The 117543-nt window shown below is 48.9% G+C and overlaps 8 protein-coding genes across 13 annotated transcripts; 4 read left to right on the top strand and 4 right to left on the bottom strand.

Moving 5' to 3' along the window:
• The first annotated feature begins 14058 nt into the window (after nt 1–14058).
• On the top strand, nt 14059–40881 carry COPG2 (coat protein complex I subunit gamma 2). Of its 3 annotated transcripts, none has more exons than XM_076343710.1 (24): nt 14059–14142; nt 15590–15642; nt 16988–17068; nt 18187–18258; nt 20715–20794; nt 21634–21709; nt 22136–22228; nt 23377–23463; nt 24546–24703; nt 25401–25534; nt 26736–26803; nt 27394–27582; nt 28471–28566; nt 28960–29203; nt 29825–29900; nt 31038–31141; nt 35117–35242; nt 35966–36028; nt 36149–36288; nt 36649–36820; nt 37814–37911; nt 38680–38818; nt 39221–39319; nt 40358–40881. In XM_076343710.1, the coding sequence occupies exons 1-24, from the start codon at nt 14106–14108 to the stop codon at nt 40486–40488; spliced, it is 2616 nt and encodes an 871-aa protein (XP_076199825.1). In that variant the 5' UTR covers nt 14059–14105; the 3' UTR covers nt 40489–40881. The 3 variants fall into 3 exon arrangements, with proteins under 3 accessions (XP_076199825.1, XP_076199913.1, XP_076200004.1); XM_076343798.1 differs by lacking the exon at nt 15590–15642 and adding an exon at nt 15692–15779 and having other exon boundaries at nt 14063–14142; XM_076343889.1 differs by lacking the exon at nt 15590–15642 and having other exon boundaries at nt 14074–14142.
• A 94-nt stretch (nt 40882–40975) lies between these two features.
• On the bottom strand, nt 40976–50812 carry MEST (mesoderm specific transcript). 3 transcript variants are annotated; one of them, XM_076344027.1, is made up of 13 exons: nt 50745–50812; nt 49038–49192; nt 48334–48413; nt 47995–48144; nt 47796–47873; nt 47239–47375; nt 46824–46882; nt 46514–46554; nt 46058–46128; nt 45390–45491; nt 43540–43616; nt 42914–42977; nt 40976–42432 (listed from the first exon to the last, which is right to left on the bottom strand). In XM_076344027.1, exons 2-13 carry the CDS (start codon nt 49189–49191, stop codon nt 42315–42317), a joined length of 1131 nt encoding a protein of 376 aa, XP_076200142.1. In that variant the 5' UTR covers nt 49192; nt 50745–50812; the 3' UTR covers nt 40976–42314. The 3 variants fall into 3 exon arrangements, with proteins under 3 accessions (XP_076200142.1, XP_076200230.1, XP_076200323.1); XM_076344115.1 differs by having other exon boundaries at nt 40976–42428; XM_076344208.1 differs by lacking the exon at nt 47995–48144.
• A 237-nt stretch (nt 50813–51049) lies between these two features.
• On the top strand, nt 51050–64484 carry CEP41 (centrosomal protein 41). The gene is made up of 11 exons (XM_076343579.1): nt 51050–51130; nt 51717–51780; nt 52886–52933; nt 57163–57224; nt 58316–58385; nt 58857–58998; nt 60005–60156; nt 60472–60539; nt 61365–61479; nt 61673–61888; nt 62356–64484. Exons 1-11 carry the CDS (start codon nt 51098–51100, stop codon nt 62502–62504), a joined length of 1119 nt encoding a protein of 372 aa, XP_076199694.1. The 5' UTR covers nt 51050–51097; the 3' UTR covers nt 62505–64484.
• A 1885-nt stretch (nt 64485–66369) lies between these two features.
• On the bottom strand, nt 66370–69794 carry LOC143155639 (carboxypeptidase A1-like). The gene is made up of 11 exons (XM_076328610.1): nt 69607–69794; nt 69310–69391; nt 68932–69066; nt 68741–68845; nt 68498–68599; nt 68320–68421; nt 68067–68177; nt 67745–67835; nt 67148–67347; nt 66784–66868; nt 66370–66636 (listed from the first exon to the last, which is right to left on the bottom strand). The coding sequence occupies exons 1-11, from the start codon at nt 69729–69731 to the stop codon at nt 66449–66451; spliced, it is 1326 nt and encodes a 441-aa protein (XP_076184725.1). The 5' UTR covers nt 69732–69794; the 3' UTR covers nt 66370–66448.
• A 726-nt stretch (nt 69795–70520) lies between these two features.
• On the bottom strand, nt 70521–74953 carry LOC143155640 (carboxypeptidase A1-like). Its single transcript, XM_076328611.1, has 11 exons — nt 74856–74953; nt 74063–74144; nt 73168–73302; nt 72915–73013; nt 72298–72399; nt 72118–72219; nt 71872–71982; nt 71547–71637; nt 71198–71397; nt 70794–70878; nt 70521–70708 (listed from the first exon to the last, which is right to left on the bottom strand). The coding sequence occupies exons 1-11, from the start codon at nt 74918–74920 to the stop codon at nt 70521–70523; spliced, it is 1260 nt and encodes a 419-aa protein (XP_076184726.1). The 5' UTR covers nt 74921–74953.
• Nucleotides 74954–78534: 3581 nt separating this feature from the next.
• On the bottom strand, nt 78535–92165 carry LOC143155600 (carboxypeptidase A2-like). Its single transcript, XM_076328570.1, is given in 13 exon segments — nt 78535–78873; nt 79121–79205; nt 80215–80414; nt 80809–80899; nt 81263–81373; nt 82113–82214; nt 82384–82485; nt 83095–83193; nt 83984–84118; nt 84988–85069; nt 87524–87612; nt 90977–91037; nt 92077–92165. Coding segments are annotated over 13 exon segments (1434 nt in total). The 3' UTR covers nt 78535–78685.
• Nucleotides 92166–94018: 1853 nt separating this feature from the next.
• On the top strand, nt 94019–109642 carry TMEM209 (transmembrane protein 209). 2 transcript variants are annotated; one of them, XM_076343404.1, is made up of 16 exons: nt 94019–94153; nt 95168–95220; nt 95966–96105; nt 96221–96279; nt 97076–97207; nt 99025–99263; nt 99655–99859; nt 100514–100689; nt 101396–101467; nt 102576–102672; nt 103609–103734; nt 104192–104289; nt 106278–106392; nt 106467–106564; nt 107561–107634; nt 108012–109642. In XM_076343404.1, the coding sequence occupies exons 2-16, from the start codon at nt 95176–95178 to the stop codon at nt 108064–108066; spliced, it is 1731 nt and encodes a 576-aa protein (XP_076199519.1). In that variant the 5' UTR covers nt 94019–94153; nt 95168–95175; the 3' UTR covers nt 108067–109642. The 2 variants fall into 2 exon arrangements, with proteins under 2 accessions (XP_076199519.1, XP_076199582.1); XM_076343467.1 differs by lacking the exon at nt 95168–95220.
• On the top strand, nt 108080–117319 carry LOC143155599 (uncharacterized). The gene is made up of 21 exons (XM_076328569.1): nt 108080–108209; nt 111232–111462; nt 111794–111940; nt 112040–112161; nt 112270–112378; nt 112473–112589; nt 112768–112835; nt 112922–113044; nt 113203–113388; nt 113494–113596; nt 113688–113829; nt 113911–114094; nt 114213–114312; nt 114398–114516; nt 114656–114693; nt 114914–115026; nt 115120–115268; nt 115493–115587; nt 115881–115959; nt 116247–116355; nt 116714–117319. Exons 1-21 carry the CDS (start codon nt 108080–108082, stop codon nt 116785–116787), a joined length of 2538 nt encoding a protein of 845 aa, XP_076184684.1. The 3' UTR covers nt 116788–117319.
• The last annotated feature ends 224 nt before the right edge of the window (nt 117320–117543 follow it).

Below are 117543 nucleotides of genomic sequence, written 5' to 3'. Positions count from 1 at the left end.
GCAACCGAAACAATGCCTTACACAACAAAATACACTCTATATATATAAAAAGATCTGCTTTTGTTTTTCTTTGGGGGTTTAGCCAGGAATTATTTAATTTCTTATCTGCTCTGACATATTTGTTCCTGCACTGAGTGCATATAACCCACTCAGGATGTGAGTTCATCGTAAAATGCGCTTATCTCACAGGAATATTTGGGAGTTTGGTTCATCTCTGCTAATTGCATATGCTAAGTACAAAAGGTTGCTACAAACCATTTGTAAAGCTCAAGTTTGTAAACTGGAATGATTTCCCATCAAGTTAACATCCCTGCTCTAATTTTATCTTATCTGCTATTAATCAGTCCAGGCAAGAAGCAGTCGCTGCCCCAGACTCCATCCCAAAGCGGTGCTGCCCACTGTGCTCAGAGGCACCCAGAAAAATCAAAATACAGCCCTGAAAAAAAAAAAGAGATGGAGGTTTTTCCTTATCAAGGAAGAAATTACAGTGCTAACATTTTGTCTTGTGGGAGCTACAGAAATATTGAGCCTCCCTAATGAAAGAAGCAGCTGGTTTTCTGGTGCTGTGATAATAATGATCCCTGCTGGGAGTACACTGCAAATGCTGAACGCGGGCGCAGGGTTTCGAGATGCAAAAGTAAGCGTGACCCACACCTGCAGGGACTAAATGGGGTGGACCTGACACTGCTTCCCGCCCAGGAGACTATAAATGCAGAAGACCTTATCCTACGGGTGTTGCAGATTAGTTTTAAAAGCTAAACATGTTGAACAGTAATAATTATAATATAATAACAATAATGATAATAATAGCAATATGAGGATGAAGAAGACGAAGACGAAGGTGGCAAAGAAGGCAAAGAAGACAAAGATGAAGAAGACAAAGAAGACAACAAAGAAGACAAAGATGAAGAAGATAAAGAAGACAAGACAAAGAAGACAAAGATGAAGACAAAGAGAAGACGAAGAAGATTAAGATGAAGAAGACAAAGAAGGAGAAGGAGAAGGAGAAGGAGAAGGAGAAGGAGAAGGAGAAGGAGAAGGAGGAGAAGGAGAAGAAGGAAAAGGAGAAGGAGAAGGAGGAGAAGGAGAAGGAGAAGGAGAAGGAGAAGGAGAAGGAGAAGGAGAAGGAGAAGGAGAAGGAGAAGGAGAAGGAGAAGAATATCCAGTGCTTAGCATTGCAGGCAAGGCCATTTTTGGGTAAAAGCTAAAATACACTGCACTTATGCTTGCCATAGCTTTTACACCTTGATGCACATTGAAAACTTCATATTTTGGATGTAAGTTGGTAGAATTGGTGGAAACGAGGTGGTTTTGCTGCCCAGAGGAACACCCCAATGAAAGGTATGAGCCCCTGTTGCGTTTGCAGCATCTGTTCGGAGAGGATCCTGCCTTTCTGAAAGCTGCTCCTGAGCTTGACAAGAGAAATTGCTCCATGCTGGAGTTTCTGGAAGTGTGATGTGGCTGCCTCAGAATCCAGCTGGTGCCAGGCGAGAGGCAGGGTGGGGTGTGCACAGCTCAGGAGCTAGCAGGGGATCTCCACTGGGATTTTTGGGGAAATTCATTTCCTTTTCCATTTGGAGTGATGGGGGTGGAGGGGGAAGCACTGATGAAACCACAAAAGGGGTTCTCTGCCTCGGAGTTGCTTTCCGGAATTTCAGTTCTCGGTTTGTGAGGTCATTGGTGAAAAGCATTGCAGCCTTTTCTCAAAGAGAACTAGTACATTTTTGTCACAAGCCTTCATTTTATGCTATTAAATCAGATCCTAGGAGGCAAGAGTTACTTATACTGGAACAAATAAACACAATCGCAGCCACTGACGAAACACGAGGCTGTAAAATTTCCAGCTGGAGGCTTGGACGCAACTCCCTTTGCCCGCAAATAACATCCCCAGAGGATTTCTCTTAAAGGAAAATTAATTCTGCACTTTTTTTTTTTTTTTTTTATTCTCTGATAATGAAAAGGAGGATGGAAGATTTGTACGGCTCTTTCTACCATCACTTTCTAGGAGCACATAAATGTCTATCGCATGGGGCTTGTTTCCTTTTTCCTTTCCCCAGGGTGAAAAAAAATGTGTATAATGTCATTTGTCTGCTGCTAGACAGCGTAACAAATTATGGGCAGGTTGTGTCACATTGTGGGGAAAATCCTTTCTGTACATTCATCTTTAAAGCTGATATTTGTAAAATTAAGCTTGCCCCCGTTTGCTATTGACAGCTGTAAATTATGGTAAGTTGGAAATCTTGACTTTAAAAGCCTTGTGCAGAGCAAATGGTGCTGCATCACTGGAAAGGTTTGAAAGAAACCACATTTCCCCCCTTGTAATGAATTTAGGGAAATTCCCATTGACCTTTACAAGCAGTCAAAGGAAATACCTTGTTATAGTGGACTAAAAGCTGGGGGAAAAAACATGTCTGTGAGCAGGTTGGTTTTCATTTCGCAAATCTTCTCCTGTCTGCAGGTTGCCGAGACCATGAAAGCTTTGGCTTGGCTAACGTCGAGTTTGGGGGAAAAGCCCAGCGTGGGGAGCACGGCAGCAACACCCCATTGTTGCCGGGGGCTCGAGGAAGGCGGCCGCCGCTCCTGGGAAAGCACCCGCAGCTTGTCCTTGCTCGGAGGATGGTTGCTTTCCTCTCTTCATAGTGAGAAGATAAATAGTTGCAACAAACATCCTATGCTAATGGGCTGGGTGCATTGCCTACCCGAAGCGGTGCCTTTCCTAAAGGCCTCCTGGGGGTTGCAGAGATGTTGAGAAGAAACAAAATTAGGGCTCCGAGATTGGTATTTATAGGTGGTTCTCTCTAAATCATGTTTTTGGAGATGTAGTGGTATGCAAGTAAGGAGGATAGAGTAGACAATGAGTTGACTTGTTACCCCAGATAGTTATTAAAAGTTTTCATAGAACATATTCTTATCCTTCCTCCATGCCACGGTTCAGAAGAGGATTAAGAAGATGCTGCTGCTCCTGAAAGTCATCTGAGGTGTAACCACGACCTCATCAGACTTGCTTTCAGTGCATAACAACTTCAATAACGTATATGCATGGCCACAAGGACATAAAGTATTGGTTAAGTGGGTTTCCAGGATGCTAAACCCGAGCAGCCAGGCAGAGTCACGGGCTTCTGCATAGATCCAGAGAAGCAAATATGAGATAAAAAGTTGCCACCAGAGTCAACGGCAAAAGAAAGCATAAAGGTGGAGGGGTTAAAGCAAGGAATTTCTTCTGAAAGAGCAAACTTGTTCCTGGTTAGACATGCTTCATCTCTGAGATGTGAGATTATGCAGAAAGCTAATTAAGAAAAGGTTTGATAAGACAGACAGACTGCGGAGACCAGGCACAGGGCTGGGTCAGTCAAGCATAGTGACCAGCCCTGTTTTACACCCAACTGGCCCCTTGTATACCCTTTTCTGGCCATTCCTCCTTTTTTCCTCCCTGATCCTCTTCCCCCACGCACTCCTTCACCGGTTTGCCGTTTCACCAACCCCCCCAATACTCAGGACCTGAGGGTTCGCATCCGCATCAGTCACAATGTCCCGGATCACCTGCAGTATCTTGACAGCCCGTCAACTGGCATGATTGATGAGGTTTGTTTCTCATCTTTGGCCCCATTATGTTTGTCTGCTGGGTTTGTGTCTCTGTGTATCTTGTTTACAGCTTCCCCCTTTTCTTATGAAAACCTTCAGTATTGTCAAGATACCAAAAACCCCCACTTTGTTTGCATAAAGCACAGGAAAAGGTGCAACTGAGAAGCATGTCCTTTCTGCAGGAGAAAAGTCTCCCTGTGGCCGCCGCTGTGATTTTGGGATGGGGCAAAGGATCCAAGAGCAGGGGACCACAAGAGAGGTGGGAGATGGTGAACACAGCGAGGGAAGGGCTTGCACAGCATCTCAAGCACATCTGTGGAGCTTTAACACCTGCTGAGAAGTGCTGCCACTAAAGTTAGCCAAAAAGGATGAAATTAAGACCCCCCCCCTCGCCCCCAATAATGAAGTATTCAGAGTGAGGACCTTGGCTTGAAGTAGCAAAGTCACATTAGTGAATTAAATTCAGAGATGAAGTGATGAACTAGTGCAGAGCACCAGGTTTTGGACAAGGAATGACATGGATTTCTGAAAAGAGTAGCAGAAAAGAAGAGTAGTTTGGGAAAAGCCCTAGACTGGACTTATTTTTCATGAATCTGTACTTTCTGGAATGAGATGTCTTGTTTGAAGCCAAGGGCCATTTACAATGCATGGATAAAAATGAAAATGGTAACATTCATTATAAATTAATACAATTTTTAAAAGAGCAGGCATTTCTTCTGGGGTTAATTCCACGCAGATGTGATAATAGTGTAAGTAGGCAAGATAGATTAAAACCTGAGCCATGGGGTAATCACTCTAGAAAAATTATATTGGAACAGTTTATATGGTAAGAACAAGTTATTTGTCATGGTGAAGAACTCAGCCTTGCAAACTATCCATATTCTTAAATTTTTTTAGCTTTCAATAAGATGCAAGGACATGGGGTTGTTTTCAAAAGATGAATGCTCATGCACATATATCATGGCTGTGATATATATCATATTTTACTAGACACAAAAAATAAACTAAAATATTGTATTTTGGAGCACCTCGTCTTTGTTGATATCTATAACATTTCAAGTTCTTTATCTACATTACCTGAATTGAGGGTTAAAACCACATCCTTCCAGATCAGAGAGTTGCTCTACACCAGTCCTACACACTGGGATGGGGGAGAGAATCAGAAGGGTAAAAGGGAGAGAACTCATGGGTTGAGATAAAGACAGTTTAGGAGGTAAAGCAAAAGCCGTGCACGCAAGCAAAGCAAAACAAGGAATTCATTCACTGCTTCCCATCGGCAGGCAGGTGTTCAGCCATCTCCAGGAAAGCAGGGCTCCATCACGCATAACGGTGACTTGGGAAGACAAACGCCATCACTCCGAATGTCCCCCCCTTCCTTCTTCTTCCCCCAGCTTTATATGCTGAGCATGACGTCATATGGTGTGGAATATGCCTTTGGTCAGTTGGGGTCAGCTGTCCCGGCCGTGTCCCCTCCCAGCTTCTTGTGCACCCCCAGCCTGCTCGCTGGTGGGGTGGGGTGAGGAGCAGAAAAGGCCCTGACTGTGTGTCAGCACTGCTCAGCAGTAACAGAAACATCCCTGTGTTATCCACACTGTTTCCAGCACGAATCCCGAACATCGCCCCATACTAGCTACTGTGAAGAAAATTAACTCTACCCCAGCCAAAACCAGCACACCTCGTTTCAGAGACCAAGGAGACATGCTTGTCGTTCATGTTTATGCTGCTCGGAAGAGTAAAACAAACTTCTATTGCAACACTCTGGTCCAAGCAGACACCACTTGAATTTTTGCCTACAGAAGACTGTACACAATTACATGAAAACAAGCATGGTATCAGGGGATTTGGGCAAATTAATCATACTTGAATAGTAATTCAAACTTTTGACTGAAAGAATGCAGCTTGTTCTGAATTTGTCTTTGCTGGATTGTACAGAAAAGCAGAATCAGAAATATTAAGTGTAATCCCTCTGCATTAATTATGCAATTGAAAAACAAGCCTGTTCCCTGTGAACTAGCGGACAGTACTGGTCATCCCATTTTGCAGTTGATGTCAACTCAAGGAAATGTAGAGAACAGCAATTTTGAATGCTCAGAGATAAGGAAAAACTCTCTGCAGACGTTGGAGAGGACTGTGAGAAAGCATCTATTTCTCAGGAACAGTACAGGGGTCTCATGGCACGCCAAACTGAAAGGAGAAAGTAGTAAACCCAGAAGCTCAGAAAGGGAAAGCCACATAACACAACAGACTGTTGGACAGCAGAAGTCCTTACAGACAAAAATTTACCCACAAAACCAGCTGGTCACTTTACTCTATTGCCTGCGGATAGAATTAAAGAGAAACATTTCATCCAAAAGAGTAGACCTACTCTAAAGGTTTAAACCAGTCTCTAATTTTCCAGAGACCAAAATGAGGGCTGCTCTTGGAACAGATTACCCACAATGACCTTTTACAGGGCTCATCTTCTTCCTTATGGCCACTACCAGGGACCTGATAGCAGATGGGACACTTTGAGGCTGATCCATCTGACATTTCCTGGGATACCGAATCAGATAAATACGTATCTGCCACCATGACGCAGCTCTGACAGTCCTAGCTGCCCGGCTGATGGCAAACCAGCTACCACTGGGGCTTTCAAACAGATTCACGGCTGTTCTTCCTCCACTCTGCTGATTTGCTCACTGGATTACGAAATTAAACTCTTCGGTGCTGCTGTGTTAGCAAAGCCAGGGCAGCTGTGGCGCATTGTGCTCGGCTTCTCTGGCTGCCTTCCAGCTGGCTCCTCTTGCCGCCACTTCCGTGACACCATGATACTGCTCTCCTGGAAAGGACACTTTCTACTGCTCTGCTCCAAAGGACACAAGAACGCGTCTTGGCCTTCCATCTGAAACCTCCTGGAGGGGTCCAGAAACTCCCTTTTTTATTCTGTACCGAGGAGCAGCACTCTAGAAAGCAGGAAGCCACGAACAGCAAGCCTACTGACAACTTAAGTTGCGTTTTTAATTCAGTATTTGAGGGGAAAGAATGTGGTTTATTGTGTAAATCAAGCTCATCAGGAGCATTTTGCTGTGCCGGAAGGTTTTGATAGTAAACTTGGCTTTAATGGTAATATAACTGTTGCCTGCTAGATGGTTTCTAGATAGCCAGATGGGTGGTATAAAAACCAAATAGATCTTTGGAAAAGAGAACCAGCAAAATTGCATTTATTTATTTTTAAGAACAAATCAAGAAAACTCATGTTAAGCAGCAGCCTGGTGGCTGTCTCACCTGCTGTCTCACAGCAGGTGAGTTTGGCAAGTGTCTTACAGCACACAGAGACCACATGAAGAAGGCATCAGAGCCACCGGCGAGACACTTATAAACGGGAAAATAAAGCTGAGGGGACTGATGGATAATATGCAGCATTACAAAAGACAAATGCAGTGGGGGTGAGAAATGTATTTTTGATGTAAGAAGACAGTGAAGGTGGCGGAAGGGGACCTTGACTTGAGTACGCTGGAGGACAAGGGAGATGGCTTTTCTAGTGGTATTTTCAATGAGTACTCCTGGAAGGCTGTGACGGTACAGCAGTCTAAGCAGAAGAGGGTAAAGGACTAAAAGAGAATTTAGTCATGGGGTTGGAAAGAAAAAGGGGGATGTTGGCTATAGAGAGAGGTCAGAAGCAGCAAGATCTGAACGCAGAATGTGGGGTGAGGTTGGGCAGAGATCAAGGTCTTCTCATGACGGATACAATATCGTTTGTTGGTGGCAACGGTGAAGGGAGGGGGAGAAGGTTTGGGAACCAGGATGCGGGAAAGCAAGATGCTGGACAGCATATTTTTGTGTGAACCAATCAAAATATGAGTCTCAAGGAGTAATAGTTGATCATATTAGCAATGAATGCTAAATTCTCAGGACATGAGGTCTCTAAGGGACAGGTTTCTAAAGCACTGAAGTGTCTAAAGATGTAAAGAGTTGCCGAAATACAGTTCCCAAAAGTGTCTCTGCTCCAGATTTGAAGTTATTCAGTACAGAGAGCAACGCCCCCCTAGTAAAATAGCCCGACGGTGTGTAGAAGTTGCGGTCGTGTCTTCCTATGGGTGAAACTTTCCTTTTTGTAAGTTCACTGTGCTAATATCTGACCCTCTCACATCCACTTTGAATATTCACAAGGCCAGACAGGATATCGGTGAGAACGGGTTGGACAGTATGAACAAAACCAAAGGCCATATTCATCCTTAGGTGGTTGACGTTAACGAGTAAAATCCCACAGTTCTGCCAGCACAATCTATGCGGAAAATTCTGCAAAAACACAAAGACAGAAGTTGCTTTGTGGAAGCACTTACACATAACTACTGTTCCTTTACGCACTGTAGCAGGGCAAGAGGATGCTGAGGCAATGTTATGCAGCATTATTGTATTGCCTTCTTGCCCATCAGGGTAACATTTTGCTGACGCACTTATCAGAATTTGGGTTTTTTAAGGCCAACACAGAAAATACTACCCAGAGTAACCTTGCAGGGTCACTTGTATCTTAAGCTTCGATAATTTGTTCCGAGCAGCTCCCATATGCCTTCACAAAGAGACATACAGTTTCTGAGGCCGTGGTTTAATGATAAGTAAACCTTCAAAACTTTTGAACTGAATGAAACCCTACTAAAACTATAATATCGCAAAGCACTGACCCAATATAAATTCTGCCTGTTGATTGAAGTTGGTTCAAAAAATTATGCTGGATTCCTCATGTATCAGCTGGCCCTATGCCAGATCAGGTATTGTTTGCTCATCCCAGCCAGCAAAAGGAATAAGAGCATAATGCTAGTGTTAGCTAAATAAATACTAGTTTACACTTAATTCGAATTATATTTGTATTGCTGATAATGGAGCGGTGAACAGCTCCAGTGTTACTAATTGCTGAATCACGGCGTAAGGAAAATAAAAAAAATAAAATATTGAGAACATTTGGGCTAGGATTTGAAATACTGTGAATTTATTTTAAATAAAAGCTATTAAATGGGAGTATTCCTCAGACTGATTTCTTCCTTTGCTGCACCTGCCTGTAATTCAATTCAAGGTTCTGCACAACACTTACGATCCTTCATTTAGCATGCATACATAAATGCTTTTTTTCCCTGGTCCTGTTCCAGATCATTTTTCACTTTCTGTCACAGGGTACTTTGTTACCTGAATTTTTCAGAGCAAGGGGTGCACAGCAGCCTTTAAGCCCTTTGCAGACATCTCAGACCCGGTCAGCAAACAACCTGGGATTTTCTGAGTGAACCTGTCCCAAAACAGTTGTCTCAGGTAAATTACCCTCTGAAACTACATTCTTCTTTCTATTGCAAATGAAGCCCAAACAGGATGCCTAACTCTGAGACACCCAGCATTCAGGAAGATTAATTCTGCCCTGCTGTCAAAGGGAGTACATCCACATCTTTTGACCTCTAGCTGCACTTACAAACGCTTCAGTGTCACATTAGTAATAACACTCTGTCTTTGCCAATTTTAATTAATGTTGTGAGCGGTTGTCCTGGCACCGAATGTGCGGACGTCACAGAGGCGGGTAAGGAAGGGAATGCTGGCGGTCCCACGGCCACCGGAGCGGTGCTTCCAGCATGGCTTACCTGCAGCCGTGATTCTCTCCTGTGACCAGAAAGGAAACGCGTCCCCGGCTTTCTCAGCTGGAACTTGCCTTGAACTTGCGCCAAGCTGGAGAACAGCTGCAACGTGGAAGAAAAAAAGTTTCGTGAAATGCCGGCTCCACATTCCTCATACAGATCAAACGTTTGACGATGGATGCTGTTTAGTGAAGTTTCAGAATCTTCTAAACAGCCTAAGGGGCTTAAATTCTTAAAAGCCACTGGGTTTTTGAATGCAGCAAACATCTCCCATTTGGCAAAGCAAGTGTGAAGTGTACTGCAGCTCTCGGTGGGAAAGAAGTTTCTCAGTCGCTCAAGTAGTTATATAAAATGGCGTTTGAGATTCTTAGCCATACTGTTTATTTTGCAGCACTGTCAATCATTTTTCGCAGTTTACAAATGTAACGCGAGACAGTTCTCTGGACTGGAGATGTCCAGGACAGCCAAAAATACTAAAGACAACGTATGGGGAGGGAAAAACAGCTACTTGAAGTAACTCTGTGACATTCACAACATTTTTCAGATTGTTTTCTTCTCATGCATTTCACAATTCTAGAGAAAAAGACACTGAATTAATTCATCCATCGCTCCAGCCTATTTTTTAATTGGAAACCAACTATCTTTATCTTAACTTATTCTCTGGCAATTCTTTAGGAAAAAGTAGTTATGTCAGAAGTTGGCCCTGTTCCCATTTGAGCAGTTGAGTAGGACATTCCAGAAATGGCCACTCTGTTCTTTGTGTCTTGCCCAAAATTACTCTGTACTATTAAACCCTCTGGCTCAAAATTGGCTACAGCTCAGTGGCCCATGAAAGAACCATGGTTAAGTATAAATACCTGCACATTACCATACAAGAGTCTTTATAATGTCCTTGATTGTGAAAAGTCCCATGTAAAGGTAAGGAGACAGCATTATAAGCAGGAGAAGTCGGGAAACTGTGATGAAATTAAGATCTCTTTCATGACCGCGTTACTAAAATACCAAGAAAAGTCCAACTTCGAAAAGAAAGTCATGGAATCATGACCTGATGTTTTATCATCTCGGTCTGCTCTATCACCTAAAGCGGCTGCAGAGATCAGTGCTGCTGTATTTAGCAGATTACAGGCTTTGATTACCATGTTTGCTAATGAATTGCCTTGTTTTCATTTTATCCCTGGAGGTGGCAAGCAGGGAAAGATTTTCCTTATGGCATGAGAAACAGCACGCCAACATTCCCAACCTGGTAAGTGAAGGCAGCACCGTTTCCTCTGCTAGCAAACATGTTGGCTACACCGGTGGATTAACATCCCAGCTCTGCGAGGCTGTTACTGCTGTTTCACTTGGAAGCAGCAGCATCTTAAATGTCACCGCTGATACTAATTCGTCACCTTTTAGGACACAGCACTCAGTGCAGGGGCAATTTGTCCAGTCCCAGGCAGCTACGGGGCTGACACACGCCAAGCACTGAACTTTAATTTTACAGATCTTCTCTGTGGATGAAAGACCGCATGTTTCAGGGCATGGTCCTTCCCCAGTGTGACTGAACGAGGGGTGGGTTATATTTTCACATTGCTCCTTCTCATTAAAGTTGCTGTTGCCATTGAGTCTGCGTAAGAAGAAAAATACCACTAAAAACTGGAAAAAAATGCCCTGGGATTAGATCCTTCAAAAGCAAATGGACTGGCAGAGCAGTCCTTGGGGCATTTTTTCTCTAGCTCAGGTGACACCTACACTGACGTCTGGAGGCCCTAGGATCAAACCTCACTGATCTGCCACCCGTGGGAGGCCGTTTCACCAGCATAACGGAGGGTGTAATGCATGCTCCTTCAAGATAAAATATTACTTACTCCAGCAGGCAGGCTGAAGCAGACGCAGGACCTAAGCCCTTATGTGGCATCCTCTGAAGAACAGCTGTCACAGATAAATATAATCTGGTTCAAACATGACCTAGACAACTCCACAAGAGAGTCACTAATGCCTATTAAACACAACAGTCCAGCTATGGAAATCACTAAACCTGGTGACCACTGGAGTCCTGGACTGAGGGTTATTCTTCTTACATTGTGTGTGCTTCTGCTGGAGACAGGGGTCTCTCTAGGTTATCCCCTCAGCAAAAAGTGGGCCCAGACAACTCAAGGTTGGTGCAGGAGGGCAGTCCTCCTACTTCGGTAATTGTAAAATGGATATATGGAGCTGGTTCTTCTAATTCAGCCCTCTCTTTTGTCCTGGTACAGGAGAGAGACCTTACACTATTAAACAGCAATGCATTTCAGAAACATCTCAATAGCTGCAGAAGATGCATGGCAGTTACAGTCAGTTCTTCACTGTTCAATCAAGATAAGACAACACTGATCGTAACAAACAATCCCTTCCCTGAGCTGAATTGTAACCACATGTTTTATGCCGAAAAGCAACTTGGAACAGTAAAATACTCCACAGCTAATCAATACACAAGGAATGAGCTTAATTTTTAAACAGTCAGGAAGGTCTGTTGAGGGCTGGAGAGTCACAGATCTAAGGAAGGGAGTAACGTTCAGTGCGCTGAGATGTTGATTTTGGACTTTGGGACGATGACTCTGTGGTTTTGAGTGCAGCAGATCACGTCAATGATTTAACAGAAATCAAATCGTATCCACTGTGTCCACCTCCCACAATCAACAAACTGATCCCTTAGCGCTGCTACACAGTGGAGTCAACTAGAGCATGTAGTTAGAAGTGGGAAGAGGACGTGGGTTTCGGGGTGCTCCACACTGAAACGATTAAACGTAACAAGAAACATACCCACGGACTGTGGGTTCAGTTCTGGCTGGCTGTAGGGTCAAAGTTTGAGAGCCTTCAGTGGTGCTGCCAAGACAAGCCATTCCTGCCTCATTTTTGCTGTTTGCCTTCACCTTCGCATCATCGCCTTGGCTGGGGAGCTCAGCTGCCTGTTACCAGCCATATGCAGATAATGTGGAAAAAACACATCCAGGGTAAAAAAAAAAAACAACAAAACTGACCCTGTTACTTAAGGGGTTATGGTCACAACAGAGCCTAATGCCTCCATCTCCTGTAGTACGGGCAGCACATCGTGCTATCATGTTCTTCCATTTCTTGACTGTAAAATGGAGATAACGAGTCTAAATAGACCTGGGCATCACTGCTCGGAGCAGTGCTGAGCCTGGGGTTTCACTCATGTCTTCTGGGTCTGCTTGCTTGTTTGATAGTGTCTCTTGGGCAGGGAGAGTGACAAAAGCAAGTGACGTGGTCAATGGAAGGGGACAGCACGCCGTGGCTAGCTGGGGCTTGCAAACACATTTCGGGGGGGGGACTGCGTGGTCTGGGGGGAGAGAATCAGCCCTGTGAGTGAACGCCGTATTAGGAGAGCACTGCGGGTTTCACTACAGTGAAACATGGGCAGGGTTTGGCAAAAGCTGTCTTCAGTCTCTCATGTCTAAGTGAAGGAGCCATCTAGTGTAACTATGGCCACCTCAGACTTAATTTTAAACTAGATTATAGAGGAAGCTTAGAGGTCTGGGAAGAGGCATCCTGTGGCTGTGACCCCATCTCCAAACGGGATGCTCTGTCCATGTGCAATGTCTCCCTCTCTCTCCCTCTCTCACCTTCTACTCAATACAGAAGAAATCTGGATGACCAGCTCAGACTAGATGCCTAAGTTTTAGGCAGATTAAGTTAGGTGAGATGAATTCCAGCCTCAGTGTTGTGGAATTACACAAAGACCTTAGTTTTTCTTTAAACCTGAGCTTTGGTCTCTGTGCCAGCAAAGAGAAACTACATAACTCAAACAACAAATCAGAAAACAACAAAGAACAACTAAAAACGTGTTATTTACTTACATATCTCAGCTGGCTTCACATGATAGTTTTGGAAAACACACTTGTATGCATTAGGATGGCTGTGTTATTGCCTTCCCTACAGCTTAGCCCCTTTGGCCTCCATTGCTTCCCTCCTTTAGCAGTTATTCTATTTACTTTTACTTTCTCACAGAAACACCCCGCTCGTCCACACACCCGAGACTGCCCCGACATGAAACGGCCATGCCGGGGCCACCTCGCTGAGGAACCACTTGTGCTTCCTTACAGACCCAGCACCGGCCCAGCCATGAGGTGAGATGGCGACCTGCCCGCCGGAGCCCTGGTCCCTCTCTGTCCTTCTCCAGACCCACCGTGTAATCCCTGTGCCCGGTAGCGACGGCTTCCAGCACGGGTGGTGGCTGCCGAGTGGCTCGGCGGCACCCACCACCCAATAAACCCCTGTGGTGCCACATGGGTCGGCCATCGCTGTGGGGAATGGCGCCGCAATGGGGGATCCGTATCATCTCTGGGGGTTTTCGGGGATCCTGGCACGCTGAAGGAGGCTGTTTGCTCCCCATCTTTCAGAAAGACCTGGTTGAGGTGTAAAGAACTTGCAACAGCTCCTTTTTAGCTTTATTATTTTTAGAAGGGGCAGGGAAGAGGGAAGCACTGGCCTCCTCAGGGCATAGCAGCGAGGCGCTGCCATTGCTACCGAAACGCCTCAGCGTTTGGGCAAAGGCACCTCGCCTCCCCCTTCTGAGGGGAGCCAGTGGCTGAAATGTGTGTTTATTTTTTTGCCAAGGGGCTCAGATGGTGGGTTTGTCTGTCAGTCAGTCAGTCAGTCGGTCAGTCAGTCAGTCAGTCAATCGAGGCTAAGCACCCCCTCAGAAAATGGCGGCGCGGCTCCTTTAAGACACGCCCTCACTCCGGCCCGACTCAGCCCCGCCCCCTCAGCAGCGGGAGAGGGGGCGTGGCTTGGAGAGACGGAAGGCGCCCTGCGGCCCTCTGAGCTTATGGGGTTGAGTGACAGCGCGCGACCCAATCAGCTGGCAGAGTGTGAAGCGGGGAGGCGGGCCTTCCGGCGGGATCTCCCGCGGCGGTGCAGCTCGAAGGGAGGGAGGCGGCCGGCGGCGACATGATTAAGAAGTTTGACAAGAAGGACGAGGAGTCCGGTACGGGGCTGGCGGCGGCGGAGAGGGAGCCGGGGGCGGGCTCAGGGGCGGGCATGGCGGCGCGACCCTGAGGGGAGCGATCGTTAGGCGCCCAGTGCGCGCCGCGGCCTGTAACGGCCGCTGAGGTGGGAGGGGAGGTCGGGGGGGGGGGGTTAACGGCCGCTGATGGAGGAGGCTCCGCCTGCTGTCCGGTGCCCCGGCTTCCCTCGGAGCCTCCCCCGGCCCTTCAGGATGGGCCGCGGGCTGCAGGGCCCGCTCCGGGCCCCTGAGGCCGCGCTCGGAGGGAGCCGCTTCCCTGCAACCCTCCGGGCTGCAGCTGGCGGTCTCTTCCCGCCCTTGCCGCGGGGAGGAGGAGCAGTGCCTGCAGGGCTTGGTCGGGATCTGCCTGGTAGCGGGGCAGCAACCCTCCCCACACGCAGACCTTGTGGTTTGGACTGTGTCAGGAGCGGTGTGTTCAGGTACCTGGCAGGCGGGAAAAAACCCATCACGTGGGGCACAGGTGTGGCAAATGAAGCCATCGCCTGCACGTTCTCGCCCACAAAATTGTCTGGAAATTCAGTTCAGGTTGCCTGTAGTAACTGATACCGTCTTGAATTTGCTGCTGCTGCTGCTGCTGCTCAGAGGTCTTCTGAGCCGCAAGGTGTGCCCAGCCGGGTTGAGTTCCGTTTCATTCTGTTTCCCTCTGCTTGGGATGTGAGAACTGAAGAATAAATGAACTGAAAATGAAAAATTACTGCTGGAGGAAAAGGGTCAGAAGCAGTAGTGAGGGTTTGGAGGGATTTACGTGTTTGTAACAGTGGCTCTGAGAGGTGGTTTCACTGTGAATGTGGATTAGAAGGCTGGTCTCCTCTGTACGCTGCTGACAGAGAAATGTCATCTCCAAGAAATTAATTACTTTCAACGGCTGGATCTGGGCTGTTAAAAGGCTGAGAAGTTACAGTATGGAGATAGTCTAGTGTTAACGATTTTGTGATGTGCAGCAGCCAGACTGTTTCTGGAGTTTGCAGAGTAGCCCGTTTTAGTGGCACATTGATCAATAAACTTCTATTTCAGATCCTGATAGCAGCTCTGTCCTGATGCCTTCAGTACTTTCTGTGTCTGAAGGAATAAAAATAGGGGGACTAGGAAAAAAAAAAAGAGTAAATAGTTTTATGTAAAGGGAATATTAAGGCAAATTTACTAGTAAACACCTTTCTTCTTTCTCATCTTCCAGCTATGTTGAAAGTGGCCCCCCCCCCCCCCTTTTTTCCCCCCTGTAACTCTGAATACACAACTTAAGAAAGTGGATTCAAAACTGTTGATGGAGAACATCAGTTAGTCCAAGAGGAATGTCACTGTAGCATTGAGGTGTTTTTGTAAAGTTTAGGGGCTGTTCCTGCATATTCGGTTCCGTTGTTTTTTGTGAAGAATGCATTTCCTTAACTGAGAGGTCTCTTTTGTTCCTCAGGTAGTGGCTCTAATCCTTTCCAGCACTTGGAGAAGAGTGCTGTGCTGCAGGAGGTATGAATAATCATAGTATAATACTGTTTAACTCTTTTTTTTTGTTCAGGAAGCGTTAGCACCTTAAGGAAGTTTTACAGTGCAACCCTTGGGAAATATGAATGGCTAAATTCATACAGTTAGTTTAAAATCACAGGGTATGTAAATTAAGTGCACATGGTTACTCTATGAGGGGTTTATGTATGGTAATTAGATTACATGTGGCTTCTGCCTTCCGTGTGGACATGCAGGATCTCAGCGTGCTCTTTCTGAAGAGGTGGTCTGCCTGTTTTCCTGTGCTCCTTCAACGTACTGTGTAACGAGTCTTCCTGCTTCTCTTTGTGTACTCCAAGAGTGATTGCAAGTGGTGAGGTGAACGTGTGGTGAAATAATGGAGAATTTTGAAGGGTACAAAGAGCTTTAGGTCAGAACTTAATAGTTTCAATTTTGTGTTCTTACAGACCAGTGCTGAGTAGTGTTTGGGCTACAGATGCTATGGAAGGAATTGAGTTGTTATTGCTTTTATTTTAAAGTAGTTTTGCTAGTCCCAGATGGCAAACCGACTGTTGTGGTTTAATCTCAGTCGGCAACTGAGCACCACGCAGCCGCTCGCTCACTCCCCCCCGGTGGGATGGGGGAGAGAATCGGAAGGGTAAAAGTGAGAAAACTCGTGGGCTGAGATGAAGACAGTTTAGGAGGTAAAGCAAAAGCCACGCACGCAAGCAAAGCAAAACAAGGAATTCATTCACTGCTTCCCATGGGCAGGCAGGTGTTCAGCCGTCTCCAGGACAGCAGGGCTCCATCACACCTAACGGTCACTTGGGAAGACAAACACCATCACTCCAAACATCCCCCCCTTCCTTCTTCTTCCCCCAGCTTTATAGGCTGAGCATGATGTCATATGGTGTGGGATATCCCTTTGGCCAGTTTGGGTCAGCTGTCCTGGCTGTGCCCCCTCCCAGCTTCTTGTGCCCCTCCAGCCTGCTCAGTTGGTAGAGCACGGGAAGCTGAAAAGTCCTTGACTAGTGTAAGCACTACCTAGCAACAACTAAAACATCGGTGTGTTATCAACATTGTTCTCACCCTAAATCCAAAACACAGCACTGTACCAGCTACTAGGAAGGAAATTAACTCTGTCCCTGCCGAAACCAGGATACCGACTCATTGTCCTCTGTTCAGAGTGCCGCCCATCCGGCAAACTGAACGTGCATGAGCTGAATGACAGGAATATGCTTGTTGGGACACATTTTTAGAATGAAAAAAGTTATAAGCTACTTGGTTGAAAACAAATTGCTTTACTTTTTATGGTGAAAGAGAAATTATTGGTGGGTTACACTGTAATACAGTATTTATGCTGTGTTTGTAGGCACGTATCTTTAATGAGACCCCTATAAATCCACGAAGATGCCTGCACATCCTTACCAAGATCCTTTACTTGCTGAACCAGGTAACCGTTACAATTTCTTCCCAGCCAGAATGAATATTCCTGAGGCTAATTTCTGATAACTTTCATTGTGAAAGAAGTTTTATACCTCTTCCTGTCAGATTTGGGAGGTAGCTTTTAAGGAGATCAGAAATTGAGTGTTTATGCTGTAGTATTATGTTCTCCCTTCTGACTTTGTCACTAAGGTGAGCGAGATATGTGTCACTGAAGCTTTTAAGACTTTTTTCTGAGTGCCCAGTGGGAGCTGCTGGTTGGTCTGTGATCACCGCAGCACCGTGCAATTAAAGAGCCACTTGTGTTTGCCTAGCTAAAGCAGGAATAAGTGAGGTGAGGTAAGAACATAGACCAGGAAGTGATGAAGTGGAAGGTGTCTTTTTGTTTGGGGAGAAATTGATAGCGTGATAAGGAAGGAGATTTTCTTTAGGCATCCACATAAATCAGGTTTCCTGCATGTCAGGCAGTACTTAACATAGAGTTACTATCAGTTAGGAGGGACCTACGCTATTCGGTCTTAATTGGCACAAGTCATAGAATCATAGAATCATAGAATCATTGAGGTTGGAAAAGACCTCTAAGATCATCGAGTCCAACCGTCAACCCAACACCACCATGCCCACTAAACCATGTCCCTAAGCGCCTCATCTACACGTCTTTTAAAAACCTCCAGGGATGGGGACTCCACCACTTCCCTGGGCAGCCTGTTCCAATGTTTCACCACTCTTTCAGTAAAGAAATTTTTCCTCACGTCCAATCTAAACTGTCGTCATCTTTTAAGGAAATCCCTTTTAAGCAAGGGAGTCCTTCTGGTTGACAAGCGTGACACAAAACCAACTGCTGACACACTAATGTCAAAAGAGGGAACGCAGGCTACTTGTCAAACTGTTCCACCGCTGTACCACTGTGGATGGCGTTTACGTTGAAACCAAGTAGGTAATAGTGGTAAACTTGGCATGTACTCCCCAGGGAACACAAGGTGAGGCAGGGACTGCTGCTAACACGTGAAAAAGTCTCAAAGAAAAGATTCTTGGTGTGTGGGTAGGTATTGTAAGTGGAGGCTGAAAGGTGGAGGCAGCTGAAAAATGACAGTGTTTTTTCTCTCGCTTCTTGTACGCTATTTTCAGGGTGAACACTTAGGAACCACTGAAGCCACAGAAGCTTTTTTTGCAATGACCAGATTATTTCAATCCAATGATGTAAGTACCTAGTGTTTACCACTTGCTGTCTCCCTGGTTTTGTCTGGATTCGCAGTAATTACAAAACAGTTGGATGTTGGGATGTGGGAGGAGAGTGAGGCAAGTACTTTGCAGAACAAGCTCTGCACACAAAGTACTTGCTGAAGGCAATTTGTGGTTTGGAAACAAATGACTGAATAATAGCAGATGGTTACTTCTGCAGGTTGATTTTGGTGGTGGGTTTTTTTCTGAGTTGAATTACTGTTGTAAAGAATGTGAATAATGACAGAAAGCCTTAATATACAAATTGGTATAATCTTATGACTGTTTCTTACACTTGCAAATAATCCCCATCTGATTAACTCAAAACAGAATTTAAAAGTTGCCTGTAGATCAAATACTGCTATTCCCTAGAACAACTTGCTCTATTCATGAATCAGCGTGGAGTCAAGGGATGAGAACATCCTAAAAATGCTGGATTAAACTTTGGACTTTGCCCAATGTAAAGTCATAGAATCATAGAATCATTAAGGTTGGAAAAGACCTCTAAGATCATCGAGTCCAACCATCGACCCAACACCCCCATGCTCACTAAACCATGTCCCTCAGCACCTCATCTACACGTCTTTTAAATACCTCCAGGGATGGGGACTCAACCACTTCCCTGGGCAGCCTCTTCCAATGTTTAAGCACTCTTTCAGTAAAGACATTTTTCCTCACGTCCAATCTAAACCTCCCCTGGCACAACTTGAGGCCGTTTCCTCTCGTCCTATCGCTTGTTACTTGGGAGAAGAGACCGACCCCCACCTCGCTACAACCTCCTTTCAGGTGGTTGTAGAGAGCGATGAGGTCTCCCCTCAGCCTCCTTTTCTCCAGGCTGAACAACCCCAGTTCCCTCAGCCGCTTCTCATCAGACTTGTTCTCCAGACCCCTCACCAGCCTCGTTGCCCTTCTCTGGACACGCTCCAGCACCTCAATGTCCTTCTTGTAGTGAGGGGCCCAAAACTGAACACAGGATTTGAGGTGCGGCCTCACCAGTGCCGAGTACAGGGGCACCATCACTTCCCTACTCCTGCTGGCCACACTATTTCTGATACAGGCCAGGATGCCATTGGCCTTCTTGGCCGCCTGGGCACACTGCCGGCTCATGTTCAGCCGGCTGTCGACCAGCACCCCCAGGTCCTTTTCCGACAGGCAGCTTTCCAGCCCCTCTTCCCCAAGCCTGTAGTGCTGCATGGGGTTGTTGTGGCCCAAGTGCAGGACCCGGCACTTGGCCTTGTTGAATCTCCTACAGTTGGCCTGGGCCCATCGATCCAGCCTGTCCAGGTCCCTCTGCAGAGCCTTCCTACCCTCGAGCAGATCAACACTCCTGCCCAACTTGGTGTCGTCTGCAAACTTACTGAGGGTGCACTCGATCCCCTTGTCCAGATCACTGATAAAGATATTGAACAAGACCGGCCCCAAAACTGAGCCCTGGGGAACACCGCTCGTGACTGGCCGCCAACTGGATGTAACTCCATTCACCACAACTCTCTGGGCCCGGCCGTCCGGCCAGTTTTTGACCAAGCGCAGAGTCCACCTGTCTAAGCCGTGAGCCGCCAGCTTCTCTAGGAGAATGCTGTGGGAGACGGTGTCAAAGGCCTTGCTGAAGTCCAGGTAGACCACATCCACAGCCTTTCCCTCATCCACTAGGCGGGTCACCTGGTCGTAGAAGGAGATCAGGTTGGTCAAGCAGGACCTGCCTGTCATGAATCCATGCTGGCTGGGCCTGATCCCAGTTGGGAGTGCAACTCCCAACTTAGGGGATCAAGTCCTTCTCTGATCTCTTTTGCAGAGAGTGTAAGAACTCAGGGGTGTATGCTTCATGTGGTGGGTCTCATTGATTTCTGTTAAGAATGAACCGGCACTTCAGTTTTTTAGAGATTTGGCTGAGGAAGGTTGCACATGGAACTGTTTAAAAATGGCATGAAAATTTTGGAAGTACAGAGTGTTTGGGACCTTTCTCATCCACGTTTTAGAAAGTAGGGCTTTTTAATGTAAATATGTCATTTGCTTTCAAAGACTTAAAGCATCGGTGCTCTTCGCATGTTTCTATTTTTATTTTACAACAACAAATAGATCAGAGGAAGTCGTTTTTAAAGCTTTTAACTGATAACATTTCTTTCATAATTAACACGTGGATTATTTTCTTTCTTAGTCTTATCGTTTTACAAGATATATATCTCTTACTCTTCTCCTGGTTTATTTGATAACAGGGAATAAGGCTGTTATCCAGTTATCAAACATGGTTTTACGTGTGTGCTTATGACTTTGTATAGATGTGGGGAAGAGAGCGTTCTGTTTAAAAGTTTTTATTTAACTTTTAAAGTTAAATATAATATTTAACTTTTAAGTTTATTTAACTTCTAAAACTTCTAGGAATTGTTAATTCATACTTGCCATTGGGTTTAATGGTTTTCTGCAACATACTTTCACAGCAAACCCTTAGAAGAATGTGTTACCTTACTATCAAAGAGATGGCCAGTATTTCTGAGGACGTCATCATTGTCACAAGCAGGTAGCAGAACCTACAGAAAACAGTTTCAGAGCTCTGAAACAAGTAGCTGCATCTTAATGTGTTTGGTTTAGCTGCTATGGTTTTCTCTAATTATGCTTTATAAAGGATAGAGCAAGGGAAAACAAATTGTTCCATGATACAGAGTATGTGTCACCATATGAAATGTTAATTTCTTCCTACTGTGTTATTAGGCTTTTCTAAAAAAACAAGAGGCTTGCCTACAGTTTATCAATCAGTTGCTACTTTGTTTTCTTGTTTGTTTTGGTTTGGTTTTAAATTATTGGTGCTTGATGGTTTGGTGAAAACCTAGGCTGTGACTTCTGTTTCCCTTTGCTGTCAGAGCAGTTAGGGAAAAGCAGAGCAAAGCTCAGTTCAGTCCACCAACTGAACTATCAAATTTTTTGACTGCGGAATAGACATTACAGTTGTTGCGAGAGCAAAAATTGGATCTGGGGCATGTGCTAAGCGATTGTTTTATTTTATATTTTTTTTACAGCTGTTCAGCAAACTAAACTTCGCTGTTATCTAAACCAAAATTCCATGTGGTAGAAAGAACACCACCACTAAGAAGCAGAATGGCTGAGCTAAATAAACCAGGCCTCTGGCAAAGCAATATTATGGACTATGCATTTTGTAATGTTCTGTATTTCCACAGAATCTGATATTAATATTTTTCAAATAGCTAATTATTAAGAAGTTGTTTCTAGCCAATACTAGACCTTAGTGGTTATGTGGTAACAGCTGGAAGAACAGCTAAATTAGATGAGGTGAATGTCACAAAAGGACCAAGACATCGCGATATTAAAGAAGTGTTAACGGGGTGTCTTTGATTATTTTAGTTTGACCAAAGACATGACAGGGAAGGAAGACGTATACCGAGGCCCGGCCATCAGAGCGCTCTGCAGGATCACTGATGTAAGTACAAATCACATCGCTGTTGTGGGAGAGATGATGAGTGTATTTAAAATAGAAAAACTACTGGCTTGCAGGGTGTGTTCTTACAGTAGTACTGGAACTGCTGCTTTAGGGAGGGCTGCTCTGAAGCCCTCTGCAGATGTGAGGAACTCTGTAGAGCTGTAGCACTGTAAACATGGAGTTTGAAGGCAGGAGCTTTGGAGCTCTAGTTTCTGATCTGAGATGGCTTTGTTGTAGACTTCGATCGTGTCAATGAAACTTCGGGACTGGGCAGCCGATACTCATGTCTCCCTTGCAGAAGTATGCGTTTTCAGAATTAGTTCAAGGTTTTTTCTGAGGGCCTTTTGAATATGCTGTGTGTATATTTTTGCCTTATACTGCTTTTATGCTATGCCTCCAAAGTATCAACACTTTTCTTTTTCACAGGGTACGATGTTACAAGCTATCGAGAGATACATGAAGCAAGCCATTGTGGACAAAGTCCCCAGTGTGTCTAGTTCTGCACTGGTGTCTTCCTTAGTAAGTAAAGCAGTAGATTATTGTAAATCTGTGCACTGTGTTGTGGCTGGGAAGGCTGGTCTGCTGCATGCGTAGCTCTGCCTGGCCTTTGTTTTGGTCTTTCTTCATCTCCTTTTCCTTTGATATGACTCTTCTTCATCTCCTCACTGGAAAATAAACAAAAAATAGTAGCAACAGAGTTTCCTTTGTCTCAAGCAGACTCTGTCATCTCAAACTCCTTCCTTAATGTTCTGTCGCTTTAGAGTACATCAACTGTAATAGCTTTAAGTGCAAAGTGCTCAGTCATCTCTCTATGCAGTTAGTGTAGAACATTAACTTCTCTGGGGAGGGGCCTTGTCTGTTTTGAAAAGTCAAGCACACTGATGACCATGAAAGAGCTTACAAGTTTGTTGAGAGTAAGTAGAAACAACCTGTTCTGTGCTGTGGAAGAATTAATGATGACTGTGAAAGAGCGTATGAATTCTGTAACAGAAACTAAAAGCAGTCTGCTTTGTGTTCTGCAAAAAACCAAATCCGTGAAATTGCTGCCCTGGTAAGACTGCAAATCAAGATTATTTTTGTTCATACGTAGTAGGAGGGCTAGATGTAGAAGTTCACTTTGTTTTTCTCTCCCTTGTTTAGGAGAAAAGGCTGGAAAAGATCTTGCTAGGTCAATATTTTTATTAAAGAGGAGAATACAAGTGAAAGCATGGTAGTCTGAGACTGAGATGTAAGAAAAACAGTGGTTTATAGGTGCATAGGATAAAGAGACTGGCTGCATTGGTAAATCAAGGAGGCAGAGCAGAAGGTAAGAGGTCCAGCTGATAAGGTGGAGTAGAGCCTGTGTTAGGACCCTGAGGGTGCAAACAAAGCTGTATTAATACTGACAACCTGCTGGACTAATCGTAGGCAGGTGAATTGTCCTGGTATTGCCTTCTGTCCTGTTTGAACATAAACAGAAACTTTCCAAGTTACTTTTCTCTTTATTGAAACAAGTGCATCCATACAAACTACGTATTTGGGAGTTACTCTTTGTTACCTGTAGTATGCAACAAAGCCCTGGATTGTCTTAAAGACTTTAAACTTAAAAGCCGAAAACAAGGCTCATGGTACTTCACTGTGCTTCTCATGTTAGTTTGTCTGCAGTCTCAATTTGTGGCTTCTTCCAGCATATGATGAAGATCAGTTATGACGTAGTCAAACGGTGGATCAACGAAGCTCAAGAAGCAGCTTCTAGTGACAACGTCATGGTGCAGGTACGTTTGAGGGTGATTGCCTCAGGAAGCTCTAAACACACTACAGGGTTTTAATGGTGTTCTGTGAGTTCTTAAGGTAATCTTAGGAAAGGTAACTGGTTTTCCTTTTTCCCTTATTCTTTTAAAAACAAGAATTGTGACTTGAGGGAAACGACTCAACTGTTTCAAAAAATCATGAGTTCTTCCATGATCCCAGTGCAAGATTCTTAATTAAGAGTTGGCTCTTTAGTGCAGTCCTCTGCCCTTTCCCTGCTAACCTTCTGATAGCTGGGATGCCACTGATTGTTTCACAGTAATTGTTGCAGAAGGGCTTTGAATCTGAGTTTTCAAAAAGCTCAAGAAATTAATCTCACTACCTCTCAGCACACCAGCATCTCTTGTCTTGGCCTTCAGAAAACTTGCCAGTTGCTGCAAGACCACGGAGGTTAGCCCAAATATCAGTAAGATACCTGTCTTAGCAAAAAATCTTTGCACAAATATTCCAAACAGGTGTGGAAATGAAAGTATTCGGTATGTTCAGTCAGTGTTACAGACTGAACGATCAGAAACAAATCTGTAAAATCAGCTTTGTTCTTGCCCATTTAGCAGCTTCATTAAGCCTTACTGTGAATCAGTCTTACAGAAAAAAAAAAAAAAAACCAAAGCAACTTGGCAAGCAACTAGAAATGTTCCTTTGTGCTTTCACCATAAATGCCTCAAGGATTTTTGTAAGGTCAGCTGTGATTTAAAGGCCTTGGGATATCCTGGATGTTGAGTGTACTAGAAATGCAAATGTTACTGTGCAGTATAATTTAGTAAGCTGAAGCCTTTGAAGTTCTGACATTTAAGGGGGAGAAAGGGAGTAAACTAACTTCATGGCTCTTTTGATCTTCAGAAATATGTTGAGGCTGTCTTACGGTGGACAGGAAGGGGAAGGAAATACTGCAGATCTTTGTAACTTGTCAGGAAACTCAGATCGTTTGAGGTTAGAAGGTATTTCTGCTAGGAAACAGCAATTATTAGCCCTTTTTTATGTCTTACAGTCTGGCTTTTTCAACTGCAGTGTGTATTCAATACCTGCACATCTGTTTCTGATTTCCTAGTACCATGCTTTGGGGCTGCTCTATCACCTTAGAAAAAACGATCGCCTTGCAGTTTCCAAGATGTTGAATAAGTTCACTAAATCTGGACTGAAATCCCAGTTTGCATACTGCATGCTGATCCGAATTGCAAGCAAACTCTTGAAGGAATCTGAAGAGGGGTAAGTAAGAGGCAGCGTGTGAATTACAAAACTAATTTAGAGTTTGACGTAAACAGTAGCTAGGAAGTTGGCATTTTTAAAAGTCTGTGGAAATCTACACACAGACGGAGAGAACTGTCGTGTTAAAATGCAGGTAGAAGCAGAATGCTAGACTGAACTGAGCGGTGGTGTGTGTGGCAGTTGTCTGGTGGGGTGTGGACTTTTGTTTTGGCACTATACCACCAAAACTTAGCTGAGAGTAGGATTAAAACTGCAGAATAACCTCTGGAGAGGTTTTGTACTTTGTCTAGTTAGATACATTTCAAATGCAATAAGGATCTACCTACGTTGTGGGGATATAAATAAAAGGATCTCTCCTGATCTTGCACTAGCAGAGGATGGTATAGTTACCTGAGAAATACGCCTCCTGATTAAATTCTTTTATCAGTGGAAACTTTTGTTAGTGGTGTGCGGTACATGATTAATATTAAAGTATGTATTTCTGGAGTGCAGCATTTCTAGCTTGACGAAGGTAATGTGAAGATGAATAGAGTAACAGTAAACAGAAAGTTTAGAGCTCAAGTATGAGTTGAGAAATATGGCGGTGTAGGAAACATGAAAGCGCATTAGCTGTGCTTTCTGTCAAGTTCTCAGAAATGTGCTATTAGTGGTTTGTATGTAATTCAGCATCATGCTGTGAAATGTCTTCTGTTTGTAGCCATGAAAGTCCACTGTTTGACTTCATTGAGAGCTGTCTGCGGAATAAGCATGAAATGGTTATTTACGAAGCTGCTTCTGCAATTATCCATCTCCCAAACTGCACAGCCAGGGAGCTGGCGCCTGCTGTTTCAGGTTGGTCATAGAGTCCTTTGTAGCAGTGATGCGGCTGAAAGAGGTTGGTAAAGCACGTCAGAGACAATACAGCATAATGAAAATACTGGACTCAAAACCTGAATTTTCTGGTTGTCCCCAAGTTAGAGGGCTTTTGGATGAGAAGCAGCCTGGTCCCTTTTTCCCATTTCATCCAAAGCATTTTTGGGCCCCTCACTACAAGAAGGACGTTGAGGTGCTGGAGCGTGTCCAGAGAAGGGCAACGAGGCTGGTGAAGGGTCTGGAGCACAAGTCTGATGAGCAGCGGCTGAGGGAACTGGGGTTGCTTAGCCTGGAGAAAAGGAGGCTGAGGGGAGACCTCATCGCTCTCTACAACCACCTGAAAGGAGGTTGTAGCGAGGTGGGGTCGGTCTCTTCTCCCAGGTAACAAGCGATAGGACGAGAGGAAACGGCCTCAAGTTGCGCCAGGGGAGGTTTAGATTGGACGTGAGGAAAAATGTCTTTACTGAAAGAGTGGTTAAAGATTGGAAGAGGCTGCCCAGGGAAGTGGTGGAGTCCCCATCCCTGGAGGTATTTAAAAGACGTGTAGATGAGGCGCTGAGGGACATGGTTTAGTGGGCATGGTGGTGTTGGGTCGATGGTTGGACTCGATGATCTTAGAGGTCTTTTCCAACCTTAATGATTCTATGATTCTATGGGCACTAGGGGTGGCACGGGGCCATGCTTGCCTTTTTCCAGCTGCAGGAAGTTGGGGTGAGAGGGAGGGTAGGGGAGAATTTGATAGCACAGATGTGCCACAGACGACTACACAAACCACCTATTATTGATACAAGATGAAAAACAGGAGGTTATTTTTAACTTGCTTGTGAAGCTAGTGATAAATTATGAATAGAGCTGCATGAACATTTAGCAGCATGTAGTTGAATGTGGATACATTAGACTTTCCTCTCTACTCTCTTTCAAAGAAAGAGACCATATCTGGTTTTCTGCCGTGGTGAATTCTGACTAAACTATTTGCATTGCTCAATATCAAAGTGCTGGCATAAAGCAATTTCCCTTTCCTCATCCGGTATGGTCATGAGGGCTCTCGCCTTCTGCTCCCCGGACGTTACTGATGCCTAGAGTTGCAGTACTGGGAGCTGGTTTTTCTTAAACAGCCTCTACTCTGTAACATTTTGTTGTGAGTTACTTCTCTTGATTTGTTTTGGGTTTTTTTTTTCAGTGCTGCAGCTCTTCTGTAGTTCTCCCAAACCTGTCTTGAGATATGCAGCTGTACGGACCCTTAATAAAGTGAGTGCTTCCAAAACCTTCTAAACAAGCATAAATCTCTGCGCATCAGAGGAAGCCAGACTTCAGTGCCTAATGGTGTGTTACCTAAAGTAGAACAACTGCTCTTGTGATTGCTGTATTTGGTAGTACTCCATGTTGGAGAATTGGCTTTTCCATGCCAAATCTCCTGGTGTGACAGAAATCTTTTCGGCACTCAGCTATGTTTGCTGATTTCTGGACCACGGGGCTATAACAAGCTGTAGTTGGATAGCTTGTGAGCTTTCAGCTGTAAGGAAGCAGAGTCCTGGATATTTAATACTGCGAAAAGTGTGAATAGGATGTGTGTGAAGGAGGTAACATTGTGATTTCAAAGCTGCACACCGCAACAGCAGCAGTTTGTGACTGTCAAACCCATGAGCTACAACTTAGAGGAATTAATTTGAAATGCTGAAACAAAAGAACCAGCAGTCGTATGATGTAGGTTTTGTTGCAATCCTTATGGAACAGAGCAGTGCTTGAAAAAAATATGGGCTTTAATCCTTGCTCCGTTGAAAGCTTTGAATTGTAGGATGTTGTTGCTCCCATATAATTTGGAATTGCATTCTTTACAGGTGGCCATGAAGCATCCATCTGCAGTCACTGCCTGCAACCTGGACCTGGAAAACCTCATCACTGACTCCAACCGCAGTATTGCTACCCTCGCCATCACCACCCTGCTGAAGACAGGGAGTGAGAGCAGTGTAGACAGGCTCATGAAACAGATCTCTTCCTTCGTGTCAGAAATATCAGATGAGTTTAAGGTGTGGCATTGGAGGCCTCTGCTCTTTCCAGCTGCAGGTTTTTCTCCCATTCTTGTTTTTACGAAGCTTTTCCCATTTGTTAATCCTTCAGTGACTTAGTCTGATAGAGCAAAGCCAGCCTGAAATTCAGAAGGTGTAGTCCTCTGTTTTCCAACCTAAAAATACTGTGTCGTTTCTTCCCACCACTCCAAGAAAGGATAAATGTCGTTTAGTGGATTCCTGGCTCCTGTGCAGTATCCTGCAAAACCTTGTACTGCCTTCTGGTTGCTTCTTTGGAGAGGAAGAGGGATTTTAACTGTTTTGATTGAGTCTATATCACTTCAGTCTGATATGTAGTTAGGAAATAGTGTGAACTGTAAATTTCTACCTAGTTTGTCACGTTTAATCACTATGAACTCCGGTAATAACTTGGTTAAGGATGGTAATTCACTTGTACCTGTCCCTTTTACACCATGGAGTTGCCTTGAGGAGCATAACATGTCTCTACAAAGTCATTGTCCGCTAGCGTACAGTGGTCTTAAGTTCTTGTTTTAGTGAGAAAAGGAAATAAGTATTAGACAAGTTTAAAATTGCAAAGAGTTTTAGTGACAAAATGTAACTAGTTAAGTTGGAATTAGGTCAGGATCATCACTGGGCAGAGGAAGCGAGGGGAAGCCTTTGAATTAATGTAGTCCATCCTAAATTACAGTCCCTCTAGCAGAGCCAGGTCTTGCAGCATGCTAGCATAAGGTTGTTAACACGCTTATGCTGAGAGTCCACCACCTGATTTTTATCCTTCTTGTACATGAATTTAATTTATCAAGGTGACAACTTGAGATAGTGAGAAGCCTGTATTTTCCATAGACAAATAAATGCACGTGACTAACATCCTTCTCTGTTGTTTTGCAGGTAGTGGTAGTACAGGCTATCAGTGCTTTGTGCCAGAAATACCCTCGGAAACACAGCGTCATGATGACCTTCCTCTCCAATATGCTCAGGGATGATGTATGTTTGAAACTTTCTTTGTGTAGCTATTGGCAGGTAGCTCTGATAGATAGTACGAAGGGTCTCTTCTGTCTTACGTCAGTGGGTACAAGCAATGATGGGGCCTGACTGATTACCAAGACCTTGTTTATCTCGTAGGTCAGACCTGTCTGAAATGTGCTTATGAATTAGAGCTGGTACATCAAAAACTGATCTGAAGAGATGTTCAGATGATGTGCCTTTGTGGGTCAGGGGGGACTGGGAAGACCCTGTTAGGTTATCCAGCATGCCTTCTCTTTTCTTTTTATATACAAATGCTTGCTTTTCTCAATGGAAGGAAGTAATTGAAGCATGAGGGGAACTGAGTAGTACTGTGGTCTGAGCTCTGCCTGCCGGGTCATTTTCCTTTCCCAGGGTGGCTTTGAGTACAAGCGAGCCATTGTGGACTGTATAATCAGCATCATTGAGGAGAATCCTGAGAGTAAGGAATCGGGCTTGGCTCACCTCTGCGAGTTCATTGAAGACTGCGAACATACTGTCCTAGCTACAAAGATCCTGCACCTGCTGGGGAAAGAGGGGCCGAGGACTCCATCCCCGTCCAAGTACATCCGCTTCATATTCAACAGGGTGGTGCTGGAGAACGAGGCTGTGAGGGCTGGTAAGTTCAGCTCAAATGCTCGATGGTTTCATATCCGAGCCCTGCTTGAAATCTCAGGGCTGAAACTGGGTTTGGGTGTGGGAGGCAATGGTTACTCCACAGGCACTGCAAAGAGCTAGCTCCTACCTGCATCAGCTGTGAAGGTGGTTTTATCCTGCAAGGTGTTTAAACTCCTCATATCATCTTAGCATCAGCACTTGGTCCTCCTGCTTTGCAGAACATAAGCAATATGTTAGCTTCTAGTCCCTTCTTTGAATGTCTCCCAAAAGTTGAGAGGTAATATGTGAGGAGGGGACGCTGCTACTTCCTTAAGAAGCATAACTGTCTGCTATAGACTAGCATCTTTTTATATGGAAATCTCCCCTCCACAAGGTGAGGATTCCTCCTTGGAAGCATGTTGCAGGCTGATACTTCCTTCCTGCGAAGCCTGGAAATACTTCCATGAAAATACAGAAATAGTTTAGTCTTTCCATAACACTGAAAGGTTTATAGTGTGGAAGTGAAAACCTGTGTAAATTGGAACTTCAGGACAACAGTACACACAGTGCTTTGAATCTGGCTGTGAGAATGTGTTTGCGTATAACTTGAGCACCTCTGACATCTCCCTTTTTTCTTCTCTAGCCGCTGTAAGTGCACTAGCGAAGTTTGGTGCCCAGAACGAGAATCTTCTTCCAAGCATCTTGGTGCTTTTGCAGAGGTGAGTGGGTATGGCTGTGCTGTGCATGTCCTGAGCTTGTTGGTGACACTGGGTGGTCTGGCTCCACAGAAGAAGCAAGGTCAGACCAGGTCAGAACTTGCACTGGGGTTGTCACAGCATAGCAGTAGAGGAGTCGGGAGACGGCTGTCTTCCATCATTCCTTCCTGGCTGGAGGGACCATAGCACTGCTGGAGATAAGCAAATGAAAGATGTGATTAGTCATGAAAACATCTGATAGTGATCTGGTCCAAGAACATTCCTCAGTAGGTAATAAATCTACAGTGGTTTAGTATGCTTTCTGCATCCTTTGAAGCAAGAAAATACGTTTCCATGTTACTCATAAATAACTTTTGTGTACAGTTGAGTAGTGATCTTAGGTGTTCCCATTTCACAGGTTCCTGTCTCTTGTTAAGACCATTCAGCCTCCTTAAATTGTCTGTACCATAAATGTCACGTTCTTCATTTGTATAGCACTGTAGTGTAAACCAATGCCATGTCTGACTTCTGTGGTGAGAGGAATAATGCAAATTATGAAGTGCTTCAGGCAGAAGGCAACCTTGGTGTAGGTGCAAGTGAATTACAACTGCAAGAAGTGACTTAAGCAATGCGGGGAGGGAGGGCAGTTGCCAGGAGGGAGAGAGAATCTCTCTTTATAAACCACCTGCTATAATTGAAAAACTAGATGAATACCTGAGCACACAGCCATTTCTTCAGTCTGAAATAGAAAGCAGCTTTAACATGTTTATTCTTGTAATCTATCTATTTATTTCTGCTTTTGTTCTGTTGTGAAAGAATGCTGTAAAAAAAAAAAAGTGCAACCACACGGTGTCCATCAGAATTATTAGCCATAAAATGCAGGTGTATATTTTATAATCTAGCAAGTATGCATGGTGTTAACAATTCACATTCACATCTCCTTTAATCTTAGTTTTCTGATGTGATACTTGCATATAAACTTCAAGTTAAACTTCAGTTACCATGTTGTATGAACACTTTTTTTGCATAATTTGAAAAATCTGTTGAGGGCGCTCAGACTGTCATTGCAGTATCAAGTCCAAGCTTGTCAGTGCCATTTTTAGCTCGGCTCTCATGATGTCCTGAGCTGGCTGACTGCTGTCCTCTTCTTCCCCAAAACAGGTGCATGATGGACAGTGATGACGAAGTTCGAGACAGAGCAACGTTCTACTTGAACGTACTGCAACAGAGACAGATAGCACTGAATGCTGCCTATATTTTTAACGGTCAGTGATAGAAAGGAAAGAAGTCTGAGCTGTTATTTCACATTCCGTATTATGGGTGGGCTTTGGTGCTGTAAGGATAGTTTTCTGTAACGTAACTTGGGTCAGAATAACTAGAAAGGACAGAACTGTGTGTTTTTTCTGGTCCTAGCACTTTCCTGTGAAGTACTTGTGCTAACTGAGAATGGCAAATTTAGCAAAATATGGGAAGGATTGTCTAGGAAATGGAGCAAGAGTGTGGGTTGGGCTTTTTTTGTCATTGCCTCGTCCTTCTGATCCTTTTGATCACGGGGAAGTTTACACGGCACCGGGCCTGCTGGCGGCAGATGGTGTCCAGTTGTCTCACAGGGGGAAAAGGATCATTGCTCACGAATTGGCAGGGCTCATTGAGAGGGCTTTAAACTAGGTTCGAAGGGGGAAGGGGATAAAACCAGGCTCACTACAAATGAGCCGAGGGGTGGCGTGCCGATGCCGGGGGTGAAATCGATAGCCCAGCTCAAGTGCATCTACACCAATGCACGCAGCATGGGTGGCAAACAGGAGGAGCTGGAAGCCATTAGGCAGCGGGAGAGATATGACTTAGTCGCCATCACAGAAATGTGGTGGGGCGGCTCTCACGACTGGAGTGCTGCAATGGATGGCTACAGACTCTTCAGAAGGGACAGGCGAGGAAGGAGAGGCGGTGGGGTGGCTCTGTATGTTAGGGAGTGTTTCGATTGTCTAGAGCTCAACGATTGTGATGATACGGTTGAGTGTTTATGGGTAAGGATGAGGGGGAAGGTCAACGAGGCAGATATCCTGCTGGGAGTCTGTTATAGACCACCCAACCAGGATGAAGGGGTGGATGAAGCGTTCTATAAGCGGCTGGCAGAAGTCTCTCAATCGCTAGCCCTTGTTCTCGTGGGGGACTTCAACTTCCCGGACGTCTGCTGGAAATACAACACGGCAGAGAAGAAACAGTCTAGGAGGTTCCTGGAGTGTGTGGAAGACACCTTCCTGACACAGCTGGTAAGTGAGCCTACCAGGGGAGGTGCCTCGCTTGACCTGCTGCTTACAAACAGAGAAGGACTGGTGGGAGATGTGGTGGTCGGAGGCCGTCTTGGGCTTAGCGACCATGAAATGGTAGAATTCTCCATTCTTGGTGAAGTAAGGAGGGGGGGCAGCAAAACCGCAACCATGGACTTCTGGAGGGCGGACTTTGGCCTGTTCAGGACACTGGTTGAGAGAGTCCCTTGGGAGATGGTCCTGAAGGGCAAAGGGGTCCAGGAAGGCTGGACGATCTCCAAGAAGGAAGTCTTAAAGGCGCAGGAGCAGGCTGTCCCTGTACGCCATAAGAAGAACGGGCGGGGAAGACGACTGGCCTGGCTGAACAGGGAGCTCTTGCTGGGACTCAGGAAAAAAAAGGAGAGTTTACCGCTTGTGGAAGAAGGGGCAGGCGACTCAAGAAGAGTACAGGGATCTCGTTAGGTTGTGCAGAGAAGAAATGAGAAAGGCAAAAGTCCAGCTAGAACGCAATCTGGCCGCTGTTGTTAGAGACAACAAAAAAAGTTTTTACAAATATATTAATGACAAGAAGAGAGCCAAGGAGAATCTCCATCCCTTATTGGATGCGGGGGGGAACATTGTCACTGAGGATGAGGAAAAGGCTGAGGTACTCAATGCCTTCTCTGCCTTAGTCTTTAACAGGCAGACCAGTTATCCTCAGGGTACTCGGCCCCCCGAGCTGGAAGACAGGGACGGCGAGCAGGATGAACCCCCCATAATCCAAGAGGAAGCAGTCAATGACCTGCTACGCCACCTGGACACTCACAAGTCTATGGGGCCGGATGGGATCCACCCGAGAGTGCTGAGGGAGCTGGCGGAGGTGCTCGCCAAGCCGCTCTCCATCATTTATCAGCAGTCCTGGTTAACGGGGGAGGTCCCGGACGACTGGAGGCTTGCCAATGTGACGCCCATCTACAAGAAGGGCCGGAAGGAGGATCCGGGGAACTACAGGCCTGTCAGCCTGACCTCGGTGCCGGGGAAGATTATGGAGCGGTTCATCTTGAGGGCACTCACAAGGCATGAGCGGGACAACCAGGAGATCAGGCCTAGCCAGCACGGATTCAGGAGAGGCAGGTCCTGCTTGACCAACCTGATCTCCTTCTATGACAAGGTGACCCGCCTAGTGGACGAGGGAAAGGCTGTGGATGTGGTCTACCTGGACTTCAGCAAGGCCTTTGACACCGTCTCCCACAGCATTCTCCTAGAGAAGCTGGTGGCTCACGGCTTAGACAGGTGGACTCTGTGGTGGTAAAAAACTGGCTGGACGGCCAGGCCCAGAGAGTTGTGGTGAATGGAGTTCAATCCAGTTGGCAGCCGGTCACGAGCGGTGTTCCCCAGGGCTCAGTTTTGGGGCCGGTCTTGTTCAATATCTTTATCAGTGATCTGGATGAGGGGATCGAGTGCACCCTCAGTCAGTTTGCAGACGACACCAAGTTGGGTGTGAGTGTTGATCTGCTGGAGGGTAGGAAGGCTCTGCAGAGGGACCTGGACAGGCTGGATCGATGGGCCCAGGCCAACTGTAGGAGATTCAACAAGGCCAAGTGCCGGGTCCTGCACTTCAGCCACAACAACCCCATGCAGCGCTACAGGCTTGGGGAAGAGTGGCTGGAAAGCTGCCTGTTGGAAAAGGACCTGGGGGTGCTGGTCGACAGCCGGCTGAACATGAGCCGGCAGTGTGCCCAGGCGGCCAAGGCGGCCAATGGCATCCTGGCCTGTATCAGAAATAGTGTGGCCAGCAGGAGCAGGGAAGTGATCGTGCCCCTGTACTCGGCCCTGGTGAGGCCGCACCTCGAATACTGTGTTCAGTTTTGGGCCCCTCACTACAAGAAGGACGTCGAGGTGCTGGAGCGCGTCCAGAGAAGGGCAACGAGGCTGGTGAGGGGTCTGGAGAACAAGTCTGCTGAGGAGCGGCTGAGGGAACTGGGACTGTTTAGCCTGGAGAAGAGGAGGCTGAGGGGAGACCTCATTGCTCTCTACAACCACCTGAAAGGAGGTTGTAGTGAGGTGGGGGTCGGTCTCTTCTCCCAAGTCACAAGCGACAGGACGAGAGGAAACGGCCTCAACTTGTGCCAGGGGAGGTTTAGATTGGACGTGAGGAAAAATGTCTTTACTGAAAGAGTGGTTCAACATTGGAACAGGCTGCCCAGGGAAGTGGTGGAGTCCCCATCCCTGGAGGTATTTAAAAGACGTGTAGATGAGGTGCTGAGGGACATGGTTTAGTGAGCATGGTGGTGTTGGGTTGACGGTTGGACTTGATGATCTTAGAGGTCCTTTCCAACCTTAATGATTCTATGATTCTGTGATTCACTTTGGATGATTTTCTTAACCCTTGCTCCATCTTCTCCATTACAAAATGAGGATGACACATCTTGTTGCCAGAATTGGTTATAAAAATGCTTTACGGTCTGTAGTTGAAAGTTCATGCAAGTATTTAACATATTGAAGACTCTTTGCAAGAGGACTTATTCTTGAGTGAACTGTTTAGACTGCAGTGCCCTCTGGAATGGCAACTTTGTGTGTCATCTTCAGAGCAGTTTTTTTATTCTATCCAGTATCTTGAAGTACTTAGTGTGTGTGTTTGTGTTTACTGAGAAATGAAAGTGCTTTTACCAGCTTTTTATTAGCCAAAGTCCAAACTGTATCTATCTAGCTGTAAACTCTAGATTCCTCACAAGAGTTTTTCTCTGTGGCCTGAACCAATGGACAGGCTACAGAGAAGAGCTCTTTAAATAATCTTCCTTGTTTATATCTCAAGAGGGAGGTAACTGAGACACAGATAAGTTTTGCAGACTCTGGCATCTTACTGCTTTTGGCGCAGTGGGCAATCCAAAATGTGCACGGTTCATTTGTGAACCCTATATCGTAGTGCCTGTAGGCCTCTGACAGTTCCCGCTGTTAAAACTGAATTTTTCTGCCTGTGCTTCTACTTTGCAGGGTTGACCGTCTCTGTTCCTGGGATGGAGAAAGCCCTGCACCAATATACACTGGAGCCTTCTGATAAACCTTTTGATATGAAAACAGTTCCACTGGCTACTGCACCAATCTTTGAACAGAAAGCAGGTAACACTCGGGCTTCATTTAAATAGGCTGTAGGCAAGGCTATAAAAGCATTCAGGTTGCCGTAATGACACTTGACGTCTGTAAACTGGTTGCTGTCCTAGTAGAGTCAGGCCAAGAGCGGAGGTGGCTCAGCTGAATGCCATACAGGTTACAGTGTCACTGGCTTTGCAGAAGCAAGCCTGCCTGATCTTCACAGATAAAGGAAGACAGCGCTTCTTCGGAGGGAATATGGGTTGGCAAGACTGTCGTTACTCGGTCTGCTAATCTTGTTATCAGAGAGGAGTTTGTACCTCATAAGAATTTCTTAGTCCGTAGATGTTTGAAAAAAGTACGTTCCAGGAGCACTTATTCACTTCACTGGCTTTCTTCCGTGTTCTTGCACAACTCTTGCATTTTGACTTTGCGCAACTTTTTTAAGAAAAGGTTTGGGGTTGTTTTTTTTTTTTTTCCCCTTCTCTTCCTTCTTCCAGCTTTTTTGCTGGCTATTCTGGTCTAAAGTGTGGCGGCTTCATCATTACTCAAACATCTCTCCTCTTCTCTCCTTACAATCCAACATTGCCTATCAGAAAAGCTATTTCAGTGTGTGAGGAACCAGGCTGGCAATGGTTTGCAGCAGAATGTGTGAAACACTACAGGTTAAGGAATTTTTAGTGGAGATACAACAGCATTTAAAACTCCTGCATGGTGTAGTTGACAGCACAATGTCTTTGCTTTTTTCTTCAGAGATTGCCCTAGTGACCAGCAAGCCTGAGAAAGTTGCACCTTCACGTCAGGATATATTCCAAGGTATGAGAGAAGATCAGCGGGTCTCCAGCGCTTGAAGTGTTGGGAGGATTGCCGCAGGTCAGACGGGAGCAATGAACGAGCCTGTCACTAAGTGTCTGTCATCTTTTCCTTTCTGTGCAGAACAACTGGCAGCCATTCCAGAGTTTAAGAGCTTGGGTCCGTTATTCAAGTCTTCGGAACCAGTGCAGCTCACAGAAGCAGAAACGGAGTATTTTGTTCGTTGTATTAAACACGTGTTCACAAATCACATCGTTTTCCAGGTAAGAGAAGTTACGTGCTTTTGCCAGGGTGCAATAGGAGTTGGGCCTTAATGATGCCTGGGTGTAGCATAAACAGTGTTGTCGCTGTGCCCTGGAGAGGACAGCTTCTCTCTTAAGGGAGTTGCAAGGTAGAGTTAAGAGGGTGTGTGCTGCTTGCCTCGACGATCAAAAAAGGATGGGGGTTATGATCCCGTCTGTTAAAGAATTCTAGTGAAATTGAAGAAAAAAGCTGTTCAGTGAGAACGACAGGCTTGATCAAAGATGCGGGATGTCTGGAGTATTGTAGCTGATTTGGGGAAAAATTCTTGTTTAGAAATGTTTCTTCTATATTCAAGTCCTTTTCGATTTATTCTTCTGCAGTTTGATTGCACAAACACGTTAAATGATCAGCTGTTAGAGAGAGTCACTGTGCAGATGGAGCCGTCGGACGCTTACGACGTGATCTGTTGCATCCCAGCACCCAGCCTGGCTTACAACCAGCCGGGCATGTGTTACACCCTTGTCCAGATTCCCCAGGATGACCCCACGGCAGGTACCCATTGGGAGGGAGTAGTTCTGCGCGACAGAGCCCTCAAATGAAGTTTTTGGAGAACAGATAATAAAATGTTTAGGGTTGTGGGGTTTGGCAAGTGCATACTGAGATTCTAGTACTGTTTGTTTCTCGTGTCACACGTGCTGGTTTTTACGTAGAATCTGCGTTTGTGCAAAATAGTATACACACTTTTTACAAAATAGTATACACACTTTTTAACTAGTCAGTGATATTGGATGATTAAAAGTGGGATGTTTAAGAGGATTGGAGAGCATGTAGGTAATACAGGAGAATGAATTTATTATCTTGAGTCAAGGAAAGGAGCACCTTTGGAAACAGATGTTTGGTAGTAGTCAGGAACAGAATCGGTAAAAGGAAAATACAAGTAGGGAAAACAAAAAGATTGGTAGTTTGGGCCTCTACATATCTGGCTAATGCAATTTTTCCTCTCTTTAGAGAATTAGAAATGACTATGAAATTTAGGAATGAGAGATTTTCTTGGACATAAAATTTCTCTTTCTTGCTTTTATTATTCACGCTTAAAAGAAACTCCATTGGATTTGCAGTTGGTTTAACATGACTCAGGTCATCAGTGGGGTAGATTTCTTGGTTATCGCTTTAATAGCAGAGGAGATCAGGAGTCTGAATTCCTTGAACTGTGGTTTTGGATCATAATCCGCTTGTCAGAAACCCTTGCAGAGTTTCTCCTGGTAGCTAATGCTAACTGGATCGCACTGCAGCACTCTGCAGTGGACCTGTGCTTGTTACACTACGGCCCTGGCATACTCCTCCCCCGAGATCCTCTTTTGGCCTTCATCTTAGAATCTGGGGGGGAAAGTTCATGTGAAGTTGAAGAATGCTTTGGCTACGACCATGTCGTATCTTCTGGGGCAAAGCTAATGCACGTTCTTTCCACTCCCTCTTTGGGAAGCGAGGGCTCGAGCAGAAGAAACCGCACCACTAACCTATACGGGCTTTTCTTCTCCTCCCCAGTTGCTTGTACTTTCAGCTGCACAATGAAGTTCACTGTTCGAGACTGTGACCCAAACACAGGCGTGCCAGAAGATGATGGCTATGACGATGAATATGTGGTAAGTTCAGGACTTTGTTTGTTTGTTTGTTTGTTTGTTTGTTTGTTTGTTTGTTTTTCCCTTGTCACTAATTCTGAATACACGTGGCCATCATGTTGATGGTTTCCTTTCAGATCTGAAGCCAGTAGGAAAGAACGGCAGGCCTGCCTGAAACACCATTTCCAAAATACGGCAGCTTGTAACTTTAGACCTTTCCTCAAAACCTTGCTTCTGGCAATAGTTTAGCTTTAGTGCCCTGTGGAGGTAGGATTTGTGGGGACAGATAGGAAGAAAGGAATAACTTCCATTGCCGTTTTTCAGAACTGTGGCCCAGTCTTTCTCTCCACCCTAAACATTTGCACTTCTGTTTATTGTGTTCATGTTATCGATCACTGAAATACAAGTCGGATCTCAGGAAAGCACCTGCATTTTGGGCTTGGAGCAAGTAAAGGCTCCTTCTGGATTCTGAGAAGGTCTCTCTCCTCAGATGCCCAGTAAGGGCTAGAAGGGGCTTTGACTCACAAAGCGATTGCCCCATTTTCTGCTCTCCTTTGATCTCACTGGTGTTTCAGTGTAAGTGTTTTTAAACTTTACAGATGACCACCACAAATACTATTTTTCCTCTCTGCTTTTTAGATGCTATTATTATAGGCTTCTGAAATTTAAAACCAGGCATGCCAGAGTTGTCTTGGCAACATGCTGCTGTCTCTCTTTGTCTTTCTTTCCCTTTCTAAGATTAGGATCATTTCTGTAACTGGCAGCTGAAAATCTCCCTTGCTTTTCTGTCAGTTGGAAGATTTGGAGGTGACCGTGTCTGATCATATTCAGAAGGTTTTAAAGCCTAACTTCGCAGCTGCGTGGGAAGAAGTGGGAGATGACTTTGAGAAAGAAGAAACCTTTGCACTTAGTTCAATTAAAACCCTTGATGGTGAGATGATCTCTCCTCGTTTATTGGTGACCCACATAGTAATCCCGGTAAATCTGCCGTGCTGGAGATATATTTAGTGTGGTAGGAGGAGAATTTGGTGCCTTCCAATGTGACATTATGTCCCAGCAACAAGGCTTTGTGTTGCAATGCTGGGATTACAGTGAGTGGAAGCTTGGCAGTGCTCTCTTGCTTGAGGCTGGTTGAAGGGAGGGGTGCATTCCTAGGCTGTTAAGACAGCAGAAGGGACACGGCAAGGTGTTGGTTGGGCTGCAATGAAGATAATGAATGGAAGTGGTTAAGCCACATGGGCGCTTAGAGAATGTTCTTTAATTGCAAGCTAGTTCTCACAGAAAGCTTGGCACCAACCTGGAGGTAATTTTCTTGTTCAATCTCTGAATGCAGAAGCTGTCAATAACATCATCAAGTTTTTGGGCATGCAGCCCTGTGAGAGATCAGATAAAGTGCCAGAGAACAAAAATTCTCACACGCTCTACTTAGCTGGTAAGTATTCATTCTATTGAACTCGCTGTTTCCGTGTCCCCACAGATTTTTTTTTTAATTTTTTTTTTACTAAGTGAAGGGAAATGGATTAGGAGATTCTGCTCGTTTTGAGAGATTTTTCTCTACAGAAAGCTGAAGTGAACCAGCGAGTTAAACGGAGCTGGTGCTAATTTGGAGCCTGCGGTTGCAGGTGTACTTAGGCTAGGCTCTGCGTCTTTCAGAATGGAGATATTCTACCTATGGGAACAGCAGTGAATCTTTTGAATGAAGAACTTTCAGAGCAGAACCTAACTAAATTCCTTGCCTGAGATTATCTCAGAAGGGGGTTCCTAGGACCATCTTGTTTTCAAGTTCCTGTCACTAAAGACACATCCTGAATTGGCCTGCAGTGCCCCACAACTTCTTGTTTGGCGGCTGTGGTCCGGGCATACAGTTTTGGGCAATCCCTGGAAGTGAAGCGCTCTACAAAACTTTATTGCAGTTATTAAAGCAAAACTGCAATGAACATGACAGAAGGGTTGGCTCTCATTTCAGAGGCAGAATTGGTAACTCCAGGTCTGTCTGTGTAGTGATGTTGAAGTGGGACTGGAGATGGCTCGTCCTGCAGTCTTAATTGCCTCCAGGAGCACCACTTCCAAGCCCTCTAGTAGAAGCATAGGAGGACTATTCCTCCCTTAACGGCAGGGGCACTGAGCCAACAGACTGCCTTCACGGAAGAATTACAATATGTCTTGCCTTCTCAAACTGGAAGTGAGCTTCAGCTACCCATTTTCTGGTTTCTACCTATTTAAATCAGCCTAGTCCTCCAGCAGCACTTGCTGAGTCTGTTTAATTAGGACAGTATCTGTTATCTTCAGCCATGGCCTCAAGAGCTTAGAGGATTTGGGGGTTTTGGTATTTTTTTGTCACTTCCCCTCCTCTCTGCAACTGGCCGTAGACTGAATCTGTCTTGCACTCACCAGGTTGTTGGCTCCTGGGTTAGGACTAGATCACTGAGCCTCTCTTACATTAATCTCTCATATGTTGCTTTGTCCCCAGGTGTATACAGAGGTGGCTGCGATGTGCTGGTAAGGTCCAGGCTTGCGCTAGGAGATGGCGTGACCATGCAGGTGACGGTTAGGAGCAAGGAAGAGACGCCCGTAGATGTCATCCTGGCTTCTGTAGGCTGAGTGTTACAGCGCATCGACTGTGGTGGAAACCTCCTTTGCAAGCACCGGTTGAGTATTTACTGGATATCAAGCAGCCTGTCTGTCCTTCTGCATGTAGTTTTTATTCCTCAATTTGGTAAATATTTTGTATGATGTTACAGTAGTGGCAGTAGTGGCTGGCTGGTACTGAGCCTTTCCTGTGTCCCCTCCCTCGTTGTCACTTACACATTCCTGTCTAACTTATTGCATCTCTGGCCACTTGCAGTAGAGCAGGGAAGATAAAAGATGCAGGTGGTAAGAAAATGGAATCAGACTTTTGTCAAAACTGATTTTTATTAACAGAAAATAAACACTGGTCCAAGTGGTGGAATTCATATGAATTACTGTTAATAAAATAGAAATTTCTTGTTCTAATTCTGTCTGCTTCAGTACAGAAAAAGTAGCCCATAATGGCTGTTTACTCAGCAGAAGCCCCTTATTCCTAAAGGGATGCTATTAAATTTCAAACATAGGCCGTTAAAAACCACACAAAACCTGCAGATTCTACCAACCTGTAAATTTACAATTTGTTGATGATGGTCTCCTCTGTTCCGCACAGAAAAATCAATGTACAGAGAGAGAGATTAAACCTCACCTATCAAGGCATATTCAATTCTCTGAGCCTTATGCCAGGTAATACCAAACAACAGTGCAGCCTTTTCCTGGGCTCGAAGATGTGAAACATCTTGTATCAAAAGTTGGGAAGAGAGAGGGAAGGAGGGACCTTGCGGTGACTTCCTTGTGAGGGAAGTTCTGCATCTTTCTGCTGCTGAATTGGTGTTTCTTTAGTTATCAAGTCAGGGTGAGGAAGGAAGGAAGGAATACTATTTTAATGCTAACTTAAACACCTGTCCCAGATCCCGGTGGCTGGAATAGCTATTGCTCAGAAGAACACCTTGGCTTTTGCTAGTGCCAGTATTGCATATTCGGCTTGCTCTAGTGAAACAGGTACGAGCCTGCCCTGGTAGAACTGTGTGCTACAGCCGAGCTTCGGGGAAGCTCCTGAGATAGTCCCAGGGGTGTAGTGTCAGTGAGTGGCTCTGCTTGTTGAACTGAAAGTCGGAGAAACAAGGGATGTGGTAAAAACTTGAGGTTTAGAGCTTGCCTTTGGGTAACTGGCCATTAAAAAGAGATTACTGAAGACATAATTGCAATGCTTAAATGCCCCTTTATGCGTGCAGAGCATCATTGCCTATACTTTGGGGGATTACAGATCCAGCTCTCCTGCTGTATTTAGTGTAGGCAAACTCAGTTTCAAATTCTTCAGTCCTGACAAGCTGGCCAAGTTTATGACACTTAGCAGAGGGATATAATTTAAACTGCGTGCACACAACTCAAAAAAAAAAAAAAAACCAGACCAGCATCCATCTTGGGAATACGTGCATCGACCCTTGGCTGCTGGCGGTCCTGCCGACCTGTGGCACGCAGCATAGCCTAGCAATGAAGGCAAGTAAGGACTCTTGAACTGACATACGTGCTCTGCCCCCCCTCAGGTGCCCCTGTTCTCCCTTGAGCCCTCCTGGCCCTGAATACAGAGACAGGCCGGTCAAGAAGCAAGGTGAGCGCAGGGCTCAGGGAAGAGCCGTCAGCCTCCTGTACCTCTGCTTAGGCTGACAGTTTAGTTCATGCCTCCCCGCAGGCTAATCTTTTTCCGGTGCTCAAAGGATTTAACTGCATAAATGCAGCAGTTTGGCAGCCAAAGATTAGGGTGTTAGTGCAAAGTGTTGGACCTGGAGATAAAATCAAGGTTTCTTCCTGCCCCCAAAGCCTGACTCATAAACAGAGAGTGAGAACTGAGCTGCAGCAGCTCAGAAGGAGTTGATGAAGTTCAGATAAGCGTTCAGGAAGCCTGTCGGATCCTCCAGCTGTGGATAGTGGCTAATGTGGTCGTCCAGCACAGACACCGTGGACATGGGAAGCACCTTCCTGTTGGAAGAATGCAGGAAGGCTTAAGCACAGGAACTGCAGCAGGCTCGGCCCGTAGCCAGCCAGATGCTACCGGTGAGGAGGACAGTACCCTCTTGCACAGCTGGGATTCTGCCCATAACATGGTTTGGGGACAAAAAAGCCTGTAGCAGCTACAGTTGACCACTCTTCCAAGTGCTGGATTTACTTCAGGTTAGTTTGGAGGAGACGACTACCTCCGTCAATAAATCTTACCTCTGTCTGATGTGGTTTTAAAATGCATGATTGATTTGACTGAGAATTGTGACTCTGATGCCTAAAAAGGGGAAGCAATTTCCAAACTGCAGAAGGCTCCAACTGAATCACGTAGCTGTGCAGGTTACAGGTAGGAATTAAAAACAGCCTCCATGAAAAGGGAATTGAAGGAAAGGTCAGAGACACAATCTCCCTCGAAATGGAACCCCGGTTGCGTATTCCCACTTTGTGGTGGGTATTGTCTTACTTGTAAAGCTGAAGAAACTCTGGGTGCGGATTCACAGGGTCCAGGGGCCCATAGATTAGGTGCACTGCAAGAGAGAAGCACAGACAGAGCTTCTATACCCAAGGACATCCCTAAACCAAGCCAGGGAGGTCTGCTGCAGACACCTTCCCCCCAGCTAGCACGGAGCTTGGGAAGCTTTCAGCAGAGCACTGAGTAAACCAGCTGCCGAAAGGGCTCCTGCTTCTCTGCCCTGGGGTCAAGTTCGGCTTCCGACCCTCCTCCTGCAAACATCAAACCTTTCCTTGAGTGGTTGCAACTTCTTTTGAGCTTGAAAAGCACCTCGGCTTCCCTGGGGCAGCAGCTGGAGAAACCGGAGGCTGTGAACCAGCCTCTAAAGGAGAGTGGAACAAACTCTCTTTCATCTTAACAAGCTCACGGCCCTCCGCTGTAACCGAGCCTTAAACTGGAGCAGGGAGGTTTGCTACCCCCTGCACAAAGCAGATTTGAGCCACGTCGTCCTCGTCAGGATAACGAGAGGCTCCAGCGCTTAGTGGAAGGAGCCAGCACCGGCCTCCAGTGCCTGCAGGCGAGGGCGGTGATTCCCAACATCCCGACCAGTAAATCAAAGAAAATGGGTTCCTACTCACGTGGGACAGAGGTGGACATCAAAGCCCCAACCCAGCGGTCTCTGTGCTTCTTTCTCTGGTTTATGTACTGCAAAATACTGAAGAGAAACCTGTTGTTACGCAGCGGACGGTGCCTCGAGGTGCTGCACAGCCTGGAAATTGCTCTCAGGGCACTGTATGCCTGTGCAATGAGACCAAGGTGGAATCTGCATCTCCCACGGACCGCCTCCTTGGGGCAGCAGCGGCACAAAATCGGTCTGCTGACCATCCCCGAGCTTAGCGAACTGCCCAAGGTGGTTTTGGGTTTGTTTTTTTTTTTTTAATTTAGACAGTTAGCAAATAAAAGTGCAACTGAGGTTGGGACCCTGACTCCAGGTCTCGCCCCTGCCAGCTCTGTGCTCCAAGAGTCCTACTGGAGGATAACGCAAGTTCATTTAGGAAGGGGGAAACAGCCCGTAGTCTGGGGAGATAGGAGGATGGAGTTCGAATCCTTCCTGACTGAGATGGAAGCAAATTTGGGTCCTCTGCGCCCAGTCAAATGCCACTGGGTTGTTCAAGGGGGTGAACCATCGTAACCCTTGTGCCAGGCGCCACAGTAAGTCACAGCGGGCTGCAGGCAGCCGGCAACCGAGCACCGAAAGGTTGGTTACCCCCAAGCCCCCTTAACAAACTCGATGCTGCTTCGCTTGGGCAGCAGGACAAAAAGCAGGTTTGCAATTGGATCCTACAAAATGTCGGGGCAGAAATCGGTCTGCTGAAAGCCAACGCAGGGGCAGCGCCGCCTGCGTGCTCCCGTGCTCGGCTCACAGGCATTGCAGCGGCTCTGAAACCATTTCAGTGCCCCACAGAAGAGGAGTCAACACTGAACTACTGAGTGCGGGGGAATGCAGGAGAAGATAAATTGCACTGGTCAGGTCTTGCAGTGAAAATCTGAACTGCTAAAGGCTCCTCAGTTTGTCTCGTCATCCCAGCCAGCGACTCGGGGTGACTCCTTGCTTCAGCAGAGCTCTCAGGGGCTGAGGCTCACAACTTAAACATCGGGTTCAAGTCAGTTGGGTTATAAAAAGCCTTCCAAGGATGGGAAGCTACACTAAATAAACATACCAATACTCTGACACACGACATTTAAAGGATGGAGGTACTTGGGCACTGAGCTTCCCATCACAGCTGTGCTGCCAGCAAAGGTGACATTGCAAAAATTTGCCATGACGGGACTTGCCGAGTGGGCAGCGTGTCAGACATGTATCCATTGCTGGGCTTGGGCGAGTGTCCCTCGTTATAAGAGGCAATTAGCAGGCGCCCTTTGGAGAGGCTGAGCTATTTGGTCCTTACTGTGTTTTGTGATTTGGCCAGAGATTGTACCCAGCGGGAAGAGAGAGGAGTTGACACGCTGGGGGAGAAGGACACACACAGGCCCCACTGAACGGGGATACTGAACTCACAACCATGAGCCCGAGGTCCTTCCAAAAGTCCCGAACTGGAGAAAACCAGATTTAGCTCCAGCTGTTAACAAAACCCCACAAATTCAAGCCCCTAATTGCCAAAGAAGAAAAAAAACCTATATTGTACATGTCCAGCGTTGTCCTCCTCCCACCATGTGCAGGCTCAGATCCTCCTGACTCCAGATTTCATTTACCTGCCTTGCATCATCCCAGCAGGAATCCCTGCTCCTATGTCACACCCCACCTCTTTTTTTGGGGGGCAACGATGATCCCAGACCCCAACGGAAGCAGCTGGAGGCTCCGGGGGGCCAACGTCCAGGGACCTGGCCGAGGTCCGGTAACCTCCGAGCCGCTGCATGGCTCTGCCTGCAAACAGAGGGACGCCGCGGGTGTAAAACTAAGCTCGTGCAGCAATTAACGGCGACGTACCTGTCAACAACGAGATTGCCGTCATTGGTCCGCACCGCCGTCCACATGTCCCAGTACTCTGCCTGCGAAGGCTGCGTGTAGGGCCCGAAGACTGCCCCGAGCCTGAAAAAAAAAAGAGTTCAGAGCGGCACGGCAGCAGCCGTGTTATCGGACAGCTCAAAAACTAGCCGAGGGCAAAAAACAGTCGAGCGCTTCCAGCTTCCACTGTGAAATACGTGGGCGCCAGCGCAGCGCTGCAAGTCATCCCCCAAAGGCACCCAGTGTTGGACTTAGCAGCCAGTCCAAAGGGCTTTTTTGGAAAAAAAGGAGGTTTGCAACATCTGATAAAAATATGTATCTGATTGCGCACCGTATGTAGAGTGTGGTTAGGGTTTTCATTGCCTCTGTAACACGCGCAAGTCCAATATTCGTGGGAGGGAAGGATTTCAGTGTACAGCGGAAAGCCCTGTGGTTTATTATTAGGCTGAAGTGCTTTGCCAACCTGGAGAGGAAATGGCCTGGAGGATCAAGGTCATTCAAATCCAGGGGCAAATCTCTCCTGGGACGGGGCCGGGGGATCCGCTCACCTGCCAAATACCCGCTAGACTAATTCCTACGTTGGCCGCCTCCCCGCTTGGCCCACACCCCCCCGTACGGACTGTGCCAGGCAGCACGGAGACCCGACTCACCCTCTGGAGAAGAAAAAGAAGTTCATTAGCCGCGTGATGATGGGAGACAGCAAACCCCCATCCTTGAGGATCTTGGGCAGAAGGAAAAAAAAGAGACAGTACCACTTGGTATCGTACAGATGGGTAAATCCTGCCTCCCCGGAGGGCTTTTCCCCCGGCTCCCCATATCGCAGCAGTTTCCCCGTCCCTTGGTAATGCCGAGATGGGCGCGAGCTCTCAACAGTGAGACATCGGCGCTTCAAGGGGTGATTAGCCGGGATGTTCAGATGAGATGAGCCGCGTCCTGACAGCCCCTGCTTCTCCCCACCGCCTCTAACGATGCCTGTGAGCAGCTCAGGTGCCATTACCGAAGCGGGAAAAGCAGCAGGCATCTGAGCCAGGTAAAACCCCACACTCACAGAGTCAGACGTCTGCTTGAGGGGCGATTCAGTACGACTAGAGAGGGTAGCAGCTCACCTTCTGGATGAACCGGGGGTAGTGCGTTTCGGGGAAAATCCCTGGAAGGATGTCAAAGAACAGAGTTGTAATGCTGCAAGTGTTCTGCTCCGCGTCTCCCGGTCTCTCCCCTTCTTTGTGGTGCCACGAAAGGCACCGCAAATGCAGCCCGAGGACTGATGCTCCCGGTTAATTACAGCACCTTAATCGCAATGTGCTTGGGGTTCGGGTGGTGCTTTCCCTGGGGTGATGGAGACGGGAAGGCCATCCCGTCCCATGGATCCCCAACCCTTTCAGCCCACCCCATGCCACCACGCCAGGCAAACCTTACCTCCGTTGGATAAACAGAGGCTGTTGATCAAGATGCTTCCAGTTTTATTGTGCTCATACCTGGGGGACAGAAGAGAAGGTGGTGAAACACAACTAGACCTCTCCAGGCTCCAAGAAGTGACTGACCAGCAGGTCAAATTAACACAAATTAGTGTCGTATCGTCTCTGCTCCCCTGCTGTCACTGGCTTGATGAGAAGGAGCTCAGGAGGGAAGTTAAATGTCCTAGCAGCTGGGATTTTATGGATGGGAGCCTCAGATCTGCCCACCGTGGATGTGCCCTGAGGCATCCCAGCCTTTGTTACAGCTGTAGGTACAGGGGAAAGGGGGTTCTGCGCTACGTCCTTCCACTTATCTGCTGGAAATCATCTTGACGGGGACAACAAAGAGCAGCCAGAGCATCAGTGGTTGCAGTGACCTGTGGAGCAGCTCCTGTGCAACCGTATCCCCATAATCGTGGGACAGGAGATTAATCCTCTGGTGGCGGAGGCCGAGGTGACGCACCAGCCCCTCGACGATGCTGGCTTGCTCGAAGATGGAGTAGCGGTGGGGCCTCTGCGAAGCAAAGCGGGAGAGGAGACACAGTGAGAGCCTGACCCACCATGAGCCCGCAAACTCCAGAATAAACACCCAAATGGAGGAAGATGGGGTGGAAACCAGGAGTTTGCGACCCTGGACAGAGCAGTCGGGATGTCCTGGGCCAGCAGCTACGTCCACAAGCCCACAGGAGCACTGCCCATGCCCCAAAGGGGTCAAGGCGCGCTTTGGAGTCACGTCAAATGGCAAGACGGTGACAGAGCTGATCTCCACCACAAACCTTCTCCATCCTTTCCACTATTATAATCTTATTCCTTTTCCAGATGTAAATGGGAGAAGAAACTGGACTGCAAATGCCAATTTTCCGGGGATGCTGGCACGGCAGAACAACCTCTGGGCCAAAAGCAACTGCAAAAATCCTCTTCCCAGGCTACTTACAGGCTTGTCGCTGAAACCGAATCCTACAAAATCCAGAGCAATCACCCGGTGAAACCGCTGGGTCAGCCCTTCCCAGATCTGGAAGAGAAATGCATTAAAAAAACGGCTGACGGGAGCAGAGAGAGGAAAAGACTGCGGCGATGCGCAGCTGCGGACGGCCACGCTCCCCTCCGCTCCCCTCCGCTCCCCCAGACAGCACCTTCCAACTCCAAGAAAACTGCAGGAGGTTGAAATTTCCCAATAAACAGCGAGACCGTCCCCCAGCAAAGCCAAGAAATAGTTGTGGGTCTTTTCTTCCTGCTTTGGGCTGGAGTGTGGGAAAGGGCGACGTGAAAAGAGCTTGGCTCCTCTGCAAGGCGTCGGGAGAGGAACAGGGCTGGTATCCCGGCGCGCGGTGGTACCCCCAGCAGAAGCTCCTCCGGGGCATTGCCCACCCTGCGCTGAGCCACCACCCGTTGTCTGTCTGCTCGTCCCCGGGAGGGAGAAACCGCGGGGTTTGCTGTTGGCATCCGACCCCCCGTGCACTCGCTCCCCTCACCTTGCACCAGTCGTAGCTGGAGGTTGGGAAGCCGTGCAGGAGGACGACGACGTCGGAGCTGCCGACGGCGCCGGTCGAATCTGAGGAGGGAACGGGACACCTCAGGGTCAGCTTCCCCCCACCCCTCCCCCAATTTCTTCCCCTGTAAGCCAGGCGTTGCCGTTCGCCCCGCTGGGAGCCCAACCAGCAGCATGGCATTACCTCTCCCCCCGCTTCCCCCAAAACCAAGCATGGGTTTGCCAGCGTGGCTTCGGAAACCCGGCCTGACGAGCCACCACGGCCGCCAGCACCGGCTACTTGATGCAAACCAGGGTTTTATTTAGCAAAATTTAATGGCAGCTGCCCCTAAGTTGCTACGATGGGTGACAACCAATCCAGCAAAAAGGTTTTTCGGTATCTTTTCCTTGCTGTGACCCGTCAGAGGCTCTTGGGATCCTTCCCCGCCAACACCAAGGTATTGTCGCCGCTGCGCAAGAGCCAACCTTTGTGGCTTCACCCAATTAAAATGTTTTGATAACGAACAGCCACACTGCGCCTGGATCCACGCAGCAGCTCCCCTTAAAGCCGTTACGTTGGGAGGGATTTGCCATCTCCCTGCCTGGCCTTGGGGACATCCCTGGGGCCACCGAGGGGAGCAGAACCCCCAGCTCCGCTCCCCACCGGGACAGACGAGGTGTCCCCAGGGCTCGGCGCGGCCCCGTCACCTCTGTAGAAGATGTTCTGGTCCTTGTAGCTGAAGTAGCCTCCGGAGGACCTCCAGGAGAGGAGAGCCGGGGAGAGCTTGGGGGGTGGGATGTGCAGGTAGACGGCGAGGAGGGGCACGCTCAGCAGCCCCACTTGCACCCACCACTCCTTCATCCTGCGGGAGAGAGCGAGGCGCCTGTCTACCGGGATTTGCCCCGTAACCCCCACATCCCCATAACCCACCTCCACGTCCCCAAAACTCTCACATACCCGTAACCTGCACCTCCCCAGGGTGGCAGGTCCATGACAGAAAGTGATCTCTGCAGTAAAGGTTAGGGGGTCTGAGGGGGGACATGGGCACCATTCATGAAGTTTAACAAGGCCAAGTGCAAGGTCCTGCACCTGGGTCGGGGCAACCCCCGGTATCAATCCAGGCTGGGGGATGAAGGGATTGAGAGCAGCCCTGCCGAGAAGGACTTGGGGGTACTGGTGGATGAAAAGCTGGACATGAGCCGGCAATGTGCGCTCGCAGCCCAGAAGGCCAATCGTATCCTGGGCTGCAGCCAAAGCAGCGTGGCCAGCAGGTCGAGGGAGGGGATTCTGCCCCTCTGCTCTGCTCTGGGGAGACCCCACCTGCAGCACTGCCTCCAGCTCTGGAGCCCTCAGCATAAGAAAGACACGGACCTGTTGGAGCGGGTCCAGAGGAGGGTCACGAAAATGATCAGGGGGCTGGAACAGCTCTGCTATGGAGAAAGGCTGAGAGAGTTGGGGTTGTTCAGCCTGGAGAAGAGAAGGCTTTGGGGAGACCTTATTGCAGCCTGTCAGTACTTAAAGGGGGCTTATAAAACAGATGGGGACAAACTTTTTAGCAGGGCCTGTTGCGACAGGACAAGGGGGAACGGCTTTAAACTAAAGGGGGGTAGATTCAGACTAGAGATAAGGAAGAAATGTTTTACGCTGAGGGTGGTGAAGCACTGGGACAGGTTGCCCAGAGAGGTGGTGGATGCCCCATCCCTGGAAACATTCCAGGTCAGGTTGGACGGGGCTCTGAGCAACCTGCTCGAGTTGAAGATGTCCCTGCCCAGGGCAGGGGGGTTGGACTAGACGACCTTTAGAGGTCCCGTCCAACCCAAACCGTTCCGTGATTCTATGATTTGAGGTCTGAGGGATGGATGTGGGCTCCATAAGGGGTCTGCGGGGGAGTGTGGCCCCATAGGGGGTCTAAGGGGGGATGTGGGCCCCATTGAGGGGCTGAGGGGGGACATGGGCCCCATAAGGGGTTTGAGGGGGGGTGTGGCCCCACCGGGGGGCTGAGGGGGGACATGGGCTCCATAGTGGGGCTGAGGGGGGATGTGGCCCCATGGGGGTCTGAGGGGGGCGTGTCCCCAGTCTGAGGGCTGGGGGCCAAAGGGAAGCCGAAGGTCGGGGGAGGGGTGCCAAAGCCCCGCCCTCCAGGCCGCACCCCTCCATAAGCACCGCCCCTATCGCAGCAAGGCCACGCCCCCATGAACAACCCCCGCCCCTCCAAGGGCCAAGCCTCGCCCCCAGCAGGCCCCGCCCCTCGGGGCAGCACTTGCCCCCGCAGGCCACGCCCCCCTCCCCCCCTCCCCGCCGTGCGCCCCCTCTCCTGAGGGGGGGCAGGCCCCTCCCCCCGGCGGCGGTGGGCGGAGCCTCCGCGCCTGGCGGGCCCGCGGGGCGGGCGGGCGGGGGGACCGCGCGCGCCTCACCTGGCTCAGGTGCTTCGGCCGCGCGCCGGCATGGCGCTTCGAGGGCGGGGCCAGCGCCCCGCCCCGCGCATGCGCCGCCCGGCCACCACCCCCCGCCCCGCGAGGGGAGGGGAGCAGCCCCGCCCCCCGCTTCCCTCGCGTCACGGCGCGTGCAGCCGCGGCGTCCCCCGTTGCCCGGCGACGATTGAGCGCTGTCAGCCGCTCGCGCCCCTACGCGGCGTCTGATTGGTCGCGGGAGCGACGGGCGGCCAATCGGGGCGGGGGTTGTTGCGGGGTGGGACGCCAGAACCGGACGGCGGGAGGACAGGCGGGAGTGAGGGAAGGAGGGGAGCGGTGGCGTTTGCTGCGGCAAGATGTCGAGCAGGAGGAGTGTCGGGGACCCGGAGGTGGGATGAGCGGCCCTTCCCTTCGCCGTCACCCTCCCGCCGGCGGGCGGGGAGCGGGGGGGGACTCGGGGGGCCGGGCCGGGGAGCGGCGGCGGCCTCGGCCCCCTCCTCCCCTGAGGGGGGGAGCCCTGGGTGGCCCATGGGGCGCAGGGTCCCCGGCGACCGGGGCGTCCCTGGGGGCTGCGGGATGTGGGGACAGATTCAGTGGGGCGCCCGGAGGGCTGGGGGGCTCTCGGGGGCTTCAGTGGGCCGGTGCAGCCTCCGGAGGCGTAACTCGGGGCGGGGGGGGGGGGCAGGTTTCCTGCGGCCCCCGGAGCCGGGCGTGCTCCGGGTGAGTTGCGGGTGGAGAGAGAAAGGGAGGGAAATTCGCCGTTTGAGGCTTTAAAGTGGCGGTTTGGCGGGGATTTAGTAGCGGGTCGGAGATTCAGAGGCCTGTCCTTCTGCCTGAGAGGGTGGCTGCGGTCTCGCTGCTCTTTTTGCTGTCTCCTGGAGCTCTTAAATCGCCTTTTCTGTTAACGTTTTTTGCCTTTGAAACAAATACATGGCTGTGTATTGACTTCCTCTTATCTTTTCCTTTTTAAAACAGTATTTAACCAGGCGCATCCCTCAGAATCCCAGATACCAACATATAAAAACCCGCCTCAATACTGGTAAGTGAAATCGCTGTAGGGTAAAAACGCCAAACACGGATATAGGAGTATACAAAAATACGTATGTCGAATGTCTTAACTGCCTCTGTCCTGAGCTGCTTTACCCCAAACACTGTGCAGGTATGTCGGCACTTGCATCGCGATTATGATGTGTCTCAGCCTATGATGTCAGGCTCTGTTGTGACAGTTCCTGTAGAAATTACTGGTCTTGGAGTTTCTGTATGTGGGCTTTTTTTGTATAAACTAGTACCTTGACAGGGGTGTGAGTCAAGGTAATTATTTGGGGGGTGTCTTTGGGGATTTTTTGTTGTTAAAAGCGGTTTAATTTTATCCGGTAACACCTGCCTATAGTATCCACACAAAAATGTTAGGGAAGGGACAGTGTGGCCGCAGTTCTGCTTGAAGCAGTGTGCCGGAGGCAGGTTTTTGAATACCAAGGTCCCGATTTTAGCTCCCTTAGAGAGAGGCCTGTAATGTACTGAGTTTTAGGTAGTGATTTTCTGAAGGCGATGACTTTGTTCTCCAAACCATCGTCAAAAGAACTTACGCTTCTGAGTAGAGGGAGCTTGGTGTGGAACTTGTAAATGGAAAGGGTGCTACGAGGCTGGTTTTTTGCAAGTATCGCTGTTCTGACTAGCAGGGTGTGGGTACTTTTGTACCCTTTACTGAAAATCCTGTAAAATAAAACTCGGGTGCGTTCTGTAGAAGAACTGAAATAGTGCTGGGAGTATACGCAGAAGACTTGAGCTCCTTCTGGTCACGAACGTTCACAGTGACTTCCCCTCTCCAGTCCAGAGGCTTTAAGCTACGGAGCGCTGCCTGTTCCTAGAGACTGTTGGCAGCTGGTGTCCAGCAAGTCCTTCGACTGACTTGGCTATTTAGCTTGGCCTTCCTTGCGAGAGAAAAGCGCCAAGAGGAAAATCGTGGTGGTACTTGATTTATGGCTGCCTTGTATTGTCACGGGGAAAGAGGATCTAGAACGAACGCTTGTTATCATAGTCTGATCTTTTTCCTTCCAAAAAAATTTAAGGCTTAATAGCGCTGAAGAAAACCACTAATAAAAAAAACTGTAACAAACTGATTGGGTTTTTTGTTGTTCTTACAGGAAACAGTTTAACAAAATACACTGAGAAGTTGGAAGAGATCAAAAGAAGTGAGTACCTGGACAGGAGCAGAATGTAACTTGCAGTGGGTTAGTTCAAAACTGAAAGAGCATCGAGGAGCTGGTTTGAATCCCAGGCCCTCCATTTGCTTGGAAATCTCCACTCCGCTGATTCCCACAGCCACTTAGAGGAACGAACTGTAGAAACACGCAGCTGTAGGCTGGAAAGATGCTTCTGCCTTGATTCTTTGCTGGGCACGTTCCACTTCGTCCTGCGCATTATTTCTCTCTCTCTCACAGTGCTTTACAGATTTAACTTAAGATACCAGGCAGGCAGGTCTAGGAGTCTTTCCAGATCCTTCTTTGTGCAAATTTTGTTATTGAACGGAAACCAGGCAGGAAGAAGTTCTCTGGCTTAAGAAAACTAGACTAGACTCATCTGGGAAGACTCAGACTGCACTTCAGAGACTTTATTTCACTTTTAGGTAACAAAATAATTGAGCTTGAGATCTTTTACTTTTGTACAATTGTAGCATACTTAGAATTCTATTAGAATACTCCAAGACAGGAAAGGGACAAGCTCATTCCTGCGTAACTCATTGATTTTACCAGAATAACGTTGTTTACCAGAACAACGTTGATGTTTTGAAGACTTTGGGTCGTTCAGGCTAACGAAAGCCTAGCTGATTTTTATTTCAGTCTGTTTCCCCCCTGAAAATAGGCTTTTTAAAAATTCCTTACTAATAAAGCTAATGTTTTACTACTTTATTTTCAGCTACTGTCTGGATTATTTTCACATAGAGAGCCAGGAAAGCTATTAAACCCAAAAGCTGCGTTTATTGATGTGAAAGAAAAATCGTTCCCGTTAATGAGGATTAATTGGGATTTTGAATGTTCAGGTCTGGTTTGTAGACTCACTTACTGTGTTCCTCTAAGATGGTAACATTCAGATTATATATAATCTGTCACATAAATGTATTTGTGCTCGGCTTTGTGCAAAATGGTCCTTTGTTGCTGGTTTGTTGTTTTGTTTTGGTTTTTTTTAAACACCACGGGTCTTTGGGGAAAATCAAGAGATAAAGGACCTTGCTTTCCAAAATCCCGTGTTGACTGACTAAGATTTCAGTGTTTAATTCTGGATTGCCATCGCTTTTTATCTCTGCTGAAAATCTTGTTGCATGGGTCTAGTTGGTTTTCAATCTCTGCTGTGAATCTGATTTCGTTTCGTGCAGGAGTTCTTTTGTTTCATTGTGGGTCTGGAGTCCAGTAGAAACTTTGTCATTATATTTGGGCTGAATAGGCACCTTGTGTTCCCAGGCAGTTTAGAAACTTCTCCCCCTTGATTTCTCATGGATAGATGACACCGTTTGGACACAACTGTAAATACCCAGTACAGGCAACTCTCTGTCTCTTGTGTAATGTGAGAGAGTGGGACTTAATACCGTGGGCCTGCTGTGGAATCAAAAATGATAAGAGAGCTGGAACCACGATGATTTGTCCTTTGGAGGACTGACTTGAGGAGAGACACCAAGTCTCCTCCCTTTCTCTGGTGTCGCTTCACTCATTTCCGAAGCGCCGAGGAGCACATCCTTGAATAGACAATAATTACAGCTTCAGACCGGTTCACTGAAGCGAAAAATGTCAGAAAATTCGAATGGACCTTCCAGGACAGGACCGGGTACGTCGTGTTGCTTTTGTGGTTAGAAGCAGCGCTGCTTCTGAACTTTCTGATAACTGCTGGGAGGCTCGCGCGAGCACTCAGATTGGTTTGCTCCAGGTCTGGCTTTGTGATAACAACAGCTTTGTTTTGGTTTTTCTTGTTGATAGAAATAACTTTGGGTGGTAAAGGCAAGATCTAGGTCATAAAGGCTTGGTCTGGAGTAAATAATCCTTGCTTGAGGTGGGAGGAAACCATCCAGCAGCCATATTGTATAAGCACTGTGACAACAGTTCTGCTTTGACAGTGTTTATATATACATCCAGCGCTTCATAAGCTTTGCTGCTTTTATTTGTCCTTCTAAATTAAATTTCTTGCTCTTCACATGACTGAAGGGCTCTTTTTGTCCATGGCTGGGGAGTTTTAATCGTTTGGACGTGGGCTACACGTGGGTTTTGTGTCGGGCAGGTGAAATGTGCTGTATAAAAGATAATTGTTGCTGTTATTTCTGAGTTATAAAGGGAGGCTTTAGCAATCTGAGCTTGAGGCTTGAAACCAGGTGGTTTTGCAAGAACTGCAAGGGTAATTTTCTAGTTAACTAGATTTCAGAATGTCAGTTTAGGCGCAGTTTATACTTCAGACCCGTGGTTTGAAAGCTGTAGTGTAAACCGCAGTGCACTGGGTTATTTTGGATGGGCTCCTCGTTTCTAAGACAAGTTGTTTAGTAGCAAGTAGACATTGCTTTGCAGCCTAATAAAAATTATGTGGGGTAGGATGTTGAATTTGGGAACTCTGCTTGCTCTGAATGCTGAAAATTAATTTGCCTACCTCTTCAAGAAGTATATTTAAGAGGAAAGGATAGGAATTAAAAAAAAAAAAAAAACCCAGAGGTGAAAGCTCACAACTTCTCTCTTTGTGCCTGTTCTGCTACCGTAACATGCCCGTTGGCTGTGTACAGGGAGAATCTTGTCCAAACAGAATGTCTTGTCAGGAAGCGCGTGATCACTGCTTGTATTGGGAAGAGATCTCAGCCTCCGGCGTTCGCGTGGCTCATTCTCTAAACACATGTCAGCTTGAGGGTTTCCATAAGCTAATTTTGTGGTAGTTTTTTGTGTGGTGGTTACAGGAATATGGATTGGAGCCCTTCCCCCTTCTCCCCCATCTTCCCTTGCTTAAGCTGTGGAGCATTCAGCAGATGGTTTTAGAGGATTTAGAATTGCTTAACTGGCTGGATTTGATAAAGGTCCTGTTCTCTGTTGTTAGCCCTCTTAGCTGAACAGCTGGAGAGAGACCGGTTTGCAATATCTTCCCAACAGTTACTCAAATTGTTAGAGAAATGCAAAGGATTTTTCTTTTTTTTTTTTTAAATAAAAATCTGTGACTTCAGAGATGGAGCCTAGTAAGGAAAGGAGGAAAAGAAAAGAAAGGAGGAGCAATTCTGTTTTTTGAGAGAGCTTAGATTCATTAGAGCATGGCTTCAAGAGCTGCATGCAGAACTCTATTACAGCTGCAGTGCCCGACACGGGAGGAATTTTGTTCCATCTTCTTTGCCTTTCCCTGCCAGTGCAGGATTGATCTTTTTTTTTCTTTTTCTTTTTTTTTTTCTTCTTCCCCCTCCTCTGCTGTCTCCTTTCCAGCTATAACTTTCCCAAAGGACAAGGCTTCCATTACTTCCTGTGGGAGGCTATTTCATATCAAGATGTTCCTACTGATACTCATCTTAGCTTCTCTTTCCTACTACGTACACCTTTTTGTTTCACACTAGAAGGCTTCTCTCTTCCTAGTGTTTATGCATCTTGAGTATCTGTGTGCAATCAGACTTCCATCCTTGTCATCGCTTAGTTAGCACTGTTAATCTCTGCTCTGGTTGTTTGCCAGTCGTTCCAACAGACTGCTTGGTTTTCTTGCTGCCTAAGCTTTGTCTTCAGGCTTAAGACTCAGTTAATCCAGTTTCTGTGTAGCAATTACGTGTGCTTCAAGCTGGTATCCGTGCCGATCTGCCGTTCAGTTTTCTGCATTAAACACCTTCTGTCAGTTATCCATTTCTTTAAATATCCATATTAGCAAATTGTAGGAATCGGAATGTAATTGTCAGATAAAGTAAGAAAACCTGGAGCATTTTAATCAGTAAGATTAAACATACATGTTTAGCTTAGTATTTGAAAAGACATAGTCTGAGATACAGTGCCCCTATGCTCTGATTCTGCTGTAACTTACACAAATTAAAAACTCGGGTGAGTTAGATCTTTTGGTTTAAGAGGCTTTGCGACCGTAGCAGGCTCCAAAGAACAGCAGGCAAGGTGATAGATGAAACTGCTTCCTTCCCCCAGCAAGAACAGAGAACACAAAGTAATACAGATTGAAGTCTAAAAGCAACTAAAGCTGCCTTCTCCACTTTAATCGTATCTGGGCAAGATCTCTCTTTATAACTGATACTACTTTTCACAAAGCCTTCAGGTTTGCTGCTCCGATCCTTCAGCGTTAAGCTTAGTGCCCAGAAATCCTGCCTTGTTGGAGAAGAGAGTCTACGAGAATAGCTGGGACTAAGCCTATCGCCTGGTATTTGCAAAAGCTGGGAATTAACTGAAAATTTACATTGTCCTCTTCTGTTTTGTTTTTGAAGATTACAGATATAAAAAGGATGAGCTGTTTAAAAGACTGAAAGTGACTACTTTTGCCCAGTTGGTATGTATAGTTCCCTCTCTGGCCTCTGAAAGCTGTTATCTTTTGTGAACGGGATTTTTGCTTTGTCTAAAGCCTTTTATGCAGTTATATAGACTTAGTGTGTAATTCTTCTGCATTGGCTTCTTCCTGCCCTCATAGATTTCCCTTAATAAAAGCAAACTAGGCCAATGTTTTCAGAGTGGTCAAATCCTTAGAGTTGCAAATTGAAGTTTGTAGTGACTCTGTCTTTGAAATTTGTTCCTTTTTTTTTTTTTTGCCATTAACTTAAGAGGATCTTCAAGCCTCTTACAAAAGGAAAAGGGCTATGCAAAGTAGTCTTCAAATCTGATCTCATCAAGCTTTGTGTCAAGTAGTCACAGCCTGAAGCCCTCCCTAATAGCGGGTTTAACTGCAGAAGATGGGAAGGTTGCGACTTCAAGACTTTCTGGATTTTTTTTTTTTATTAAAAAGTAATGAATCAAAATACTAAAAAGTGGAAAATCTGATTAGTAAATAAAGAGCTGTGTCTTGCTTATATGTTGGCTCAAGAAAATTAGTAAAAACTAGAAAAAGACAAGCTTTCTTCTAAGGAGAGGAGGAAAGGGAAGGCTAAGCTTGCAGTTATTAAAGGAGTGGGTTTCTGCAGAATCGTATCTGTAGTTCTCCTGGATTGTTAAGACCGATCCTGTGACTCACTGGTGTGGTGAACTGATTTAGTATGTGAATATCTCGGGTCTGCTCCCTCAGGCCGATTAACCATGTGCAATTTTATCCAGCGTAGTGTATGTTCTGAAATGTTTCAGTGACTGAACTTCATAAAAGTCAGAAAACATTCTGGTATTTAATATTGTCAGCACAGCATACCTAGCTTCCTTTTATTCTAAGGTTGAGCATTCTTTTTTTTGCTACAACTTTCGTTTAATGAGAGGACACACTTGCAGTACAGGCATCATATATGCACCTATATGTGACCTTGAAGTCCGGTAGATGTTGCATTGAATTAAATGTGTTTTGGCTTGGGGATTGTTTTTCCTTAAGCTGATCCCCGCTGTCTTTCACTGACGCCGGTGCATGCCTATCAAGGTATCGTTGCTTGCTTTTGTTTCCTGCAGGTCATCCAGGTTGCCTCTCTATCTGATGAAACCTTAGAAGTGACAAATGAGGAGATCCGCAAGCTGGAAGGTAACAATATTTATTGTAAGCACAAAGAGAAAGAGCTGTAGATCGCTGTCATATGATGAACTGTGTCCTGACAGACATAGCTGACTACTCAGCAAGTCCTTTAATCGGGGAGAAAAAAATAACTTCACCTGTGGCCTGCAGCCATTCCACTTTGGGATGCGTCGCTCCTAAAACAGAAAGACTTGCAAATAAGAAAGGCCACGTGCTGCCAAGTTTATTGTAGTAACTCAGTAGATATCGTGCAGCAAGAATTACGTTTTTATTGAATTCTTAAAATGAGATCTTGAGGCCTTAAAAATCATATGGCTATTATTTTTAATATGAGGCTCTCGGTAAGTCATTCTTAGAAGAGGATGAAGATAAGGCTGTCTTTAAGAGACGCACTTTCTTCTAAGAATAGAAGCTGGGCTTAAAACCTGTTTGTTTATTTCCTGCAGGATTTTAATTCTTCATATCCTGTTCTCTCCCCAGATGATGATTCTGCTGCTCCAGATGCAGATGCTGAACTCACGGCAGGGACAAATGGGAAAGGAAGCCCCGATGGGACACCTAGTCCAGTCCTGTTCATAAACAACACGGGAGCTGGGGAATCCTATCGGTCCACGCTGCAAAGGTGCCTGATAATAACACACAATTATCTTCCTGTCTTAGCAGATAATTATTTTTATCCAGCTAGTTATTTTAAACTGCTACTAAGTGGCTTTATATTGTATTTCTCATTAAAGCCTGATTTTGCAGGTCCGGGGATGCGAGCGAGAGAGAGTGTTGGCAGGTTTTCCTGTCTGAATGAGTTTGGCTTGAGGCTGTAACTCAACACTGTTGCCACCTGACGATTGTCTAAATAGCTGACCAGGAAATATTTTTGTGGGATTTGATCCAGGTCCCTGGGTTCAAGAATCCATGTTATAAACTGCTCTGGTAAACCCAGTAATGTGCCTTCCTGATGATCTTAACGGATCGTCCCGTGATTGAGAATGAGAGTCCAATTTCCAAATCCACTACATCACTAGTCAAGGTCAGAGATACCAGGAAGACGCTGTAAGAGGAAGCTTTGTCTCGGCCCTTCCCTTGCTGTACCTGTGCAAATGTTAATGGAAGAGTTGAGATGCTAGCCTGACAGGCCTGGCCATCGTGTATCAAAGCCATCAATTTAGTGACCACTAAGAGTATCTGGAGGTTTCTGTTCCTGTCCTGTATCCAGTCTAGTGATGAAACGGAAAACCTCTGCGTAGCACTGCCTGTAGATGACTGACAGTTATTTAGTGTGTCTGACTTGCTGATATCTCCACGTTAGCAGCTTCTTAGAATTATTCTCCCTCACCTCAAAGTCACTTAGGACCTAAAACACCTGGACTTGACTGATCTGGAAGAGTATGGTATGTTTACGTAGCAAGGCTGTACTCTGTTTATTTTTTTATATTGATAAAAATGAAATCAGTCTCTTATGATGTACGGGAAAGCCTGAAACAGACTGTCTCCGTTTTTATGTGGTGTCTGGCTGTCCTGGAACGTAAATGGGCTATTAGAACAGTTGATGGAGAAGCACTCTGACCTGGTGAAGAGGTATGGAAGTGTTCAGGGTGAGAGCTTGCACCATAACCTCCTCTTTCCTCTTGCAGTGTGATAAGTGGCGTTGGTGAACTGGATATAGAAAAGGACGCTCCAAAGAAAGTGGATGCTCAGGCTAAAGACATGCCTTACCCCGACTGCCCTTTCCTGCTTTTGGACGTACGAGACCGAGATGCATACGACCAATGTCACATCATTGGAGGTGAGGAGGCCAGAATCTCACAGCAGCCTAGTGTTGGCTGGGGTCGTATACTCAGCTTTTTGTGTCGTCTTCTGGCTGGCTTCATTTTTTTTTTTCCCCCAAGGTGGGACATCACTTGGGTGCAGAATGCTCTGGGCACTCATCCAGTACACCCATCTTTCCTGGAAAGGGATGAGGGGACCGAGCTGATGTTAATCCCTTATTCAGTGGGTTTGTTAAACTCTAACAAGTCTGTGTCAGTTGGATTCCAGGTTGTGTGATGGTTGGTGTTTAGCCACTGTATGATTTTTCTCTTTTTTTTTTTCTCCTCTGTAGCTTATTCCTACCCTATTGCAACGCTGTCTAGAACCATGAACCCGTATACAAATAGTATTCTGGAATATGTATCCTTTACATCTAAAGTGCTGGAATAAAAAAAAAAAAAAGAAATTGGGGGGGATGTTGGTGGGGGCTTTCAAAAACAACTGGAGCTATAGCAGTCACTGTGACCAGGACAATGCTTAACCAACAAAATCTGGGGATTTCAAGGAGGGTGGGAGGGGAGGTCATTTACGCTGGCTGTGATTACCTGGTGGGGCTCCGCTACCACCATCAGACGCCAGATTCTAGTTCCTCAAGCTGTAACACCTCTTGACTCTGGTGGGAGCTGCCTGAATTTGGCTTTTCCTGGGATTTTGGCTGCTGGAAGGCAAAGCCGTGCTACTTGGGCACCTGTCCCTCGCTGTTGCTGGAGCGCTTGGCTTCCTGAGGGATGCGTTCATCAAATTCTTTGGCTTCCTCTCAGCACCTTGGTGGGGATTGGCTTTTCTCTGGAGGACAGAAAGAGGATTATTAGCTAGGCTTAGGCTGATAATTTCCTGGGTGGTTAGCTTGTGAGGGCTGCAGGGGAGAGGGGAGGTTGTAAATTAAGGTGGTGCTTGCTGTTGCCTGTTACTAACCGATCTTCAAACCAGTGGTGGACGCTTGCTGCAGGGGCTGCCCTCCCATGGGGATTAGGCTGTGTCCTTCCAGCGTCTGGCAAGCCCCAGCTACTGAGAGATCAGTTTTAAAGCACCGGTGAAGGGAAGGCATTCCTGCCTGATACTCACAAATCAAGTAGGGAGTCTCTCAGTCTCCAGACCCATTTGTTTGTTTCCCTTCTTCTTTCTAAAAGGTATTAACGATCACCTTAAGTTTACAAATGAATCCTTAGCTCTTCTACCTATCAGAAAAACGCACATGGAAAAATTATCATTTTGTATGACAATGATGAGAGGTTAGCCAGCCAGGCTGCGACAACCATGTGTGAGAGGGGCTTTGAGAACTTGTTCATGTTATCTGGAGGTAAGTGGGGATGGGCAGGACTCCCTGAGATCTTAGGTGGGTAGATCGAGAGCGGAGAGCGAGGGTTGCGTGAGCTGGAGGCTGGAAAGAGCGGCATATTCAGCTCCGTCAAGTGTTTTACTTGTGACTGGTAAAATCACTGATCCCATCTTGGCTGGTGGTCACTGATAACGTGTGATCTGTACGTCTGCAGGCCTGAAGGTCCTTGCACAGAAGATCCCAGAAGGACTGATCACTGGCTCGCTCCCCGTGTCCTGCCAGGTGGCAGCTCCCACCGGATCTGCCCGAAAAAAGACCTCTCCCAGAGTGCCACCCGCACGTGCTGAGAATAAATGGAGATTTTCTGCAGATGATCTACAAAAGATAAAGTACTACCTGGAAGAGGAGCACATTCCTTCAGACGCTGCCAGTAAGATTCCAGGACAAATGCTGCAGCCGCTTTCCGTAGCTCTTGAGCCTGCCCTGCAGCAGTTCTCTGCTTTGCTATATTCTTTCCATGAGATTGCAGGGAGGGGGAGAGGTTTTTTTCCAGACTGACTGAGAAGATCCACCAAAACCCGTGCTATGCTGATCCCGGAGGACTTAAGTCTTACATAGCTACACGATGGCAAAATCCTGGGCCTGCTGAGGGTGGGCGTATACCGTTCTGCCCACTATATTTAAATGTCTTTATGTTTTACTGGTGATTAGTAGGTTCTTCAAATTCTTAAGCCTGCACAGCTTGATAGAGACTGCCCAGAACCCCACACTGAATTATTCATGGGTCTATGTGTTTACAGTGAGAGCTGGAGAGCCAGCGAGGGGCAACAGATCATTTGTGTGTCCTTGTGCTCCGTCACGCACGCAGCTTCTGATCTCTGTTTATTTTTCCCACAGGCCGTCTTAGCCGTGGTTCTTCAGGCCGTGATTCCAAGGTGACAACTGTGAGGAGCAGCCCCAGTCTCCCCAGCACCGCTGGCAACGTGGGATCCCTCACTGCCCGCTCGCTCAGCAGGAGCAGCCTCCAGAACAGGCCATGGAAATAAGCAGCAGTGTCTTATGAATAAATTAATATCCAGGTTCTGGGAACCCTGAGCAGTGCAGCCGGTTTGTTGTTTTAGGAATCTCTGCAGAGAAAAGCAGTGGTGGTATGTAAATGGCAGCTCGGGTAAGGCTGGGGGAGCTGGAATGGTTGACGTTTCATAGAAGCAGGAACGGTATCGCTGTGGCAAGGCTGACTTTTAGGTGCAGTGTCAGGACAGAGTTGATATAACTGATTTTTGTAGGGGAGGGAGGAAACCGGTAGTAAAGCCTGTGACCAGTAGAAACGGTTCTGCGAAGCTTGTAGTTCAGGCGAATGAATTTGTGTCTGTAACAAATACTCCCTCTGTGCTGTGCCCGGAACCGCAGACTGTGTGAACGGGAGAACGTGTGTGAAGATAAATGGGCCAGAAATCATCTGTGAGCAAAAACCTTGGTGTTTTGTAGCAGAGATGCAGACATTCAGCAACTCGCCAAAATGTTGGAGAGAGGATTCCGTAAGTCGTTTTTTAAAAATTTATGTTAATGAACAGAAGTATTTGTAATAAAGTTCTTTTTGGAGATAATGCCCAGCGTGGCACTGTAACCTAACAGTCATGTTTACTCATGGACAGTTTGTGAAACGATTCTGTATTTTTAAAGGTGAGCTGGAGGAGAAAACAACTGTTTTTCCCCTGTCTTCTCCTTTATTGGCTAGAAGGTTTGGCTTCTAACTGTGCTTTTTCTGCTTTGTTCCTTGCAGCGGTTACAGAGAGCTGCTGTGTGGTGGTTTCGGTTCTGAATGAGATTAAATGAGAGAGTAAGGCTGTCAGATGCGCTGAGCAGGGTTTTAGCTGACATTTCTTAGGGCAAAATCATCTGCTGTGCCCCTCTTCTTGGCGTGCAGGCAGAGCATCTCCTTAGTTCCACTGCGCACTGGTGGTTTGCTCCTCTTCCGACTTGCCAGAGCACGTTGCCGGTCACTGGAGCCGCAGAAAACTACGACGTATGCGGAGGAGCCAGTCACTCTTCTGCTGACGAGGCTGACTTCCCTAACCATCGTACAGGCAGCTGCAAGTTGAGGTTAGGAGGCAGAATGTCATTTTTGCTTCATAAAATGCTTTTGTGATGCTTGGAGGCAAACTGTATTCTTCAGTAGAGAAGCAGAGCAGCAAAGAGCTCTGCAGTTCCAGTGCCTGATAGAGGCTGGAAACTTATTCCCAGTTACGCCCTTGCCAGTGTTTTTTGAGTAGCTTCTTTAGGGTTAGGGTGGCTGAAGAGAAATTTTCTTCTGCACTCTCGCCAGGGTCCCTAAAACCTAGCGGGGACCATGAATCTGGTAACTGAACAGGGCATGAAGATTTTGTAGAAAACGAGTGTCACGGCTTTCATCAGATCGGTGCTTCCACCATACCAGTCATTGGCTGGGTCACCTAGAAATCATCTGAAACCACCCAGTGACAGAGTTGCCTACTAGAGACCTCGTAGGTGGTTACGGAGAGATCCTGCTCTCTAGCCTTTACCTACAGGATTGCTCAGCTTGGTCCAGCTTTGGCTTCTTGGTCTTGTGGTTTTTGTGCGTGGCTTTCTGGGTTTCGGTGGGGTTTTTTTTTTCCCCCCTTTTTGAAGTAGACAAGTAATCTTCAACAGACCCCAAAATTGACCAGTGGCGGTGATCATCGGGGGATAATTGTGGTGAAAGGGCAAGGTGAGAAAAATTACACGTAATTTCCAGTTTGGCAGTGTAAGACTCAACATCCCTGAGCACATTCACGTTTATTGTGTCTCCATGAGTCTTAAATCAGAGGAGTGCTGATACAGGGACTGGCAGTCTTGTTCTGATGAGAGCCGTAACCTCAGTCCTCTCCAGAGAAGAGTGAGGTGATCAGCACAAACCTCTGATGCTGTGTAAGGATCCCCCGGTGGGAGAAGAAGGGGGGAAATCAAGGGGCGTAGGGCAGAGCCAGCATTTAAAAAGTATTGAACAAAGTACTTCAAAGAGCTGAACGCCCCTGTGTGTTCAAATACGCATCCATATTTTTATGCGTAACAAAATCTGATTGCGGGGCGGGGGGGGTAACTTAAAGCTCCCAGCTTCCCAAAGAAGCCCTTGGACACTTTGAGTTGTACAAAGTGTCCTTCCAACCCATCCACTAAGGATCGCGCGTGTCCTGGGTTTCCGTAGGGAGCGTGTGTACGTATGTACTATGAGAGTTGGGCTGGTCAGGTATGAAGATCAAAAAATTAAAGATCTTTATTTCGGCCCATCCTTAGGCAGCTGGATGCATCTCGCCGTCTCACTAACTGCTTTGCTTTCTTACCTTCCTACTCAGTCACGCTTCTGGAAGAGTTTTTGGTGGTTTAGTTGTAGGCACGTTTATTTCGAACAAAGTAGCTTGTCCTCCTAGGTCAGACCGGTTGGCTTCCCGTGGAACGGCAGCATCACTTCTTGAGAGAAAAGCGTTTCTTTAAATGATCTGAGCCCAAAGCGGGAGTCGCAGGGACCTGGTTCTTGTCCGCACTCTTCTTCGCTCGCAGCCTTGGGAAGCTGACTCACCTCTTGGGGCTTTAGTTACCGAGTGGCGATGCTATTAGGTGGCCTAATGAAATAAATAAAAGCCAAATAAAGATTTCAAAGGAGTTTGGTACTGAAGCGTCGTCGAAATGCCACGTTTAGCTTTGAACATCTAACGTGGCTCACGCAGCTGCGTAGCCTGATGTTGATGTCCTGAGTCCGCTGCTCCTTCCTGCTCTGTACAGCACCCCCATTTTTATGTTGGCTTGAAATAAACGCATTGAACGAAGCGGCATCTCCCGCATAATTCAGTTGGTAGCTTGCCTAGGCTCGTTGGCTGAAAAATGATACCACCCGATTGATTTAGCTGAATGTGCACAGGAGAGGTGAGAGCCGAGAGCCCCATTTATTACGTGCTTGAAAGACGGGGGCCGGTACAGCACGCAGGGTCCCACCGCTGTGCGAGTGGGAGATCTTTCAGCTCCGTGAGCGCTTGGAAGTGTATAAAATGCATCTGTCTGAAAAGGGAGGTGAGAGTAGCGGCCGTTGTGTTGGCTTAAAGTCCTGATTTTGCTGTCTAGCTGTGGGAGACAGATCCCAAATCCCTGGCTGCTCTGGGCTGCATGAAAACCTCCTTCTGAAATGGATGAACAAAACTAGTTTGAGATCCTCCAAATCCAGGGCATCCAAAGGAAGACCCGAATGTATTTTCCCCGTCATCTTGATGATGGATTTGTATGTTTTTGGACTCTTGGTATTGTTTGGAGGATAGAGTCAAACTCTATAGACTCTGAGAGTTTTAATTATTTAATAAAAAGTAAATGACACCGTACGGCTGAGTACTTCTTTTCAGTTTGAGCTCTGACGGCTAACGGAGAGCGCGGAGCGGCGCCTGCGGAAGCTGGGAGTCGGCAGGGGCTTGGCTCCCCCTCCCCACGGGATTGCAACGGGCGAGGAGGGACCTTTCTACCGGCGCTGCAAGTCGGTGTTCAGCCACAAAAATACGCAGGATAAGCCGCGCTAACCCAATTGCCTCGTGTCCCAGAGCCGCTCCGGCCCCTGGGAGGACTGGGGGAGGTGGGCACCCCTCCTGCCGGCACAGCTGTGGTGTCCGAGGTCTCTGCTTGCCCAGTAAGTGTCAGACTGAACCTCTTCCCCTTCCATCCTCTGCCAGAGCAGAGGGAAAACAAGCACCTTCCTTTCTCTCGTGTTCCCACTATTTTCATGCCCTTTCAATCCCCTTTTCGGACCACTGGGTTAGCGCGCGCTGTTTATGTTGGCTGCCGCCGCGTGCACCCGCCGGAGCGCTGAGTCAGTCTCCGAAAAGGCTTTTCACCGTGATTTGGAAAAAAGGAGAACAAAAGGCATTTCTCATCCTTCTTTACTTTTATTTATTGCGTTCTTCTTTTTTCCCCCCCACAGCTAATTCAACTGCCGCTGGGCCCCCGATCCCGCTTAGTAGGGATGGTCCCGCGCGTGTAGCATGATGACCTTCAGCGCCAGCCACGTCTCCTGGGCGGTTGGGACGATCTCTTTGGCGGGGAGCAGGAACCCGTAGCGCCCCGTGTCCCGCAGCTCGAAGGTGAAGGAGTACTTAATGCCCTGATTGTACGTCCAGTCGATGGTTCCTCCGCTCGCTTGATCTGGGGTGGGGAAACGACGGGAGGGATGCGAAACGTTAGTCGCTCTGCGTCGTACGGGTATTTCATGGGACTTTTTGTCTAAAGCTGAGGTGTGAGTGATGATTTTGGTTTATTTGGGGGGAACCACTGCTGCCCCCCTTTACTTACAGATGGTGGTGATGATGCTGCCGTACTTGTAGTTAGTGCCGTACAGAGAAGACAGAGCTGCCACCGCCTTCTTGGAAATCTGGTCCTGGGAATACATAGAAGAGAGAAAGATGAGCCAGAGAAGGGGAAACTGCGGGATACAGCCTGCAGGAGAGGTTTTTTTGCTCGTGCCGCGGGCATAAAGGATGCCAAAGCTCAGTAGTCTTGGCCTGGGGGAATCCCCAGGGGCTGGCAGAAGAGCCAGGACTTCTTCCCGGCTTGCCAACGCCCCCTCCACGGTGTATGATGGAGGTTGCTCCTCCTTGGAGGAGGAGAGCAGCCTTGTATCATCCCAGCCCCCTTCAAACCTCCGCGTCAGCCCTACCAGTTCCTTCTGGTCAGGCACTGGGGTGCTGGTGTAGCCGTAGGGGTAGAACAGGAGCTGGGAGTAGCTGTGGATGGAGACGAAAGCCTTGATGTTCCCGTGGTTCTTCACAAAGTCCACGATGGCCTTCACCTCGGGCTCCGAGTTGGCGTAGGGTCCGTGGTACGTCTCCGAGCAGGGGTTTCCGCTGGCCCCAGGCCCTGTGGAGAAGGGAAAACACAGTGTGGGTGTTCGGTGGCTTTGGTGTCAGTTGGGCGGCTCAGAGAGTCACAAGGGCAAAGGGCCTTTTCCATTTCCAAGCCCAAGAGCTTTTCCCACCCCTCAGCTGCTTGGTGGCCAGCGAGAAATGCTCTTGGGGCTCCTCCTAGATGTTTGTGTGATGGCTTTCATTTGTGGTTTCCACCATGCTGGTCACTAGGGGACATCAAAGCCCTGGTGGAGCCCAAACCCACGTCTCTGCCACGGAGAGCAAATCCCATGTCTGCCCCAGGGGACATCAGTGGATTCTTCTGAGCCAGAAATGGCCTCAGAGCCTCCACCTGGAGGGTGGACAACTCCCTCCTGCCTTCCCCGCAGGGTGAAGGGGAGAGCTCTGACCTCCGAAACCTGCGTCCCAGTTGCGGTTGGGGTCCACACCGACGCAAGCGGAGCCCGGGTGCCTGGACCTGGTCTTGCGCCACATGCGGTTCTGGAAGGGCAGAGCCGTCTCAGCTGGTGTCCGGGGCCAGAGCTCCACCAGCCTCCAGCGGACAGGGGGCTGTCATCTGGGGTGTCTAACGGGTCATGGTGGTCCCCTTCCCACCCCGTGGAAATGTAGACAAGGAGGATTTGAGCTTTCAGAGGCCTCCATGTGCTCCTGCTCCTCAGCCCCATACAGTGTGGCCGTAGGAGGCGGGGAGAGGAAAGCTGGGGCGGTTACCTGCGTTTGGGTGAAGACGAAGCCGTCCGGGTTGACGACGATCTCCAGGAAGATGTCCATCTTGTCCAGGATGGAGGCCAGACCTTTGTCGTTCTCATGATCCAGGACAATCTAGAAAGGATGGTGGTTTGGGGTTCCCTGGCGCTGCTGGATCACCGTCCCCTCTGTGGGGTTGGCCACCTGGCATCCGCGGTGGCTGCAGGACCTTGTGGCCCTTTGGGGACGTTAAGACATGTCCGGGGGGCGCCCATACCTTCTTGGCGAACCAGACGCCGCTGGCCTGTGTCACCCATTCGCGGGAGTGGATGCCGGTGTCGATCCAGATGGCCGGGCGGTTCGTCCCCCCTTTGCTGAACTGGAAGAGCAGAGAGGGGAGGTTGGCTTTGCCCCTGGTCCCCCCTCCGGTCACCCCACGAACCCCAAATCCTCACCTTGAGCACGTAGAGGGGGCGGTTCTCTGTCGACCGGCCGATCTCGAGCTTGCTGACCAGGTTGGGGTTTTCGGCCACCAGCAGGTCCATGAAGGTGTAGATCTGGGAGAGAGGGATGGGGGGGGGGGGTGTCACATCTGGCTCACCCCCTGCCCTTGCTGCACGTGGAGCAAAGGGCTTTGCGCAAGCAATTCCAGCATGCAATTTTCCCCCCAAAATACCCCGAATCTTGCACTTTCTCACCTCATCCAGGCTGTGGTAGGTGGCATAGTCAAAGGTGTTGGTGGTGAGCGGCAGCTGGCGGCGGCTGCTGCGAAGCATCTCTGTCTGCTCGTGGTCCACCAGCGCCTAGGGGACACGGGGCAGGATGAGACCTCGTCCCCCACCGCGCTGAGACCCCATGTCTCGCCCGCCTCCCCTCCGCCACCCCTGACCTGCACGTCCTCGATCATGATGGAGTAGAAGACGCTGTTGGCCTCCAGGTGGGCTTTGAGGGGCTGCAGGCTGGGGAAAGGCACGCGGATGTCGACGGGGTACCCGGGGCTGCGGGGTGCCAGCCAGAAATCCAGCTGCAAGGGGCGAAAGCGAGATGGGGGGGGGGGGGTCGGATCCAGCCTCGGGCTGGCCCCCCGCACAGCACCGCGCTGCCCCGCACCAGCCTCTGCCTTGCTTTTCCCCAGCTGGTCCCCATCATCCCACATCCAGCCCCCCAGCCCCAGCCCTGCTCTACAGCGTAGTTTGAAGGGGGCAAAGCAAGGGACACGGGCTGGGGGGCTGTCCCCAAACGCCACCCCCGCCGCTGCACCTAGTACCTGCAGCTCCTCGAGGTCCTGCAGCTCCTGCACCTTCTGCAGCTCCTCATCGTTGGTGGGGACGATGCGCAGCACCTGGTGCCTGCGGGGTCAGGGGGTGCTGGGGGGTGCAGGGCCAAGCTCCGGCCCCCGTGGGTCCAACCTAACCCCCACCCCATCCATCCCCCCTCCCTGGGGATTTGCACTGAGCCTCTTCCCGGGGGTGTCTGTGCCCCCTCGGGGCTGAACCAGCTCCTTCTGTCCCGACCGGTGCCACCGTCCCCACCCCGGCCACCCTCCGCCGGCCGGACCACCTACCCAACAAAAGTCTCGGTGCCGGCAGCTGCTGCCACCAGGGCAGCCAGCAGCACGAGGGCCCTCATCCTCAGCCGAAAGAGCCCGTCCCGTGTCCCGACGGCACCCTGGGGCCTCTTAAATCCCATCAGGATGGTGGCCCCCAGCTGTCCCCTTTCCCAGGGCCGTGGGAAGGCTCCGGCTGGCACCGGCCAAGGTTGGGCACCGCAGCCCTGCCGTCCCCCCTCTGCGGCGTTCCCGGTCCTGGCCAAACCCGTCCCGGAAACCGGCCAGGGCCGTCGGTGAGTCACCTGCCAGCGGGGTGAGAGGCGGGGAGGTGCCAAAATCCCACCGCCCACGGCGCCGGCTGCAGCTCAGAGCTGCGGGGAGGAAAAGGGTAAAATTGGGTCGAGAAGGCGCGAGATGAAGATCTTCGCACGGGGGGCTCGGTGAGACGGGGACCTAAACTGTGGCCCAGTCGGTGGTGATGGTGGTGGGGGAATTGGTTTAAAGCTCAGCGTGGGACAGAGGTCAGAGTGGGTGACGGTCATCCCAGGTGGCAAAAATAAAATAGCAAACGCCTGAAAGCACTTTGCACCCAGCGATGTCCCTGAGAGTGCCCGCTGTCCCTCCTCCCAGCCCCCGGGGAAGGGACGATGGAGCGATGCTGCCCAAAAACCCACAAATTTGGGGTTGGTTGCCCAAAAACCACCCATCCCCTCCCAGGTCCTTCAGGACTGTTGGGCCCAAAGGACGGGGACTTGTAGGGCCAAAGCCACGAGGGGGGGAATAAACATCTGCAGGGCTGGGAATCCTTTTTCACTGTGGTTTTTTTTTTGAAGTTTAGCGTGAAAAAATAAAGGTGCCAGCCTTAAACTATAAAGAGTCTTCAGGATTATTTATTGAGATGAGGGGACATCACCAGGGAGGTGCTGGGTTCAGTACGGATGCTCCAGGACGTGGATCATGATATCCAGCAGCGCCGGCCAGGTCTCGGTAGCGGTGGGGATGATCTGGGTGCTGGGCAGGAGGAAGCCGTAGCGTCCCGTGTCCCTCAGCTCGAACGTGAAGGAATATTTCACCCCGTTGTCGTAGGCCCAGTCGATGGTGGTGCCATCTGCCATGTCTGCGGGGAGAGGAGGGGAGATGCGATCCCAAAGCTGAGTGCTCATGGTGGACGCGATGCCGCGGGAAGGGGAAGGGACACTTACAGATGGTGTCCACGACGCTGCCGTAGGTGTATTTCGTCCCATACACGGCGGCCAAGTCGCTCACCGCCTTTTTAGCCAGTTCATTCTGCAAGGGAGAGCCCAAAAGCGGTGAGACCTGGTGGACCCAAGACCTTGGGGCAGCAGAAACCCCGGGGCGGCAGGGTCTAGAGCCCAGCATCATTTCCCAACCCCTCTGCTCTTGCTTTTCCCCAAAACATCCTTAATTTTTGATGGATGGGAGGTATGTCTTGCGATCGCCCTCCCTCCAAGAACCAGGTGATGGGCTTCAAAATGCAGGTTGCATCTAACGAGAGGAGCAGGGAGGGTCCTGGGATGATCCAACCTGACTATTCCAGCAAGGCTGGCAGTTGCTGCCCCATGTCTACATTTTGGGGCCATCTCACCAGTTCCTGGTAGTTGGGCGCAGGCGCTCTCTTGTAGCCGTAGGGGAAAAGCAGCATCTGGGAGTAGCTGTGGATGGAGATGACCGATTTCATGTTCCCGTGGCCGCAGATGAAGTCCACGATGGCTTTCACTTCTCTCTCCGAGTGGGCGTAAGGGCCGCGGTAGGTCTCAGAGCAGGGGTTGCTGCTGGAGCCAGAGCCTGGGGCACGGTAGAGGAGGCACCGTGCAGAGAGGCTGCCCCGGGGAAGGGTTTCTAGCCCCCCCAGGTTTCTCCCCTCTAGCAAGAAGCTTCAATGCTTTGAGGCATGAGCGATGCCCGGTGTGGGGACCCAGTGGCCCGGCTCTCACCTCCAAAGCCCGCGTCCCAGTTTCGGTTGGGGTCCACGCCGACACAGTGGGAGCTGGTGTTGATGGACCTCGTCTTGCGCCACATGCGGTTCTAGGAGCAGACGGGGGCGAGACCATCACAGGGATGTGAATCCCGTCCCCCCTCCTTGGGGGACAGATAATGCCCTCCTGCCCAAGCATCTCTGGGGATGGGAGGAAACCACCTCCAACCACTCGCTGTCCCACATGGGAAGAGACATACCTCCCCACCCAAAAACCGCAGCCAGCCACAGTTGCCAGAGCTAAGTGCCGGGACAAGTTCCCCCTGCAGTGTCCCCGCACTCACGGAGCTGTGGGTGAAGGCAAAGCCATCGGGGTTGGTGACTATCTCGAAGAAGATGTCCATGCTGTCCAGGATGGCGGTGACGGAGGGGTCCTGGCCATACTCCTTGGCGATCTGTGCGGGGAGGGGAGCGGGAGCTGCCTCAGTGCCCCTCGGGGATGAGGGATGCGACCAAGCGGTGCCACAGGGAGGTGTTAAAAAAGGGCTGGGGTAAGAATTGGGGTCCCACGTCCCAGGACACATGGTTACCTTGTTGGCCGTCCAGATGCCAGTAGCTTGGGTGATCCATTCCCGTGAGTGGATGCCGGTGTCCAGCCAGATGGCTGACCGATTTGATCCCCCGGTGCTGAACTGCGCGGAGATGGGGGGGGAATTTCAGCCTTGCATCCTCCCGGGGCAGGGCAAGGTGAGGGTGCCCCCGGTACCCACCTTCAGCACATACAGGGGTCTGTTCTCATAGCTCTGCCCGATCTGGATCTTGCTCACGAGGCTGGGATGATCGTCCACCAGCATGTCCATCCAGTAATAGATCTGAAAGGAGGAGTTGCTGGGTCACGAGGCTCACCTTGGCTTTCCTTTTGGTTTTTAGGGTATCCAGCACCAGATGTAACATGCAGAGCTTCCCTGGAGAAGATCTGGTGCGTCCCTGGAGAAGACCAGGTGCTTGGACCTCTGTGCAAGCAGGGAGGCGCACATTGCAAAGGCTTTTGCAAAAGCAGAATGAACGGTGGGGGAAAAAAGCTCTGAGATCCCCCACCACCATCACAGCCTCCATCAGCCACCCGCTGGGCTCCAAGCACAGGGTTTGACCCCCAAAATGAAGTTGAAGATGTCTTCCAGTGAGGCAGGGAGGTGCCAGGAGAGGCCACGCTGCACGTGGAGGGATGCCTGGTCTCCTGGCTCAGCTAAAACTTCCGCTCAAGGAGGAGAGACATGTCCCAGGGGGGTCTCGCTGCCACCACGAATGTCACTGCATGGATGTAACCGTGGCACGGGCTGAGCATGACCCCAGCAAGATGAAGTGAATGCGCTGCAGAGCAAAGTACCTCGTCTATCGTGTGGTAGGAGGCAAAATCGAACGTGCTGGTGCTTCTCTCTACCCTCCTGGACTTTGTCATGGTTTTCTTTTCCTCATCCAATAATTCCTGTTTAGGAGGGGAAAAAAAAACCATCAAACAGGCTGGAAGGAGCAGGGGGTTGGGTTTTTCTTCCACGTCCTCATGGTTTCCAACTTTCTGGGTCTTCTGTTGGGACTGAGCCATGGGAGCTCATCCCACTCCCCGCCGCAGCCCTTCTTACCTGCACGTCCTCGATCATGATGCTGTAGGAAATGCTGTTGGACTCCAGGAAGATTTTGACTGCTTGGAGGCTGGGGAAGGGCACCCGCAGGTCGGCTGGTTGGCCGGGGCTGGTGGGGTGACGCCAAAAGTCAACCTGGTGTGGAGGAGAGGAGAGAGCTCGGCCCCACCTCGTGCTGGTGCTCATCCATTGATGGTGACCCATCCCCAGCACCAAAAGGGGGTCTCATAAGAGTTTCCAATGAAGGATCTAGAAAGGTCTTTGGACAAGTTTTGGGACACACATGGGTACCAGGATGGGTCAGGGTCCCTTTGCCTCACTTGATGGCTCTTCTACAGAAACATGTTCAGCCCAGGTTGCTTGTTGGCTGCAAACGTCCCTTTTAATGATGAGTATTTGTGATTAGAGCAGACACAATGAGACGCCGGGGTCACCGCGTGCTGGTTTTACTCTAATTTTGTAGGGGTATCTCCTTAGATCAGCTCTGCGGTGCAGATGCTGTTCCCCACCACCCATCTCCCTCCTGCTGCTCCCACTGCTTAAATTTTTCACCAGGATTCACCCTGCAAAGCAACCAGGGCAAATGCAGCTGGAGCAGAGTTGTGTCGTAATTCAAGCCAAAAAAAAAGGCAATGACATTTTAGACCTGTCATTTACCAGACATTTACTCAGCCTGGGAACCACGATGCTGCAGTGGCCGGGGTGTTCTCGCTTCGCCTGAAACAGGAGGGCTCAAGGTGCTCTAAGCTAAATATTATATTTATATAGCTATAAATTATACTTATCCAAAATGGGAAGGAAAATTGGATATGAGGCCAAAAAAAGGAGGGAGCCCTGATGTCACCAGGTTCTCTGTTTCACACCGGGGGATGCTCGGGGCCCCATCGCAGCTCACCTGCAGCTCTGCCTGCTCGCCCAGCACCCTGAGCAGGGTGATCTGCTCCTCGTCGCTGGCCGTGATGCGGAGAACCTGGTCCCTGCAGGGAGGCAGAGCCATCAGCGCATGCGGGAGGGATCACAGGAGCTGGGGGGGGGGGGAAGGAGCTGAGCCTCCAGGGCTGACGTGGCCCCATCATGGGCTGGGTGGAGGCTGTGAAAGGTCTGCACCGGTTCGGTGGGTTGGAAAGTGCATCAGTTGTTGGGGGTTTGGTGTCGAGAGCGAAAAATGCAGCTTCAGAACAGCCGCAATGGGAAAAAGAGCAAGTGCCGGACGGCCCATGGTGGTCTCCATCCTTCCTTTGATCACGAGAGCTCCCAAAATGTTAGGAAATATCTAACAAATAGACATTTCCTAACATAGCCTCTGCTCCAGCCCAGCTGGGCTCCCTCGGGGACGGGTACAGCCCCCAGCAGAGAAGACAATGTTCTCCTTCCCCAGCAGCAAGTTTTCCCCATTTCCGTTCAGTCCTTCCCCTGCAAAAGCTCGGGGTGATGCTCTCAGGATTTAGCATCCCCTGATTTCTACCCTCTGCAGCAGCCAGGAGGGTGCTCAAAACCTCCCTCCAAATCTGGGGTGAAACCACACCTTTCCTGGTGTCCACGTGGCAAAAGCTGACGGATTTCCCTCCTTCGGGCTGTCGCCCTTCTCATTGACCCCAAAGGAGGGCGGATGGGGCCAGGCATCTCTCACCCCGATCCCCATCCCCAACCAGGGCGCCCCACCACCCCCAGCTTTTGGCAGGACTCACCCCACGAAAAGCTGCTCGCTGCAGGCGGCTGCCACGAGGGCGGCAAAGACCGGGAGGATCTTCATGGTGAGCGGACGCAGATGAGCCTCAGCCCCCGAGGGAATTTATAGCCCCCTATATAGTGCTCCGGGGGGCACTCGTGGACCTTCTCACCAAGGCCACATCTGCTGTCCCCACGGAGCCGGCAGCGACAAACAGATAAGCCAGGAACGGCTCCCGGGAGCCCAAATGTTTGCTTTATTTGGCGAAGTCAACGAAAGAGCAGCCAAATTAGGGAGGATCTGATAACGTCTTCTTCAGCACTCAGGTCCTGCCGCGGGCGGCTGGGGAGGATGCGTGCCCAGGCACCCAGCTTGGTGCGAGTAGGTGTCATGGTCACAGTCACCACCCAACCCACGGGCGTGGGACGGTGGCGACGGTGGGGTCATAGGACCCCAGAGTACACAAGGACACAAAGGCGCTTTGTTTCCATTCATTTCTTTATTACAGATTACTGTTAGTAAGTCAGGTATAATTATGATTAGTAAAGCAAGTGTATATTACAAGTTACCACAAAATTACTAGCAGAAAAGCAAGTATATAAACATATATATATTTTTATGATTAATTACTCATATGCACACACACACACACGTATATATCTATAAAATTCAAAATATATCATTCAAATTATTACCAGTGCCGTTCATCAAACCGCTCCCAGGAGCGGGGCCAGTCGACAGTGGATGAAGTCTCACTTCGAAGACGATGGGCGTCACGGAGCCCGGAGCCAGGCATCCCCGGCGAGGGTCCGAGGGGTCGCACAGGGACGTTCACCTGGGGGGTAATTCTCAGAGAGGGAGAAAGAGGGGCTCGTTTTTGGGTAGAAAGCGAGTTATTTTTACGTCTTTGGCGTGGATACATGAGTGGGCGCAGGACAGCAGCCCCTGGAGCAGCCGTTGCTGACTTCTGCTGTCTTAGGAGGTCAGTTTGTCATAGTGGTTTCTTTGTTCCCCAGGTTATAGCAGAGTCTTTGTTCCCCAGGTTATAGCAGTGTCTTTGTTGTGCGCTTATCTACGATGGCCCCGAGCTCCCGCCCGCGCTTGTCAAGGATGCTCCAGGTTCCCGGGCTGGGTTCCCAGGCTGGCAGACATCGTCTCAGTCAGTTTTTTAGCAGACATCTTCTAACCATGGGTTTTTTTCCCATTAAAACCAGGTCGCCTTTCTGGTTGCGCCGACAGCAGGGTGCGCCGCGGGGAAGGTGCCGTGGTTGGGGGGGGGGGTCCGTTGCGACTTCATAATGCGGAACTGGTGGTGATGGTGAGCTGGTCCTGGCTGGTGGTGCCAGGGTAGAGGTCCTCATTGAGGCAGGATCATGGGGTAGTTGAGGTGGGAAGGGACTGCAGGAGGTCTGTATCCGACCTTCCAAAGCAAGGTCAGCTCTGGGGGCAAACCAAGTCCCTCCACGTTGGGTCTTGGAGTCCTCCAAGGATGGAGGCTGCACAGCCCCTCTGGGGGACGTGTCCCACTGCTGGACTGTCCTTCTGGTGGAAAAGCATTTTTCTATGTCCAGCCTGGCTCTCTCTCGCTTCAGCTGATGCCATTGTCTCTCCCATCACGCCTTGTAGTGAAAAGCTTGGCTCCATTTTCTCAATAACCTCTTCAAAGGGACAGGAGGGTCCCTGTCGGGTCCCCCCACCCCAAAGCTGACTCATCTCCAGGCCAAACCAGCCCATCTCCGTCAGTATCCCATCATGGGACACATCCTCCTGTTCCTCCTGGTGGCCTCCATCGGTCCTGCTCCAGGTCTCTTTGGTGCCAGGGGTCCAAAAACTGGATGCAGTTGTCATCAAGCCACATGCAAGAAGAGGGTCCAGGTGGCCTCAAGACCTGGATGGTTGGATGGAGCTTCAAAGCCAGGGCAAGGCCACAGGTCTACAACCCCAGCCGAGGCTCCTCAGGCTCTGCAGCTCCTGCCCACCACTTGCCACAAGGTCCCCGCTCCGGTGGCAGCAGGTCGGACGGATCCAGGAGCCAACCATGTGCCCTGGGCCCTCCCCGTCGGCGGAGTTTTGCCAGCGGTACTTGTATCGCTGGCTGGAGGATGGGATTTTGGAGGATGGGATTTTGGAGGATGGGATTTTGGAAGGGTGGGTCAGTTTGGGAAGCAGGTGCCACCGGATGGGGCCGTGAGTGGAGGGGACGGGGACACGTGGGGAGCACCGGCTGCCCCGTGCTCGGGTTTGCTTTCCAAAACAGCCCCACTTAACCCAAAAATAAACCCACGTGGTGCTTCCCGATGCCTCAGCTGCACCTTCACCTTCCTTTCCCTGCCAAAAGCCTCGTGTCCTTTGAGTCCGAACTAACATTTTACCCGCTGCGGCAGGTGTGTTTGCTCTCCTGCCAAGCTCACGGAGGAGTGAGTAACTCACCAGCTGCTGGGGGGATCACAGGACATCGAGATAAACCTGTTAGACTTGATAATCACTGCAACAGCAGCGGGGATTGCTAATCTCTGATCCTTCGGTGGCCCCCGTGCACGGCCCTGAGCTGTTTGCTCTTAATCCCCAAGAAATTAGCAGGCTGAACAACAGAACGAGGGAGGCAGGCTCTTGAGGGACCGCGGGCTGGCCGTGCTGGATGAGAGCAGGCGCCCTCCCACCTCCAGCCTCCCTCTAACCGTGCCCCCTGGGCAAATGTGGGAGGGAGAAAAGGGGCAGGACAAATATATGGGGACATTAGGCCAGGGGACGGACGGACGGACGCACACAGACACACACACACACACACACAGAGCGGTCAGTGGCCTGGCAGCGTCCTGAGGCTCGTTAAAGGAAATTAAATTCCTTTAATCAGTCTCACAGCCCGGATTACGCTGCTTAACATCAGGCCCTCTGCACCAGCCCGTTCCGCCCCCAGAAGCGAGCTCTGTCAGAGCCCCCAGGTTCACAAGAGCAGCAACACGGAGCTGTTACGCACAAAAAAAGAAATTCTTCCCTGTCCTCTCTAAACAGCCACTAGACGCTACCGGAGCGGAGCGTAAGGCAGGCTCGACCAATCCCCCCAGCTGTAGCTATGCTGCAGCAGCGGAGCAATTAATTTTCCAGACGATCTCGTTTATCATTCAAGTGCTTCAGCAGCTCTGAAGAGTTCACCCCACTTTCAACCCACAAATTTCAGAAATCCTTTACCAAACCTGCACCCTCACCCCCCTGGGAGCCCGGGCTGGTTGTGAGGAGGGGGTTACTGCGTGGGCAGGGAGGTTTGCAGGAGTACAAGACACTGCTAAGGGCTGGCGTTGCTCGGAGCAAATGCATTTTGCATTTACTAATAGGGACGGAGCTGCAGAGGGCACAAGGCAGGACAGTTTGCGGCAGCCACGAGCTAGGGGACAAGCACCTCCTCCTTTCCCAGCACACCTCCCCAGATTTAATCTCCCCTCAGCCTCTGCACCGACGCAAGTCCCTCAGCTGACTTCTTGTTTATCCGGGTGGGAAGAGGCCTGCTCTCTTCATCTCACCAGAGGTCACTCTGACATCTCAATAGCCATACACGTGCTCACATCTTCCATCCTCCTCTTGTCAACTGTTCCTACTGTGTCTCATTGAGGGGGACCGCGACCAAGTCCTAAAATCTGTGACACCTTCTAAAGGGTCTACCACGCACACAGCGATGCAGTGAACAAGACAAGCACGAAACATCTTTTATACACAGGCATGTATTGCTGTAGGAAGAACGCGCACAGGGTTTTTATTCAGCCGGGTGCCACATCATTACAGGTGTCTCAAGCACACCAAGGGGAGAGGATTTATGAGCTCGCTGCTACAGGCAGCCGATTCCCACCCCGGCTTTTAGTACGGATTGTCTCGCACATGCTCCATGATTTTTTTCAGACCCAGCCAGGTCTCCTCTGCAGTTGGGATAATTTGGCTGGCTGGCAGGAGGAAACCATAGCGACCCGTGTCTCGCAGCTCAAAGGCAAAAGAGTATTTGATGCCGTAATCGTAGCTCCAGTCAATGCTGCCTCCACTGGCTTGGTCTGAAAGAGAACGGGAGAAGAGCCAGAAGGGTGAACAGAGGACTGATTTGAGTTCTGCTGTCCTGCTTTTTATATTTGTGAGGGACAAGTATTAGGTTTTTACGTGAACACTCGTCTCCGATGTTTGACTGGTGGTGTCACTCTACAGAAGCATCGCTGCTTCCAAGAGGGAGAGACCTTGGGGAGGGGGGACAAAGACTGTTGCCCTGGGACAGCCCATAAAAGCTCAGACTAGCAAAATACTCACAAATAGTAGTGCAAATGCTCCCCACTGTAAAGGTGGTGCCGTACAGGGACTGGATGGAACTGGCAGCAGCCCTTCCCAAGGCATCCTGGAGAGGAGAAGATGAAGGACAAGTCAGAAAGTAGCCACGCTTAACGAGACTAAATGTTAAGATTTCACCAACCTGAACCACACTCAGGGAAATCTCCAAACTGCTTTACAGCCTGCTTTCACCCCCCAATAGACTAGTGCCAAATCAATCCATTTCTTAATTACTCATACTAGTGACAGCACTCACAACTTCCACAGTATTTTTGGGAGGCAACATTGCAGGTAACTTAAATCATAGCAGGTTCTATATCCGATCATCCAGTGTTTCATCTCACCGACCGTCTTGTCAAGAGAAGGTTCAAGAGATACGAGAAAATCCCAAGGCAGTCGGAGATCTTCCAGTAGCCAGCGGTCAGCTTTGTGCTCACTTCAACTACGTAACGGGTGGTTGTAGAGAAAACAGAGCCAGGCTCTTCTTGGAGGTGTAGGGAAAAAGGATGAGCGGCAACAAATTGCCACAAGGGGAATTGCATTTAGGTATTAGGGAAAAAGAAAATCCCCATGACAGTGGGGAAACTTTGGGAAGGGCTCGAAGAAGCTGTGGAATTTGCCTTTAGACAAATCAAAACAATCAATCAAAACTCAACCCTAAGCAACCCGATCTGATCTTGAAATCGGCTCTGACCCCAAAGCCTGCCTGCTTTCAGCAGAGGGTTAGACTAGAGACCACCAGAGGTCCTTTCCATTTGAATTACGATTGTGAGATTCATATCGCCTCAAAGATATATTACAGCTGTGATGCTGTCATTAAAGGAGAAAGAAGGAAACATGGATGAGCAAAGAGGGCTGAGAATGGGTGGGGTCGGCACGTGTTTGCATACGACCAAGACTTCTCTTTTAAAGGCATTGCGTTGCACCGGGTTTTTGTTCGCCCTCACGGATGGTTACTGTTCTAGATGGCAGAGTTTAGCCTCTTGTTTTAATCCCGATATCTCACTGTAATACTTGAGTACAGAAAACCGGCTGGACAGAACAGAGGAAGCTAAAGCCAAGTCATTATGTCTCACCAGCTCAGCATAGTCTGCCGGTTCAGTGCATTTATAGCCATAGGGATACATCAGGAGCTGAGAGTAACTGTGGAGGGTGAGGAAGGCCCGGATGTTTCCATGATTCTTAATAAAGTTGACAACAGATTTAACTTCCACCTCTGAGTTGGCACTGGGCCCACGGTAAGAGTCAGAACAGGGATTACTACTGGCTCCAGGACCTGTTGGTGCAAAGGAGGAACAAAGGCAAACCTGAAAGAACTGGCATTCATGAAAGGTCAAAGCGGACCAACACAAAGCCGGGCTTTCCTAAGAACAGGTCTCCAGCCAAAGGCAAGGCCTTAAGTGCTGATAAATGCTCAAACAGCAGCGACAGAGCATGAATACTCAAGGGACCTACTTCTAGAAGATACAGATTACTTCCTTCATCTTGTGCTCACTGGCAATTAATCAATGCGAAATTATCTTTACAAAGACAACCACCATCCTATTTGACCATTTTCTTTCTGAATCCCTTATATTAAGGCAATTGCTGGTCCTGCGTAACAGGATCCGGGAACACGAAAGGGAACTTTCTTCTTAGTGACCGCCAGAATCCAGAAACTTTATTCCTACCTCCAAAACCTGCATCCCAGTTCCGGTTTGGATCAACTCCAACACATTGACTGCCTCGATTCTTGGAGCGGGTCTTCCGCCACATGCGATTCTAAAACAAACATACACTGTGGCTTTGAAAAGGAGCAAATCTCAGCCCTTGCATTAAAACTGCTACCCAGAAATAGTTGCCATTCACCAGGAAGAGATCCTAGGCACAAGCCTAAGATTATTTCTGATGGGCTGACTGCTGAGATGGGCCAATGGACAAAAAATTGAAGGGCTGGTAAATTTACAGAGGGTTAAGACAGGTTAGACAAGTAATTAGTATCTTTGGCTGCCTAACTCTTTTGTAACTCCTTCTTACAGCGTTAAGAAATGGACTATCAAAACCTACTTCCCTCACATTTATTGCTCGCTTGGAAGAGCATGACAGCTTTCCAAATCAGCTTAGACACACAGCACGCTTACTCACTGTGGTGTGAGTGAATACATATCCATCAGGGTTTGAGACCGTCAGCAGGAAAATGTCCATTTTGTTCAGCAGAGAGGTGAGGGATGGATCCTTCCCATAGTCGGAGGCAATCTAAGCAGAGACAATACGGTACACCGTGATTATCAGCGTATTTCTTTCCCGCATGCTTATGCTCTAACAGCTAGGTACAGAGGCAAGTCTGGCTTTCAGGGCAGGCAAACATGAAACATTAATTATCTGCTGGCCATAACTGTTCCTCGTTAGACTTGGAGCTTGGAGAGAGCAATGAATCTGTTTTACTATTTTATTCTGAAGACAGGAAGTTAATGGAAGAGGGCAACAAAATTTTCTCCTGCCTGTCCCAGAGAATGGGCCAAGGCTGGCACTAAGATTGAGATGGATTAGCCAGCTTGGGAATATACAACTGCGCGGCGCTTTGGCGGCTTAGCCATTTTCAGCAGAATTTAAATGCTCATTTATATAGAGCTGGAAGTTTTGGCACTTTTGTGGAAGGTAACCAACGACACAGTGTTTCTCTGTGTCGGCAGACCGAAGCAGCAAACTAATCTCAAAGTCCTCGGTTATTTGTGTAACTATCAGCCCTGCAGTCCTCAACAATTTCATCTCAACTACTACATTTTGTCTGCCTAAACCCAGCTGTTCTAACAATACACAGCATTTTTCAATTCTTTGTCTAGGCAGCTGCCATACTCTCTCTGGAGTCGGCTGTGTTTTAAGAGGGGTGAAGGAGAGTTAGCAGAGCTGGCTAAACACATACAGGTGTGATATACTTTTAAATAGTCAGAGGAATTCACAAGATAAAAGAAAAATCAATCACTGCTGAAGTGACCTTTTTAGCTATCCATATTGCACTCGCTTGGGTAACCCACTCTCGGGAATGGATACCGGCATCAAGCCAGATTGCAGGACGGTTGCTTCCTCCGGTGCTGAACTGTCAAACAAAACAGAAAGTTTCAAAACTCCCACTGACAGCTTTTAGTCAAGAACATCCCGTATAGACTGGGATGCTTTGGACCGAATTGTGCTGTACCTATAACGCGTATGTATATTAGTATATGAATACACATACGTATGCACACATTCTGTGATATATGCTGTACCTTGAGCACGTACAAAGGCCGCTTTTCGTAGGATTGCCCAATCTGGAGCTTACTGACAATGTTGCTATACTCAGATGCAAGATGATCCAGTTCTGCATAAATCTGAAATGAAAAGTCATGATGACATTTACATTACATTTATGTGTAGTACTGCCCGGAACAATGGTAGGACCTGACGAAATCTACTTTTCTCTCCTTTTGCCTTCATTACTACGACGTCTTCAAAGCCCCATCCCACCTTATGTCAGTGTAGTCAGTGCTGTTCCTAACATCACAAAGTAGAAGGAAGGACTGCTATATCATCAAGATCTACTTATTTCGGGAATGAGTTCAAAACCCTCTTTAAGAACTTCTGGTAATAAAAATACCTTGCCCTCTGCTCTGCTTGATAGCTACTGGTTTCCTATATTTCCCTCTTTCAAGATTCATTTACCTCTCAATCTCTTTTGAGGGTCAGAAGGAAGGGTTTTGACAGAACTCTGCAGAAGAGTTTATGAAAAAGTATCATCAACACTTGCCTGTTCCAACACTCTGTCAGGGAGAGCGCTGGCTCATTGGGCTGACCACAAAATTAATACATTTAAAAACAAAACCACGTGGCAAAAGGAGCTGGAAAGACAGTTTAGATCCTAATATAGGATGTTAAATTGAAGACAGCATGAAAAAAGACCAGAAAAAAGAATCCTCTTCCCCCAAAGCTGAGATACTCACGGAATCTAGAGAGTGGTAAGTTCCATAGTTGAAGCTGTTGCTGCTGCGATCCCTTTGTTGACTGTAGGCCATATCTTGCTTTTCTTTATCTAGAACAACCTGAAAGAAGCCATTCAACTGTTGGGAAAAGCCTGCTTAATTTGCAAACTTCTGACCAAATGTTTATCTCAAATAACGAAACGGTGGCACTGCATATTGACTCCAGCCCCAGAGCCAAACTTCCCACAGCTATGGAGCAAACAGATGATTCTGCTGAATGTATCTGTAGCGAAGTGGGCAAGAATACCAGCGTTTAAGTGGTCAGCATTAAGTTTTAAACACGTCTTAAGATGAACAAGAATAGCGTTGGAAAGCTTCGGGGGGGGGAAAGAAAAAGACAGTGTTTCTGCTGAGTTAATGCTATTTTAGATGCCCTTTTGGGATTACTGATCATGAAGAAATGTCGGATTAGTGCCCAAGCAGTTGACTTTTCGCTCACACCGTGGTGTGCAGTTCTTTCAGATTAGGACCCTGATCTACTCTTAACACAGTTTACTGAATTATGAGTAATTTCAGTGTTGTCGTTCCCAAACGTCTGAGGCCAAAAGACCACATGAAATTCCTCGGGGGTTATCAGAAGAGGAGCCCTGTGGAGCCTATGAGTTTATTGATGTCACTATTCAACGTGGTTTCAGACAGCATCTGCAGAGCGATCTCCACAGCTTCCCAGTGCAGCAGTGATCCACAGATCGTCTCCGAGAAATTAATCCACAGACTACAAAAATAAGGGGACGACCTCATGGAAAGCAGAGTATAGAAGAGTCCGTGTTAATGAACGAGGCCAGATTGTGAACCACTATTTGTTTCCGAAGGATATAAAATCTAAATATGTGCCAATGGCATTGCCTACCTGCAGGTCTTCAATCAGGATGGAGTACTCAATCCCATGGGACTCCAGGAAGGCTTTGACTGCTTGGACACTGTTAGCGGGGATTCGCACATCCACAGGGAGGGCAGGGGTGGAGGGATTTATCCAGAAATCAAGCTGAAAAGAGAAAGGAAAATGGATTTGGTTTGGGGAAAGCGTTCTGCAAACAGCTCTTCTAAAGTTTTAGAAATGCTGATTTCTCCCAAATTGAACGACTCCTGCAGTATTGTGCCCCGTCATGCTTACAGCACGTTCCATTCTTTAGCTTGGCCTCACCACAACCTTGTATCAGTTAATGCAACAAACAAAAAAACAACAAAGGTCGCAGGAGGCTAAAGTCAGCATTTTCACTGACTTCAGAGCTTCAGTCACATAAGCAAGAGGAAATTTTCGTCTTCTCTGATGATTATTTTACCGTTCTCCCTTTCACCAGAAATAGCTTCAAGAAATGCTCTGTATTACAGTATCAGGTAATATGAAACCCATTGTTTTTATTTCTCCTTTGGCAGGGCTTTTCTAAATTTTCATTTCTATACTATTCAAATCAATATTTTTAAAGAAAGTGATAATAAAAATTCTCACCAATGGCAATAAGAACAGTAATAACCCAGAACTTCATAGTGTATTATTTTCCTGTTTCAATACAGTGTAGACTAACTAATAAATTCCTCCCACAACGCTGGGAGACAAGTACAAAAACATTAGCATCCCCACTTTAAAGACAAGCTTTTCGATACTAAGACTAAGAGCAGATCGGTTCAAACATGATATAAACCCAGTAGGAAGAAAATATGAATGCAGGCACTCCTGAATACCAAGCTGGTACTAGAACTTGCAGATCAAACACCAAGTATTGAGACAGTAAATTTATTTATGGCAGCTGCCACAGTATGGTACGAACCTTCCAAATGCGATGCAAAGCCCCACCCTGATACGTCCTACCCCAGTCTGAAATGTTAAAAAATGCCTCTGTGGTAATAACATACCCCAAGGTGTTCCAGTGATTCCAAAAGCTGTAACTTCTGAACCTCCTCCTCATTTCTTGTCTTGATTCGGAGAACCTGGTGCCTGCAATAAATCAGTAAGTCTTCAGAAACAGTCTCAAAAAGGGGTCTGGTTGAACAAGCTTGTTATTAAGATCATTAATTTGGTGGGTAATTATTTGCATGCTACCAACCGATAGGGACTTCTTTAATGCAGTTGACTTACTGTCACCCAAGAGTTCAACCAAAAACCTGCAGGGCCAGCCTGCTACACGTGCACTAGGTCAGTAACTAGTTAAATGGCAATTTTTAAGATTTCATCAAAAACAAGACATCAAGTGGATGAGTTTTTAATTGCTTACAAGGATCAGTCTTGCATCTAGTAGTTATTTTTTGTCAACAGCTTGCAGAAAAAAGAATATTCTGGTTGAGTTTGCAAATGATCAAATGTTTGGGGAGCACTATACAACAAAGCAAACCAAACACTAAACATGGGATTCATTTCACCTTTCTCCAGTTTAGTCAAAGACTGTTCACAAACTTCCCTGTGTTGTCAGAAGCCGATACCATCAGAGGGTGGCTCGCACCATTCCAGATGGAATGAATCACCTTCTGGAAGTACCTCACTCCACCGGTTATAGAGGTAACCTCAGCTATTAACTTAGACTATGCATTGTACAACATACAGTGATCACAACGTACAGTCTCTACGTCGTTTTTAGATCACTAAAAACATATATCCCGTTCAAATACACAATGTTCCAGGCTGCTTGGTAAAACAGGTACAAGCAAACAGTACCACGAGGACAGGCTGATGAGCTCAGGCTTGTTCAGGCTGATCTAATTGCAGCCTACAACTACTTGAGGGGGAGTTACAAAACAATGACAAACTCTTCTCGGTAGGGGTAGATGATGATTACAAGGGGAAACAGCTCCATGCCCTGCTCTGAGCAGGAGGGTGGACTAAAAACTTCTGGAGGTCCCCTCCACCCCAATGCTTTTACGAAATGACAAAAGGATCTATGAACAATAAGGGAATGCAACAGTTGGGGGACAGTAGATCTTATTCTGGAGAACCAGGGGGGATCCTGAAGGAAACCTGGAAGCCATAATGAATTAACAACTGGAAGTACAGCCCGGGATCAATGCCGTAGCAAAAAGCACCAATGTGCTCCTCAGCTGTATAGCCTGGGGTTTACTGCACGTGAGCCGGGCGTTAGTGCTGCGTTTGCAAATGGCATTTGGCGGCTAATGCATTTGGTGTGTTCGTTTTCGTTCTCTTCCCTAGACATGTGCATTTGGCCACTGATGGAGGCAGAACAAAAGTCCATGGAGTCCCATACCCTGACCTGGCCCAGCTGCTCTGCTGGCATCCACTGCAAGCAGTACTGAAAGATGGAGATGGCTCAGCAAATCGACATGAATAACTGCAGAATCGGAAAACACATCTTAAGACAGGGTAAACAAGGGGCTTGGCATATGAGCTCAGTTACGTGTGCGTTTATTTACTAGTGTGGCCGCAGCCGCTGAGAAGAGACGCTCGTTAACACCAGGTTCCTCAGTCTGGCAAGCTGAGGAATAAGATTCTTTTGATGGACCAAATTAAATCAACACTGAAGGCACTTTACCACATTAATAACTTATTATTGGATTCTCCACCACCATAAGCTTTATTTCTGGGTTGGATTCTTCTGTGAAGAGATGAGGGTCATTAACCACAGCTACTGGATGTGACTGAAGAACAAATTCATGAGAATCCAGTCTATATTATGCCAGAGTCCAGATTAAATGATCAAAATAGCTTCTCCTGGCTTTACAAATCCTAGGGTTTTAGTAAACTATGTATATTACTTCTTATTCTTAATCCTTATATCTTCATATACAGATTTACTCACTGGAATCTAGTGTTCACTTACTACTTCTCAGGAAGTATCTATTACGTTTTTTATCATCTTCTAATAAGTTTCTTACACAGTCAGTAAGACTGTGAGGAAACACACCAGAAGGAGATAATTTTGCAATGCAACATACAGATGAACCTTTAGAATATAATGGTTGGAAATAAGGATTTGAATTGCTTAAAAGGCTCTGAAAAGAATTAAGCATTTAAAGAGAAATGAAAATGTTCAAAAACAAAGAGAAGCTAGCGACCTTTCCGATCTGAAGCCTGGTTCTGGTCTTTCGGCTCTGCTCTGTGCCGGACCAGATCTGTCAAGCTGAACACTCGAGCTTTGCGGCGAGGTTCAGCTCCAGATCAAGGCTCGAGACTGCTCCCTGGGTACAGTCAAAGCCAAAACAGAGCCTTGGGTGAACATGAATTTAGGAACTCAACTCTGCAGCTAGACCCTTCTCCTTAGAAAACCCAAATGAAAGTAGAGAGGGGTTCCTTCAAACACTGGAGTACCAAAGCAACAAGACAAGTCAGTCGTAAAATGTAAAGAATGTGCCCCAAGCAGATTTTGTAAAGTTAAGATCATGAAAAACAACAACTGGATAATACGGCCTTAAATGAAAGGCCTTCCACAAAAGCATAACTCACCCAACAAAAGTTTCCAGGCACAAGGAAGCCCCGAAGAGGGCACTGAAGATCAAAATCAGCTTCATGTTCGATGTGAAGTTCAACTCAGCCTAGCAAAGGTGAATTTATACAGGACTCGTTAAGAAACCCTTTTTCAGATAAAACATATCTGTATTCCATGTGACTACGTTCTCACATTTATCAGAGCTTTCAAGGCAACCAACAGATAGGAGGCCAATTTCACCCCCAAAAAAATATTTTCCACTGACACATTCAAGCCTGTAAGGGAGGAGCAGTTTTCAAAGCTTTGCCCACAAAGCTCCTTGGTGTCCTTTTACACATTTTTCTAGATAGAGGAAAACAGAGTCAAACTGACCGTCACCCCAGCTCTCGCTGGGGGTGAGGAGCTCTACCAGTAGACTCTTGGCCATGGGTTTTCCTCCGATAGATTTCTAGTAGCCCGCTCCTTGTTACAAAGAGGCAGCCAGCTGAAAGACCTCGCTCCAGCAAAAATACTCAATTTGAGTGATTATTTTGAACAAATAATCACTCTGGTGAAATAAGCGGGTGAAATAATCACTCTGGTGACAGCACACAGGCTCTGGGTCCTGCCTGCTATGCAACAAGTTCTCTCTGATAGACTAGGCCAAGGCCATGCTATAAATTCGCTCTTATATACAAGTTACACACTTCTAGATATAAGCCAGCTAGTTTAAATATATTCTTTATTGAAGTTACTAGCATTCCCCCAATCTTCAGTTGGGATGGTTTCATACAGATCCAGCCAGCCAGTGCTTCAAGCAAATTAAGGTTGCAGCAAGATTCACACGAAAGCAAGTGGTAGGAGCAGAAAAAAGCCTTGGGTGAACAGGAACTTAGAGGAGCTCAACTCTGCAGCTAGACCCTTCTCCTCGGACAGGCTCGCTAGACATCCTCTTCTAAGGAAGAGGTGACACAGGTTTGAAGAAGTGCTGGAACAGCCACTGCCGGATCCTCTCAGCTTTACAATGCCCACAGGGCTGCTCCCTGATCCAGTAGCACTCTGGGTCCCTTTGCTCTTGTGCTGGACTCTGCCTACGTGTCGCTTCACGGGGAATAGCCTCCATCTTGTTTGCCTTCTGTAAAGGTGCCCAGATATTTGAGTTGTTGTTATCTACATTGAAGCAGTGACAGCGACGGGCAGTCTCCTGGCTGAGCTTTGGGAACCATCTCTCTTGCCCTCAATCGTGGGAACACCCAGCTGCGGCTGTCCCAGAATGACAGGTAGGGCCGAAGGGCTGTTGGATACACCTTTTGTTCGTCCCATTAAAAATGTTACTGAGGAAGAGCCAGGTGCCGATGCTGCTGTAACACCTGCAGATGGGGTTCCTGGGAACTAACACAGGACAGAAGGGAGACAGTTCAGCTACTCCGCAGTCAATCTCAGGAGTCCGAGGAAAGGAAGTCTCTGACAATCCCCAGAGGATCTCACCTGTACTGCTCTCAACATTTGTCAGCACCTCTCTGAGGAGCCTCCTCCAATCTCCACTCCCACCCCACCCCTCCACAGCCGGGGCAGGGGCTTCTTGTCATGTGTTCACAGCAGACTCCAAGCAAGTCTTTTGTAAGGCCAGGCCTCATGTTTTGGGGAACAAAGGGAGCCTCAGGCAGGGATTCTGCCTGTTTTGACATATAGGAATTAGTCATCCTGCAACTCTTGTAACTTGGGGGCACGCTGTGGAGAACACATGCTCTGCAGGGAGGTCATGTATGTTCCTGCGAGTCCCCAGGTCTTTGAGGTTTAACCTAACCCAGTCCTTGCAAAACAAGCAGATCTCCACTCCCCTCAACATAAATCAGATAACGCGAGTTTATCCTAAGAGACAGGAACCATCATGAAAATTTCCTGCTTCTAGCTCTTCAGTAATTCTGGTGGAAGTTAAATCCCACCTGTAGCTTATGGCCTTCAACATTTCATAAAGATCTGACAGACTGTGTCCACACCACCTCCTGTGGTTTCACTCTTTGAAACCAGGAAGGAGGGACTTAATTTAGGGCAAAATTACAGCTTGCTTCATTACTCATGCTACATCCCGCATGGATTTAAAGGCTGCCAAGAGATCCCGCCAAACATGATGTCAGGGTCCAAAGCTCCAAGTGCCCTGACCAGCCTCATCTGGGGCCTCCACCCATTGCATTTAAGGAGCTGCATTTAAGCTCAAACTCCTAATCCCCACTGAAGGGACCACAGAAGCCTGCAGCACTGTGACCTCCTGCTGTAGCCGTAAGGTCCTGCAGGGTTTGGAGGTCAGCCTTGAACCACAGGGTAACCTACGAGAGAAGTCCTGAGCAGGCTGAAAGTCAGCCTATGCAGTGCTCAGCTCAGGGCCTAAAACACCTTAGCAAATTAGGGAGCAGCAAGAGCAGGAGTGCACCACCACAGCAAGCCAGAAGCCAAAGGTGACAGCAAGGCAGTCGTGGGTAGAGAGCTCACCACAAGCAGCACGGCCCCATGGGACCCAAACGAGAGGAGCGGAGCAGGTCTGGTGGCACCGACCAGGAGAAACCACAATCCAGATCCTCAGGTAAGTCCACAGTCACACAGCAGGTCCACAGCCAGGACGTCAAGAGCTACAAGCCCAAGTCCACCATACACCCACTGCAGCTCAAACAAGGATCAAACCAAACAGCCTCAGCTTAAATGCAGCTCCCGTGCCAAGGGGTGGAGGGTGTGTGGGTGGGGACCCCACATAAGCCCCGTCAGGGCAATTAGTGCTCTCAGGGGCCTGGCACATTAACATGGGCAGGGTGGGACATACTCTCTGCACAGTCCTAAGAGGCTGTGGTATCATGCAGTGAATCACAAACACCCTAGTGACACATTGAGAAGTGTTAATGAATCTCCCCTAACCAAACTTCATCTTGTTGCTTAAAATTGCCGTATCAATATATAGGCAGTCTGCCTGTGCTGTCGTTGACAGAGGGACGGAATGGATATGAACCCCCTGCCAACTAGAAAGACCTCAAAAGTCATCAAATTTAGGTGGAGTCAGTCCTTTTCTGTAAAGTCCGGACCCTCTGTTATTGCCCCCTACGTAAAAAAGGTTCTTGCAACCAAGACACAGCATAGTAGTCTCTCCTGTCACATGGGTGTCGTGATTTAATCACTAACAGCACTATACCAGCTACTAGGAAGAAAATTAACTCTATCCCAGATGAAACCAGGACAATGGGAAGGGTAAGCGAGCCCACGGCTTGTGGTCCCCCTCATCTCCCATCCCCGCAAAATAAGTGTTCGGCAATTCAGTAGGAAAGGGGGAGAGAGGGAAGACAACCTGTGCTGGACTGAGCTTTCCTTGTGCTCCTGCTGCCCGACTTGTCCCCTCTGCCCTCTCCCGTTCTGCATCGCCTCCTGCTCTCTCACAGGGTCCCGAGCATTTTCTAAACTTGGGCTTTTCTGAGCCCTATGCATAAGCTTACAAAACTCATATTTACCTTTTGAATTGCTCTCCCTTTTGTCAGAACATAATCTTTTATCTTGGACTTTCTGGAGGATCTGTTTCAGGAAAATGACATTGTACAGATGATGTTGCTTAGAATAACATAGAAACATTAATTCCTCATATAATGCTAATTCTCACAGCGTGCGTGAGCTTGCGAGGGAGGCTCTGGGACACGAGGCTGACCGGTCCTTGCACAGCTACAGCACAGGGAGCAGCGCCAGACGCTGCCCCAGGAAAACGCAGGCAGGAGGGGAGCCCTCACGCCTTCACCATTTCTACCGAGACTCTCAACAAGCCCATGTTCCTCAGAAATCCCATCACCTTGGGATAGAAATGTTTCTTTTCTCATCATCTCGAGCCAGACCTGTAACACCGACATGGTGAAGGGCTCCATCTGCAACTTGTCTCCTGGATGATCAAAGGTAATTGGCTATAACGCAATTCATTTTGGATTACTGGTGAGAGAACTATTATTTATGGAAATAATGGATTACTTACATGTTCCTAATCTGCAAGGCACCTTGGGAATGCCCTGGATAAGGAATGAGTAGGCGTTTCAGTATGTGGCTCACCATTTGTAGATGTGACTGGCATTCTAGGAGCAGAACCCTCATTTTGATCTCTCTGGAAAATCTGCAGCTGTATGCCAGTGTTGTGACACTGACTGCAGTGGAGCTACTTATTTCCAACTCAAATTTCTTTAAATTAGGAAATCAAGACCTTCAGCTTCCCAGGGCTGTCCCCGGATTTCACGTGTCTGTGTCACACAGCAGTTTATAACGCACCACACACTCCATCGGATCATGTTTTAGCTTTGCATTTTAGCTCACCAAGCACACGGATGAATTGTAACTGGTAATAACAAGAAGGGGATGGGAAGGGTACTGGGAGAGATACAATCGGTTACCTATACCTGGAGATCAAAGACCGGTTCTAACAGTGACATCATCCCATGAGATAGTTATAAATAATAACAACTTCTGAGGTTGTGAAAGCCTTTTAGGCAGGAAAGTTTTGTACAAGGCCCACAATGACCTTCTGCTAAGGGCCAGCAGGTGTCAGCAGAAAACAGAGAATTAAGTAATATCTTACTCGAGCACAGCAGACAAGACAGATAATCAAAATGCCAGCGCAGGAGCAGAGCAGGATTTTCCCTCTGATCCCCCCAATGCCTTCCTCATCATAAAATCATAGAATCATAGAATCATTAAGGTTGGAAAAGACCTGTAAGATCGTCGAGTCCAACCGTCAACCCAGCACCACCATGCCCACTAAACCATGTCCCTCAGCGCCTCATCTACACGTCTTTTAAATACCTCCAGGGATGGGGACTCCACCACTTCCCTGGGCAGCCTGTTCCAATGTTTCACCACTCATGCTCATCATATTCCCTCTCATCTGGTTTCTGACTAGCGCCAGAGAGCAAGGGGTCGTTCTGCCAGTAATACCACCAAAGACAGGAAGAAGGGTATCCCATGGAGCCTCGGCGCCGGACATGGGACACGTGGCTGTCCCCTCTCCGAGGGGCGAGCATTTCCGCATTCGGAGCAGCCTCTCGGCAGCCCACTGTCCAGTTGACCATCTCAGGAAGCCTCACCATGTCGGCCACCTGCGGAGCCACGGGGACGACAGCATCGCAAAGTGGCCTGTTTTCTGCCCCTTAAGTCTTTCGGCTGCCATTCGGGGATGGCCGGAGTGCCCTCAGGTCCTGTTGGTCGGTAGCGTTTGGGGAATGTTGGGTGGGATTCATCTCCTCTCACTTGAGCTGTGTCAAAGCTAGGAATCGCACCAAAAGAAGACTCTTCTTCCTCTGTAACCGACAAAGGGCGATTCACCCCATCCTCAAATAGCTGTTTGAGACTGGAAGGCCAAATTAGGCTTTTAACAGTCCTTAAATACCAACTCCATTTCATGCTTTTCTTGCTTTCATCCCCTTGCTTAGGAAATGAGTCAAAGTCAAGAGACTTTCAAACCAACTGAAATCATCCATTGGCATGGATCTACCGAACCAACTTTTATCCTGTTTAAATTTGTCTTCTCCCTTTCTCCACCTGTATTTTTATTACCATATGTTTCCTATAACCAGCTTTTTATAAAGGAATAACACATTCCACCAGCCTTTACACTGGGGCAACTTGGAAGTTACTGTATTTACCCAAATTGGAAGCAGAGTAGGAAAAATTAAGAAATAGGCTGGATATCCCAGATAATTTTTCTTTTGCAAAGCTGCTGCCCCTATCTTGTACGAGCTGTTGCAGCCACCTCAGCTCCGTATGCCTCCCCTGCCAGGTCCGGCTCCTCTATCCAGCTCCTCTCGCTTTGCTGCCTCCCGATTCTTCCCATCTGCTGACATGCCCTGTTCTTCTTGCCTCAGAAGGACTCATCACATGAAAATGTCGCTGACATAAGTCAGCATATCGCCACACTGACAATGTTGCATGATTTGCCATCCAGACCTATGAGACAAGCATGTCACCCAAAGCCACCCTGTCCAACGGGACCATCTTTACCTCAGGTAATAGCTTCTGCGTACACCGATTTAGCATGAAATTCACACAACCCTTTTCATTTACAGCATTTCAGAACAGAAATATGAAATTACACCTGTACAGCGCGCAGACAGACCCAAAATCTCTTAGAGTTTTAACCGCTGACCTTGGCAACGTGCGGTCTGATATACATTGCTGTGTGCGACCAATTAATTTGGCTGTAAAGATAAGGCGGCAAAAACACGGCAACGTGTGGCTCTGCACCACAGCAACGGCGCATGGGATAGCGAGTTAGCCGGTCACCCCCTCTCCGCCCTCTTCACACCTCCCACGGCGCGGCCAACATGGCCGCCCTGGCGCCCGCCTCACGCGCCCCTTCCCGCCAAAACAGGGCGCCCGCCAACGGCCGCGGCGCGAGCGGCCCTCCTCTCCGGCTGTCCCCATAGCAACAGGCCCCGCCTCCCGCCGCGCGGCGCAGGCGGTGACGCCACGGCGGCGCGTGCGGCGGCGCTCGCGCAGGCGCAGACGGTGCGGCCGTTGCAGCGCGGGCTGTTGTCCTCGCGTGTGTGAGGGGAGCGCTTTGCCGTGCGTCCCCGCGGCTGGGAAAAGGGGGTGCTCCTGCCCTCCCTGAGGGGAATCGCGTGTCCCCTCATGTCCCCTGACCCTCAGCCCTCCGGCAGGTACTGTGACTGCCCCCCAGCACCGCCTGGCTCCTCGGGCCTGCACCGGGGGGCTCTGAGGGGAGGCTGCCTAGAGCCGGGCAGTGTCCGGCAGCGAGTCCTGGAGGCGTAGGGCCACCCGTGTATGAGAAGGCTGTGGGCGGGTGGAGCTGTGGGGCCGCTTCTGATGGGTCAGGGCGGGGGGAAGATGTGGGTCCGCCTCTTTGTGACAGGGGTCAGGATGGGGGCCAGATGTTGGGCCTCTTCTGTGTGACAGGGGTGTGGGCAGTGCGAGCTGTGGGGCTGCCCGTGTGTAACGGTGAAGTCTGTTTGGGGGGAGCGGTGAGGCAGCTTCTCTGACAGTGGGATCTGGGTGGGGGAGAGCTGTAGAGACTCCCCAGGGGTGGCATGGGTGTGCTGGCTGGGGGGAGATGTGGAGGCTGCCTGCGTGTGACGGTGGGGTCTGGGTAGGGGGAGCTCTGAGGGTCCCTGTGTGTGTGGCAGGGGAAGCTGTGGGGGTTCTTCATGTGTGACAGTGAGATCTGGGTGGAGGGTGCTGTGGGGTCTTGGGCAAGGGGAGCTGGGGCTATGCGTGACAGAGGGGCATGCATGGGGGAAGCTGGGGGGTGTGGGGCAAGGGGAGGTGTGGAGGACCGCCATGTGTGGCACTGGGGTCAGTGCCTTATGGGTTATCAAGGTGAGGCCTTCTTTCATTACTGTGCCTTAGCAGATGAGGGCAGGGGGGACGGGAGGACATATTTCAGTCTGGAGGTGAAAACCACACACCCAGCCCTCCTAAGCGAGTAGAATGGGACCAAATCTCACTTTTATTTCAGTGCCTTAACAGCGCAACTTCTGCTTCTGCAGGAGGACATTGTTCAGGCAGAGAGGTTGGGAGTGTGAGGATGGGGGAGAGGATCTCTGCTCAGGGCTGCTACGTTTGTCAGTGTGGGAAGGGAAGTCTTGGGGCTGAAACTGGATGAAAAACCTGTCAAAAAAAATACCAGGCAATGTGTTCTTGTATAATTCTTCCAGTAATCCTGATGTTAACTATTTCACCGTTGAATCATTGTACCACTAAGAAGCAGGTAATGTGATTTGGGGTTTGTATTTTTTATTTATTTTCTTTAGGAAGTAATGTACAGTTGAATTATTTGTCCCAAAAAGGAGATTATTTATGTTCCCATCTATTGAAGAATTATGTGACAAGTTTTTAAGCGAGTGGCAGGAAGGGACAGTAGCATATTTTGGTGACGGGACTAGCAGAAAAAGTCACCAGGGTTATTCCTTTCACATAAGGTGTTACTGGGCGTAAAGGTAGCAAGGTGTGCAGAGAGCATTCAGATGTACTGAACCCACAGGAGGTGGCTTTACAGTCTGAAAATACTCTCTTACCTACTGAAATGAATGGGAATTTTCAGTAAAAAACTGCAGAGCTGTGCAAGGCCTTTCCTTCCTCTGGCTTCCTTTGCCTGGAGAAGGCAGGAGCTTTGCCTCTCGCTTCTGAAGGATGTTATTTTTCCAAAATGAGGTTGGAATCTGTCTCTGTCCTCTCATTTGCACCTCAATGGAGAAAATGGACGCTGTTCCTCAGTAATGAGGTGACAGTGCTGACAGTAGAGTTAATCGAGGAAATATTACCTATTTTTACCGGTAAAAAGAATCTGCTTTTTTTTTTTTAATACGCTAAACATGACTCTGGCTAAAGGTAAAGTTCCGTTTATATAGTTTGTTTTGGGTAACTGCCTTTTCTTCTTTAATCTTGTGCTGACTGAGAACCTTACTGTATAAAAGCTGACAGATTTTGTCATTTCTCTGTGTGTGTTGTTACAGATAATGACACCAGAACAGAGTCCAGCAACTTCCCTCATTGACAGGACCATCAAGATGAGGAAAGAGACTGAAGCCCGGAAAGTGGTCTTGGCCTGGGGACTCCTTAATGTGTCTGTTGCGGGCATGATATATACTGAAATGTATGTTAACTGTTACATCTGATTCAAACAAGCAAAGCATCCTACTTTGTATATCCCTAAATATTTCCCAGGACTGAATAGTTGCAAAATGATAACTTCTTGTTTTTCTTTTCAGGACTGGAAAACTTATAAGCTCATATTACAACATCACGTACTGGCCGCTCTGGTATATTGGTGAGTCGCTGCAGCAGTTCAATTAATTTTCAGGATTCTTTTCTTTTTTTACTTGTCAGTTTTATTGCCGGAGAGGTAGTTTTTTAAACCAGCCTTTTTTTTTTTTCTTGGGGTTTTTTGTTTGCTTGCTTGCTTGTTTGTTTTAAATTTAAACCAAAACTTTGTTTTGCTTTCTGTTATCTCCCCTGAAACTTGGGGTTTCATCTGTTTTAGTGACAGGTAAGGAGTGTTAACAGCTTTCTTAGACATATCATTAAAGGGCATGAAGAGCTTGTTTGGTGCATTAAATCTAGTTGACGTGTGGAGTAAGGCTTTGGAGAACACTGCAGATTTTACTAGTATATTGTACTGTGGGTGTGGGTGGCATTTCACAATAATTAAAGATTGTTTCAGATGGGTAGACTCTAAGCTAGCTGTATCAAATAGAGGATGAAAAGGAGCAAGAGGGAGAGAAAAGTCATGAGATGAGTGACAGATGATTTGACAGAAGATGATGTTTGAGAAATACTGTGAAACTTCATTGCAGTGGTTTGTGTCCTTTTTGGAAAATAATTGTCCAATTTTTTTTAAATTAAATTTTAGCAAAATAAATTAATCTCAACATAGCAAGGAAAATTATCTCCAATGGTTCTTGCATAAGAAGGTGAAGAAATCCTAGACACTTGCCCAAATTGGTACTTACTGGTAGCACTAATAATGACCTATTTTTAATGGGCATATGCCTGTTTTTGCAAATAATATACTTTCATTATTCCCTGTGCTCAAGCTATGGTAAAAACTTTTGTGTTTCTTGTAGAACTTGCACTTGCATCTCTGTTCAGCCTGAATGCCTTATTTGATTTCTGGAGGTACTTCAAATACACGGTGGCACCAACGAGCTTGGTCATGAGTCCTGGCCAGCAGACCCTGCTGGGGTTGCAGAATGCAGGTGGGTGTAATAAATATCTCTAACAATCTTTTTTTAAAATTTTTTTGTTGTTGTTTCGAGATAGTATCTTTCTCAAGTGTAGGATTCTTTAGTGAAGTGAGTTCTGAATTACCTCATCTGACATGAGCGGTAAACTGAATTATTATACGTATTAAAATGCACAACATCAAGTGGTAATTTGATGAGTGTTTGTGGGGAGAAGTGGAGGGGAAACACGCACAGTGAAAAAGGACAAAATAGCGAGCTGCTGAAGGACAGTGAGAGACTCAAACATTGTGTGAGGCTGGACAAGGAATTTGTGACCTATACGTGGGACTAGGAGCAAGGCAGAGAGTGCAGGTTTGTATTTAATTTTAATGTCCTGCTAATATCACACTGGGTAACGAGAACCAAATTAGAGGGACAGACAGACCTTCACGTGAAGTCTGAAAATGACAGCCTAGAGGCAGTCACTCAGAAAGCTTTTGGACATCAAAACAAAGTTCTAAAATACACCAGAACCTGACAAGGTAAATAAACCGAAAGCAAAATGGCAGCACAGTAGTATTGCACTCTGCTAGTCTGCCCCTAGAAAACGGGAAGCAGACAAGCTCGAGAAGTGGGCCCATGTGAACCTCATGAGGTTTAACAAAGCCAAGTGCAAGGTCCTGCACCCAGTTGGGGCAACCCCCGGTATCAATCCAGGCTGGGGGATGAAGGAATTGAGAGCAGCCCTGCCGAGAAAGACTTGGGGGTACTGGTGGGTGAAACGCTGGACATGAGCCGGCAATGTGCGCTCGCAGCCCAGAAGGCCAATTGTATCCTGGGCTGCATCCAAAGCAGCGTGGCCAGCAGGTCAAGGGAGGGGATTCTGCCCCTCTGCTCTGCTCTGGGGAGACCCCACCTGCAGCACTGCCTCCAGCTCTGGAGCCCTCAGCATAAGAAAGACACGGACCTGTTGGAGCGGGTCCAGAGGAGGCCACAAAAATGATCAGGGGGCTGGAACAGCTCTGCTATGAAGAAAGGCTGAGAGAGTTGGGGTTGTTCAGCCTAGAGGAGAGAAGGCTTCGGGGAGACCTTATTGCAGCCTGTCAGTACTTAAAGGGGGCTTATAAAACAGATGGGGACAAACTCTTTATCAGGGCCTGTTGCGACAGGACAAGGGGGAACGGCTTTAAACTAAAGGGGGGTAGATTCAGACTAGAGATAAGGAAGAAACGTTTTACGCTGAGGGTGGTGAAACACTGGCACAGGTTGCCCCGAGAGGTGGTGGATGCCCCATCCCTGGAAACATTCCAGGTCAGGTTGGACGGGGCTCTGAGCAACCTGATTTAGCTGAGGATGTCCCTGCCCACGGCAGGGGGGTTGGACTAGATGGCCTTTAGAGGTCCCTTCCAACCCAAACCGTTCCATGATTGTATGATTCTATGAGTAATGCTGTATCACCAAAGTTCAAGGATCTCCTGTGTTTGTTTGCACAGATAAATTAAGACATTCAATGTGCTAAAGATGCATAAAGTAGGGAGGTAGAGTAGCTGATGAAATAGGTTAAAGAAGCCCCCCGGGTTATGCAAGGTGCCTGGTAACATTTAACTGAAATCTGAAGCTGTAGGACTTGTGCTGAGTTGTGGTCATGTGTCTCAGTCCTCTCTTTTTTTCTGTCAGTGACTTGACCGCTGAATTCTGTAGGGGCCAGATTTTTCTAGTGTCCCTTATAGCATCTTTATAAAATTGCCTTAAGATAGCATTGCGTGTGCGTTTTGTTGTGCACTTAAAGTGGGGAGGAGACTGTGGGGTTGCTGCATCCGCAATGCTAATTCTGTTTTTCCTTATTGCAGCAGTACAAACAACTCCACCACGTGAGCTGGCAACAAAGAAAGTCCCGTCTTCGACGCCTTCTCCTCCAATCCAGGGTCAAAGTGTGCTGAGTTACAGCCCATCCCGCTCCCCTAGTGCCAGTCCAAAGTTTACTACCAGTTGTATCACAGGGTACAGCCCTCAGCTGCAGGCTCTGTCGAGCAACAGCGCTTCTTACAGCAGTGCTGTAACCTATTCACCAAGCAGCAGCTACAATAAGGTAACGACCAAGACAGCTCCCAAGGGTACGGTTTGGTCCTTGTTTTGTGCCATATGCCATCGAAGGTGAGCAGCAGCCAGTGGAGAGTTGTGTATATGTGTGTTCGCTCCTTTTGCAAAGTAGATGTAAATTTGTTGTATCGGGATTTGTCCTTTTTCCCTAGTGTCACTTCATTTTGTTTGTTTCACTAGTGAAACGCTAGTTTCACTGAAACAAACACTAGTTTGTTTCAGAACAAAGAGAAAATAAGAAACCAAAATGTAAATACAAAGGAGAAAAAAAACCCAACCCAAACCCTAAACAAGAGTCTCTTATATTCATGTCGTTTACAGATCAAAGTGGAATTCTGTCTTCCTCATATGACACAACCATTTGTTTTTATTCGCCCAAGGTTTCCAGCTTCAGCCCCTCTCCCAGTGGATCACCGTACCCCACGAGTATTGGACCAGTGGAAGGCGGCGGGCTAAGGTCTCGTTACCGCTCTTCGCCCATTCTGTATAATTCTCCTACTGGCAAAGAAGACTATATGACAGACCTCAAGTCACTGGACACCTTCCTTCGAAATGAAGAAGAGAAACAGCACAGAGTTCAACTGGGTAAGTAAACAGATTTGATCCGAAAAGCTTGGTAAAAAGAAGGTGTTGGTTTTATTCGCGAGTCCTTTTGCGGATGAGAAAAATTGCAAAGGATTCCAGCGTAGTCCTACTAGTAAATAGACCTAACTCATTTATGGTAATCACCTCTGGCCTTGGTAAAGGCGGCTGCTGAACAGTTTAGTCTTCTACTGAGTAATTAGGACGTGAGGTAGAACACCATCATTTCTACACGTCTCCATGGCTTAGGAGCTTCAGAAAGTTTTGCTCCAAAGTATCCCTTTGGATGGGATATCTGCTGCTGTTGCAGCATATCGAAATGTGTGCTGATAGATTGTCTCTGTAGCGTTTGTTGGCTGTAGTGGACCATGATGAGATGACGGGCTTTATCACCTTGATGAGAGGGATATCTTGTGGAGGGGACATATCAGAAAAAGGGGGTGAATTACTGCAGGCAGCTTTTGTCCTGGATAGGGACAATCAAGATAAGGGTGAAATCAGTGTTTATGCAGACTGACTTCAGTGTATGTATTCACGGCAGTTCGTGTTTGTGTCTCTTGTCAAAGCCTTAATATACTGACGTATTGCCTGTGCTGTTGCTTCCAGAATTACTTGGCAATAATTGTACGTGACTGTTTAATGAACGAATCGTTTCAGGAAGTTCAGATTCCGGCTCTCCTTCCAGCAGCCCAACTTTTTGGAACTACAGCCGTTCCATGGCAGACTACGCACAGATGCTGAGAAAGTTCCAGTATCAGCTGGCTTGCAGGTCCCAGGCTCCGTCAGCACACAAGGACGAAGCTGATCTGAGCTCAAAACAGGCTGCAGAAGAGGTAAATTCGGCAGCAATGTGGTCAAGAGGGAGAAACAGGCCTCTAAAATACACAGCTTTGTGCAAAGGTTTGGATTTGAGCTGTATCAAAAATGTCGGAGAGGGAAATCTTCCAGCATTTAACCATCTTCATACAGTTTCACTGTAAATGGACTTTTCAAATACTGAATTTTAGTTGGAAAATGATTTTGCCCTTGGAGAGCAAGGCTTACATTAGATAAAATACATTTGTGACATAAAAATTGAGTTGAAACTGATCTGTATTTAACCCAGTGGAACAGCTGAAGGATATAAAGCGCTGCCTTTACGTTTGCGTCTGAAAGAAGGCTGATGCGAAGGAATACAATTCATGTGGCTTCAATTAAATTTTATCAATTTTCTTTATTTCTTGCATTAACCTAATGAAGCTTCCCATTCAAATACCTTTTAAATCAATCCTACAATTCAGATCAATTTTTATCCTAATGCAGAGAGCTTAAAACTGGATTTGGGCTCATGCAAGATGATTGTACCGTGAATAGAGAGTGGGAGTGTCGTATGTGAAGCTGCTGTAGAAGTCACATGATACAGCCAGCAGATGTATAAGAATTTTGGGAAAAACGTGATTTGAATTATGTGCTGTAGTTAGTATCAGAAATTGTCGTAGACCCTAAAAACTCTCGGTATTCTGTTAAGTTCTTACATGTACTTAACAAACCTTTCCATAGGTTTGGGCACGGGTGACAATGAACCGACAGCTCCTTGATCACATGGATTCCTGGACCGCTAAGTTCAGAAACGTAAGTCCCGTCTCTGAGGGACTGCCTCGTTTTTAAGAACAAGCGCAGCAGAGTGGAAAAGCACCTCCGTGTCCCCCGTGTGCCTAAGGAGGTGGGAGGAATTGCAGTGTCTGTTGGGGTGGGCTGGCACAAGGAGATAAAAACACAGCGTGCCTTAAGAGCGGACTACTGAGATGCATTTTCGACCTGACCTTGGTGTTTTGTATTCTGAAAACTTCACGGTTGTAAAGTTCATCCCCCTCGGAACGACAAACAAAAGCATCTCGGATATGACAAGATTTGGGTTTCCTTACTGCAACTCAGATTGCTAAATTGATGTTTCTGCAGTATTTCTAACTCATTCTCCTGGGCTCAAAGCGTGGAAAATTCCAACCCAAAGGCTGACTTTTTCTGACAGTCCTGAGCAGCGTAATAAAAAGCAAAAAGAAAAACCTTGATCTTATCAATAGGAATTGCTATAGCAGAGGAGACTTAATTGCACACAATGGCAAAATAATTAGTAAATCTACCTTTGGATTGCCCCCTCAGCCGTGGCGTCTATCAAGTATGTAGTTTTGCTTGTGTGTTTTGTGGTTTGGGGTTTTTTTAAGTAGTAAGATTGGTGAAAAGCAAAGATTAGTATGAGATCCATACCAGATTCCTGAGCATCTGTTCATAAACCTAGGGCCAGCTTCCTTCAGTTCCCAAATCCTGTCACGTACAAATCCCACGCGTAGTGTTTATCAGCTCCTTGATTTCCCGAAACAAATGTGAGAGGGAGTGGACTCATCAAAGTATAAATTATCTTTGTGGATGGAGGGCTGTGCTTCGTAATACCCCTTTCCTCATTGTTCAGAAAAGCTTTATCGGATGCTTCCTAGAGATTTGTTTTCCTGACTCCTTTACATTGAAGTTTCTGGCCTTTTAGAAGGTATTAAAGAGTCCTTTAAACTCTGCCTAACTTGATGTTCCAATTTGATTACTTTCCTCCTTGGTTGGCTTCAGTGTTTCTGTTAAGCTGCTTTGTGATTGTAACGGTGATGATTAGTCGGGTGTAAGCTCAGGGTTGGGTTTTTTTAACATTTTTATTGCTTCTGACCTCTTGCATTTTCACATTTTTCTTTCCTAGTGGATCAATGAGACTATTCTAGTGCCACTCGTCCAAGAGATCGAGTCTGTGAGCACTCAGCTGAGAAGGATGGGGTGTCCAGAATTGCAGATCGGAGGTAGGATGAGACAGTAGCTTTGGAGTTCCCGGTGGTGGTCGATGGAGGGCCGCTCCGTAGCTGGCGCGTTGGATAGGTGTTACATAAATTAGATCTGTTAAATATTACTGTTCCATTTCCGCTCTGTATTGGTATGGTCTTTGTTCCATGTCATGCATTTCATTAAGCTGGAAAGGTTCTTCATAAGGCTTCTGGAAATATTGATGAAGTCACGCTGATGCCTGTCTCATATAAAATTCATAAACCTGTCTTTTTTTTTTTTTTTTTTTTTCTTTTTTCCCCTAAATTTACTGCTGGGGAATTACAGGCTCAAATTGTCATTGATTATGGCGTATTAAACTGTCAGAAAACATTTCAAGGACAGATGTGCTATAAACTCTAAGTGTCTCCAGTCCTATGCGCTCTTCCAAATTCTTCCTTAAAATCAGCTGCTTTCTGAAAGAACTATTTTTTTAAAATTCTGATGAACTGGAGTTCTGTTTTTCATGTCACGATACAATTCTGAAGGAACTGCTTCTCTTGTTGCTTCAAACTTATATCCCCGTAACCAAGAAGTGGATTTGATGTGCTGCATTTAAATTGAACCCCCCTTTTGCGGGCTGTTTGTTGTAGTGTCTCCTCAAAAGCTGCATCCGCCGTGACGCCTGTGGAAAAAACTGATCAATGCTGGCCTTGTCCCCACCTCGTTACTCTCCCTCTGCTCTGCAAAGTGGATGTTGGTTCCTTGTAGCTTTTATATTCTGTGTTGTAAAGCAGACGTCTACTACTTCACTGGAGTTGAAATGAGTGTTTGGGGTAGTGTTGCATGGTAAACGCTTCTAGGACTTTAAATGGTGCGCCAAAAAGGAGAGCTCTTCGTAGCGACGCCTGGTGAGGGAGGCTCTTCGGAGTTCTGTGGTGGTCGCAGCTGATGTAGGGGCTGCTCTTGTGTTGCAGAAGCCAGCATCAGCAGTCTGAAGCAGGCAGCGCTCGTGAAAGCTCCCCTCATTCCAACCCTGAACGCTATAGTGCAGTATTTGGATCTTACACCAAACCAGGAGTATTTGGTCGAAAGGATCAAAGGTACGTGGTGTCACCATACTGACTTTAAAACCCTTCCGTTACCACAGTCAAGCCTTGGTGGCGTCAGACATTCATTCCTTCAGTGGAGATGTTTGAAGAGCCGCGGCAGGGATGAGAGCTGCTTTTAAGCAGGAGAGATGTTTCTTTGCAATTTTCCCTTTTTAGAGCGATGTAATGATGCAGGACTCGGATGTAACTTTGGGAATGTTTTTAAAAGCCTTATTTCTCATTTTCCTCCTGCATGCTCGGGATGCAAAGTGCTGGATTTAATCCCTTCGTTAACGACAAATAAAAATTACCTGTAAATTTACCTCTCCATATAAATATCTTGACAAGCGTTTCATTAGTTGAATTTTTCCTATTTTGTACACCAGAAATATGCTAATATGAAATTAGCACAAAACTGCTTTCATACGCTTTCAGTGCCCAGGAACTGAATAAATCTTGTTGCTTTCAGAGCTTTCTCAGGGAGGATGCATGAGTTCCTTCCGATGGAACAGAGGAGGGGATTTCAAAGGCCGCAAGTGGGACACCGACTTGCCCACCGACTCCTCTGTAAGTTTTCGAAGACGTCTTGATACGACGGCTTAACTTGGGTTGCCTTTCAGCGTAGGTTTTGGAGGGGATGGCCAGTAAGTCTTTTGAGGAACACAGTAAAACCCTGTTCGCATCGCTTACACAGATAATCCCGTTCTAGTCGGTGAGATTACGTGGGGAATAATGCAAATGGGATTGAACGTCGCATAGATCACAAAAATGCAATTGCGTGTCTTAGTCTTAGGCTGGGCTCTTACTTAGACTCCTCTGAAGCGTCTGGCAGGTAACCATGGGGAGCAGCCTGACGGGTGGGGATCTTGTTGGTGCAGTTCTCTTGCTGTGTTTTTGAAAAAGCCAAATGTCTGCCTTAACCTAACAACTCCTAATGCAAGGAAAACCTTTCACCTTGTTCTCATTTTCCTTCGCTGTAATGGACAGAGGGGGAAAAATGCAGATTGAGTGGCAGGACTGCTGTTTGATGTGGTAATATTGTGTGAGAAATCTGAAGATGTTGCACATCCTACTTGAGAGAAGCCTTGTAGCCATGCTTAGCCCGCTAATCTGAAAGGTCAGGAGGAACAGCACCTCACTGTAAAATTCAAATTTTGTGAATTTTGAATTTCAAGTGACTTGAAAGTTCAACTGAGGTAGTTAAAATAATTAAAAGAAAGACCACGGAACAATTCAGGGGGTAGAAAACGGGCTTTACAGTGGGAGTCTTCAGTTGAACTCTATCAGTAGAGTTAGGGTGATTTATTTTTTTTTCCTCACTGTAAATAGATTTTCAGTTACTTGGGAGAATAAAAAGCAGGAGATCTGAATGTCAGAGCTTCACAGCTTCGCTGGCAAAGACATAATGAAATTCAGTTGCCGGAACCTGAAGTTGTACAAAATCAGTCTTGAAATAGGATTTGATTTTCTATTTGTGAAGATGATAAAATACTTGGTAGTGACTGGCCACGGGGCAACTCTTAGTGTCTTGAGAGACAGCAGGGTGAGGAGCTCGAAAGCGTTTAAAGCTGATGAGACAGAGTTGCACACCCTGGAATTCAGTCTTTTATCAAAACCAGCTGGGAGAGGTGGTGGTGGGCAGTATATTAAACTATTAAGAATTCTGGGAAAGAAGTTCCGATGTAAGAGGTGAATATAAACACTTGCCGTGAAGTTTTGACATTAATTTACTCAAGATAATTACTGTAAAAACCCCAGAGTTCCACATTTTTGCATGTAATGACTTCTTGAGACTTTTGGCATTTAGCCCAGAGAAACTCTTTTGTTTTGTCTACAAAACAGGTCGTGCTCTATGTAACGAACACAGAAAGTATCGGATTACAGATAATTTGCTGCCATTTTACCCCCATAAAACGTTGAGAACTCTCCGGGAAGGGTCAAAACACAAACAGCAGGCTGCGGTGTGGTTTTCCGGGTACTTGTTCCAGGACTTTATTTCAAAATTTTGGCCGCCTTAATAAGACTCACGGCCAGCTCAGGTTTTTCCAGGGGTTTTTATTGTGCCTTTTGTGAGGAGAAGGGAGAAATCTGCTCGATAGGTGTCGTGTCAGCAAAGCTGGAATTTGATTTCATCAGCCCTTCTCAGCCAAATCCTCGCAGCTAGTACAGAACCCATCGCTAAAACAGATGGCTCGGAGTTCATGGCCTAAATATGCTAATAAGATCTGTGACTTTGCCAAATTTTGCAGGATGCCAGGATAAAGTTGCCCGTGCGCGAACTGAGCCCCTGCCATAGAGCAGCAGTTTTATCGCGTTGTGACTGACGCTCTTTCACTTGCCGGAAAAAATAAACCTGCCTTCAGCCCCGCAGCGTGCCCGGACCGTTGAAATCTCTGCTTTAAGCGTTAAGCTGCCTTGGGCTCCTAAACACAGAGGGGTTAAGTTGACGTTGCAACCGCAGGCTGTCAAATACTGTAACTAATGCCTGAGACCGGGGCAGGAAAGCTGCTGTATTTTTAAGGACACTAAAGTGAGATTTGTTTTCCTTTGCCCAGATCATTATGCACGTGTTCTGCACCTACCTCGACTCCAGGCTGCCACCTCACCCCAAGTATCCCGACGGCAAGACCTTCACTTCCCAACACTTCGTTCAGACGCCAGATAAACCAGGTACTGGCACTCGCATTTTAGCTCTTTGCCTCTTGGATCGCGTCAGCGCCCTTGAAACCCCGCTTCGTTCGCAGACACTTCAAATGAAAACGTGTTCTGCATCTACCAGAGCAGCATCAATCCGCCCCACTACGAACTGATCTACCAGCGCCACGTCTACAACCTGCCCAAGGTACGATGGCGTTAGTGCTGTTCTCCTGCTGCGCGAAATCGTTGGCAGGTCTGATTTGGGGTTGGGGTTTGGTGGGGTTTTTTTTTTTTTTTAGGAACTAGCCACATTTAGCGACTATTTGGCAGCAAACTTTTTAGCAGGGCCTGTTGCGACAGGACAAGGGGGAACGGCTTTAAACTAAAGGGGGGTAGATTGAGACTAGAGATAAGGAAGAAATGTTTTACGCTGAGGGTGGTGAAACACTGGGACAGGTTGCCCAGAGAGGGGGTGGATGCCCCATCCCTGGAAACATTCCAGGTCAGGTTGGACGGGGCTCTGAGCAACCTGCTCTAGTTGAAGATGTCCCTGCCCGCGGCAGGGGGGTTGGACTAGATGACCTTTAGAGGTCCCTTCCAACCCAAACTATTCTATGATTCTATGATTTACACGTAGGCTGGCTCAGTGCAGGAAGGAAACATGAGCCTGGTCTTCGACCACGACGTGGTACTTAGTCTGCTACTAAATAACAGCTTTAGTTATCTATTTAAGATACGTGAGTACCGAGGTCTAGCTTCCTCTTGTTTATTTTCTGACAATTTCTTTTAAAATACCGAGTTGCGTAATCCCGGATGTGTGTTGTCGCCCCTTAAGGCCAGCAAGCCCGGGGCTTGTCCGTGGGAGTTCTGGGGGGAAGCTTCCAGCCTCAAAACAGTGAAATTCTCCTGTGAATTTTAATTTTATATTGAGCCCGGGTTGTTGCTGGATCCCTGCTTTCCAAAAAGCTCCGGCATTTAAAGTATTTGGAGACGATAATCCAGCCAAAACCCACGTTTGGTCTTTTTCTGGTATTTACCTAATGGAAAGAAGTAAAGCATTCGGGCAAAAAACCCGACAGCCCTCCCCGTGATGCCGTTTCATGACGTCTTTCTCTGTGGTCGCTTATTCTACCTGAAACATCGCTGTGATTTCTCGGCGGCGGCTTGATTTCTAAGTTCTTCTCTTTTCTTGTGGATTCAGGGCAGAAACAACATGTTCCACACCTTGCTTATGTTTTTGTATATCATAAAGACGAAAGAATCCGGGATGCTCGGGTAAGTACCCGAAGTTACGTGTCATCGCGCCGCGTACGAGATGTGAACGGAGCGCCCCGTTTTGAAACGCCTTGCCTGAAGGCGCTTCAGACCGAAATCGCTACAGCGGGATGATATTAATGCTGTTAAAATCATCTTCGTGTTTGAAACGATGGCAGCTTTTTCGTAAAATTGGGTAAATCTTATGCTTGTGAGCAATAAAAGCGATGTCCGGACTTCCCCTTCGTTCTGAAAGAGCCGCGCTCGATTCACGGCAAAGCACGACACCTGCCCACGTGTGAAAACGCTGACCTGCGGAACTGGTAGTTTTTCGTTTGACGTTTTAAACAGGCGCTTTAATTTACTTGCGATTTATCCCGATACCTTTGTTTTTGCAGGCGTGTGAATCTCGGTTTGTCGGGAGTCAACGTTCTGTGGATTTTTGGAGAATAACACCTCGAGCAGGATGCCGGTTCAGAGGAACGATGCTCCTCTGGCGAGACGAACTGAGCAGCATCGTCACGTTGTTGACTTAAAACACGGACTTACTATGAAACGGGATCGTTTAAGCTCTGCTTTGTGGGCAGAGCGGAAGCGTTTGTAATTCCTCTGCGGGTTTTATGACGATATTATTTAAAACGTTTCACTGTTGAAATGCTACTACATGCGAACGCCAGGCAGGTTTTCTCTTTCCGGCTCCTCACCCGAACGAATCCTGTTTAAAAAGCCTTTTGCTGTTTCTGTTCCACGTACGTGCCCGCGCCGTCGCCGCTTAACTGAGCTTAACTGATCTCGGGGCTAAACTCCAACCGCGTTTGAGGGCTGGAACAGCCCCCCCCCGAGGTTGTGCGCAGCCGCGAGCGAGTCGTCACGTGGAAGGATACAACCATTCGGTCAACTTCAGGATCCGCGAAATTCCAGATCGGCACGAGACAAGCCAAGTCAAAAAGTTTAGGCTCGTTTTGGTTCATTTGATTACGTATGATAAGAAAAACATTATTATTTTTTTTTTTTTTTTAATCCCTGCTTATTGCTGTAATTGGGTTTTCGGACCCCACGCGATGCGCTGGGCGTGTGCGCTGCGGGTGTGAAGGAAAGAGAGAACCGTGTTTGACGTGCTGGTTTCAGTAAATAAGATTTTTATTTTTATTATTTTTATTTTTTTGAACAAAATAAGCATGCCACCCACCTCCGGCAGCCTTGCGAGCTCCGAAACACCGGGTGCCTTCAGTACAACCGCAGCGTTACCCTGCCTTTGCTTTTTACTTGACTTTTTTTTTTTTTTTACTCCTCCCATCAGCTTTTTTTGCTAGTAAGCTCTTAGTTTGGGAGCCCGACGGCCTGACACGTGGCTTCAGCACCTCGGCGGGAGACCCGGCTGTATAAACGCACGGACTTCTTGAGTCCCCGCTCTCGGGGATGTACCTTTTGGGGAAAAACCGCTTGGATTTGTTTCAAAGAAGAGGTCGTTCAATATTTGCCAAAAACCTTTTTATATAAGGGGCGTTGTTGTAAATCCTGACAAATGTGGGGTTTAGAAGTATATATATATAGTTGCTGTACTTCGTTATTTTGGTAAAGGGGGGTAAAAATCCGTAAGCCCCGAGGTGCTGAAGGTCCGTGTGAGCTGAAGACGAGGGCGTCGGCTCCTTTCCCCTCGCTCTCCCCGGAAACCGCCGAAAACCCCCACTCAGGGGTGACACACAGGACGTGAGAATTACACCGCCTTGTTACCGGGGGCGAGAACGCCACGTGTTTTCGTACGAGAATATATTTTTGTACTGTCATTTTTTTACTGCCGGCCTCGGGCGCGCACTGAACGGGAGGGAAGAGGAGATTTACTGCGCTCGGGACAGGGGCGCTCCCTTCTCTCTCTGCGAGGGCTGAGGGGGGGAAAGCTGCTATTTTTTTGGTGCCAACCCGCTGTTACCGCCGACTCTCTCTCCCCCAGGGAGGCGCGGGGTTTTTCCGAGGGACCGGTAACAAACCGGCTCGTTTGGTTCCCGTATTAAAGGAGTTCGTTCTATCAGACGCTTGTTTGGGTTTTTCCCGTGGTTCAGCATCGCTGAATCCATCCACGTGCCAAGGAGGGACGTTCAAGAAACGGGATTAGCTTCATCTGAGCTTGTCATTTTTTACGCCGCCTGGGCTTTACCCCGAGGCTCGCGCCCTGGGGGCGGAGCGGGGCCGTCCCGGTTGCCTTCCGTCCCGCTAGAGGCTCTTCAGGTGCGGAAATTTTCTCCATTGACTAAAAACGGGTGTTTCTCGAGAAGAGCCCGTCCCGCAGGGCACCCTCGGGGGGCGCCCGGGACCCTGCACGCTCTGGGGATCCCCTGCAGCCGTGGGATCCCTGTGCACCCCCAGGATCCTGCGCAGCCTCTTCCCCACGCGGCCCAGATCCCTGCGCGCCCCGATAAACTGCACCCCGATAATACCGTGCACCCTGGTCCCCATCTGTCCCAGTCCCGGTGTACCCCAATACACCACCCCAGATTCTTCTGCACCCCGCTTGGCGCACCCCCTGGTCCCTGTACACCCTACTCCTAGCGCAGAGCCCCGTGTGCCCTGGTACACCATGAACCCTGTGCACCCCAATCCTCGTGCACCCTGACACACCGTGCACCCCGGTTCCTGCGCACTGCAGCCCCTACGCACCCGGATCCCTGTTCACACTGATGCACCGTGCACCCCAACGCACCACGCACCACAGCCCCATGCACCCCGATACACCACGCACCCTGGTTCCTGTGCATCCCCGTCCCTGTGCACCCTGATACACCGCGCACCCTGGTCCCCGTGCACCCTGATATACCGTGCCCCACCATTCCTGCGCACCCCACATCCCCGTGCACCCCGATATACCACGCCCCACCGTTCCCGCGCACCCCACATCCCCGTGCACCCCGATATACCGCACCCCGCTGTTCCTGCGCACCCCACATCCCCGTGCACCCCGATATACCGTGCCCCACCGTTCCCACGCACCCCACATCCCCGTGCACCCCGATATACCGCGCCCCGCCGTTCCCGCGCACCCCACATCCCCGTGCATCCCGATATACCGCGCCCCACCGTTCCCACGCACCCCACATCCCCGTGCACCCCGATATACCGCGCCCCGCCGTTCCCACGCACCCCACATCCCCGTGCACCCCGATATACCGCGCCCCGCCGTTCCCGCGCACCCCACATCCCCGTGCACCCCGATATACCGCGCCCCGCCGTTCCCGCGCACCCCACATCCCCGTGCACCCAATACACCACGCACTCTCGATCCCTGTGCATCCCCCTCCCTGTGCACCCCCGTACACCGCGCACCCCAGCCCCGCGCACCCCACATCCCCGCGCACCCCGATACACCGCGCACCCCGATCCCCACGCACACTGGATCCGCGTGCACCTCCGTCCCTGTGCGCCCCCATACGCCATGCACTCTGGTCCCCGTGCACCCCGATATACCACGCGCCCCCCCCCCCCCCCCGTTCCCACGCACCCCACATCCCCACGCACCCCGCGTCCCCGCAGCACCCCGATACACCGCGCACCCCGGTACACCGCGTACCCCGGTACACCGCGCACCCCGGTACACCGCGCACCCCGCTGCCCTGCGCATCCCAGCCCCCGGCGGAGGCGGGTCGGCCCCGGCCCCTCCCGGCGGGAAGCGGGGCGGCTCCCGGGGGGCGCGCCCCGCGCATGCCCGGCACCGCCCGTTAAATACCGGCGGGCCGGGGCGCACCAGGACCACCGCCGCCCCCGGGACCGCCGCTACCGCCCCCACCCGCACCATGGCCAGCGAGGGTGAGCCCGGCCGCCGCCGCCACTGCTGCTGCTGCACGCAGGATGCGCCGGGTGAGCGGGGGATGGGGGTGGGTGGGGGGGTGTCGTGTCTCCGGGGGGGGGGGGCACGCACGCACGCACCGGGGGGTTCCCCCACTCCCGAGCATTACACCGGGCACTGGGGTGTCCTATTCCGTCCCCATCCGGCCCCTCAATCCCGGCCACCGGTGGGGTCCCCCCTCCCGAGCATCACCTGGCTACCAGCCCGGGGGCTCTGTGTGTCCCCCGTGGGGTTTGGGGACCAGGGTGACATCCCAGTGCAGCAGCCCCCGAGTGTTCTGTGGTGCTGAGCCCAGGCAGGATACGGCCCCGGTGTGACTCCAACCTCCCCTCCCCCCCCCAGATGTCCCCAAGGCCACCGAGCCCCGGGGTGACAGCGATGGCTCCCGCCGGGGCTCCCTCTGTGACCGGCACTGCGCCGCCATCAACAACGTGCAGGGTGACCTGGGTGACATGGGCTGCCACCTGCACCGCCCCCGCGTCCCACCAGGTAGGTTGGCCATGGGCTGGGCCGGTCATGGGGTTCTGGGGGCGGGGGTGTCCCACGCCCCTTGTCACCCCCCCCATCACCCCCCTGTCTCGCCCGCAGCCATGTCCCCGCCGTCCTGCTGCCAGCAGCACTCGGATGAGGTCTGTGAGAGCTGCGTGGTGAAAACCACCCTGACAGCCGAAAACGCCGTGGAGGCCAACAAGCTCTCCAACAACTACAAGGTGGGTGCCCACGGTGTGGGTGGGGACACCCATGGGTGCTCCTGGGTGGCTGTAATGGGTTTTCTTTTTCTCTCCCATCTCAAAAAAAAAAAAAAAATCTCTCTGCAGTTTGGCTTCAAGAAATGGAAGAGCCACGTGACGGCGCGGCCCTGGGAGGACCGATCGGAGATCGTCAAGGAGCTCTACTCCGACCTCAACGTCATCCGGGGCTCCGGAGGTGGGTGGCCTTGGGGACAACCCTGTGCGCTGGCAGCGTGGATTCGGGCCGTTGCAGGTGACAACAGTCCCATCCGGTGCCTCCCCTCCTGCAGGGTCCACGGTGACGTGCGGGAACGTCCTCTACCTGCTGCTTTTTGGCTGGTGGCTCTCGCTCCTCTACGTCCTCGTGGCTGCCATGATGTTCATCACTGTTGTGGGGGCTCCTTATGGTGAGTCCCAAATTTGGGACCCCCACGTGAAGGGCTGGGTGAGCCGTGGGTCTCCTGGCTGAGCCCGAAATGGCACCGATGGGTGTTGGGGTCTCCTGGGTCCCTTCTCTGCGGGGCGGCCCTGTAGCCGGAGGGGACATGTGTGTCCCCAACAGAGCTGATGCTCATGTCCCCGCAGGGTGGCTCTGCTGGGACCTGGCCGGGTATTTCCTCTGGCCCTTCGGCAAAGTGATCCAGAAAGTGGAGGTAACGGCGTGGCCAGAATCGGGACCCCACTCAGGGATAAACTGGGGTGTCCCATGCTGCACCCTGACACCCCCTGTCTCCCCCAGGTCCCCAAATCCCGCCAGGTGCTGGGTGCGTGTGACACCGGCGTGGGGGAGAGCTCAGCCCTGCTCGGTGGCCCCGTGCCGCGCCGCTGGCGCCCACAGTGCTGGGTGGATGCCAGATACTGGGTGAGCCCCACGCCGGACATGGTGACACCCCTTTCCTGAGCATGGGCACCCTGGGAGCCCCCCACCATGGTGGGGATAGCACCCATGGGTGTCTCTGCTCCCCTGGGGTGGGTGTTTTGGGGGGGGGGCAAACCCTAAAGGCAGCTGCCCGTTTGCAGCAGTGCGCCGGCACCGTGGTGTGGCTGTGTCTGGGCTACCCGGCGCTGGTGCTGGCCCACGGGCTAGTGTGTGTCACCGCGTGGCTCCTCGTTGTCCTCATCCCTGTGGCCAAGCTGAGCGCCCGCACCGTCGCCCGCGTCCTGCTGCTGCCCCCGGAGCGGGTGGTTGTCCGGCGTCTGAGGATGGTGGGTGCCTCTGTGTGGGGGCGAGGGTCCTGCACCCTGCTGCTGGGTGGATTTTGGGGTGGGGGGTGGTGCTCAGAGCGGTGTCACCTACTTGTCCCTCCGCAGACGGAGGTGCCACTGGAGGGGGAGGTGATCCTGTGCTGCTACCGCGCCGTCAACCCCTACTACTACAAATACGCCGTGGATGGCATCAACGTCTTTGCAGTCAGTATCCTTTCATGGGCTGGAGGGCAATGGGGTGGGGGGCCTGGCCCCAAATTCCACCCCACCTCGGTCATCTCCTTGACCGGCCACCCCAGACCTGCTGCCGTTGGTGCTGGTGACGCTGGTGCTGGGCTACGTGGACAGCCACAACCGCCTGACCAGCTCTCCCGTCAAGTTCACGTTGGCTCTGCTCTCCATCATGCCTCTCTCCTACTACATCGGAATGGCCATTGCCAGGTGAGCGGTGACAGGGGGGGACACTGGGTGGCAAGGTGGGGGACACATGCCAGCCCCGCTGACACCCTCCTTCTCCTCCAGCATCTCTGCCCAGAGCAACTTTGCGGTAGGAGCGGTGGTGAATGCTACGTTCGGCTCCATCACGGAGCTCACCTTCTACATCACGGCCCTTATCAAGGGCTCGCGTGAGGGCAACCGCTGCTATGCTGAGATCGTCAAGTCGGCGTTGACGGGGACGCTGGTGGGCTGTGTCCTCTTCGTCCCGGTGAGACGGGGTGGCACGCTCGTGGCACGAGAGCACCCGGTCTCTGTAGAGAGCCGGGAGGATGCTGTGAGCAAAGCGCTGATGGGGATTTTTTGGGGGGGCTTTGTCCATCCCCAAGGGTCTGTGCATGGTGATTGGGGGCATCCGGCACCAGGAGCAGCGGTTCAACAGCCGCTCGGCGGGTGTCAGCTCAGCCCTGCTCTTCCTCTCCGTGGGAGGTGAGTTGGGGACAGGGGTGTCCCCAGGTTTGGGGGGGGGTCCCATCAGCGTGGGCACCCATGCCATGTCCCTCTATCCCCGCAGGTGTCTTTGCCCCAACGCTCTTCTCCAAGGTATATGGGAAGCTGGTTTGCGGCGAGTGCCACAACGTCACCCAGAACCCACTGGGCCACTACCTCTGCCACAACTGTCACTTTGACCTGGTGAGCGGGGACGTGGACCCCTGACCGCTGGGGTTTGGAGTTGGGGACGCTCTAAGCCCACCTAGCTCCTGCTCTTGGCAGTGGCAGCGGGGCTGTCCCTTGTCCTCTGCATCCCTGTTGACAGGCTCTCTCTCTGCAGATGGAGAACAACGGCACCCTCTACTACAGTCATGTCCAGTGAGTATCTGCTGGGGTGGGGACAGGGTTGTCCCCACAGTGGGGTGGCACCTCACGGGCTGGGTTGTGGCTCCGCATCCCTCCCAGGTCCCCTCTCTGCCCCCCGAAGGGCTTCGATCCTGCACCCTCATCTCTTCCATCCCCAGCCAGTGCAGGGGACCCCCCTGGGGTACCCATGCCAGACCCCGGTGGCACTGAACATGTCGCCCATGTCCCACAGACCCCTGGTGTACACAGTGTCCCTCCTGCTCCCCGCCGCCTACCTCATCGGCCTCTTCTTCACCCTGAAAACTCACTCGCACATCTACGACATCCACATCAGTGACTGTCACAGTGAGTGTCCCCAAACCGCGGGATGCCCCAGCTGCGGGGCGAGCTCTTCTCACCGTCCCGGGATGTCCCACCATGTCTCTGCTCTTCCCGCAGTGCCTGGCCACCACCACAGCGCTGTGGTCCACTGGTCTCGCTGGCGGGCCCTGGTTATTCTCCTGCTCTCCACCCTCTGCATGTCAGCCTGTGCCGACCTGGCCACGGAGCACATCAGCCCCATCCTCACCAACTCCACCATCTCGCAGGTGAGCGTAGGGATGAGGATGGTGATAAGCCAGGTTTGGGTGGCCCTGGGGACCAAGATGCGCCCTCCAGGGATGGGAACCTGCTCTGGCTGCAGGGTTGAGCCCCAGAAGCTGGGGGGAAAGATGCCGAGATGCCCCATGCACCGAGGAGCTTGGTTGCCCACAGCTTGGATGTGGTCAGGATCAGGCCGTACACATGCGCTGATGTCACCTCTTCCCCGCAGTACTTCATCGGTGTCACTGTGCTGGCGATGGTGCCTGAGCTGCCGGAGATCGTCAACGGCATCCAGTTTGCCCTGCAGAACAACCTGAGCTTGAGGTGAGATGGCTCAAAGGATGGGTTTTGGGGTGTCCTCCTCCAGCATGGTCCCGGTCCCATAGCTGTACCTTGGTGCCAGTGATGGCTGCCCAGCTTCATGCCACTGGTGGGTCAAATCCCTGCCAACTTGTCCTCAAGAGGACTTAAAGCCACCCAAAAAATGGGGCCAGAACCAGGTCGGGCTGCATGGTTTGGTTCCCCGAGGTGGGGTTTTATCTCACCCCGAGCTGAGTGACCCAAGGGCTGCCAGAGACCTGGTGCTTGGCAGCTCTTAAGTCCTCTGTCCTCCCCAGCATCGAGATTGGGAACTGCATCGCCGTCCAGGTCTGCATGCTCCAGATCCCCATCCTGGTGCTCTTCACCATCTTCTACGTGAGTAGCTCCAGGACAGCCCCTGGGTGACCTCCCGCAGCAGGGCTGGGGACATGCAGCACTCCATGAGATGTGGCAAGGGCACAGCTGCCATCCCCAGTGTGTCCTCTCCTCTGCTCAGTGCGGGGGAAAGTGGGGTCAGATGTCTCCTACCTTGGCTGATGCTGTCTCCAGCCCTAGGGACATGTGGCAGAGGGGGTTTAAGGGGTGACATGCAAGTCCCCAACTACAGTCAGTGCGGGGCTGTCCTGGTTGGCCATAAACCCCAAATCCTCTCTGCCTCGCAGCCGACCAACTTCACGCTTGTCTTCAGCGACCTCCACGTCTACGCCAGCATGTTCAGCGTGGTGCTCATGAACTACATCTTCATGGATGGCAAATGTGACTACTTCCAAGGTGACCGCTCACCCATGAGGCTACTGTGGAACTTGATCTACCTTCCCTGTGCTGATGGGTTGGGGGGCTCCTAGAGACAGCCTTGGGGTCATCTGCTTGCTGCAGCTCTTGGCATGTGGTGGCTTGAGCAATTCTGGGGTCTTGGTTGACCATCTTGGAGGTGTTGGAGCTGCCACCCTGCAGCAGCACCATGGGGGATCACTCCCTTTTCACCCTTAAGAGGGAGTTCTGAGATTTTGCAGGGGACCATGAAAGTCCTCTACGGTGAGCTAGTCCAGACCATGCCAGAAGATCTTAAAAGCAACCTCCCTCCTTGCTCCAGGGAGTAACCCCCTGCAACCTGCTCTGTCTGCCCTAGGCACGGTGCTGGTGATGGTCTACTTCATCCTCCTGGCTGTGTATTTCTTTGCCCCATCGCCCAGTGGTTGCTGAGGTTTGGACTCTGCTTTCTCCAACCCTCCCGTTGGGTTCAGTGCTCGTCGGGGGCGTTATCTGGTGTCTCAGGGACTCGGCTGGGCTGGCTTCGGTCTGGAAGCATCATTTGCTGAAGCTCCTGCTGCTGCCTGGCTCCCCCAGTGGGGTGCCAACAGGGCTTCAGTGGTGGGAAGGGTGGTGGCCACAGAAGCACTCCTGAACCAAGAAGGAACCTCAACGCCAGAGCACTTTACGGAGGTATTTCCAGCCCACGCGCGTGTGACTGGGAGGAAAATTGTCCTTAGTTGGAGGGTCTTGAAGGGGGTTTCTGTGTGGTCTCGAGGACAGACCCCTCCCTTGGGATATGTAGCACTGGGAGAAGGTGCCTGAGAAGAGCCTCTTGCCCTTCCAGGCAGTGGGTGATCCCGGGCCTGGAAGGGACTCAGGTCTGGGGATCACACAGGGCTTCTTGACAGTACTAGAAACGCACCAAAAGGTATTTTTCAGCTGTTTTGTCATTAAAGCAGTTTGTACAAAATCAGAAACAAGCTCTTTTCTCCTTAAATGAGCCTTCAGTCGCGTCTCCGGGCCCCTCCATGCCCACCACCCAGGTTAGCGATGGTCTTGGGGTGATGGCCACTTGGTACCCACCAAGGCTGGCTCTCAGTGTGGTGGGCGTTGGGCACCAGCAATGGCTCAGTTGGAGCCAGTGTCCCTGGGAGCGGAGCAGGACAGCACTCAATGTCCTCTGTCACAGCACCAGAGCAGGTGGCA

Source organism: Aptenodytes patagonicus, chromosome 1 (genome assembly GCF_965638725.1).
Source record: "Aptenodytes patagonicus chromosome 1, bAptPat1.pri.cur, whole genome shotgun sequence".
Lineage (NCBI taxonomy): Eukaryota > Metazoa > Chordata > Aves > Sphenisciformes > Spheniscidae > Aptenodytes > Aptenodytes patagonicus.
This window is presented reverse-complemented; position numbering and strand designations above follow the sequence as displayed.

What these genes read in the sequence shown, in the direction of transcription:
- COPG2 (XM_076343710.1), top strand. Translation starts at nt 14,106, where the DNA reads ATGATTAAGAAGTTTGACAAGAAGGACGAGGAGTCCG. An exon ending in AATCTTTGAACAGAAAGCAG is followed by an intron (nt 35,243 to 35,965) that starts GTAACACTCGGG and finishes TTTTTTCTTCAG; the next exon opens with AGATTGCCCTAGTGACCAGC. An exon ending in TTCAATTAAAACCCTTGATG is followed by an intron (nt 38,819 to 39,220) that starts GTGAGATGATCT and finishes CTCTGAATGCAG; the next exon opens with AAGCTGTCAATAACATCATC.
- MEST (XM_076344027.1), bottom strand. Translation starts at nt 49,191, where the DNA reads ATGAAGGAGTGGTGGGTGCAAGTGGGGCTGCTGAGCGTGCCCCTCCTC. An exon ending in CCAGAACATCTTCTACAGAG is followed by an intron (nt 48,414 to 49,037) that starts GTGACGGGGCCG and finishes TTCCCTCCTCAG; the next exon opens with ATTCGACCGGCGCCGTCGGC. An exon ending in GATGTCCACCTCTGTCCCAC is followed by an intron (nt 42,978 to 43,539) that starts GTGAGTAGGAAC and finishes TCTCTCTTGCAG; the next exon opens with TGCACCTAATCTATGGGCCC.
- CEP41 (XM_076343579.1), top strand. Translation starts at nt 51,098, where the DNA reads ATGTCGAGCAGGAGGAGTGTCGGGGACCCGGAG. An exon ending in AAAAACCCGCCTCAATACTG is followed by an intron (nt 51,781 to 52,885) that starts GTAAGTGAAATC and finishes TTGTTCTTACAG; the next exon opens with GAAACAGTTTAACAAAATAC. An exon ending in CCAATGTCACATCATTGGAG is followed by an intron (nt 60,157 to 60,471) that starts GTGAGGAGGCCA and finishes TCTCCTCTGTAG; the next exon opens with CTTATTCCTACCCTATTGCA.
- LOC143155639 (XM_076328610.1), bottom strand. Translation starts at nt 69,731, where the DNA reads ATGGGATTTAAGAGGCCCCAGGGTGCCGTCGGGACACGGGACGGGCTC. An exon ending in GCGTCTGGTTCGCCAAGAAG is followed by an intron (nt 68,178 to 68,319) that starts GTATGGGCGCCC and finishes CATCCTTTCTAG; the next exon opens with ATTGTCCTGGATCATGAGAA. An exon ending in TCGTCTTCACCCAAACGCAG is followed by an intron (nt 67,836 to 68,066) that starts GTAACCGCCCCA and finishes CTGCCCTTCCAG; the next exon opens with AACCGCATGTGGCGCAAGAC.
- LOC143155640 (XM_076328611.1), bottom strand. Translation starts at nt 74,920, where the DNA reads ATGAAGATCCTCCCGGTCTTTGCCGCCCTCGTGGCAGCCGCCTGCAGC. An exon ending in AGCGAGCAGCTTTTCGTGGG is followed by an intron (nt 74,145 to 74,855) that starts GTGAGTCCTGCC and finishes GCCTCCCTGCAG; the next exon opens with GGACCAGGTTCTCCGCATCA. An exon ending in GCATCTGGACGGCCAACAAG is followed by an intron (nt 71,983 to 72,117) that starts GTAACCATGTGT and finishes CTCCCCGCACAG; the next exon opens with ATCGCCAAGGAGTATGGCCA.
- TMEM209 (XM_076343404.1), top strand. Translation starts at nt 95,176, where the DNA reads ATGTTAACTATTTCACCGTTGAATCATTGTACCACTAAGAAGCAG. An exon ending in ACAGCACAGAGTTCAACTGG is followed by an intron (nt 99,860 to 100,513) that starts GTAAGTAAACAG and finishes GAATCGTTTCAG; the next exon opens with GAAGTTCAGATTCCGGCTCT. An exon ending in TCCAGAATTGCAGATCGGAG is followed by an intron (nt 102,673 to 103,608) that starts GTAGGATGAGAC and finishes CTTGTGTTGCAG; the next exon opens with AAGCCAGCATCAGCAGTCTG.
- LOC143155599 (XM_076328569.1), top strand. Translation starts at nt 108,080, where the DNA reads ATGCCGGTTCAGAGGAACGATGCTCCTCTGGCGAGACGAACTGAGCAG. An exon ending in CTCTACTACAGTCATGTCCA is followed by an intron (nt 114,694 to 114,913) that starts GTGAGTATCTGC and finishes CATGTCCCACAG; the next exon opens with ACCCCTGGTGTACACAGTGT. An exon ending in CAGAACAACCTGAGCTTGAG is followed by an intron (nt 115,588 to 115,880) that starts GTGAGATGGCTC and finishes TGTCCTCCCCAG; the next exon opens with CATCGAGATTGGGAACTGCA.